Source organism: Salvelinus fontinalis, chromosome 3, assembly GCF_029448725.1.
Source record: "Salvelinus fontinalis isolate EN_2023a chromosome 3, ASM2944872v1, whole genome shotgun sequence".
NCBI lineage: Eukaryota > Metazoa > Chordata > Actinopteri > Salmoniformes > Salmonidae > Salvelinus > Salvelinus fontinalis.
The window spans coordinates 13,816,033-13,936,452 of NC_074667.1; the positions used below are offsets into that span (position 1 = coordinate 13,816,033).

A 120,420-nucleotide genomic window follows, 5' to 3' on the forward strand; every position below is an offset into this window, starting at 1 on the left:
GACTATTACATATTGGCCTATGTGTTTTCATGCTGTGTTTTCATCCAGTAAAACTGTTAAGGAGTGTATGCTAGCATACAAAAGCTGGCCTCAATCTTCAGCTCCAAAGATGTCCAGCTCCAGTTATGATATTGGCAAATACTGTTTGTGGTTTTGAAAGTACAGAATAAAGAGGAATTATTAGTAATTAGAATACAATATAAGGATATAGCAATAAAACAATATTACAAAGAAGTAACATAATAAACACAGCTATACAAATAGTATATTGCATTGACAAAATTACAAATTTGAGTTATAACAATAAGAAACAAACTTTTGAGCTCCACAAAGGGGCAAGGCAGGGCAGAACAGAGCTATGCTGAATAGACCAAATAAACAAACCATGGTCATATTTTTTTTTAAATTTAACAGCAATTTATTATTTACAATGATGGCCTACACCGCCAAACTCAGACAACACTGGGCCAATTGTGTGCCGCCCTATAGGACTCCCAATCACAGCTGGTTGTGATACAGCCTGGATTTGAACCAGGGTGTCTGTAGTGATGCCTCTAGCACTGAGATGCAGTGCCATAGACAGCTGCGCCACTTAGGCCAGGGTAGCTTCAAAATACAACACAAGCTATTAGCTTTGTTTTACAGAGCTAATAGAAGAATGTAGCTAGTTACATAAGTATTATTGAATATAACACCATAAAGGTTATGACATGAGTAACGTTACCTCGCGTGTCCGCGGTTATAAGGATTATACACAAACATATTATGCTCCATACATACAGTGAGCTCCAGTAGAAACGGCATAGCACGACATACGGAAACTATTATACCCAAATAAGGCACTTACTTTGATAGAAACACAGCCTGGATTTGAGCCAGGGAGTCTGATGTGACATCTCTAGCACTGATGTGCTGTGCCTTTGCCCGCTGCACCACTTGGTTGGCATAATGCCAGGGTAGTTTCAAAATACAACACAAGGTAATACTTCTCTGACGTAATTAGCATTGTTTTACAGAGCTGATAGAAGAATGTAGCTAGCTACATAAGTATTATTGAATATAACACCATAAAGGTTATGAAATGAGTAACGTTACCTCGCGTGTCCCCGGTTATAAGGAATATACACAAATAGATTATGTTCCATACATACAGTAAGCTACAATAGAAACGACATACAGAAACTATTACAACGTAATAAGGCACTTACTTTGATAGAAACGTACACATTTCCAAAGTTATTATTAGTAACTAAAACAACAATGACTGCAATGCGGGCAACAGATGGAAAATGTAAACACGTGTGCAGATCCCGTTCTGACGGGAGAAGCGCAAATGTCTGCAGACTTGAACTGCACAAACAATTGGGAAGTGCTCGGGGAATTTTCTCCGGGTCAGAAATGTCCCAAAAATTAAATTGTCCGCAAAAGTAAAAATTACTATTTTTATGTAAATGAATGAGGAGGCGGAACACACCTCATTTCAAACTGTTCTTAGAAAATAAAAACTTGTTTGAAAATAATTTGAAATTGAAGTTGAAACAGCCTATAAATAAAAACTGTCTAAATTCACGGATTAAATGTACTGTTGCGTAACAATCACATTCTGGAATGGAGAGAACTTTCTAATATCACGTGGATAAAAAAATTCACACTGGGGCGACCGTTAGAGATATTTAGAACTCATGCATGAAAGGGTTAAGAAGGAAAGAAATTCCACAAATGAACTTCTAACAAGATACACCTGTTAATTGAAATGCATTCCAGGTGACTACCTCATGAAGCTAGTTGAGAGAATGCCAAGCGTGTGCAAAGCTGTCATCAAGGCAAAGGGTGGCTACTTTTAAGAATTTTAAATATAAAATATATTTTGATTTGTTTAACACTTTTTTGGTTACTACATGATTCCATATGTGTTATTTCATTGTTTGGTGTCGTCACAAGTATTCTACAACGTAGAAAATAGTACAAATAAAGAAAAACCCTGGATTGAGTAGCTGTGTCCAAACTTTTGACTGGTACTATATATATATATATATATATATATATATATATATATATATATATATATATATATATATATATATATATATATATTTGTTTACTTAAATACAAAATTGTTGCCTCCTGGGCCCAGGGGCTTCAGCCCCGGTAAGCCCCTGCATTATTCCAACCTTGCTGGTTCCACAGCCTTTTTTAGGTAAGATGCCCAAATACATTTGGGCCCTAAGTTAGCGCCAACTCATTTTTTAAGTTTAGGTAGGCCTAACACGTGGAACCAGTCACTTAATAGTAATTAGTTGAAACAACTAGACTGTTTTCTTCATTGTGTAGTTCTAAGTCTAATACTACCGTACTATTACATAGGTATAACAGAATAGTACTTGGTCAATGGCCTATGGATTGCCTATAGAAATTAGGTGCTATTTGCATGTGAAAGTAGACCGGCAGGTCACCTAGCTGTTAAGAGCATTGGGCCAGTAACCGAAAGGTCACTGGTTCGAAATTCCTGAGCTAACTAGGTAGGTCGGTTACGTAACTATAATTGCTCCTGTAAGTCAGAGCATCTGCTAAATGACTTAAATGTGAAGTGTCATGGGATACATTTGCTTCATTGTTTACCTTTTAATTAGGCCTAGTGGTCTACTTTTTGATGGTATGCACGTAGACTACAGACTGTGGCTCGTCTTCGGCGATACAGAAGCTTCTATCATATGTTCGCTTTTTACGCCTAACCGCCATAGCCAATCAACGACTATATTCAGAACAGAAGCATGGGTTGTCCAATGGAAGAAAATCTGCAATGTGAACAAAAGAGTGAAGGTGCACGCACAAGAAGGGGGCGTATTGGAGGATGGCATTACGGATGACATTACCGTCGATGCGCACAGCTGTCAGAATTCTAGTTCGCTTGGTCGACATTCTATTTTAGAGCCACGTGCATGCAACTTCCCGGACTGCTATTTGTGATTTATTTCTCAGGTGGTGAATTCATCTAACACCAAAAATTGTTGCTATTCATCAACAATGTCTCTCATTGAGGAATACGAGGAAGGGGAATACGAGAGAGCACCTAAGCGTCTCAAAACGATGGATGTGGAGGAGGGAGAGGATCTGGAGGAGGGGGAGGATTCAGATACAGCTTCCGCGGGGCTGCTAGGAGATGAGGAGGATGCTACGGGGACCGCCGGGGAAAACCGGGCCCTGTGGTCAACAAAAAAATTTGGGTCTGAAAGAAAGGTGGGTGTAGACATAACATTGCCCTTTTTCTTATGTTGGCTTTGATTAAGAAAGTGCGCATCATCAATGACCATATTCAAAGAAACAAGTCAGTGTTGTTTTCTATCTCTATCTCTGGGCAAGTGACAGTCTTCAATAAAGTTTTTTGACTTGGATTGACAGATCCAGCCGCAGTTCTGATCATCTTTAGGCTACTTGATTATTTAAGGACTGATTTCCAATAATGACAATTTAGTTTTGTGTCCAATATATCTAGCAATGTTCTTTAGAAAGCTTACAACATAAAAATGAAAGATCAAAAATTGTCCATAGAAAGTGTGTGGAGCTGTGGAGCTCATATCTATCAGAACACAAGACTTGGGATTTTTCAGCCGAACGAAGCACGCTATTTAACTTCGTTACCCCGTAATTTGATTTTACATTAGTGTCCCCGACAGTCTGGCGGCTTGAAATCTATTTTGTCTTAATAATAATGAGACAAATAATACGCAGGCTCCCATCGATTTAGAGACTGCCCCCTGGAGAAATGTATCCGTGGGTGTCTTAGCTTAACTAGATTTAGACAAACGCTATGAACTGGGGCTTAAAATATTTATTATAACATTTGGATGAATGTCACTGTGAAGAACCATATCCCATTTCTCACCCAAAGCTAACATTGTTTCACCAAAGAGGATGACAGAGATGCTCTGAAGTACGTACATTCACAGTCACAACATAATATTACCCTCATAAATATGTATTTACATGGTTATATACAAAACTATGAACACATATGTTTATCCACATGCTGAAATAGACTTCAAAACCCAAAGTATTCTATATCTAGATTTGTGGTCTAGGATCCTTTATGAGTAATACAGGAGGGTTAGCTTAGGATTCCAAATCACACATGCTGCATCGGGTCCATCTCCAGAGAGAGCTGTAAGAGAAATGTAACTATTTGAATACAGAGTGGTTATGGAGTCTGCCTGGTTGAGCACTGCTTATCTGGCCGTATTTGACATTTGCTGCTCCCTGTGTAGCCACAGACAGTGCTATCACTCGTCCAATCAACCGAAAACACACGCTCTTGTTCAATCTTTGGACCAGTACCTTTTTTGGGCTGCCAAGACATCCAATGTGTCCCTCCTTGCATTTCTTAAAGACCCACAGTCTAAATAAATTAAACATTAATTTTAAACATTTTTGTCCTAGTCCTGGAGTAAAAAAGCATTCTCAATGGAGATTTTCAATTGAAAGCACTTTTTAGTCCAAGACTAGGCCTAATCTGTGTCTGAAAAACTGACCCAAATGTTCTCAATCTTGGATATTGGATATCCCTTCCCCAAACTGTTGCTGTAATAATTTGTGTTTTTAGTCAACCTAGTACCTCGTAAAATAAGAGTTAATAAAATAAAAGAGATTTTTGAATTTTTGTATTTCGCCCTGATGCCTCAAATTGGTAATTTAAGAAAGAGTTAAATCACGTTTTACGATGGTGACAGGTGTGCGGGATAATCAGCAGCCTGGTGACCTAGAGGCCGGAGAGAGAGTATACGTGACATTGACACATCACACACCTCCCCTGTGTTCAACGGTAGCACCTTTTGATAGATTGTCCGTTAAAGGATTATCAATAAGAGTCAAATCAAGGGGAAACACTTTCCAACCATGGTATATATAACACATGACATCACACCCTCTCATGTGTTCAACAGTAGCATGTTGCTACGGTTACCTCCGCTTCTCTTAATAACCTGCCTGTTAACGGATTATCATCATCACCCTCTGGTAACTGATTGTCTATCATTTTTTATTGGCACGAGGAAGGGGGAAGTGGAGACTTCCTATATGGTTTTATTCGCTACACTTTTTATTGGTATATCAATCTCCTACTTGGCTTCGCAACAATAGCTCCTCAGTTTGAGCAATGGCAGAGGTTGCATCCCAAATGTCAGGGCCCTGGTCAAAAGCAGTGCGCTATATAAGGAATAGGGTGCCATTTGGAATGCTGCCAGACAGCGTCCCCTTTGTGAAAGTGATCCCCAGCCCTGACAAGCACATCAGAAGAGCCTAGGTGGGCGGCGGTAGGCCTTATCGGGGCTCAATAGAACATTACAATTTTTATTACGTGCCTAACAATGAGCCTCGTGGGTGTTTTTGATAGGGAGAGATAGATCGAGGTGCAGTTTGCATTCTTAATCGTATCCCATTGGCATATGCAAAGAGGGAATTACATTGTGGTCTCGTGGATGGTAGTAATGCCACTACTGGCGCGACGCTAGGCACTATCTCATAAAGCCAAGGGCCCTGGGTGATAAACATCTGGGTGCGCGGCAGAGCTTTGTTCAGATGCCGGGATGAATCTCCCAAATGGCAAAATATTCCCTATATAGTGCACTACTTTTGACCACAGACATATGGGCCCTGGTCAAAAGTAGTGAACTATATAGGGAATAGGGTGCCATTTGGGAGGCAGACACAGTCCCTCGCGGGGTTTTAGTGTATAACCGTTTGGTATTTTGTGGGCACAAAAGATGGCAATGTTTGCATTTTGTGACATGGAATTAATCATTTCCACAGAATATAGCATGTTACAAACGGCGGGCTGCGTGGAACCTGTTACCGGAGATAGGGCTGCGGCAGCTTAGCTAAGAAATTAGCTTCAGTGTGGATCTGGGTGGCACAGCTCTGGGAGAACTTTGACTGGGACTATATTCCAATATCCATACTAACTGTGGACATTAGATCGAACGCTGCAAACGTACATTTTCTCAATTCAAAACTTTGCTCTGCATATCCCCTTCCAAGGTACATGTGTAATTATTTTACTGTAAATTAGTTTGAGTGCCTTGCTTGTATTTATATTTCTGCTGAATGGTATTCTATTTTATTCTACATTGCATAAACGGATCTAGGACCAGGCTAGGTTACCAGTGTCTGGTCTACTTCCTACACCAGATTAGGGAATTTCCATGTAAAAAGTCCCATGAGCACTAACATGAGAAGTTCATAGGAGCACATCAAATTGGGTGTCAAAATGACATCTAAGAGTAAATACCTTTTGAGAAATGAAGGCATATATAAATGTCTCTACATTTTCCATTCTAAAAATGAGGAATAAGCAAAGGCTTTGATTTCTGGTCAAACAGATGGAAAAGGGATCTTAGAAAAATCCAGCAGAAACAGTCTTAAAGGGTATAAGAAATACATCAAAACACAATAATGCTGAAGTAAAGTCCCCTGCCAACTAATATCATTTATATTTAGTTTTGCCAAAATGATTTGCCATCTGTAAGTTTAAGAAATATTGCATAGTGTCTTGTCATTCTGTTACCAAAACACCACATATCTTTAAGATATTTTCACATTTCTCTCCCTCATGAGGAGGGAGGATAATGAAAGTTCACAGAAGTAACAAGTACTGTAAAGGTAGACCTGCTAATTAGTTATAGTGTTTTTACGGATAACATTTGGTTGATGATTTATTGTGTGATTAAAGTGTGTTATTCTGTTACCAAATCAGTAACAGAATGACTGAAACTGAACTGGCTGCAATGAACGTTTATAGTAGTCACAAACCACAGTTGGGTTACCTTCTACTGTCCTCCCTTCCACTGGCATACTGTTATGTTCAGCTCATAACTGTTTTCTTTCTCCTTCTGTCTCATGGACAAACCAAGAGTGTGAAAACAGTCTGAACACCACCCCCCTCTCTCTCTCCCTGTCTCTCAACTCTCGCCAGTTAATGTCACCACTTCCAGCTCTTATTGACACCTAGGGCTGAGAATTACCAGGGACCTCACGATACGATATTATGATGAGACTTAGGTGCCAATACGATATGTATTGCGATTTTCACAATTCTATATGTTTTGAAATTCCATACTGTGATTTTATTGCGATGCGATGTTCCAAACATATTGCGCAAAAATTATATTGCGATATTGTCAAAACGTTACTATACGATATATCGTCAAATAATATCCCTATATGTAACTGTATAGATCTTTCCCCCGTCACTACTGACACCTACCCATGAGCCCCCTCTCTTCCCATTTACTGTAGCCAGCCCTCTCACTCACTGAGCACTGACCGACACCGGACATCCATGGACATTGAAAAGTAGTGAAAATATGGTCAGTCCAAATCTAAACCAATCATAGACATCTGTTTCACGTTTGAACAGCACTATACACTACAGTAGAGTATAGTATTGGTCAGTACAATAAAGTACAGTACTTTACTGTACAGTAGAGAATGGTTTAGTACAGTAGAGCACACAAGTAAAGTACAGTATAATTTACTGTCTTGTACTGTACTTTACTGTACTGTACTAAACTAGCTTATAGTCTACTAAACTGTACTGTACTGAACTCCACTGTATTTTACTGTACTGAACTCCGCTGTATTGTTCTGTACTGTGCTCTACTGTGTTGTACTGGGATGTCCAAACTTGTTAAACATAGACGTATATGATTGGCACAGACTTGGTACGTTTCGGACCAACCAAATGTGGTATTATTTGACGTCTGAGCTCATTATAGTAATAGCTAGTGTATAGAATAATATTGTAATAACATTGTTCTAGCTTTGTGCACCTATTCAGGATACACCACCATGCATCTCTGTATAGTACAGATCAGGGAGGGACCCATGATGTTACTCTGCTACCATCATTCTGCTACTGGGTGTTAATCCACTGCACCTACTGTAGTTCAATAACCAAAATAGATTTTGATCAAAGTCAACGTGTCATATCATATCTGACAATCCATTCTTTAGGCAGACATCTTTGAATATTACTTTGGATTAGATACAGTGTTTGCCAGAGTTGTTGGAAAATGTCATTCTGTTACTCTTCACAGTTTTTCGATGAAATCTGTTTTTGTCAAAGGTTCTGTTGAAAGTCCGAGAGTTGTATGGTTTGTTTCACTTTGCAAATCAATGGTTTTCGGTTTGGCATCCTTTTAAAGTGGAAAAGTCAGAGTCTTGGCGTCTTTCTGTCGCCGTAGAATTGCCCATTTGTCAAAGATGAGCCGAACCCTCTGTCTCTGCCTCCTGACGTCCTGTCATTCTGAGGCAGACTGAAGTATACCAAACAGTCTTTGTCTTGGCCTGTACCTGTATAAAGTACGCTGGTTTTGCATTGAAAGTGATCCAATCCCATGTGTTGTCTCCGATCAAAATAAAATCTGAAATCGTATGCTTTCATCCTGTCATGAAGATGAGTGTCAGGGACAGGCAATCGGTAATCTAGTATTACACAACAAAAAAAGAGAATCATTCAGAGAATTATGTTACGTTCAAGGAGCGATGTAAAGTTGTTGGGAACTAACAACCTACATTTGAGCTGAGATAAAGGAGTCTCCAAGGAGGGTTCCGCGTTTGACGAACCAGCAATCAACACTGTCAAGGTTAAAGAGCATGTCTGTGTGTCTGTGTGCATGTCTGTGTGTCTGTGTGCATGTCTGTGTGTTGCTAAGTGTCGTTCTGTTCTCTCAGTCTAGTATGCTTGGTTTTCCACATTCCACCACAAGGTAGTTACAACGCAAGCATCTGTTGACCTCTTAAGAAATACGATAACCTACGACAGATGCTGAAGATGGCAAAGATGGCTCATATTAAAGTGGTTGTGGCACTTTTTTTCTTCTTCTTCTTCTTTCCTTTTGACTTCCACGCACCCAGAGGAAGTGTTCAACTGATGCTATCTTTCTTAGCTTCGCTGTTTGTGCCTTCTTGCGCTCTGTCTCTCTCTCTCTCTGTCTCGCGCTCTGTCTGTCTCTGTCTCTCAGTCTCTCTCTCTTAAATTCATTGAGCTGTAGTGAGAAGGCTTAATGCTCCCAGGGTGGCGTTTGAAGTGAATCATTATCGTCAGTTTTTTTTCTATCTCCTATTCTTCTTCTTCTTCTTCCTTGCCGACAGGCTCTTGGGCAGATTCCCACTGTGCTGATGTTATCAGGAGTCACTTAGGAGCTTATGATTTAAACTCAGCTGAGGCCTGAGTGTAACGAAATTCTCCACCTTTCCCCATTCTCTTTCAGTCTCTCGAACTATCGTCTCTTCCCTTTTCCTCCAGTAGCTTAGCTGGCCCCATAAGTGTCAAGCAGTGAGGCAGTGAGGCAGTGAGGCAGCTATGCCCGCTGCGAATGCCTTTCTGTGAACACTGTCAATATCGGACAGTTTTCTATTTGATATCATTTTATATTGCTCCCAAATCAGTAGGGAAGATTAGGTTTGGCAGTCTAATCCCAGAACTGTTTGTGCTCTGTAGCTAACTCCTCTCACTAGAAAAGCAGGGCCTCGAGGGACCCCGCTTTGAGCCAATGAGCGGTCCTTTTGACTGCAACATTCAAGTATAAGCCTAATAGACACATTTCATATATGCTAGTTGGTTGTGTTTATGAAGGGTATTTCGTAACATTAGGACAAATGAATACAACAATTAAAAGAACACAATGGCATTTTCATTAAGTTATTGTAGGCTGTCTGCTGCCGCATGCTCATTATGTCCAGTGTATGGAACAGGGGTTATTCTCTGAAAAAAGTGACATTTTGAAATAGAGCTCATCTCTTCAATCTTGAGAGTTATTGTCAAAGGTCAGTGTTTTGGAAACTTCGGGAATCTGCTCTGTCCGATAATATCTAGAACATCAACGCATCTTACCTGCATGTGACTCTGCAAGAGGATTTGATGCTCTGCGGAACATACCTGCGTTAAATAGACTTATTTGTGAAAAGTCGAGGAAGGTGGGGGGAGGATGGCTTTAAAAAGAGAGATTTCAATTTGAATTGAATATGCGGGTCAATCTTTCAGGCTCTGTGTTTCTAGTGCTATGGCCGTTAGCATGACAGCGCAAAGAGATATGGGACCATGCTAGAGCTGTAACGCCACAGAAGTACACATTTTGAAACCTAGTCTGTAAAGATGGCCGTGATGTTGAGATCGCCTAAAGCCATTGTACCTAAAACAGGAAAACAGTACAACTGTCCAATTGAAGAGTGTAACAAGAACTGAGAGGCTAGTGCTGTGAAGTGTATTCCCATCGGAAATCACTGGGCAAACAATTGAAAAGGCAAACATTAACAGATGACTGTAGTAGAAGGAGAGAGGGATAGGATGTTTCCCGGTGGCTTTGTTGACCGACTCTCTTCATTACCAGGATAAGGCTCTCTGTCCAACTCGCCCTCTCTTTTGCAGAGCCACCCCCCCCCCCGTCTTGGGCCTCTCCCTTTCTCTCGTTCTCCATCTCCCTTTTCACTCCCTCCCGTTCTCTATCCCTCTCTCCACCTCTCTCTCCCGTGAACACAGCACAGCAGTAGTTGCAGCGTCATGACCAGACTATGCCAGGAGCTTGAGCTTGATGAAACCACTGCTGTAAGACACGGGGAATAGGGTGACTCAGAGTCAGTTCCCCCTTCCAAGACTGACATGACGATGTTCTAGGAAATACTGGTTAAGATCTCTGATGACGGTCGTGAGGCTGAAATGTCGGCATTCAATGAATAAGTGATACTCTGCAAGCGCAGTGAGAGAGGGAGAGAGAACATTTCCTAGTCTACACACCTACAAAGCAATGCCTAGATGTAAAATTGCAGTGCATTTCACGTATAGGAAATATTGTTTCCTAATTTGTGTTCATTATATATACAACAAACTTTTTTGGGGGGGGGGGGGGTTGCTGTGGCCAATGACCATTTTCTACGGTGCCAGTCCAAACAAAGCAACATGGAATATCTCTTGAGGCAATACTGGTACCCCAGAATTTTTTTAAAACAGCAATTCAACGGTAATATTAGCAAGGGCTGATATGATATAGGTGGTGTTGGTTGTGGCGTTGCCAGTGGCCACCATCTTCTTCAAAACTCCCTTTATAAGCATACAGCGACTGGTCTGGCAACTCTCTCAATGCAAATCAAATCAAATGTTATTTGTCACATGCTTCGTAAACAACAAGTGTAACTAACAGTGAAATGCTTACTTACGGGCCCTTCCGAACAATGAAGAGAGAAATAAAAAAGAGAAATAATAGAAAAGTAAAAACACGTATTAATAAAAGTAAAAATAAATACACAATGAGTAACGATAACTTGGCTACATTCATTGGGTACCAGCATGACTTCAAGGCTGTGCAGCTGAACTTTGGATGCTCGTCATTGCACTGCAACCAGCCAGGGATCGGGCAGCGCAGCTCCATATTAACTCTGCTGCCCTGTCTGTCTTTATTAAAGTTTAATTTTGAGACTCCAGTGGGGGTGGGGCGCAGGAGGGAAGGGGATGGAGGTGGGGGAGTAGAATCACAGGCGCTTTATCTACGCAACTCTGTGATCTCCACATCGTCTTCAGAGGGAGAGCTTGAAAGCAGCAGTTCGCCCCCTTGCAAAAGGAGAGTTCTGAAGGCAGGCGGGCTGGCGGCGGCAGCTCCCGACATGCCCTACTTAGCTGGCACATCGCACTGCGGGCCGTTATTTCTCCCAATTCTTTCTGACATCAGAGATACTGGCGGAGAGGCGTTCCTTAGTATTCCTTGGCTTTTGCGAGTCAGTGTCTTATGTAATCCGGCGCTGGAATTAATGCTGATCCCGACAGTTTTTTGTTGTTGTGTGGTTTATTGAAGTATATGTAAATGAGGCCTGTGCCCTCGCCTATTATTGCTTCTCCAAAGCTAACGTCAGGTGGAAGCCTAGAGACGAAATGTTGGTTTTTCTGCACCATTTATGTTGTTTTTAGTGTTGTTAACCATGGTAAACGTCACGCAGAGATAGGCACACTTACTGAAACAGGTTGTGTTGAGGGAGTGCTCGAAGCAGAGACACATTTACGACTAATTTACATTTTGAGGAGGCTTTATTTACATATAGTAGCTGTTGGCATTTTGTCAATACGACTTAGCATTTTTCAACGCAAGAACACCAAACAGACGATATGAGGATATTACATATGTTGTTATTGCTGCTGATTTATTTATACATTTTCATTATCTTCTTTGATTTCCTGTTTGGGGAAAGTACTGCATTCATATTGTATGTGTAGAAGGAGATTCAGTGCCATTAGTAAGATGAAGTAAGATACACCTGGAGAAAGCTGTAGCACATCAGAGACAGACTGGCCATAGGGCAATTTTTTTGCCCAGTTGGCATGTCTAAATTGGGGGGTTGTGCAAAATGATCATTATTTGGCTAATAACGGGGGCTTGGAGGGGGAAAAAAATCCTGGTGTGTTAGAAATGCTGGGCTGATTTCTGGTCCCAGTCTTTCCCCGCACTAGATTCTACATTAAAGCGGCAAGCAGCAGTTGAAACAATAACAAAGCATATTCCCCGCCCCTGTTTTGGTAAAAAGCTGAGGGATGGGGGAAGAGAAATGTAACCACTCATCAATGCATAGACAGAGCTATGGATGCAAGGACTGACCATCCATGATATCAAAATGATTCCCCCTCACACGCCAACTTCTAGGAGAGCCTCGACATTGTAGTCAGTTATAGAAGTGAGGAAAAGACCTTATGGCATTTGGAGTATTGGAGACAATGAGCAAGATTCAGTCAAAAAATAATAAGAATTCAGTACGAGTGTATATTGGCACTCGGCTAAATCCTGCTGGTCTGTCAGCATGATGAAGAAGCCGGTGGCCTTCTCGAGATTCCTCAACCAGGTGTGACTTTGGTAGTAGTGGCAACATGCCGTGATGTAACGGACTGTGAGATCGTATGGCCGAGCCCTTCACTATCCCCATCACTCTCAAATGCGTTTACGTATTTGTTTTCTTTAAAAATATATATATATATGTTTTACTGGACAGAGATAGTGAAGAGAGACAGGAAAGTATGGGTGCGCTGCAAACTAAATTCAAACGCCAACACCTGCATACATACTGTATGTCATATCTTAATTTGATCCGTTTCTCACAGCAGGAATGTATGCACTCACTATTGTAAGTAGTTCTGCATAAGAGTGTCTGCTAAATGACTCAAATGTAAATGTAGGAAAATAATCCTGCAGTAACAGGAAATGTGAATTATTATGTGGATTATAATTAATGGCCATTTTGGTAGGGGTTGATACATTTTTCCATTTTAAAGTGGAAATCACAAACTTCAGAAGCCTTTTTAAACCATTGCATTTCCTGCCGTGCAGGAAAATTCTCTGCAACAACAGAGTGATCAAATGAATCTGTGCATCAGGTGCACCTGTACACGTGCTCTGATGCCGACGGCAACAGTAACTGCTAGACCAATCCAGGCCGCTGTCTTTACTGTTTCTGTCAGCCTCAAAACAATGGACCGACATCATCAAAGTCTGCCAATCGATAATCAAGGAAATGCTTAGCATTTATTGTCGCTTTTCAGCTTGAAATGCAATCAGGCTACATAACGGCACGCCTTAATGATGGCCTAAACTGAATAAGAGACGGACACACCTCACTGGCCCTTCTGAAACATATGGAACATAAGTTGAATTTGAATAGCTGCGTTTCAAATGGCTGTTTCAGTATGGTTCGTATCGGGGTTCGTATCAGGGTCTCTCGCGTGTCACAAGACTGCTAGCTCACTGAGCTATAGCCGAGGCTGGTCATTAGCTCGGGAAGTTAACCCAAATCCTCAGGCCTCTGGCAAGGTTAGTCATCTCATGAGAATGGTTTCACCTCACTACACGTTCACTCATCTGGTAGTAAAGGTCCTCCTCACCTTTTCCTGTGTGTTTTAGACAGCGTCCGATGAGAATGACAATCGTTTTGTTATCTCTTCGTGTGATTAGGGTGATTATGCGTTTGAGTGATTAAAAATAAACTCGTCTGATATGTAAAGATATGAGAATGAATATTCCACCACATCTGTTGACAAGTTTGGCCCTTTTTTTATACGTTGGCATAATTATAGGACATTTGCATTTCAGACAGACCTGCATGCCAATGATGTTACCCAAATTAAAATTGGATGAGAATCTTTTTTCTTCTGCGATAATTAGAAGTCAAAGGCACATTCCAATGTTGAGCCACTGAGGCATATGTCTAGTGTGTGTGTGTGTGTGTGTGTGGGTGTGGGTGTGGTGTTAGGATGTATGTGAAGCATGTTCTCTCTAATACGAAGTAGTTATTAACCTCACATTCAAAAGATATGCTGATCAGTGGGGACATTATTTAACCTCGAGGTTGAAGGGGAATTTCTCAAAGGAGCACTGGGATGCATTAACACTGAATACATTGTAATCAACGAGAGGAAAAGCAATATGGTGGTAGCTGCAACTGCCGTTTGAATTAAATTAATAGAAAAATGATCATATTCAAACAGCAATGGGAGTGGGTGTAGGGATATTTTCCATCCATGCAACTGGAATCTTTACACAGAAAAAAATCAAGAAACCATAAAGCATCTCGGATCTTGGATCAGGTACCCCCCGCCCATATCATGATCATGATCTAAAAGGCAAAACTGATCCTATATTAACACTCCCCGACCCTCTCCGAGGAGGTCTCAAGGGGAGTGGGATATGTCAAAAACATCACACCTGTACAGGTTACCCACTTGTACATATAGTGAAACAAGACTATATACAGTAAGCACCCCCAAATGATGATTATTATTACTATCATACAGGCCCTGGTCCATCAGATATGATCTATGAACAGTTATCATGTTTTTCAAGCAATTTTCTGTCAAAGGTTGATGATCAATTTCATGGTGAATATGGGGACTATCACAGATAACGACCTTGAATGATTTTCAAAAATACACACATTGATTGCAATGCACCGTGCGCATCGCGGTCTCTTTAAAGCCTCGTTTTTCACATGCCAAAAACGCATGATCATCAATAACAGTTTCATTGTGCACGCAACAACACAGAAGCAATCCAAAAGCCTGCAGCCTTGTGAAAATAGGCTTCCCCTTTGAAGTGAAAATAAAAAGCAAGCTTCGGCGCGTACAACGTTAAAACAATGTAGAGAAAGAGATGAGGGGGAAACAAGTCTGTGAAGATCATCAAAGCGGTGGAAAACTCCTCCCGAATGTCAATGTGTAATTTTAAAAGTAGGGCATAGAATCCAATCATATCCATATTAATAACCTCTGTGGCTGCATGGGTGAGAAGGAAAGGAGAGAGAAGGTGTACATCTCCAATGGCATCCTATTCTCTGCATTACTTTTGACCAGGGCCCATAGGCAGAAAGGGCACGAGCAGCTGGACGACGGGGATATTTTATGCCTTCCTCTCGTCGTTTGATGATGGTAATCACCCAGTTTCTGTTCTTTTATTTATTTTATTTTACCAGGTTAGTCTCAATATAATTCAAAATCAATTTTACAGGAGAGACCTGGCCGAAATAGTAGCACGCAAAGTTTCCGACACCTTTACAACATAAAAAACAAAGCACTACAGTTTAAAAGCATTCATTTACACATTGAGCAGCAAGATGGGTTGGGGAGGTGTGGAGCAACTAGGGTTCAGATTATCGACAGCTCCCCACTTCATTCTCCATCCTAGTATTTATCTTACCTTTAAACTCATTTTAAGGGATGAGCTCCTGTAATTTCAGGGCCCTTTGAAGCTCATTCCAAGCGGAAGGAGCTGCTAACTGGAACTGTACCGGCCTAAGGCACAGTCAACAAAACACTGTCATATGAGCACAAGCGATAGTTGTCATTTGTCTGCTGGACAATGTAGGTACACAGGTCAAATGGGAGCTGTCTCAGTATGGCCTTATTAATGAAACCTTAGTTAGTCTGGCCTTCCTTAGTCTCCGAAGAGCTAAGGAAGGCCAGCCCACTCTCATATAGAGGAAACAGGGACGAGTTATAATTTATTGGATGGCGCACTACCTTCGAGTGGGCAAAAGTCCAGAGTCCCGCTGGGGTTAGGTTGTCATTGCGCTAATGCTAGTTAGCATTGGCTCGTGAAAATACGTCTAACTTCCTTTATACTGGCCGCAGAGACATAAAAATGGTATCCACGGGTTTATCTGACTCTGGGGAGTAGATAAAGAGCTTCATTGCCAAAATCCTGAACTATCCCTTTAAGGCGCTGTTTGTGTGTATGGGTGCGTATGTGTGTCTAGTACACTGCAGGGTCGTGTGTTGTCCCAATTGCCCTCCAGATGCTTGTTTGAGAGAATAGCCATCTATTTAATGAAGAAGGATACAAAAATAGCCTCCAGCATCAACTCAAAGGGCATTAAGGATAGTGATCATACTATAGCCCTTTCTTGTGTTGTGTTTGTGTCTGCTGTGGCCTTAGACTGATGACGCTAACACTGTTTGAACATTGTCGATTACCGTGGCTGCGGAGGGGAGTCGACATTGGCCAATGCAATGCAGTATTTTTCTGACAGCTGGCTTCGAAGGCGTCCCTAAGTGATGTATTGTGCAGGATATTGCTTGCTATGCCCATACTCTGCAGTTCTGGGTTGAGGAGTTGAAAAGATTGGGCCGTGTGTTTGTGTGGGTGTGGATGTGTGTGCGTGTGTCTGAGAGGCACACACACACACCAAAATTGATGACAAATAGACGAGTGGAGATCTCCTCTCCTGTGTTCAAGGACTTTGGGAAATTATCTACTTACATTTTTTGGGGGAAGTGCCTTTAATTGAACCAAATGAACAATGGTCCATCTTTTCGCATAGGAAAGACTTGAAGCAAACCTCTGTTCTGTATACCCATCCTCAGTTTGTATATTTCATGAAGAAGTTTTAATGGAAGGATATTGTGATTCTGGAAGTCATATTGTCCCAGAGTGCCTGAAACGCTAGTGTCCACGTTTTCCCTTTAGCTGAAAAAACACAGGTAGGCACCTGGAGAGAACAAAAGCTTCAAAATGCCATCTTGTCTCACCTTCTGGCCTCTGGAATTCTGCCTGAAATACTCATGTGTTCAAAGCAGGAAAGACGGTCGGGTTCAATATCCTGTGTATGGTGCAGACCTAGGTTCAAATACTATTTGAAATCCTTTTAAATACTTAATCTGTGCTTGATTGAAACCACACCCATCTGGCAATCCAGGCAGGCTAGAGGAAACGCTTGAGGTATTTGAGTAGATATAATAATATTGGAACACAGGTCTGGTGGTGTGAGCTAGGCTCTCTTTATCTGCCTCGTCTTGCCTTGTCCATCAAATAAAATTGCATTTTGTATTTGTCACAACCAACAATGCAGTTCAAGAAATAGAGTTGAGAAAATATGACTAAATAAACTCAAGTTTAAAAAAAAAAGTCACACAATAAAATGAGATAACAATAACGAGTCTATGTACAGGGGGTGCCGGTACAGAGTCAGTGTGCGGGGGTACAGGTTAGTCGAGGTAGTTTGTACATGTAGGTAGGGGTAAAGTGACTATGCATAGACACTAAACAGCGAGTAGCAGCAGTGTAAAAACAAAGGGGGAGGGGGGTCAATGTAAATAGTCCGGATGGCCGTTTGATGAATTGTTCTGCAGTCTTATAGCTTGGGGGTAAAAGCTGTTAGGGAGCCTTTTAGACCTAGACTTGGCGCTCTGGTAGCGCTTGCCCTGTGGTAGCAGAGAGAACAGTCTATAACTTGGGTGACTGAGTTCTTTGACCATTTTTTGGGCCTTCCTCTGATACCGCCTAGTATATACTGTAGGTCCTGGATGGCAGGAAGCTTGGCCCCAGTGAAGTATTGGGCCGTACGCACTACCCTCTGTAGCGCCTTACGGTCGGATGCCGAGCAGTTGCCATACAAGGCCCTGATGCACCAGTCAGGATGCTCTCGATGGTGCAGCTGAACTAATGTGACATGGGGGTATGAGAGAAGAAGGGGGTTGAGGGAGTTTGTTGCATGAGGAAACAATATAAAATATTTAACCAGGATTGTTCTAACAGAAATGGGGCCCTTCCGAACCCAAGTGGCGAGCAGAATAATTGAAAATGACGGGGGCATTTAATTTGTCCGCTAAACCGCATGCTGGATTGGAGAACGATCCAGAACCATGTTTTATTTTATGTGATTAAAGTGTGTCAAACTTTTGGCATATGGGGACTTCATGGCGCAATTGTCTTGTTGTAACCTGGTTTTCTGGTTGAGGAGACATCATATAACCATATTACAACCAACTACTACAACTACAACAGATTATAAGAACTGCTACTACGTAATGGTATCTACGTTTAGGAACCAATTCATGTTCTATCTTTGTTATATACGTATACGACTCTCTATATAATCTTCAAATTCAGTTTCAAATGTGGTTATGCAGTCTCTACTACCCGCCTGCCAGGTTTGCTCAATAAAACAATGTTAATTGTTCATGACCAAAATATATAAATTCAAATGTGGTTCCATGCAGTAGAAGACGAGCCTTGTTTTCATATCATCACCAGAAGAGTAATCGCTTTTGACAAAAGAAAGCCCAAGATATTTCACACTACTTGCACCTCCTGATTTTCTTCCATTCTATCCGACAGCCTGAAGGGATTCTTCATCTGACATTTCTATTTACACACTATTCCCTATATAGCACACTACATTTGACTAGAGCCCTATGAGCCCCTGGTTAACAGTAGTGCAATATATAGGGAATAGTGTGCCATTTGGGACGTAGGCTGAGACATTATCAGAATGGTTAAATTAATGACGACTCTCGAAAAACCGCACTAAAACAAATGTTCCCTCGTCAGATTGTTTGTTCTGTGGAACCCTGGCTGTTGGCGAGATAAATTATGCATTACTTCTGCCTTGTTAGCCCTGTTTGTGCAGCGTTTGACCTGGCAAATGTTTACCGCTCTCATTTAGCGGTAGCAGACAAGGCCAGGTTTAATGAGAACATTCTGGAAGAGAAGGAGGAAGAAAAAATAAATGAGAGAAGAGGAACTTGGTTTAGTTAATGGCCCCCGCTCGGCAAAACCAAAATGCCTGTTAGTTGCAAATCAACGGGTGCCTAGAAACTAAGTAGCAAGCCAGGGATGATGAATATGTATGTTAAAATTGTAATTATACATACATCCGTCCTTGATCGCAAATGTCACTGAAAGGGATGTGTCAAAGCTTGTCACCCCCTCACCCCTCATTCCTCCCAAAAAAGTGGAGATCCTGTTGCTATGGAGATGGAGAAAAGGGCAAAGGAGGGGAGCGGGGGGTGGTACAAAATGCCCTTTGCCGCGGCTGTGCCGCGACTATGAGATAGCTGTTCTCCTGTCATATCCACACTGTTCTGTCTGATGGTGGTGGTAGTGTGTGTGCACGCGCGCGCGTGTGTGTGCACGAGGGGTAGAAACATGGTCGTCTCGCCTGGCACGGACGATAAAACCCCCGAGCCCCTACTAACGTCATGTGAAACAAACTGCCACAATGATTAATGCCACAGGCTTTACGGTTGTCAGGATGTTTCACTGATGACCTACAGCTAGCATCTCCCTCTGCTCTACTCTGCTGCTCTGGTCCCAAAGGCTAAGTGCGAGTGAGCTAGCTAGCAATGACAACAAAAAGAACCTGATCTCAATTTAATTCTAACTTTGTGTGGGGAACTGCTTTAAGACAGTTAATGCGGCATAAAAGGCCATGTTCCAACTTCCAACTCAACCCTTTGGTCTGAGTAAATTCAGTTGGGGACGCCCAACCTGAACGGAAAGTGATGCGTGAAGAGACTGTCTGGCCCGAATGGTGACTGACTCAGCAGAAAACCACATCCAGCCAGTGACAGGGGAGGTCATGCTTCAGCAGGCAGGGCATTGCGGTGAGCATAGAGCCAGAGCGAAGAATCAATGATGTAAGGTTTTCCATGCATTTGGGCTGGCGGGCTGTGCAGTTAGATAAAGTATAGTTCGAGAAAGTATTGGATATTTGTAGCTCGAAGTTGATAACCTGTTGGTTTCTAGATTGGTTCCTCTCTAATGAAATCTCTACCGTAGATTTTATTGTGTAGACCAGTGGTTCCCAAACGTTTTGTAGTCCCGTACCCCTTCAAACATTCAACCTCCAGCTGCGTACCCCCTCTAGCACCAGGGTCAGCGCACTCTCAAATGCTGTTTTTTGCCATCATTGTAAGCTTGCCACGCACACACACTATACAATACATGTAATAAACATAAGCATGAGTTTTTGTCACAACCCGGCTCATGGGAAGTGGAAAAGAGCTCTTATTGGACCAGGGAACAAATAATAAGAATCAATAATGTTTCTCTTTATTTAGCCATCTTACATATAAAACCTTATTTGTTCATCAAAAATGGTGAATAACTCACCACAGGTTAATGAGAAGGGTGTGCTTGAAAGGATGCACATACCTCTGCAATGTTGGGTTGTATTGGAGAGAGTCTGTTTTAAATAATTTTCCACACACAGTCTGTGGCTGTATTTAGTTTTCATGCTAGTGTGGGCTGACAATCCACTCTCACATAGGTACGTGGTTGCAAAGGGCATCAGTGTTTTAACAGCGCGATTTGCCAAGGCAGGATACTCTGAGCGCAGCCCAATCCAGAAATCTGGCAGTGGCTTCTGATTAAATTACATTTTCACAGGGCCGCTTGTTGCAATTTCGATGAGGCTCTCTTGTTCAGATATCGGTAAGTGGACTGGAGGCAGGGCATGAAAGGGATAACAAATCCAGCTGTTTGTGTTGTCCGTTTCGGGAAAGTACCTGCATAATTGCACACCCAGCTCGCTCAGATGCTTCGCTGTATCAGATTTGACATTGTCTGTAAACTTGCGTTAATTTGCACACAAAAAACCATACAATGATGGAAAGACCTGTGTGTTGTCCTTCTTAATCATAGCCTCAATTGTGTCCATTACATTGAATATAGTTGCGGAGAGTCACTGAAATCCTAGATTCAGATCATTCAGGCGAGAAAAAACACCCAATTTTTCTAATTGGCGTGTTTAGTTTCTAAATGTCTGTGCAAGAGTGACGGTTTCATTGAGCTGTGAGATAGTACTTTTGCACATATAACACACTGTGGCTGAGGAAAGGCACTACTCCCAATATAAGTGAACCCCACATCAATGTAGTTCTCATCATATTTGCGCCTCTTCGATGGTCCCTGTCTGTTGTTTGGTGCTTTCCCGGGTAAGGGGGCAGTAGCTCTTCGGCTGCATCAGATGTCAGTGTCCATGCTAGCTGGGCTAGCAACAAAGGTAGAATTACTGATGCTAGCATTGAATGTGCTCGTGGAAGCAGAACAACTATGAGGCTACTCAGGCAAGAACAAAACATCACCCAAATGTATAGCCCTGTTTTATTTGGCGTACCCCCGACGGCATTGTGCATACCCCTGGGGTACGCATACCCCAGTTTGGGAAAAGGCGGTGTAGACACACACTCTCTCACATACATGAACATACACACACATAACCTGGCACACATGCATGCTCTCACAAATGTACACTCTTTCTCTCTCTCACACACACAAACACACACACATACACACGCACTCGCTCGCTCGCTCTCTCTCTCTCACACACACACACACACACACACACACACACACACACACACACACACACACACACACACACACACACACACACACACACACACACACACACACACACACACACACACACACACACACACACACACACAAACAGTATGTCAACCCCTGTATCTGGCCTACAGTTACACAACACTGTTAAACATGGCTAAGTGTTTGCCCTAAGTTGCTCTTTGAGTGTCTGCAGCATTCTGAATATAACATGTGCGAGTGGAGAAGAGATATCTGATGCGGACACCTGATGTTAAAGTGCACACTTTGCTTAGAAGGCTTCTGGAGAGGTTAGTTGTTTTTTGGGACACGGTTTTGTCAAATTATTCTATATTGAACCCTTTTGAGACCGTTCTAAAACATCTAAAAAGGATAACAATCAATAATGTGTGTGTGGATTGTAAAAATGGGTTCTTGAGATGTGCTTTGTGGCAGGCAATGGTTATATCTACACTAGAATGGTTTTTAAAGTGTACTTTAAAGAGCCTTTAGGAGAGTTATCCCAAAAAGGTTGCTCAAAGCAGCGACAAACCAAAGTGTGTGTCTGTGTTTAGTGTTGTCTCCAAAACCTGGTTGTCTCCCAGGTTTTGTACCGTATCGTGAGATGAGGTAGTATGGCCTCACAAAGCCTTCAGTTCAGCTGCCGGAAACAAGGTCGCTGTCTGCATCGAGCAAAAACTGCAAGCTCTCGTGCTTTTGCTCATGCTAAGGTGTTAGTGGCAAAGCTTAGGAAGGTTGACATTTTGATATTTCGTTGTTGTTTTTACCATTTTGACTGAGGTGATTTTCCGACCGCAACTGCTGATTGTTCAGATAAATGCCAAAAAAAGGACTCCTGAATTAGCGGGTCTCTCAGACGACAGAAGAGTTACTGTTTCAACATCACAGGGAGTAAAGCATGTATCAAAAATAATAATAATAAAATAAAAAAAACACTTTCTGAGAATATCGCTCAATAGTATTTGTTAGGGCATTGTTCTGCAGGGTGTAAAGCCAGAGGGACGTGGCTTGCATAGCAGTAGAGGTGGAGTAAGTGGTGCAACAGCCTTTGATGCAGCTATGTTTCAGATCAAACTGCAAAACAGAGCCGGGGAGATGTGTATCCTGTGTGTGTGGCCTGCCAGGCCCTCTGCTGCTGTGTTCGTCTGGATGCTGTTTCACAACAGCAGCAGCATACGCTTGTCACTGAGGTTGAGTCTGAATCAGTGGGAATTGTCATTATCAGCTACCGTGGGAGAGTAGTGTGTGAACAATGTGAACAAATACTATTTAAAAAATACAAGAGTGCGTTAACCTCTTGTGACATTGCATTTTATCTCCTCGGCTGGCTGCACTGGATTATTGGCTGGATTCATGGGATGAATCGCTGCTCCAAGACCCCCTTTCTTGGGGACAGATCTTTTGCCCACGTTTCCTCAGTGCTGGGAAGGGGCAGACTGCAAGTGTCAGTTGGTGAAAATAGCTTTGCACGTGGGACTGACAAAAGAGGCCACGGTCTGTCTAGGTGAGAGAGAGAGAGAGAGAGAGAGAGAGAGAGAGAGAGAGAGAGAGACAGAGAGAGAGAGACGAGGGAAAGGAAAGAAAGAAATACAGACAGACCGAGTGAAAGAGAGGAAGGAGGAGGAAGAAATAAAACTAAAGACAGGAAGAAAGTATAGATAGTAAGAAAGAGGGAACAAGGAAAAAAATGGAAGAAAGAAAGGTACAGAGAGATACTTTCAGTTTTGAAGACACCCTTGAAAGTTGGGGTAGTTAAAGTAGTGGTAGGTATGCCTGACTGTGTTCAAGTGCAGGCATCAAAAGAAGACAGATCAGATATTTTCCAAACAGCAACTGCTCGAGAGCCATAAAGCAGCTTTGAAATAGTTTCTATGCTTAATTTTACCCCAGCGAAAAGCACACCAGTTATTCTGTTATTCGTCGTCTGTCTCAACGTGTCATAGAACTGCACAAAAGAAACTTGAGTCTTTCCTTTACCACTGTGACAGGCGACAGTTTTGCATGTTTTTTTTTCCCCCTCTCCAATTTCCCGAGCATTAAAAAGATCCCCAGGAAAGGGATATGAATATATCAATGTCTTTACAGGAGCTTGTTGAGCTACATGTTGCTTTCAGAATGAATTGACGTTCTACTTCAGACAGACGCCGTCCCTGGATTGCGGTTGTCATTTCTAGGGCGTATTTGAGTTATTTTCAGGGACGTTTGTCTGCGTCCTGATTCTCCACACTTTTCCAAAAGTGTGCACTCACACACTCCCCGTTATGGATTTGAAAGCTAATGATCGGTGTAAACATTGGCTGTAGGGAGTTTCCATCATTGTTAAATCCATGGAAGAAAGTGTGCAAGTGCATATTCCGGGAGAAGGGTGGTGAATCGGGACACAGCCTATCCATCTCTCTTTCTAGATAAGCCGGGAGGTAAGAATGTGGTCAATTGTAAACAAATCTCATCTTAAGCACAGTGCCTGTCGGCGAGGATTCAATTTGTTTCTGTGTCTGAAGTAGAGCCGTGTGGGGCTCGGCGTTGTCCCAGAGCGCATGGAAGGTTAGACTAGACGGGGGGGATTCGTCGCGACGGACAGCTCCCGTAATGAACCATCCTGGGCATCTGGAAGAGCTAGCTTCGAACAAAGAAGAGGGAAAGTAATTGGTTGCCTCAGAAGTGCCGTGGCCCTTGTCGATGCGGTTTCTCAAAGCCGGTCTATGGTGGAAACAAGGCAGACCAAGTCGTCTTAAGAATACAGCGTCAGACAGTCTGATTCCAATTACTGTTAGCTTATTTTCTTATGTATTGTAGCTCCAGTTTCATCAGGGTGACTTGTTTCGTTTCTTAATTCCGACAATTTGCATCCATTTGGAAGATTATAAGAATGGATGCTGTAACCTGTTCACTGCAGCTGCTGCTTTTTTGGTTCATTGGGATTCTGAAAAAAATCTCATTACTTAAAATCGGGCTGAGGTCATTCATTCATCGTGAAGTGGTTTTAGAGTAATTTCATATTGGTCTTCCCAATTTTACTCCTCATGTTTCATAGCGGCTTTTAGTGGATAATTATTTGAATTAGTTTTTTTTGTGTGCTGTTCATCATTGTTTGTAATCTGTTTTCCAAATTAATTGGAGACTAAGAAAACTTTTTGAATGTACAGAGTTCAATTCGCAGATGAATTGTGTAATATTTAGGTATTGGTTTTTGGTGATGTTGCCAGACTTGCATTTTCATGGTTGGTCTGTGAAGCATATAAGCAATATTGGCAATGACTCTTCTCTTTTATATTTCAACATACATATTTGAATGCCTGAATAGCCAGTCCAACATGAATGTATCAGTGAGTATTCAGATATGGTTTTCCTCTACTTTCAATTCCCCTTGTATTATCGTATGTAAGCGTTCATGAATTTTCAAACAGAGCTCACAAAGATGTGCAACGGTTTACAAAGTGATTCTCCTGCTCTGTGAGTTGCTACTTCAGAAGTCCTTCCCCTTGAGGTTTTCATCATTAGCATATTTCCCTCACTTTGAGAAAAGTGTGAAGGGTGTGTGAGTTGTGAAGCCGCTGTAAAACAGGTGTGAAGAACTACGGATTAACAGCCTGTGCTGAGATTTAACAACGTCCAGCTGCAAGACAAGGACCCACAGTCCGAACGCTTTCAGTAGAGTTGGGTTTCAATTATGTTACATTTAAGTTGTGTGACAGACCTGGATTTCTCTCTTTCACCTCTGCCGGACAACGAACCCTCTGAAAATCAGTAGTTCTACTGAGATTTACATAAGTATTCAGACCCTTTACTCAGTACTTTGTTGAAGCACCTGTGGCAGCGATTACAGCCTCAAGTATTTTGGGGTATGACGATACCCGCTTGGCACACCTGTATTTGGGGAGTTTATCCCATTCTTCTCTGCAGATCCTCTCAAGGCCTGTGAGGTTGGATGCGGAGCATCACTGCACAGTTATTTTCCGGTCTCTCCAGAGATGTTCGGTCGGGTTCAAGTCCGGGCTCTGTCTGGGCCCCTCAAGGACATTCAGAGACTTCTCCTGAAGTCACTCCTGCATTGTCTTGGCTGTGTGCTTAGGGTCGTTGTCCTGTTGGAAGGTGAACCTTCGCCCAGTCTGAGGTCCTGAGCCCTCTGGAGCAGGTTTTCAACAAGGATCTCTCTCTATTTTGCTCCGTTCATCTTTCCCTCATTCCTGACTAGTCTCCCAGTCCGTGCCACTGAAAAACATCCCCACAGCATGATGCTGCCACCACTATACTTTACCGTAGGGATTGTGTCAGGTTTCCTCCAGACGTGACACTTGGCATTCAGGCCAAAGATTTCAATCTGGGTTTTATCAGACCAGAGAATTTTGTTCTTTAGGTGCTTTTAGGAAAACTCCAAGCGGGCTGTCATGTGCCTTTTACTAAGGAGTGGCTTCCGTCTGTCCACTCTACCATAAAACCTGGGTGGTGCTGCAGAGATGGTTGTCCTTCTGGAAGGTTCTCCCATCTCCACAGAGGAACTCAGGAACTCTGGACCAATCAGGTTATTGGTCACCTCCCTGACCAAGGCCCTTCTCACCTATTGCTCAGTTTGGCGGGCGGCCAGCTCTAGGAAGAACATTGGTGATTCCAAACTTCTTCCATCTAAGAATGATGGAGGCAACTGTGTTCTTGGGGACCTTCAATGCTGCAGAAATGTTTTGGTACCCTTCCCCAGATCTGTGCCTCAACACAATCCTGTCTCGGAGCTCTATAGACAATTCCTTGCACCTCACTGCTTGTTTTTTTCTCTGACATGCACTATCAACTGTGGGATCTTCAAAAGGTTCTACGATCCTCAAAAGGTTCTACAGCTGCACCATCGAGAGCTTCCTGACTGGTTGCATCACTGCCTGGTATGGCAACTGTTCGGCCTCTGACCGCAAGGCACTACAGAGGTTAGTGCAAACGGCCCAGTACATCACTGGGGCCAAGCTTCCTGCCATCCAGGACCTCTATACCAGGCGGTGTCAGAGGAAGGCCCTAAAAAGTGTCAAAGACTCCAGCCAACCTAGTCATAGACTGTTCTCTCTGCTACCACATGGCAAGTGGTACCAAAGACAAGAGGCTTCTAAACAGCTTCTACCCCCAAGCCAAAAGACTCCTGAACGTCTAGTCAAATGGCTAACCAGACTATGTGCATTGCTCCCACCACACCACTGCCACTCTCTGTGGTCATTTATGCATAGTCACTTTAATTAACTCTACCTACATGAACATACTACCTCAACTAACCGGTGCCCCCGTATATTGACTCTGTACCGTCACCCTCTTGTATATATTGTTATTTTTTACTGCTGCTCTTTAATTATGTGTTATTTTTTATCTCTTATTCTTATCCATATCTTTTGAAACTGCACTGTTGGTTAGGGGCTCGTTAGTAAGCATTTCATTGTTGTATTCGGCGCATGTGATTAACCAAATGTTATTTGATTTATATAGACAGGTGTGTGCCTTTCCAAATCATGTCCAATCAATTGAATTTACCACAGGTAGATTCCAATCAAGTTGTAGAAACATCTCAAGCATGATCAATGGAAACAGGATGCACCTGAGCTCAATTATTTATTTATTTTACCTTTATTTAACCAGGTAAGCTAGTTGAGAACAAGTTCTCATTTACAACTGCGACCTGGCCAAGATAAATCAAAGCAGTGCGACAGAAAGAACAACACAGAGTTACATGGAATAAACAAGCGTACAGTCAATAACACAATAAAAAAAAAAAAATGTCTATATACAGTGTGTGCAAATGGCATGAGGAGGTATGGCAATAAATAGGCCATAGTAGCAAAGTAATTACAATTTAGCAGATTAACACTGGAGTGATAGATGAGCAGATGATGATGAGCAGATGATGGTGTCTAAGTAGTGATATTGGTGTGCAAAAGAGTAGCAAAGTAAATAAAAACAATATAGGGATGAGGTAGGTAGATTGGGTGGGCTATTTACAGATGTACTATGTACAGCTGCAGCGATCGGTTAGCTGATCAGATAGCTGATGTTTAAAGTTAGTGAGGGAAATGTAAGTCTCCAGCTTCAGCGATTTTTGCAATTCAATTTCGAGTCTCATAGCAAAGGGTCTGAGTACTTATGTAAACAAGGTATTTCTGTTTTTTATTTGTAGTAAATTTGCTAACATTTCTAAAAACATGTTTTCCATTTGTGATTATGGGGTATTGTGTGTAAAATCAAATCAAATTTATTTGTCACGTGCGCCGAATACAACAGGTAGACCTTACAGTGAAATGCTTACTTATGTAACGGATGTGAAATGGCTAGCTAGTTAGCGGGTACGCGCTAATAGCGTTTCAATCGGTTACGTCACTTGCTCTGAGACTTGAAGTAGGGTTTCCCCTTGCTCCACGGCTTTTGTGGAGCGATAGGTAACGATGCTTCGTAGGTGACCGTTGTTGATGTGTGCAGAAGGTCCCTGGTTCGCGCCCACGTCGGGGCGAGGGGACGGTTTAAAGTTATACTGTTACACTTACACTGTAAGGTGTTCTATTCGGCGCCCGTGACAAATAAACTTTGATTTGATTTGATTTTACACACAATACCCCATAATGACAAATCGAAAACAGGTTTTTAGAAATGTGTAGATTGATGAGGGCATTTTTTTATTTAATACATTTTGAACAAGGCTGTAACGTAACCAAATGTGGGAAAAAGTCAAGGGGTCTGAATACTTTCCAAATGCGCTGTATTTGCCTGCTGGTCTGTAGGTGGCCCTCGTGTCAAGGAATCTGAAGAGGCTTAATTTCCTTAGGCCTCAATAATGAGTTACATTTTTTAAAATTATGATTGAAGTCATTCAAACCAAACCAACATTGCTACAAAACAGAAGAAAATGTACTATAAACATGCAGAAAACAGTGTTACGGCATTGACAAGGGAACATTCTGCAATTTCGCTCCTTGTGCACTCCAACAGCATGTCAAAGGTGCTCAGTGCTGACGAGGACTTTGGCGTTTGGTTACATTTCTGTTATGTTAAACCTTCTTTGCTGTGAAAGCGGCCTTCGTATGTACCTTGTGGTATACCTCAATTTGACCTTTGAACCCCATTTGACCAGTGTCCCCCATCTCTTCTCCAGGACAATGGGGAGGATGCCCACAGGATCGCCCCCTCTCCGGTGGTCCACGTGCGGGGGCTCTGTGAGTCAGTGGTGGAAGGGGACCTGGTTGAGGCCCTGGAGAAGTTTGGCAACATCTGGTAGGTGATATTTCTTGTTGTCTGTTCTGCTTTGAGGGACATGCGGCAATCTTTTGCCTCATTTCCATTACATGGATACCTGTGCATATGATTATTTTAAATGTACTATAGAACTGCAGTGCATTACAAAACTGTATTCATAGTTCAGAGTGGCACTTACTGTAACTGAGTTTTCACTTACCAACTATTATATTACTAAAATCAAATGAAATGTTATTGGTCACATACACATGGTTAGAGGATGTTATTGCGAGTGTAGCGAAATACTTGTGACTCTACATTGTAGTTAGTATTCTAATACTATTATGCTTCTGAGCAGCTCACTGATTGAATGCATCAACAGAATGTATTGAGATGCATATTATTTCCCAGTGTGCAGTTTGGTTGTTTTTCTCCAACAAAGCCAGTGGGATTGGACTCTTTGTCCTATTAGAATACAACTCCCTTTTTCTTGATTTCTTTTAATCTCCCATTATCCATCTCTTGGGGAATCCATTTTTAATCCATTTAAATGCAATAACAATCTCCCAGTTATCATATTTCTCGTAGAACAAGGGACATTAAGGGCTTGGAAAACATTAACGTGTGCCATTTAGGACCTGTATTTTTAGCTTATGTCTGTCCTCTAAATTGCCTGCTTTTAACATCAGACCACACATGTTTACTCAAGAGTATAGCTGCTCAGGGGACAAACCTATGATACTCTTATTGCATGGACTGCCTGAGGAAGCTTCATTTGGGGCACTCACACAACGGGGAATACACAGCAGAGGCCTATTTGCAGAGCCCCTTCATGTTCACTTAGAGAATCTAGAAAGTTTTGATTTGAAGTTGAGGTGAATTTGGGTGAAATTTGGAGAAAGACAATGACCCCGTAGACACACTTAAGTTGCACAGCTGATATACGACGCATTTCGACGCTACGGTTGTGACACAAGGAAGAGTTTGTCTGCACAAAAGTATTGATACACACGTTTTGCGGAGACACCGCACAATGGTTGTGTCGACTTTTTTATGCAGACAAACTCTCCATTGTATCACAAACATAGCAGTTGTATCACAACCGTTGTGTCAAATGCGTTGTACATCAGTTTTACAACCTTAGTGTGTACGGGGCCAATATGCCTGTGATTATTGTAAATATCTCTCTGCATCCATCCATCCCAGTGTCACTTGATATTTCCGTAACTCGGGGGGTCACCGCTTTGAGGATATTACGCGATGTGGATTTGATTGGACTTGAAGGACTTCACTTGCACACTGGTGGAGTAGGTTTCCCGGTGCTGTAGTCGGAATTGAGATCAGACGAGGGTATTTTTAGGTCGGTGCAATATCGATATACTGTAGACCCCTCCGAGTACGCCTTAGGCAGACATATTGTGACACGGTGAACGGGAGCTGTCAGCTCCACTCAAACCGTAGCCTCAAAGACAGCATTCCGAATAAGAATGATGGGAAGGCTTTATTGTGCAATGTTATTTATGGGGGTGGAGTGTGCTCTGTCTGCAATTTAAGTAGTGCATTCTCTGGTACTTTTTGTTGTTCTTTCAGAAACAAGAAGGTATATATCTTTGGGCCTGCGGGTATAATGCATTGTCATGCAGTTATAATGCAGGGATGACCACCTTATAATGTCTTATAATCACAATCATCCAATACCAGCCATTCTTAGTATATATTGTAAGATACTAGCTAGATGAATAGTTGTTGACTGTAAAATAAAACATAACCAGAGAGACATTTTATTTTAACTTATGTTGAACTCTTTCTAGTTCAACAAAAATAGAATGCACGGTGAACAACAGCACCTCGGGAGAGGCGAGAACTTAAAAAGAGTTTGGTTTCTATCTGGGGTCTCTTCACAAATGTTGAGTTACAAAGCAATAACCTCAGTGTGTTTTGGGGTTCTGTTAGACGAGAGAAATTCTCACACGGGCATCTACTTTTGTTTTACCATCCCTGCATGGAGTCTGTATGAGAAACACATTGAGATGTCTAACTAGGGAACTGGGGGAGCTAAAATTGAATATGGGCCACTGAGTGGAACACTGGCTCGGTCTTCAGTGTGTGGGGACGCTTACTGTGTATTGAATGCTGTCTCTGTTTCCTGTGGCAGGATGTAGGTGATTCCCGAATGCCGATTCTGATCGATATGATTGTTGCCAAAGGAGAGCTGTGTAAAGCGATGTATATTAGCCGTAGGGCTTGTTGCTTACAAATTCTAAAGTTGAGGATGATAGTATGGTTATGGATTGTACATCAATGGATGAAGATGTCTTCCTTCTAGGGAGTTTTTTCCTTGTTGTAAAATGAACTATAATTTTCTTTGGATTGTTTGAGAAGTAAGAACATGGATTGTTGTTTGACAATCATCAAATGTCTGTAACATGATTGATACAAGGTTTGTTGATTGATTTATTGATTGATGGAATTTATTAGATCATTAAAAGTAGCTGGCTGCTCCAGCCAGATACAACATTACATACACAAAACATTATTGAGGATAAAAACACATTAAAGCCCTAAGGTTTATTTCCATTCTGGTCCTCTTTGGCAGCAAGATGGCAGGTACTGTAGATTCCAGGTAGTTTCCACTATCACTGTTTTCAACAGATATTGCAGTCTGATTTTTTTGTCGAGTGTTGCACAGCATCCGATAAAAAGGGAAACCTTTTCTCTGTCGTGAGACAAAAGGACAAACCCGCACGACAATCGTGTGCCGTACTCCATAGATGAAATCTCAGACCCATAACCACATTCATGCTAGGTAGCTATCAACATTTTCAAAATTTCGCCGGTCACCAGAGATCAGCCTCGATGTTGCGGTGGGTTACTAATCGTGTCTTTGTCATGTGGTCTTCCTTTGACAGCTACGTCATGATGATGCCGTTCAAGCGCCAGGCGCTGGTGGAGTTTGAAGCCATGGAGAGCGCCGACCAGTGCGTGACATGCGGCGCCAACGAAGCGGTCCACATTGCCGGCCAGCAGGCCTTCTTCAACTACTCCACCAGCAAGAGGATCACGCGGCCAACTAACGCCGATGACCCCAACAGTGGCAACAAGGTCCTGCTCCTCTCCATTCAGAACCCCCTCTATCCCATCACCACTGTAAGTTCATGAACTTCATGCCAGTTCAGTGCAATGGTTCAGTTTACAATGTTGACAATAGTTTAGTTCACTGTGGTTTAGTTGAGGACGGTTTAGTTTACAATGGTTTTAGATTTCAATAGTTTAAATTACGGTAGTCTACCCACTGGGCACAAGCTGGTTAAATCAACGTTGTTTCAACGTTATTTGTCAACGTATTGTGATGTGGAATCTACGTGGAAAATTCATTGGATTTGAAAAAAGTAATCAACTGTCATCAACTGTTGTTTTGAGGGGTATCATTTCAACCACAGGATTATGTCATCGTGGTGACCAAATTTCAACATAGACAAACCTTGTATAAAATATGTTGAATTTGTACAAATTTTAACAACGTCATATTTTCAACGTAATATCCACTATAAGATAAAAACAATAGGCTGGGCAGCACCTCTTACTGGACAGTCGCTCTATCTACAGCTATTCCTTCGGTCTCCCATCCAGGGTTTTAACCAAGCCCTGCTTAGCATTGATATTTGTCACCGACTATTAACCATAATATAATAATATATATGCCATTTAGCAGATGCTTTCATCCAAATCGACTTACAGTAATGTATGCATACATTTGACTTGTGTGTGGCCCTGTGGACGGTCCAGGGAATCGAACCCACAATCCTGGCTTTTCAAGCGCCATGCACTACCAACTGAGCCATACAGGACAACTTCGTTGGCACCGCATGTCACACACTGGTCGACACTCTCCGGGGCTTTAAACTCCACCAGCGCCTGGCGCTTGAACGGCATCATCATGACGTAGCTGTCAAAGGAAGACCACATGACAAAGACACGATTAGTAACCCACCGCAACATTGAGGCTGATCTCTAGTGACAGACCGAATTTAGAAAATCTAGATCGCTAACTAGCATGGAGTGCGGTCATGGGTTCAGAGATTACACCTATAGAATACGGCACGCGATTGCCGTGCAAGTTTAGAGATTCTTTCTTTGCCAATGTGCTATCGTGAGAATGATTGTTGAGAAATGTCACCGTTGCTATGAAAGTCATTCCAAAGGGTTAGGTTCACAGAGCAAATGAAATGTAACCATACTTTATCGATCATTCTGTGTATCATCAATGATGCTATTTAGGCCTATGTAGCATTTGGGAAGTAATCAACAACCGTTGTTTAAATTCAGCCCGGGATTCAACAGAAAATAGCCAATGCATGTAGGCCTAGGGTTTCAAGCGTTGGTTGATTTTGAAATGGAATCTACAAGTTAATATGAAATATGTGGATTCACGTCTCCATCTCAACCAAAAATAAAAGTTGAAGAATAGGATTAAATCAAATAAAACTTGATTTGAAGTGAATATAAAATTTGATTTAGTCCTATTTTTTAACATATATTGGTTGGTTGAAATGGAGACGGGAATCCAACATATCAATTATTCATTTGTTTACAAACTGGAATTGAAGCCAAACTCAGTGGTATAGATAGTGCTATCCAAGCATAAGATGCATCTCCTTCAAATGTTGATATTTGGTAGTGTTGACAACCAAACACAATTCAATATCACTTTTGCAAAATGTTAAATAGCCTATTAACTTGTCAACAAGTTAACAAAGTATATGTTCGATTCACGTCTCCATCGCAACCAAAAATACAAGTTAAAGACTAGAATTAAGCCAATGGCCCAGATGGAACTATCCAAGCAGTAGATACATGTCCTTTAATAAATGTTGATATTTGATTGCATTGTCAACCAAACACAATTCAATATTACCTTTGTAAGACAGTAAATAGCATAATGGTAAGGCTATCTTACAAACTAATATAACAGTATTTGTTCAACCTGAACATGAGGAACACATCCAAGACTACATTTTGAGTTTACTATAACTATAAATGTATTCTTATAGAAAGCGTTCAGGGTCTCAGGTCTGTAGAAATCTTTGCAATTGCAATAATAATCTGTACAAAAAAATCAAAACCCCATTTATCCACCATGTTCTTTAATGTAGTCCCAGGTAACTGCAATCTAGGTCATGTGGTTGGGCTATTAGATCAAGCACAGTGATAACACATGAAGTTGTTGTATCTAGGTGAACTAAATATCTGACATTCCCATTTGAACGTTGTTGTGCTTTTAAATGGTTGAAAGCGCGGTGATAACACATTTAGGTGAAAACAAAAACAAAAATCAGACGTTGATTTTACGTTGGAATTTGGTTGTGCTTTTAGATGGTTGAAAGCATAGTGATAACACATTGGGATTTCAACCAACTTTTGGCTGTCTTTTTGAGTGGGTGTAAATAGGTTGGAACCACATTGATCAACGTATCGACCAAATATTACCCAATTCTCCACGTTGAAATGACGTTGTGTGCCCAGTGGGAAGCTTGCAAGGATTTTGTTCACAATGGTTTAGTTTACAATGGTTTCATTTCAAATAGTTTAGTTCACAATGGTATGGCTTACGATAGTTCATTCAGAATGTTTTAATTCATGATAGGTTTGCTTATGATGGTTTAGTTCACGATGCAATGGTTAAGTTTGTGATAATTCAGCAATGGTTTTGGTCAGAATAGTTAACAATGTTTAAGTTCAGAATGGTTTAACTTTACAATGGTGTTGCTTACGATGATTTAGTTTACAGCGATTTAGCTTGGGTTTCCCGAAAGCCTTGTAGCTAATGTGGCATGTTATTTATCTCGACAACCCAGCTTCTCAGCCACAAGAGAGTAACGTAAAGTCTAAAATGTATGTTTAACTGACAGCCAATCTTCTATCCATGAACAAATATAATCAAAATAATCCGGATTAAATACTTTTCGACGTGCGGTGTTGGTCTGGGTCATATACCACATGAATACCACATGAACTACTAAGCTTTCAGGAAACTCACCCCTGAATTGTGACTTATTATTGTGTTCATTACGGCATTAGTCAGAGCCCTGTCGTTGCTCTTCTGTCTTCTAGGATGTTCTGTACACAGTCTGCAATCCCATAGGCAACGTGCTGCGCATTGTCATCTTCAAACGCAATGGAATCCAGGCCATGGTGGAATATCCTTTCTGGAGTCAAGCTGGGCTACTGCAGGCGTGTGTGTGTGTGTGTGTGTGTGCGTGTGTGTGTGTGTGTGTGTGTGTGTGTGTGTGTGTGTGTGTGTGTGTGTGTGTGTGTGTGTGTGTGAGTGTGTGAGTGTGTGTGTGTGTGTGTGTGTGTGAGTGTGAGTGTGTGTGAGTGTGAGTGTGAGTGTGTGTGGGCTACTGCAGGCGTGTGTGTGTGTGTGTGTGTGTGTGTGTGTGTGTGTGTGTGTGTGTGTGTGTGTGTGTGTGTGTGTGTGTGTGTGTGTGTGTGTGTGTGTGTGTGTGTGTGTGTGTGTGTGTGTGTGTGTGTGTGTGTTCGTGCATGCACAGGTGTGTGACGAGGATGCATCTACTGTGGATGCATGTACATGTGTGTGGATTCAGGAGTCTGTCTGTATGAGTGATTTTGCGTACATGTCTGTGTATGTCTCCCTGTGGGTTTGTGTGAGTATGCACACCTGCATCAGTATGTCACTTTGGAGTGGGAAACAAGCTGTCAGTCAGTGCTGGCCCCGCACAGAAACACACACACACACACACACACACACACACACACACACACACACACACACACACACACACACACACACACACAACACACACACACACACACACACACACACACACACACACACACACACACACTCAGGCTGTAAAAAGCTTCAGAGTAGAGGAGCAGAACCCACTCCACTCGACCGGGTCCTCGAGAGCGCTGGATCAGCATGAGCAGCATTCCAGCGGACGAGATGGCCCTTCATCAAATATGGATGACTGTCTCTCGGCATCACACACACTCCTGGCACACACACATCTCGCATGAATAAACACCTGACAGCATCAGCGCTCGCCTGTATGTCGGAAGCAGTGTGTCTGTGTCTATTATGGTTTGCACACCTCCAGTATGTGTAGTGGGTTAGAGGCCATATTTCAACACACTTTTCATTATGCAAGCCTTATATCAACCTTATAACAACCTATGTCATATTTAGCATGTTGTAGGCCAGTCAGTGCATATAGTTCTGGAGTGTGAACTACATTTGTGTTCAGTTTTGGGGAGTACTTTTGGGAAGTACTTTTAACTGATATACTGAAGTACTGATATACCTAGTTTATAGTAGACTGTTAGCTTGTAAACTCTCCTTCCAGACTCACATTAAGCATCTCCAATCCAAAATTAAAGAATCTAGAATCGGCTTACTATTTCTCAACAAAGCCTCCTTCACTCATGCCGCCAAACATACCCTCGTAAAACTGACTATCATACCGATCCTTGACTTTGAGGATGTCATTTACAAAATAGCCCCCAACACTCTACTCAGCAAACTGGATGTGATCACAGTGCCATCCATTTTACCAAACACACTGGATCCAGGTCATCTATAAGCATTTGCTAGGTAAAGCCCCGCCTTATCTCAGCTCACTGGTCACCATAGCAACACCCACCCGTAGCACGCGCTCCAGCAGGTACATTGCACTGGTCATCCCCAAAGCCAACACTTTCTTTGGCCGCCTTTCCTTCCATTTCTCTGCTGCCATTGACTGGAATGAATTGCAAAAATCTCGGAAGCTGGAGTCTTATCTCTCACACTCTAACTTTAAGCATCAGCTGTCAGAACAGCTTACCGATCACTGTACTTGTACACAGTGTAACGATAATCCTCCTCCTCTTCATCAGAAGAGGAGGAGCAGGGATTGAACCAAGGTGCAGCGCGTTGAAATGACATGATGAATTTATTTAATAAGACAAAACGAACTATACTTGAAAATGATACAAAATAACAAAACGAAAGTAGACAGTCCTGAACGACGAACTTACATACAACGTGAAGAACGAAATTAACAGGAACAGACTACATGAAATGAACAAACCGTATACAGTCCCGTATGGTGCAAACATAGACACGGACACAGGAGACAACCACCCACAAACAAACAGTGTGAATGCCCTACCTAAATATGACTCTTAATTAGAGACAAACGCAAACCACCTGCCTCTAATCAAGAGCCATACCAGGCAAACCAAAACCAACATAGAAACAGATAACATAGAATGCCCACCCAACCTCACGTCCTGACCAACTAACACACAAAAACTAACATAAATAGGTCAGGAACGTGACAGTACCCCCCCCACAAGGTGCGAACTCCGGACGCACCAGCACAAAGTCTAGGGGAGGGTCTGGGTGGGCATCTAACCACGGTGGTGGCTCAGGCTCCGGGCGCGGTTCCCACCCCACCCTAATCCATCCTAACTTCCTCCCACAAAGAATGTCCACCCTCTTTCTTCCCCCACACAATTCTCTTAATAATATATTAAATAAGGATAACACCAGGACAGAGAGATAAATCAAGATAGAGGGATAGATAAGACTATAGAGATAGATGAAGATAGAGAGGGAGATTAGGATAGAGGGGCAACTCCGGACTGAAAGGCAGCTCCGGATAGAGAGACAGCTCTGGACTGATGGGCAGTTCTGGGTATCCAGCCTTTTCAGGCTGAAGGGCAGCTCATGGCTGACTGACGACTCTCGATGCTCATGGCTGGCTGACGGCTCTCGACGCTCATGGCAGGCTGACAGCTCTCGACGCTCATGGCAGGCTGACGGCTCTCGACGCTCATGGCAGGCTGACGGCTCTCGACGCTCATGGCAGGCTGACGGCTCTCGACGCTCATGGCAGGCTGACGGCTCTCGACGCTCATGGCAGGCTGACGGCTCTCGACGCTCATGGCAGGCTGACGGCTCACGACGCTCATGGCGCTCTGACGGCTCTGGCTGCTCATGGCTCTCTGACGGCTCTGGCTGCTCATGGCTCACTGACGGCTCTGGCTGCTCATGGCTCTTTGACGGCTCTGGCTGCTCATGGCGCTCTGACGGCTCTGGCTGCTCATGGCTCGCTGGCGGCTCTGGCAGATCCTGTCTGGTTGGCGGCTCTGGCAGATCCTGTCTGGTTGGCGGCTCTGGCAGATCCTGTCTGGTTAGCGGCTCTGGCAGATCCTGTCTGGTTGGCGGCTCTGGCAGATCCTGTCTGGTTGGCGGCTCTGGCAGATCCTGTCTGGCTGACGGCTCTAGCGGCTCCTGTCTGGCTGATGGCTCTAGCGGCTCCTGTCTGGCTGACGGCTCTGTAGGCTCATGGCAGACGGGCGGCTTTGCAGGCTCATGGCAGACGGGCGGCTTTGCAGGCTCCTGGCAGACGGATGGCTCAGATGGCGCTGGGGAGACGGATGGCTCAGATGGCGCTGGGGAGACGGATGGCTCAGATGGCGCTGGGGAGACGGATGGCTCAGATGGCGCTGGGGAGACGGATGGCTCAGATGGCGCTGGGGAGACGGATGGCTCTGGCCGGATATGGCGCACTGTAGACCTGGTGCGTGATGCCGGAACTGGAGGCACCGTGCTAATGATAAGCACCTTCCTACTAGTGCGGGGAGCAGGGACAGGGCACACTGTATCCTCAAAGCCTACTCTACCCCTGATGCGTGGTACCGGCACTGGTGACGCCGGGCTGAGGACAAGCACATCAGGATTAGTAGGGGGAGAATATATAGTGTGTACAGGGCTCTGGAGACGCACTGGTAGTTTAGTGCGTGGGGCCGGAACTGGAGGCACCGGGCTAGATGCACGCACTACAGGGAGAGTGCGTGGAGGAGGAACAGGGCTCTGGAAATGCACTGGTAGCCTAGTGCGTAATGTAGGCACTGTAGGTACTAGGCTGGGGCGGGGAGGTGGCGCCGGAAATACCGGACCGTGCAGGCGTACTGGCTCTCTTGAGCATTGAGCCTGCCCAACCTTACCTGGTTGAATGCTCCCGGTCGCCCTGCCAGTGCGGCGAGGTGGAATAGCCCGCACTGGGCTATGCAGGCGAACCGGGGAAACCATGCGTAAGGCAGGTGCCATGTATGCCGGCCCGAGGAGACGCACTGGAGACCAGACGCGTTGAGCCGGCCTCATGACACCTGGCTCAATGCCCAATCTAGCCCTACCAGTGCGGGGAGGTGGAATAACCCGCACTGGGCTATGCACACGTACAGGAGACACCGTGCGCTCTACTGCGTAACACGGTGTCTGCCCGTACTCCCGCTCTCCACGGTTAGCCTGGGAAGTGGGCGCAGGTCTCCTACCTGCCCTTGGCCCACAACCCCTTAGCCCCCCCCCAAGAAATTTTTGGGAATTACTCACGGGCTTTTCGGGCTTCCGTGCAAGACGCGTCCCCTCATAACTCCGGTTCTTCACTCCAGTAGCCTCTGCTCTCCTCAGTGCCTCCACCTGTTCCCATGGGAGGCGATCCCTTCCAGCCAGGATCTCCTCCCATGTGTAGCAACCTTTACCGTCCAATACATCGTCCCAAGTCCATTCCTCCTTCTTGCGCTGTCCCTTACTCCGTTTAAACCGCTGCTTGGCTCTGGATTGGTGGGTGGTTCTGTAACGATAATCCTCCTCCTCTTCATCAGAAGAGGAGGAGCAGGGATTGAACCAAGGTGCAGCGCGTTGAAATGACATGATGAATTTATTTAATAAGACAAAACGAACTATACTTTAAAATGATACAAAATAACAAAACGAAAGTAGACAGTCCTGAACGACGAACTTACATACAACGTGAAGAACGAAATTAACAGGAACAGACTACATGAAATGAACAAACCGTATACAGTCCCGTATGGTGCAAACATAGACACGGACACAGGAGACAACCACCCACAAACAAACAGTGTGAATGCCCTACCTAAATATGACTCTTAATTAGAGACAAACGCAAACCACCTGCCTCTAATCAAGAGCCATACCAGGCAAACCAAAACCAACATAGAAACAGATAACATAGAATGCCCACCCAACCTCACGTCCTGACCAACTAACACACAAAAACTAACATAAATAGGTCAGGAACGTGACACACAGCCCATCTGTAAATAGCACACCCGACTACCTCATCAAATCAAATGTATTTATATAGCCCTTCTTACATCAGCTGATATCTCAAAGTGCTGTACAGAAACCCAGCCTAAAACCCCAAACAGCAAGCAATGCAGGTGTAGAAGCACGGTGGCTAGGAAAAACTCCCTAGAAAGGCCAAAACCTAGCAAGAAACCTAGAGAGGAACCAGGCTATGAGGGGTGGCCAGTCCTCTTCTGGCTGTGCCGGGTGGAGATTATAACAGAACATGGCCAATGTTCATAAATGACCAGAATGGTCAAATAATAATAATCACAGTAGTTGTCGAGGGTGCAGCAAGTCAGCACCTCAGGAGTGAATGTCAGTTGGCTTTTCATAGCCGATCATTAAGAGTATCTCTACCGCTCCTGCGGTCTCTAGAGAGTTGAAAACAGCAGGTCTGGGACAGGTAGCACGTCCGGTGAACAGGTGAGGGTTCCATTGCCGCAGGCAGAACAGTTGAAACTGGAGCAGCAGCACGGCCAGGTGGACTGGGGACAGCAAGTAGTCATCATCATGCCAGGTAGTCCTGAGGCATGGTCTTAGGGCTCAGGTCCTCCAAGAGAAAGAAAGAAAGAGAGAAAGAGAGAGTTACAGAGAGCATACTTAAAATTCACACAGGACACCGGATAAGACAGGAGAAGTACTCCAGATATAACAAACTGACCCTAGCCCCCCGACACATAAACTACTGCAGCATAAACACTGGAGGCTGAGACAGGAGGGGTCAGGAGACACTGTGGCCCCATCCGATGATACCCCCGGACAGGGCCAAACAGGAAGGGGCGCCAACCCAGACAGGAAGATCACGTCAGTGACTCAACCCACTCAAGTGACGCACCCCTCCTAGGGACGGCATGAAAGAGCACCAGTAAGCCAGTGACTCAGCCCCTGTAATAGGGTTAGAGGCAGAGAATCCTAGTGGAGAGAGGGGAATTGGCCAGGCAGAGACAGCAAGGGCGGTTCGTTGCTCCAGAGCCTTTCCGTTCACCTTCACACTCCTGGGCCAGACTACACTCAATCATATGACCCACTGAAGAGATGAGTCTTCAGTAAAGACTTAAAAGTTGAGACCGAGTCTGCATCTCTCACATGGGTAGGCAGACCATTCCATAAAAATGGAGATCTATAGGAATTCTAGGGACAATTAGGAGGCCTGCGTCTTGTGACCGTAGCGTACGTGTAGGTATGTACGGCAGGACCAAATCGGAAAGATAGGTAGGAGCAAGCCCATGTAATGCTTTGTAGGTTAGCAGTAAAACCTTGAAATCAGCCCTTGCCTTAACAGGAAGCCAGTGTAGGGAGGCTAGCACTGGAGTAATATGATAATTCTTTGGGTTTCTAGTCAGGATTCTAGCAGCCGTATTTAGCACTAACTGAAGTTTATTTAGTGCTTTATCCGGGTAGCCGGAAAGTAGAGCATTGCAGTAGTCTAACCTAGAAGTAACAAAAGCATGGATTAATTTTTCTGCATCATTTTTGGACAGAAAGTTTCTGATTTTTGCAATGTTACGTAGATGGAAAAAAGCTGTTCTTGAAACAGTCTTGATATGTTCGTCAAAAGAGAGATCAGGGTCCAGAGTAACGCCGAGGTCCTTCACAGTTTTATTTGAGACGTCTTTACAACCATCAAGATTAATTGTCAGATTCAACAGAAGATCTCTTTGTTTCTTGGGACCTAGAACAAGCCTCTCTGTTTTGTCCGAGTTTAAAAGTAGAAAGTTTGCAGCCATCCACTTCCTTATGTCTGAAACACAGGCTTCTAGCGAGGGCAATTTTGGGGCTTCACTATGTTTCATTGAAATGTACAGCTGTGTGTCATCCGCATAGCAGTGAAAGTTAACATTATGTTTTCGAATGACATCCCCAATAAGTAAAATATATAGTGAAAACAATAGTGGTCCCAAAACGGAACCTTGATGAACACCGCAATGTACAGCTGATTTGTCAGAGGACAAACCATTCACAGCGACAAACTGATATCTTTCCGACAGATAAGATCTAAACCAGGCCAGAACTTGTCCGTGTAGACCAATTTGGGTTTCCAATCTCTCCAAAAGAATGTGGTGATCGATGGTATCAAAGGCAGCACTAAGGTCTAGGAGCACGAGGACAGATGCAGAGCCTCGGTCTGACGCCAATAAAAGGTAATTTACCACCTTCACAAGTGCAGTCTCAGGGCTATGATGGGGTCTAAAACCAGACTGAAGCATTTCGTATACATTGTTTGTCTTCAGGAAGGCAGTGAGTTGCTACGCAACAGCTTTTTCAATTTTCTTTGAGAGGAATAGAAGATTCGATATAGGCCGATAGTTTTTTATCTTTTCTGGGTCAAGGTTTGGCTTTTTCAAGAGAGGCTTTATTACTGCCACTTTTAGTGAGTTTGGTACACATCCGGTGGATAGAGAGCCGTTTATTATGTTCAACATAGGAGGGCCGAGCACAGGAAGCAGCTCTTTCAGTAGTTTAGTTGGAATAGGGTCCAGTATGCAGCTTGAAGGTTTAGAGGCCATGATTATTTTCATCATTGTGTCAAGAGATATAGTACTAAAACACTTGAGTGTCTCTCTTGATCCTAGGTCCTCATCCCCATATTATTACTTAACCTCTTGCTCTTTTGCACCCCAGTATCTCTACTTGCATGTCATCATCTGCACATATATCACTCCAGTATTAATGCTAAATTGTAATTATTTTCACCTCTATGGCCTATTTATTGCCTTCCTCCCTACTCCTCTACATTTGCACACACTGTACATAGATCTTTCTGATTTTCTTTTCTGTTGTGTTATTAACTGTACGTTTGTTTATGTGCAACTCTGTGTTGTTGTTTTTGTCGCACTGCTATGCTTTATCTTGGCCAGTTCGCAGTTGTAAATGAGAACTTGTTCTCAACTGGCCTACCTGGTTAAATTAAGGTGAAATAAAATAACAGAAATAGTAATTTGATAACTAATTCCCATATTGTTCCCTAATTTGTAGTTACATTGTAATGCAATGGGCCTCTGTTTATATTTACTGTCTAGCATTATAAGACATTTCACTTTGTCCCCAAGTTGTCTCATTATGTGGATCAGGTACAGATATCAGTCTAGAGTTTCTTGCTAATGGTACCACTAGGAGCAGAGATTGGCCAATGGAAACTCAGGAGACAAGGGATTGTGTCACTGTTGTTTCAGGTTTGGGGTTTTATGGGAGATGGATGCTTAAATCCCCTGTTTTATTGCCACTGGGATGTGGTTGCCGCGGCAATGGGTGTGTGTGTGTGTGTGTGTGTGTGTGTGTGTGTGTGTGTGTGTGTGTGTGTGTGTGTGTGTGTGTGTGTGTGTGTGTGTGTGTGTGTGTGTGTGTGTGTTCCAATGGGAGTACCATCACATACTGTATTTTATCATATAATATTTGAAGACATTGGCTCAACAAGCGAGAAACAGAAAGACAATTTGGCCCACCTCAATTAGATGTCAATTATATTATATTAACACAGCCATTTTGGACCTTTTTATGCTCTTGGGTTTTTATAGTGCATTTTACTTTTACTACCAAATTTGCATAAAGATCTAGCCGTCTGCATTTTTCTGGAACCAGAGCAGCTTGATCAGATTGCATGATGGTTATAGACTAGAGTCACTCAACCCAGTGCAACTGTGCTTTAGAGTAGCTGCAGTCAGCTCAGTCACTGCCAATATGGATATAGAATAGGGCCTTGTTCAAACACTCTTAAAAATGAATCCTTCCTTCCTACCTTCTTCAGCTAATCTTTCATGAATGGATTGACGTAAGCAAGCTTTCCATTGTATTGCACCAATTATGCCATGTCAGATGAGTGATTACCTACAAGGAAGCGAGGGAGGAAAATGCTTTTTAGGAGGATTTGAACAGGGCCCTATTCTATAAACAAATCTGCAATTGCTGAGCTGATTACAGCTTCTCTGAAGCATAACTACATTGGGCTGAGTGACCTAAGAGTATGCGAACAGCCTTGATCATCTGCAGGTTTGGCTTGTGGTTCTTGCTCCATCTCCTATGTTATTGCCTTCTGGTCATTTGTGATTCTACACTGATCTATTCTGTTTGCCACACAATGTTTTGAATTATTCCACTGAGATCCTCCTAGTTGCTCTTCCTTAATGGTGTCGCCACGTTCGAAACTGTCAAAAATGCCCAGAAGGCAAAATCAGCACTCAACGGAGCAGACATATACGCCGGCTGCTGTACCCTGAAGATAGAATACGCTCGGGTAAACACAATCACAAACCCACATACACACACAGTGCTCACACACACTCCACCAGGATTCCTGTGGACCCCTAACACACATGCACCGGTGCTCTGCTCTCTCTCCCCATGCAGCCCACGCGACTCAACGTCCTCCGTAACGACAATGATAGCTGGGACTACACCAAGCCCTTTCTCGTCAGGCGAGGTACGATATTCTTCCTTCCTGCTGAATCTCTTCATGTACTAGGGTCGTGTTCATTAGGTAGCAAATTGAAGAAAACGGACTGGAACAAGGAGAGACTACCTGGACGTGTCCAATAAGAAACTGAGATTTTAGTTCTCTGTTGCAACACGTTTTAAACCATTCTCCTGTTGCATGCTCTAATGAATACGACATTTGTGTGTGTGTGCGTTGTGTGTGTCACTTCTGTTTTACAAAGAGCTGAAATTAAAATATGGTGAGCAGAGCAACCCTCAAATTTGTAGCCGTGGTTGTCAAACCATTTCAAAATCATCGCAACCTTCACACTCCTACAGACGCATAATCAGTTGAAATGGGCTGTGACAAGAAATGAGTTCCGCCATTGTGGTTTTACATTCGTTCCTTAAAGAGTGGCCATGAATCTCAATTTGCCAGTTCGTCTCTTGATTTCTCTTCAACATTAGGCCTCAGTCTTTGTCCCTGCCTAGTCTTCTTCATTGCCTAACTAAAATGAGTCAACATAACCTCTCTGTTAAAATGTTTTCTCTTTCAGTCATTCACACTTGTTCCATCAGAGAACCTTGGTTACATACAGATCCTTATGTTTTACGTCTGAATTGTCAATAGAAATGTCAGATTTAGCTGATGATGGTCACCCTCTCTGTGTACCACTTCCTAGTGCTGTAGCTAGCTGTTGCTTTAGCGTCCCCTACTTCTCAGTGCTGCAGATCAGAGCGGTTACGGCCCAGTCGTCACTGTCTAAAACAGGGTTTCCCAAACTCATCATCAAGCTTTGATTATTTGAATCATCTGTGTAGTTAGTGCTTGGGCAAAAAAAACAAAATGTGCCCCCAGGCAGGGCCCCAGGACCGAGTTTGGGAAACCCGGGTTTAGTAGTACCTTCATTTTCTAATCACAAATGGTATTTTATCCACTAACACCAACCTTATCTTATCCAGATGTGTTTACGTACATAGTTAGGAAGAGAGCCATCTGATTGAATCAAGTCCCGATTGTGTATACGTACTCAAATAAATATTTTATTGCAACCAATCAATCACATTTATTTTATAAAGCTCTTTTCACATCAGCAGTTGTCACAAAGTGCTATACAGATACCCAGCCTAAAACTCCAAACAGCAAGCAATGCAGATGTTGAAGCACAGTGGCTAGGAAAACCTCCCTAGAAAGGAAGGAACCGAGGAATGAACCTAGAGAGGAACAGGCTCTGAGGGGTGGCCAGTCCTCTGCCTGTGCCAGGTGGAAATTATAACAGTACATGGTCATTTAGGCCAGATTGTTCTTCAAGACGTTCATAGACGACCAACATGGTCAATAGTTTAACACCTCAGGAGTAAATGCCAGTTGGCTTTTCATAGCCGAGAAATTATTAAAATAAATTATTAAAGTATCTGTGAAAACAGATAAATAACAGATATGTTCATTCGTCGTGTCGTCACAATATTGTTTTGAACTGTCCGTTTTAGGACTGATGCACAGCTGAGCATTCTACTCAATGCAGTCTCAATGAATGCTGATGAAGATTTTGTCTAAAGTGCATTACTGTGGCTTTGAAACCCAATGACATTTCAAAAGGAGGCAAATCATTTTTAGGACAAGCTTTTGTCATTGTGATGTCGCAAGATTTACTTTAGATACAGTATAACTTTAGCTAGCTAGCTAAGATTGAGGGGAGAGCACTGACATTTTAGCTAGCTAACGTTAGCATTGCTAGCTATTTCTGACAAACTTTTGTAGCTGAGGGCAAAATTGCCATCTCTCTAAAATACACTTGACGGCAATGATGGCGAAGTTGTTTTCTACAAATGATTTGCCTACTTTAGCAATGTCATTGTATTTCCACGTCACTATAGTGTACATTTGACGAAACAGTCATTAGCCCCCATTCAGACTCAGCATTAACAATCAGACAATTCAATTCAAGGGGCTTTATTGGCATGGGAAACATGTGTTAACATTGCCAAAGCAAGTGAGGTAGATATATTATACAAAAGTGAAATAAACAATACAAATTAACATTAAACATTACACATACAGAAGTTTCAAAACAATAAAGACATTACAAATGTTATATTATATATATACAGTGTTGTAACAATGTACAAATGGTTAAAGCACACAAGTTAAAATAAATAAGCATAAATATGGGTTGTATTTACAATGGTGTTTGTTCTTCACTGGTTGCCCTTTTCTTGTGGCAACCGCTCACAAATCTTGCTGCTGTGATGGCACACTGTGGAATTTCTCCCAGTAGATATGGGAGTTTATCAAAATTGGATTTGTTTTCAAATTCTTTGTGGATCTGTGTAATCTGAGGGAAATATGTCTCTCTAATATGGTCATACATTGGGCAGGAGGTTAGGAAGTGCAGCTCAGTTTCCACCTCATTTTGTGGGCAGTGTGCACATAGCCTGTCTTCTCTTGAGAGCCATGTCTGCCTACGGCGGCCTTTCTCAATAGCAAGGCTATGCTCACTGAGTCTGTACATAGTCAAAGCTTTCCTTAAGTTTGGGTCAGTCACAGTGGTCAGGTATTCTGCCACTGTGTACTCTCTGTTTAGGGCCAAATAGCATTCTAGTTTGCTCTGTTTTTTTGTTAATTCTTTCCAATGTGTCAAGAAATTATCTTTTTGTTTTCTCATGATTTGGTTGGGTCTAATTGTGCTGTTGTCCTGGGGCTCTGTGGGGTGTGTTTGTGTTTGTGAACAGAGCCCTAGGACCAGCTTGCTTAGGGGACTCTTCTCCAGGTTCATCTCTCTGTAGGTGATGGCTTTGTTATGGAAGGTTTGGGAATCGCTTCCTTTTAGGTGGTTGTAGAATTTAACGGCTCTTTTCTGGATTTTGATAATTAGTGGGTATCGGCCTAATTCTGCTCTGCATGCATTATTTGGTGTTCTACGTTGTACACGGAGGATATTTTTGCAGAATTCTGCATGCAGAGTCTCAATTTGGTGTTTGTCCCATTTTGTGAAATCTTGGTTGGTGAGCGGACCCCAGACCTCACAACCATAAAGGGCAATGGTTTATGACATCAATATGCTGCAGCATCTGTAGAATGTTCGTTAATAACAATGGCAATGACGCGACTGATGGAGGTGCATCCCATGAATATGCTTCCACTTCTATCAGTCTGTCCTTGAACAAATCTTTATCGAAACATTGGATGTTTTTATCTAATACAGCCCGTCTTTGAAAAATAAAAACATTCATCCCTTTGCCGTGGCCATGGTTGCCTACATTGCATGGTGCAAATGCTGACACGAATTATTGAAAAACAATAAGCAAGCTCAAACCCTTGGATTTGTCCGTGTTGAGTAGGTCCAGAGAATAAAGCAACACAGATGAAAGGGCTATTGCTAATCCCCCACCTCCTTTAATCTTTCATTTTGTCATCTATCTATTTTACTACTCAATCGGTGAAAACATCATAGAACCTGTTCATAACAGAGCCTATTCCCCTGTCCCTTTGCTGAGCCCATACCAATGAATTGATGCATATTCATTTGATATACAGATACACAGTGCATTCGGGAAGTATTCTGACCCCTTACCTTTTTCCACATTTTGTTACGTTACAGCCTTATACTTAAATGGATTAAATTGTTGTTCATTCTCAGCAATCTACACACCTACACATACCCCATAATGACAAAGCAAAAAAAAAATAAAAAATTGCACATTTAAAAAAAATAATAATACAGAAATACCTTATTTACATATGTATACAGACCTTTTGCTATGAGACTCGAAATTGAGCTCAAGTGCATCCTGTTTCCGTTCATCAACGGTGAGATGTTTCTACAACTTGATTCGAGTCCAACTGTGGTACATTCAATTAACTGGACATGGTTTGGAAAGGCAGCCACCTGTTTTTTATAAGGTCCCACAGTTGACAGTGCATGTCAGAGCAAAAAGAAAAGCCATGAGGTGGAGGGAATTGTCCGTAGAGCTCCGAGGCAGGATTGTGTCGAGGCACCGATCTGGGGAAGGGTACCAAAAAATGTCTGCAGCATTAAAGTTCCCCAAGAACACAGTGGCCTCCATCATTCTTAAATGGAATCAGTTTTGAACCACCAAGACTCTTCCTAGAGCTGTCCGCCCGGCCAAACTGAGCAATTGGGGGAGAAGGGCCTTGGTTAGGGAGGTGACCAAGAGCCCGATGGTCACTCTGACAGAGCTCAAGAGTTCCTCTGTGGAGATGGGAGGACCTTCCAGAAGGACAACCATCTCTGCAGCACTCCACCAATCAGGCCTTTATGGTAGAGTGGTCAGACGGTTGCGGTGAAGCATGGTGGTGGCAGCATCATGCTGTGTGGATGTTTTTCAGCGGCAGGGACTGGGAGACTAGTCAGGATCGAGAGAAAGATGAACGGAGCAAAGTACAGAGAGATCCTTGATGAAAACCTGCTCCAGAGCACTCAGGACCTCAGACTGGGCGAAGGTTCACCTTCCAACAGGACCCTAAGCACACAGCCACGACAACGCAGGAGTGAATGTCCTTGAGTGGCCCAGCTAAAGCCCGTTCTTGAACCCGATCAAACATCTCTGGAGAGACCTGAAAATAGCTGTGCATCGACGCTCCCCATCCAACCTGACAGAGCTTGAGAGGATCTGCAGAGAAGATTGGGAGAAACTCCCCAAATACAGTTGTGCCAAGCTTGTAGCATCATACCCAAGAAGACTTGAGGCTGTAATCACTACCAAAGGTGCTTCAACAAAGTACTGAGTAAAGGGTCTGAATACTTATGTAAATGTGATATTTCTGTTTTTGCTTTGTCATTATGGGGTATTGTGTGTAGATTGACAAGGGGAAAAAAAGGGGACAAGGGGAAAAAAACTATTGAATCAATTTTAGAATAAGGCTGTAACGTAACAAAATGTGTAAAAAGTCAAGGGGTCTGAATACTTTCCGAATGCACTGTACAATAGCATTGTCCCCACACCAAGTATTATAGCTTTGGAATGCTCAATAAAAGAGAACCCTTGGTCTCTGAATTTGAAGCTCTCGTGTACTGGGGATGCTTTAACAATATGAGGTGCTGTAGATAGACTACAGCGCATAATCATATTCATATAAATGGGAGCATGGTTTTTAACCAAGCAGAAAGCCTGCCTTGTGTGACTTGGGCTTGATTAAACGTCTGTTGGACGGTGTGATTGACACGCCAACCCCGATTCCAATTCTCTCGCCACAAATGGAGGGTAAACAGTGTCTTATCACCCACAAGCCAGGGCTGCTCTCCAATCGATCGCCTTGCCGAGTATTGGATTTTGAAGGTTTGTTTGACTTTGACGGCGTCAAGGACTTTTTGCCGTGGAGTTGAAGATGTGTGGTCAGCTTCCAATTGTTTCTATTGACCGGAGGAAGGAGACAGACAAGCAACTAGAAAAATAGCAAGAGGCTGAAAATAAAATGCTGACATGAAAAACGGCTGAATAATAATGGATTGGAAGCACTTTTGTGCAAACAGAGAGAAATTAAAATAAAACAGCCGCACACAATCCTCTTGAGCCACAGACGGTACATTTAAATCCTAATCAGCTTGCATTTTGGGGAAATTGAAATGCTATGATCGCACTCAAAAAGGATTTGTTCGGTATCTATACAGTAGCTTATTATACATACATGGAGAAGGACAGCGTGTAAATAGATGTAATTCTTCTCATCAGAATCACATAGTAGTTTATGGATGTTGTCTTTCAAACCTCTTGTTCGTTCTTTTGAGTACATTGCCTCGAAGGTACTCAAGAACATTGCCTCAAAACACTTCAAGTAAAGTCTAGAAGTGTATTCACACCTGCAGGGGACGTGCCTTATTAAACATTTAGATAAGACACGAGAGAAACACATCAGGTGTGTTCCACACATCTCTTACCTCTTATCTGTAAAAACAAAACAAAAAGTTTCACGGTATAATTTTTGCCGCTCTATCGTTTTATTTATTTATTGATCCCCTATGTACTGCCAGGTTTATGTGGGCAGATACAATTTCCATAGATTTATCCCAACTACTGGGATGACGTCATTGTCAGAGGCCTCTCTGTATCTCTCGCTCTCTCTCCCCTCCTCACTCTCTCCCGCCGTCTCTCTCGCTCTTCCTCCCCCCTCTCTCTTTCTCTCTCTCTGCCAGTCTGTCAGGCGAATGGCGAACCTGTCGGCTCAGTGCAGGCATCAAGGCCACTCCTCCTCTCCTCTCAGTTAATCCTTCTCCTCTCCCCTATCTCCTCTCAGTTAATCCTTCTCCTCTCCCCTCTCTTTGAGGTTTCTGTACAAGTACGGCAACTCACCAATCCCACCGGTTTCTGTCCGCCTAACTGCTCGTTTTGTACCAATTAGCTTAGCTCTGCATGAGCTCGGTCCCCTGTGGACGGCATGCGTTCTCTTTTAACCCAGCGCTGCACCTTCCGTTTGTGTCTGCGTGAGCAGCACCAGTTCTCTCTCGCATTGTTGAAATGAGACTTTGAAATGATGTTCAAATGATGTGACGCAGGTTGAGTCATTGGTGCGTGTGCTGAAAGACACGTACACGTGAACAGCGCACACACACACACACACACACACACACGCAGTCTGGCACACACACTTCTCTCAAATCCTCAGTGTAACGGGGTTCACTGAGTTGACGGTTGTGCATAGGTCATTGAAATACTCACGCCACCAACTCCCACCAACACCTCGAAAATGTTAAGGAATCCTTTCATATTAGATTGTTTGATGAGTGAGGGATGCAGTGAGATAGCCTGGTCCTATATCTGCTTGTGCTGTACAGACAAAGCCCCATAGAGGTATACAGCACAAACAGATCTGGGACCAGGCTAACAAAGACGGAGGCTGTTTCCAGCAATGCTCCATATAGTAGTCTGTAACTTCATTGGGACACCTTACATGAAAACAATGATATTACATATGCTTCAGTCTTTGTTCTGACAGCACCTAGAGTGGGTTTGTCTGCGACTCTGCCAGTAAGCTGCATTAGGGAAAAGATGGGCTGAAAAGACTCTTATCTTCGTTCTGTTTGTCCCTTTCCTGGTTCACACTAAGAGGATTAGGGCAGAAGGCTGCTTCATATACCTTTTTTCCATGTCAATGCGTTTTCCCTCCTATCTGGGTCAACGTTTCCACCCGAGGCCATTGAACTGTAACTGTGACATTTTAACTGTCATTTTAACACACCCCTCTTCCCGAACACCCCCCCCCCAACCCCAACACACTTTTTTTATCGTTCCTCTGCAATTCACCCAGGCTCAGTCAGCCAAGAGGAATGTGTCATTTGAAATGAAAGGCCAAATGTGAACCAAACGTGTCTTGTTTTGCTGTTATGCCAATTACCACAAGTGTCAAGTAGTGTCTAGATTTGCTGTTACTAAATCGAATCTGCTTGCTTAGTATGGTTTTATGGTTTTCAGTCATTTCTAGGCTGGTGTGCAAATGTGCCAATTTGTGTGTGTGTGTGCGTATATGTGCTTGTGTGTTAGTCTTGTGTGTGTTAATCCCATGTGTGCATGTGTGTGCCTGTGTCTGTTAGTCTCAATGTGTGTGTATCTGTGCGTGTCTGTGCATTTTGAGGGGATGGATGTGCAGTTGGCACCTGGTGGCATTGTCACTTCACATTTGCCTTACACTGTGTATTCTCTCTGTGTTGCAGAGCGGGGGAAGGGGAGGCAACGCCAGGCCATTCTGGGAGAGCATCCGTCCTCCTACAGCGACAACGGCTATGGTCAGTGTCGCTCAAATTCGCTGCCTCTCTTTATCCCTCCCTCCCTCCCTCCCTCGCTCTTTCTCTCTTTTTGTCTCATGTCTCTCCCTCACACACACACAAACACACACGCGCGCGCACACACGCTTACTCCCTCTCTCTTTATCCCTCTCATTGTGACTCATCTCTCTCCTTCTCCATCTCTCGCTCCCTCTCTCAGCATCTCTCTCTCTAGATCCCTCTTTCAGTCTCCTCTCTTTCAGTCTCTCTTCCACCTTTCTCCCAGCCTCTCTCTCTCTCTCTCTGTATCCCTCTCTCAGACTCACCATCTCTCTCTCTCTCTCTCTCTCTCTCTCTCTCTCTCTCTCTCTCTCTCTCTCTCTCTCTCTCTCTCTCTCTGTGTGTGACTGTCATTGTGCAGCTGGGCTTTGGGTATCCTGTAATTAAGCTCCATCCCCTACAGACACATACATCTGGAGGAGGTGGTGGAGGTTGGGTGGATGGAAAAACAGGGGGAGGAGGGGTGGTGTCTGCGTATGTATGTGTGTGTGTGTGTGTCATATAGTCATAGGTGTGCGTGTGTGTGTGTGTATATGTGTGTGCCGGGAGTTTGGAAAGAGTGTGGTGATGTGAGCGGCTACTCTTGAAGGCACTTGGTAATTAGCAAGATCTGCAGGGGAAACGGGGTGCAGTGGTGTAGAAAATGGTCTAGGACCTTTTTTGGTACTGCTGGGATTTTTTCTCCTTCTTCGTGGGGGGCTGAGGACTGGGGGCTGAAGACTGAGGGGAGATGTTTGCACTGTCATCTCAACCATCCCCAATAAGGTCATCCAATGTCTGTGGCAGCTTTTTCTTGTTCTTTCTTTCTTTCTTTCTTTCTTTCTTTCTCTCTCTCTCTCTCTCTCTCTCTCTCTCTCTCTCTGCCCCATCTGTCTCTCTCGTACTCTCTCTCTCTCTATCCCCCTACCCTCATCTCCCCTCTCTATTTCTCACTTTCTCTCACTCTCTCTCTCTCTCTTTCCCACTCTCCAGGGTCACACTGCCCCCTGCTGCCCGTGCCCAGCAATAACAGGTACAAGAGGAGCTCCCACCATGACGCCCAGGAGGTGGTCGCCTACCCCCTGCCCCAGACCTCCTCCTATATGGGCCACGCCTCCAGCTCGTCGGTCGCCATGGTGAGCGGCCTGCACCCCGCCAAGATGAACTGCACCCGCATCTTCAACCTCTTCTGCCTGTACGGGAATATTGAGAAGGTCAGTGTCAGCGACTGTTTTCACACGCGATTAAAGCTAGATTGGATTGCCTGGATTGCCCCTTTTTAAATGAGAGGGTTGAGGGCAGTCGAGTGACAGCTAGTGTGACTAGGGGGTGGATACAATCAAAGTTGCCATGGCAATCTTTATGCAGTAGCTTTGGTTACAGAATCACTGCCAGCGACCTACCACTGTGAGGGGAGTGCCTACCAGTTTGGTTCAATTGAACCCTGGACCATAATATGTTTTAGATTGAGACTTATTCCAGTTGGTCTCTGTACTAACGTGGATTAAAAACAAAAGTGTGCTCAGTGATTAGTTGACCAATTTAATCAAGTGTGCTGGTACTGGAGTAGTCGAAGAGAAGCCATTGGTAGAGGAAATGCAAAACTGACCCAAGATCAGTGTCGCCTAGTAGAATATCAGAAGGTCTGTATTGATTCACAGTGATGCCATTCGGTCTTATTTACGCCCCCCAGGTGAAGTTTATGAAGAGCGTCCCGGGCACCGCACTGGTAGAGATGGGAGACGAGTACGCTGTGGACCGATCCATCACACACCTCAACAGCATCAAGGTGTTCAGCAAGAGGCTCAACGTCTGGTGAGGAGGTTACATGTTTCACCTTTGACCCCCCCCCCCCCCCCCCACCCCCTGAACCCGTAGCTTGATGAGCGTGACATTCATCTTTCCTCGATACCTCGCGTCGTCTCTCCTTGCCTCCTTTGTCACAATACGTTGGAAGAGCAGGTGTAAGGGAAGAACCTTGGAGCTCCTCCTCAAATGCGTTTTGAGAAAGAGGCAAGAAGACAGGATGCAAGGTCATTTTTTGAAAGAGACATTGTTTGAACACTTAGAACCTATTGGTCCCCTTGGTTTCATCTAGTTTTAGATCAATAATTACTTCTAGGAAGGAAGGAAAGGAGGATTTTTAGAAGGATTTTAACAGGGCCTCTACCATGATACTTAACAGCATGCTTTCGCTAACGCAACAGAAACAAAAATGTATAGTTTTGCTTACATAACTTGTAACTCTTTATTTTGGCCTGACATAAAATAAAACTTTCCTTCAGTAAATGTTGTAATTTATGACCTACATATACCATTCTTACGTTTCGATAAAAAATGTCAACATTTACTTTAGAAATAGCTATTACCATCATCATTATCATCAATCTGTTGCTTTAGCAAGTTTGTGTTTTGGAATCTTCAAAAGCGTTAGGACCAAAGGGCACTTATTTGTCTCGACAGCGTTGGCTGTTCAAAGCCTCCGTGTGGGTTGCGTTGCGTTGTCCTATCAAATTGGCAGCCTCCATCTATCAGAATAATGAATTGCCTTAGCTGCTAGATCCAGTTTAGATGAGGCTTCGTTCAGCTCCGCTGGGCCTCAACCCTCGCCGCAAGGAATTCAAATAGCATTTCATTATGTTGGTGGACGGTCCACCACCAACTGACTGCATACCCAATCTGAAGACATTGCTGCAACATGTGGGGCGTTGTTTGTAACATGCTATATGTTGTGAAAGAGATGGATTTCGTGGCATAAAATACATTGTTTTCCATAGCATGTTATAAACAATGCCCCAAAATAGTATAGAATGTTACAATACAAACAATGCCAGAATAATTATAGCATGTTATAACAATGCCCCAAAATAGTATAGAATGTTACAATACAAACAATGCCAGAATAATTATAGCATGTTATTAACAATGCCCCAAATAGTATAGAATGTTACAATACAAACAATGCCAGAATAATTATAGCATGTTATTAACAATGCCCCAAATAGTATAGAATGTTACAATACAAACAATGCCAGAATAATTATAGCATGTTATTAACAATGCCCCAAATAGTATAGAATGTTACAATACAAACAATGCCAGAATAATTATAGCATGTTATTAACAATGCCCCAAAATAGTATAGAATGTTACAATACAAACAATGCCAGAATAATTATAGCATGTTATAACAATGCCCCAAATAGTATAGAATGTTACAATACAAACAATGCCAGAATAATTATAGCATGTTATTAACAATGCCCCAAATAGTATAGAATGTTACAATACAAACAATGCCAGAATAATTATAGCATGTTATTAACAATGCCCCAAATAGTATAGAATGTTACAATACATCAATGCCAGAATAATTATAGCATGTTATTAACAATGCCCCAAAATAGTATAGAATGTTACAATACAAACAATGCCAGAATAATTATAGCATGTTATTAACAATGCCCCAAATAGTATAGAATGTTACAATACAAACAATGCCAGAATAATTATAGCATGTTATAACAATGCCCCAAATAGTATAGAATGTTACAATACAAACAATGCCAGAATAATTATAGCATGTTATTAACAATGCCCCAAAATAGTATAGAATGTTACAATACAAACAATGCCAGAATAATTATAGCATGTTATTAACAATGCCCCAAATAGTATAGAATGTTACAATACATCAATGCCAGAATAATTATAGCATGTTAAAAAACGGCGCTGCAATAGCAATAGTTATATCACTAGGCCTCTAAATGAGAGACTGCATAGCATTGAAAAATCGAAAGGGCATTTCATAAATCCCCTTCAAACCGTTGGGAGTTAGTCTCTTGCAGCACTAAGCCGATACGTACCTAACCTCTTGTTCCCCTCGGCCCCTGAGAGCCAATTTGTTATTAAAGGGTCAAGACACGTCTTCCTATCCCTATCTGTACCTTGGCCTCATTAATGTATAAACCCCATTTAAAATGCTTCCTTTTTGTTCATCCACTACAGGAGAGCTGGAAACATAGAATTACATATAGATTCTCTATGGCTGGAAATCTATCAGCTGCGTTCTGGTTCCTCTCCTTTACTCATATTCTTTTCTCTTTCCCATCCCTCCCTTCCCTTGTTTATCATTCCTGTTACACACTCTATCTATCTATCTATCTATCTATCTATCTATCTATCTATCTGTCTATCTGTCTATCTGTCTATCTATCTATTGCTCTATCCATTCATCCCTCCCTTCCTCGATCTTTCCCTCCCTCCAGTGTGTCCAAGCAGCACGCGGTCATCCCCAGCCAGGTGTTTGAGCTGGAGGACGGCAGCAGCAGCTACAAGGACTTCGCCATGACCCGGAACAACCGCTTCAGCAGCGTGGGCCAGGCGTCCAAGAACATCATCCAGCCGCCCGCCACTGTGCTGCACTTCTACAATGTCCCGCCCTGCATCACCGAGGACGAGCTGCAGAGGGTGGGTGTGGAGGGGAGGGAGGGAGGAAGGAAGGGGTGGGTGTTTAGGCTGGAATGGTGACTGATGTCTAGAGAGGCGGGAGGTGGGGTTAAGGGGAGGTTGAACCCTTTCTATAGTGGAATGAAACGTTTGGATGACCCTGAGAATGGGTAACAGGAGACACCTGCCTATAGGGTAGAGAGGACACAAGCAAGTGGGGTGATTGTTCTTGACATTTGAATAAACAGGAATTCAAATGTTTGCAATATGTTTGCAATAGACCAGGTTTGAATAACACTTGCCTGTAGTAGCCTATTTATTGTCCCGTGTTGAGATTTACATCATAACATCGCCATCTAGTGGATTATTAATACAAAACACTGACTGAAGCAATGTTGACGCAATAGCTGAATCCTTTCTGTCGTGTGCTTTCTGTTTAGTTATGTACAGAGCATGAGGTACCCGGTTTCATCAAGTTCAAAGTCTTCGATGCAAAACGTAAGTTCCATTCATTGTGCTGGACTAAATGGACGTTATGTAGCATGAGTCAATTCAGTAGAGGTACTAGTCATAGACATTCAGCTGTTCTTCTAAATGTGTCAGCTACAGCTAGGCACCTAAATGTAATTAATAAGGAATAACATAAATAGATAAATAGTATTCTACTATGATTTATATGAATAGACCACTATGAATACTTCTCTATAAATGTTCATAAATGCTTTCAAAATTATCACACTCGTTGTAAATGCTTATGAATCGTAATGTGTATCAATGTTTACGAATGATGAAATACATATTAAATGCGTATAACATATTGTTATTTATTATTAACAAGCACTTTCACATGTTATCTTTTCCAATCACTCTCTTTTCAATTTGGCCGATGTTCTTCTAGCCAGCTCCAAAACGATCTCGGGCTTATTCGAATTTGACAACAAGACACACGCTGTGGAGGTTCTGACAGTCCTCAACCACCACCAGATCAGAATACCAAGTAAGTCTTGTGTCTTACTCCGGAGAGAATGCTTGCTTCAATGGCAGAAAAGTAGAGCGAGAGATGATGAGAGAATGATAGAAAGAGAATGGGTCACAAGGCAGTAGGCTGGATTCAAACCTCTGCCAGCACCATATGTGTGCCAGAGACTGCAGCCCTAGAGAACCGCTAGAAAACCCATGCCAACTCAGCTGTCTCTGTTGTAAGTGACATCTTCGAGACATTTAACATGGTTCTGACTGCAACTATCCACCTAAAAAAATATATATGGTTGACGCCGACGCCCACGCCCACACGGAATTCGAATTAGCATAATACAAATGCAATTATTAAGAGGCTAGATACAAATAGCTAATCCTGGCGACCAATGTTCTAGCATGAATTTATTGAGGCATGCCGCTCAGGGATGTGAAGGTGTTACAAGCATGGTCTATGTGTTTAGTGTAATTAACAACTATCAAACGAAAAGCAAAGAGGCAATCAAATAATGACTCTGTAAAACGAGGAATGCATTTACTCAATTCAACTAATATTAATGTATTAGTCACGAAAGACATGAGATTCAAAACAATTACAGTGTACATGAAATACGTGATACATTACAGCGTAACACAGAGTAAATTACTATCACCAATAGGCTAAGACTTAACGTGGTTACACATGTCTTCAGTTCAGAATAATGTCTTAAAACTTCTTATGGCTGCAATCCCGTTAACGGGATCGATATGACAACAGCCAGTGAAAGTGCAGGGCGCCAAATTCAAACAACAGAAATCTCATAATTAATATTCCTCAACCATACAAGTATTTCCCACCATTTTAAAGATACACTTCTTGTTAATCCCACCACAGTGTCCGATTTCAAAAAGGCTTTACAGCGAAAGCACCGCAAACGATTATGTTAGGTCTCCGCAAAATCACAGAAAAACACAGCCATTTTTCCAGCCAAAGACAGGAGTCACAAAAAGCAGAAATGGAGATAAAGTTAATCACTAACCTTTGATGATCTTCATCAGATGACACTCATAGGACTTCATGTTACACAATACATATATGTTCTCTTCGATAAAGTTCATATTTATATCCAAAAACCTCAGTTTACATTGGCGCCAAGTTCAGAAATGCCTCCAAAATATCCGGAGAAATTGCAGAGAGCCACATCAAATAACAGAAATACTCATCATAAACTTTGATGAAAGATACATGTTTTACATAGAATTAAAGATAAACTTGTTCTTAATGCAACCGCTGTGTCAGATTTCAAAAAACCTTTACGGCAAAAGCACAATATTCAATAATCTGAGAACAGCGCTCAGCCACAAAAGGAAGCCATACAGTTACCCGCCAAATTGTGGAGTCAACAAAAGTTATAAATAGCATTATAAATCTTCACTTACCTTTGCTGATCTTCGTCAGAATGCACTTCCAGGACGCCCACTTCCACAAGAAACGTTTGTTTTGTTCGGTAATGTCCATAATTTATGTCCAAAGAGCTACTTTTGTTAGCGTAAACAAATCCAAAGTCACGAAGCGCGTTCACTAAAAGCAGATGAAATGTCAAAACGTTCCGTAACAGTCAGTAAAAACATGTCAAACGATGTATTGAATCAATCTTCAGGATGTTTTTAACATAAATCTTCAATAATGTTCCAACCCGAGAATTCCATTGTCTTCAGAAGTGCGATGGAACAGAGCTCCCTCTCATGTGAACGTGCATGGTCAGAGCATGGTCAGCTCATGATAGACCTTAATCATTCCCGTCTCCTTCGGACCCACTTCACAGTAGAAGCATAAAACAAGGTTCTACAGACTGTTGACATCTAGTGGAAGCCGTAGGAAGTGCAAACTGACCCATATCCCACTGTGTATTCGATAGGCGATGAGTTGAAAACCTACAAACCTCAGATTTCCCACTTCCTGGTTGGATTTGTTTCTCAGGGTTTTGCCTGCAATATGAGTTCTGTTATACTCACAGACATCATTCAAACAGTTTTAGAAACTTCAGAGTGTTTTCTATCCAATACTAATAATAATATGCATATATTAGCAACTTGGACTGAGGAGCAGGCAGTTTACTCTGGGCACCTCTGGGCACCTTTTCATCCAAGCTACTCAATACTGCCCCTGCAGCCATAATACGTTTTTAAGAGAAAAAACTGTGTGTCTGATACACTTAGGAGCTTGGTAGCAAGTTCTCAAAGTATGAGCAAATTCACTCCCCTCTTAACCAAATTCAAGCAGGAACGCACCCCTAATCTGAATGAACACTTCTTAACACTTTACTAGCGAAAACAAAAGGTAGGAACAACACACCCAGATTCTTATATAATCAACTAAATTTTAATGTTATTTTAATTATTTAACCTTTATTTAGCTAGGCAAGTCAGTTAAGAACAAATTCTTATTTACAATGACGGCCTACCCCGGCCAAACCCTAACCCGGACGACGCCAATTGTGCGCCGCCCTATGGGACTCCCAATCACGGCCGCGTGTGATACAGCCTGGATTCAAACCAGGGTCTGTAGTGATGCCTCTAGCACTGAAATGCAGTGCCTTAAGACCGCTGCGCCACTCGGGAGCCCAAAGACTCGTCCCCATACCGGGAGTCAAACCCGGGCCGCCTGGGTGAAAACCAGGAATCCTAAATGAATATTCCGCCATCCATCCGGACAATGCCAAATAGAATCAACACGCCAGGCTAGCCACTAGACGCCTGTTCATCACTGGCCTTCATCATCGTTCACATCGTTCACATTCGACTACAATACAAGTTAAAGACATGTTTGTTTTATTCTTCCCTTGTGCTCCTCCCTTACACAGCAGGTATTCACCTTCACACTGGCCCGACAACGCAGACAAAAGCCAATAGACTTTGGGTCTTTTTTTCTTTTCTTTTTTACTGTGAGGCAAAACAAAAATGGAGCCCCCCTCAAACAACTCCATCGTGTGCTTTCATTATTTGTTTTTGTGGTAGAGGAGGAAAATTGCAGGAGAAAGCTTTGTATTCTCTAGTAATAAAGGCTTTCATACAGACAGCCTCACGCCACAGTCTCTTTGTGGGTGGCAGTCCTAAGGTCCCAGTTAGCTGAAAATAGTCCGAATATAAGGAGTAACCCCTTGAGGCAACACAACACACACACAAACACTCACTCCAATATTCGCTCACTCACACATAATATGCACATACATGTATACTGACTCTACACATATATCCTGTTGCCTATCACCTTACCCCTATACATATCTACCTCCGTCACTCCAGTATCCTTGCACATGTAAATATGGTATTGGAACTGACTTTTTAAATATTTCCTGTATATAGTATGCTTATAGTATGCATTTCACTGAACTTGTGCATGTGACATTAAAACTTGACACATGATCCTGACTTGTAAATACCAGGCATTCAGTTGAAATGTTGATGCATAAAGAGACATGACATGTTATAAGCATTATTAAAATACACTATAAAGGCCTGTGCATGCTTATAACAAGTAGCAAACAATTATACCGGCAGGGTACCTCCCCTGTGATCTAGGAAATCTATAGAGCAAATGCACAAATACAATAAGTAAATGTATAGAGTTAAACGTGTGTTTAAGTCATGTATTTTTTATCTTCTCCTCATCCCTTCTTCCTATTCTGTCTTTCCATCTGCAGATGGTTCCAACCCTTACACCCTCAAGCTTTGCTTCTCCACTTCCTCACACCTCTGAGACCTGGAAAACCAAGATGGCCGCCGCACTAGTTCGCCATCAACCAGGAGAGAAGCGGATCGGGGAGAAAGGAAGAGCACCCGATGAAGGAGAGCGAAAGAAACAACGCGAGAGTGGAGAGTCAACACACTTTCTCGGGCCTGAGAATGGAAAAGCGAGGAGTTAAAAACACTCAAGATCACCCCCCCCCCCCCATATGAACTATTTTAATGGATTAATTTTGTTGTATTTTTTCCTTTGTTTACAAAAATGATTTGAAGGAGCTGCAAGTGGTTGGGCTGACAGTTGTAACTGACAGAGGGAGAGGAAAGCCCAACTATGCATCCTGGCAGGGCTGCTTACTCTGCACCACAATTGATTTGACATTTCCTGTGCTGACTTGATGAGGGCCCGAATTTGACTTCTGTCTTTTTGTTGCGTGACCTATTTTAGTGGTCAAAAGACAGTGGCCTACGGTACATTTTCATTCCTAAACTGATGTCAATGGCCAGTGGCCAGTTTTATAACTTTCAGAAGATTCCCAAAGGGCAGCTGGGATAAAAATTACAAATTGAAACCAATGGAGGGCAAAACAATTTAGGCGGTGGAGGGCTGCTCTCAGCTAGGGGAAACACTGGTGGAAACTAGTGGAAATGTGTGTGCCTAACTCTGCAATATAAGAGATTACTCAGTGTTTGTAAATGAACAACCCGTTCACATTATATTGTACATATGTGTGTATAGCAGTTGAGTGGGTGTCCGGGCACTATGTTAATAAGAGCAGTTCCTTATGGGAAAAAACTACATTTCACATGTGAATTATTCCAAGAAAAAACATTTCCATGTGATTTCAAATCATATGATTTTCCACATGTGAAATCAGGTGGTTTTTCTGTAAGGGGTGTTTCTAAAAATTTTCTGTCAATGGTCCTCTTCTTTGGAGGGCCATTTGAATTAAAACTAAAATGAACACTTGAGACTGTCAGCTTACTATCTGATAGTCAGCAGCAACCCGCCATGTCGGTCCCTGGATCTAGGGTTGGAAAATACTCAGCCGCTACGAGACGTCTGTCTTCTCTCAAGACTACATTTTTTTGAAGAAGACATTTCAAACTGTGTTTCAAGCGTTCCAAACCCTGAAGGGCCATGCGGGTTGGATGTGTTTAGTGTTCCTAGTTATACTGTGTCTCCATGTTTGTACTTGGCCCACCACCACCACGTCTGAAGAATTCACTGTGAGCATGTGCAGTCATTAAAACATTTGCCAGTCGATACACGACGATGTCATTTTATTCTTATTCCGATAGGCGCCTATCCAATTAGCATTCTATTATATATTCAGTTCTGGTAACACTTTGCAATACGGTTACCTTTAAGGGGTTATAATTTGTTTATTATTTAATTAAACATTTATAGAACATTAAATCGCTACTAAATTGAATTTGAACAATGTCATGTTTCATGATACAGAGAGGGAAATTCAGCAGTTTAGCCAGATCAAAGTTGGACTGGCAGTTCCTGACCTAGATTTTGGTGTCCTGACATCTAGGTCACAGGGTTTTGGAAACCACTTTTACACTTTAGACCATTTGAAGTTATGTGGAAGCAATTGAGCAGGCAAATCATATTATGATTATGAGCAAAATGATTTGAGGATATAGTCGTCATCGATTTTGGTCGCATCTTGGCATTCGGCTGGTCCCCACAGTGAAGAGCTTTGCAAAGTGTCTTGTTTGGAAAAGCAATTGCCAAACTATCAATATACAATACATTCGGGGAAGTATTCAGACCCCTTGACTTTTTACACATTTTGTTACTTTACAGCCTTATTCTAAATAGTTTTCTCCCCTCATCAATCTACACACAATACCCCATAATGACAAAGCAAAAACATGTTTTTAGAAATGTTTGCAAAAGTATAAAATATAAAAAACTGAAAAATCACATTTGCATAAGTATTCAGACCCTTTACTCAGTACTTTGTTGAAACACCTTTGGCAGCGATTATAGCCTCGAGTTTTCTTGGGTATGACGCTACAAGCTTTGCACACCTGCATTTGGGGAGTTTCTCCCATTCTTCTCTTCAGATCTCTCAAGCTATGTCAGGTTGGATGGGGAGCATCACTGCACAGCTATTTTCAGGTCTCTCCAGAGATGTTCGATCAGGTTCAAGTCCGGGCTCTGGCTGGGCCACTCAAGTGTTGTTTTTGCTGTGTGCTTATGGTCGTTGTCTTTTTGGAAGGTGAACCTTTGCCCCAGTCTGAGGTACTGAGCACTCTGGAGCAGGTTTTCATAAAGGATGACTCTATACTTTGCTCCATTCATATGTCCCTTGATCCTGACTAGTCTCCCAGTCCCTGCCGCTGAAAAACATCCCCACTGCATGATGCTGCCACCACACCATGCTTCACCGTACGGACGGTGCCAGGTTTCCTACAGACGTGACACTTGGCTTTCAGAACAAAGAGTTCAATCTTGGTTTCATCAGATCAGAGAATCTTGTTTCTCATTGTCTGAGAATCCTTTAGGTGCCTTTTGGCAAACTCCAAGCAGGCTGTCATGTGCCTTTTACTGAGGAGTGACTTCTGTCTGGCCACTCTACCATGAAGGTCTGATTGTTAGAGTGCTGCAGAGATGGTTGTCCTTTTGGAAGGTCCTCCCATCTCCACAGAGGAACTCTGGAGTTATGTCAGAGTGACCATCGGGTTCTTGGTCACCTCCCTGAACAAGGCCCTTCCCCGATTGCTCAGCTCTATGACGAATCTTGGTAGTTCTTAAACATGTAAGAATAATGGAGGCCACTGTGTTCTTGGGGACCTTCAATGCTGCAGAAGTTTTTTGGTACTCTTCCCCAAATCCGTGCCTCAACACAATGCTGTGTTGGAGCTCTACGGACAAATCCTTCGACCTCATGTCTTGGCTTTTGCTCTGACATGCACTGTCAACTGTGGGACCTTATATAGACAGGTGTGTGCCTTTCCAAATCATGTCCAATCAATTGAATTTACCATAGGTGGACTCCGATCAAGTTGTTAATAAGGTGTTTCTGTTTTTTACAAAGATTTCTAAAAACCTGTTTTCACTTTGTTATTATGGGGTATTGTGTGTAGATTGATGGGGGGAAAAATGTATTTAATCGATTTTAGAATAAGCCTGTAACGTAACAAAATGTGGAAAAAGTCAAGGGGTCTGAATAATTCCCGAATGCACGGTTGCGTTATCTAGAACAGTGTTTCCCAGACATTTCCTTGAGTACCCCCAGTTGTTCCATTTATTTGATCAATTCCTGTACCAGCACACCTGATTCAACTGGTCAACTAATCACGTTTTTAATTAGTTGAATCAGGGGTGCTAGTGCTGGACTAGATCCAATATGTGGAATAGCGGGGGTCCTTGAGCAGAGGTTTGTTAAGCACTGATGCTGGGAAAAAATGATCTGGAGACTATCCATCTGTATCTCTGCTCTGTATTCTACTATAACCACGGCAGCCCATGGTAGTGTGTCCTGCCCGGCTGCCCCTCTGGTCTTGGGGTCTTGAGAAGTGTCTGTGGGGTAAACACAGCTTTGTCCCTAAAAGACCAAACCCACTCAGCATGTCTGTGTGCTTCAGCGAAGCATGAAAAGCAACCGTCTGGCCTCCCTTAATTCCCTCTTCTCTTTTTTCACACTTCCCTGGCTGTGGCAATCCATGTTTTTCTCACCAGGGTCATATTCACTTGGCACAAACGGAAGAAAACAGACTGAAATCCGTTCCAACATATTTAGCTATATTTTGCACTAAAGTATACGACCCAGCTGTGGGAGCCTGAGATTGGATGATCTGGCTCTAAATTAACCTCAACCTGCTACCGTCGTCGACGGCAATAGGCCTTTGTAAATTTCTAAAATAACAAAGGCCTAGTGCCACAAAAGTTTTTTGTTTTTTTTACACCTGCCCTGGCACTGGGAATCTTAAGTAAATCAGCAGCAGTCACGGGGACCAGGTCGATTTACATATGGGACGAGTGTCAAACAATGTTTGTTTACGGTGCAGCGACATGCCTCGTCATCGGTGTGTTTCCATTACTGCACTGGCTTTTGAGTTATAACCTGGGTTCCCCCCGCGGCAGTGAGAGAGTAGCCTAGCTAGCCTATAGTGTGAGTAGCCAAAATGGGCTACTAATGTGGCGTGACTTCGTAGACTATGCCTGAGCCCTTTGAGATGTAAAATTGTACTCAATGTACTGATAGAGAGAAGATGAGAAGTGAAAAAAGTCCTCTTGAGCCATCAGAGAGAGAGAGAGAGGGAGGGAGAGCGAATGAGATTATGGCCTTCAGTCACCCATCAACTCTCTTTTTCTCTGTTACATGTGGCACCTTACTCATAATATACAATCACAATGAGTTCCCGAAACCATCAGGTTATTATTTCAGAAAACATGTTTATTGGAAGCTTTTTGGTAATATTAATTGTTGATGGTGGGTGTGTAACCCTTAAAGGGGCACTTTACTCAAAATAAAAAAGATGTACTGTACCAGTCAAATGTTTGGACACATCTACTCACTCATTCTTTATTTTTGCTATTTTCTACATTATAACTATGAAATAACACATATGGGATCATGTAGTAACCAAAAAAGTGTTCTACAAATCAAAGATATTTTATATTCTTCAAAGTAGCCACCCTTTGCATTGATGACAGCTTTGCACACTCTTGGTATTCTCTCAACCAGCTTCACCTGGAATGCTTTCCAACAGAGTTCCCACATATGCTGAGCACTTGTTGGCTGCTTTTCCTTTACTCTGCGGTCCAACTCATCCCAAACTATCTCAATTGGGTTGAGGTCGGGTGATTGCCGAGGCCAGGTCATCTGATGCAGCACTCCATCACTCTCATTGGTCAAATAGCCCTTACACAGCCTGGAGGTGTGTTTTGGGCCCTTGTCCTGTTGAAAAACGAATTATCGTCCCACTAAGCGCAAACCAGATGGGATGGCGCATCGCTACAGAATTATGTGGTAGCCATGCTGGTTAAGTGTACCTTGAATTCTAAATAAATCACTGACAGTGTCGCCAGCAAAGCACCCCCACACCATCACACCTCCTCCTCCATGCTTCACAGTTGGAGCCACACATGCAGAGATCATCCGTTCACCTACTCCGCGTCTCACAAACACACTGCGGTTGGAACCAAAAATCTCACCTTTGGACTATCAGACCAAAGGACAGATTTCCACCGGTCTAATGTCCATTGATCGTGTTTCTTGGCCCAAGCACGATTCTTCTTATTATTGGTGTCCTTTAGTAGCAGTTTCTTTGCAGCAATTCAACCATGAAGGCCTGATTCACACAGTTTCCTCTGAACAGTTGATGCTGCAATTTATGAAGCTGGTAACTCAAATGAATTTATCCTCTGCATCAGAGGGTCTCTGGGTCTTCCTTTCCTGTGGCTGTCCTCATGAGAGCCAGTTTCGTGATAGTGCTTGATGATTTTTGCGACTGCACTTGAAACTTTCAAAGTTCTTGAAATGTTCCAGATTGACTGAGCTTCATGTCTTAAAGTAATGATGGACTGCTGTTTCTCTTTGCTTATTTGAGCTGTTCTTGCCATAATATGGACTTGGTATTTTACCAAATAGGGCTATATTCTGTAGATCACCCCTACCTTGTCTCAACATAACTGACAGGCTCAAAAACATTAAGAAGGAAAGAAATTCCACAAATGATCTTTTAACATGGCACATCTGTGAATTGAAATGCATTCCAACCTCATGAAGCTGGTTGAGAGAATGCCAAGAGTGTGCAAAGCTGTCATCAAGGCAAAGGGTGGCTACTTTGAAGAATCTCAAATATAAAATGTATTTTGATTTGTTTAACACTTTTTTTGGTTACTACATGATTCCATATGTGTTATTTCATAGTTTCGATGTCTTCACTATTATTCTACAATGTAGGAAAACCCTTGAATGAGTTGGTGTGTCCAAACTTTTGACTGGTACTGTATATTTTTCATTAGTCCACTTTTGATACAGTCCAACATATCATTGTTATAGTTTTTAAGATATTACTTTCAGCCTACTGGGCCCAGTTTTCTAAAACATTTAATCCACATCAAAGTGATCCTGTGTTTTCTAAATCCTGATCCCCCATTAAATTCTGTTCCCTGGACACAGAAATAAAATATTTTCAATTGTCATGAGATTTTATAACATGATCTTTGTTGCAGCAGATGATGTAGTATATTAGAGTTGTGGTTAAACTATCGCTTAAATTTACACCAAAAAACAAGGAGCGACCAAATCTGAAGGGGGAGCAGAATATAACTCAACACAGGATCCTTTTGATCTGGTTTAAATGTTTTTGTTTAACTGGGCTCAAAAATCAAGCAAGAGGAAAAAAGTCTTATGATGATTCCTTTTTCCATCATCAAGAGACTTTTCCAGGAAGTAAACACAGGCCTGAGATTAATATATCTATGAGGCTTGTATGTGCACAATTATTGTATTTTGAGATAATACTACTGGTGGACTAACAAGAAATATAGGGGATTTTTTTTAAAATAAAATGTCAAATTAATAATCTTTTACTGTATATTCTAGCGAATTTGGAGGGTACCCCTGACCGGGACTCGAACACCGGTGCAGCGACTGCCAAGCCAACAACTTACGCCAAGTGGTCAAAACCTGAAAGAGGTCGGTAGGTGTTGTGTTAAGATCTCTACATTACCCCCATTCTTTCAGGAGTGCGTCTTTATACACTTTTCTATCCCAAGTTCCTCACGTGTACACGCCTCTCCGATAGCCTCACGTGCAACATTGCAGGGAAACTCAGGTCGGTGGCGTGAAAGGCAAATACCCTATGCATCGCACCGATTGGGTTAACCCACTTGGTGGGGATTGTAACGTGGATCATATAGCGAGGATCGCTACGATATCTAGAGTATATAAAGACATTCTCACCTTAAATATGGATTCTTAGTTTACACCCTATTGGCTTCTGCTACAGTAGTTTTTGTCAGCCCTTTGAACAGTCATCTTCATCTTCACTGGCCGGAGGTAAAAACACACCTGGTTTGTATCTAGTCTACACTAGGCTTTCTTTAGATTATTCTACTCATGGTCTCCCGAGTGGCACAGTGGTCTAAGGCACTGCATCGCAATGCTTGAGGCGTCACTAGAGATCCGGGTTTGATCCTGGGCTGTGCTGCAGCCAGCTGCGACGGATGCACAATTGGCCCAGCGTAGTCCGGGTTAGGGGAGGATTTGGCCGGCCGGGATGTCCTTGTCCCATCGCGCTCTAGCGACTCCTGCGGTGGGCCAGGCGCATGCACACAGTCACCAGTTGTTCAGGGTTTCCTCCGACACATTGGTGCGGCTGGTTTCTGGGTTAAGCGGGCAATGTCAAGAAGCAGTTCGGTTTGGCAGGGTATTATTTCGGGGGACGCATGGCTCTTGACCTCCGAACGGGAGTGCCAAGAGTTGCAGACTCTTGTCCCAATTGGATATCACGAAAAGGGGTAAAAACTCAGGGTTGTGGTCATTATGTACCAAACAGAAGACAATGGAATGGACAATGGACAATGGAAGACAATGACGAGCACTTCCCTGATGTCTTTAATCATTGAGTCCCCCTCCCCCGCTTCTGGCAATGGAACAAGCACATTAATACTTGGGCTAAAACATACTCCTCTGACACACTTCAGGATAACTCATACCTGTCTTGGGATCAGAGTGTAATCAGGCCATATCTCGTCCCTGCCAAAATGGTGGCATGCAAATTCGAAGCAGTTTTCTATGTCTTGTAAATAAATAAACATGTGTCTTCACTGCAAGGGAGAACGACTGCCCCTTCTCATTGTTAGCAGAACACAAGATCCGCCGTTATAGTGAAAGGATTTTTTTTTTTATATTCGTGGTCAATCTTCGTGTAAATAATATATTTTTTAAAGACAGTAATAGTTACCAATATTTGCTTCTAATACTTGAACCGTTTATTTAAAAATCACACAGAATAAGTTTTATATAGTTGCTAATAGCAGCCTGCAGTACCCCGGCCAGCCTTCTACTTGAGTTACTCAATGACAGAGAGCAACACTGAGCTACACTGCAACGTCACTTCCTGGAGTAGCTCAAACTACGTATGTTATGTCTCCATGAGACGCCATCTTAATCAACTTCATTTGGCTTCAGTGCGCAATTGACTTTTCACATAGGAATGAATGTTGTCACGCGATCGATGTCTTTGTCCATTCATATATACACTCATTGCTTCACTATGATGCTATTTGAATGTTTTAGGGCCAGTTTCCCAGACACAGATTAAGCCTAGCCCCAGACTAAAAAGCCTTATCAAATGAGAATCTCAATTGAAATAGCTATTTAGTCCAGGACTAAGCTTAATCTGTGTCTGGGAAACCACCCCATAATGTATAAAATATGCCACATAGCCACACTTTCCCCAATTCAATGTACAGTACAGTGAGTGCATACATTTTTTGTGTATGTGTCTCCAGTGGGAATCGAAACCACTAACCTGGCATTGATAGTGCCATGTGCCCAACAACTGAGCCACACAGGATCATGGTCCCATTGACCGTAGTTGAAATCCTTGGTCTTAGGACCAGTGTGGCCTTCTTCAAACCCCTGACCACTTAAGTCTGTGACCGTCCATATAAATAGCCCCTGATACAGAACCGTAAAGCTCGCAAAGCTCTCTCGTTGAAAAGCGATATCCCAAGTATAAATACAGTAAAGTACACATACTAAAGACAACAACAAAAAAGTGTTGAGCAAAATAGGTTTTTATAGACAACTGCAAACATCAAGGAAAAGGAGACTGGAATGTCACTTTAAGGAAGGGATATCTGCTGGCCGGAGCAATAGGCTAATAGCCTGGTCCCAGATCTGTTTGTGCTGTTTTTTATTTTATTTTTTATTTCACCTTTATTTTACTAGGCAAGTCAGCTAAGAAAAAAGTCTTATTTACAATGACGGCCTACCCCGCCAAACCCTAACCCGGACGACGCTGGGCCAATTGTGTGCCGCCTTATGGGACTCACAATCACAGCCAGTTGTGATACAGCCTGGAATCGAACCAGGGTCTTTAATGACGCCTCACTACAGGGTTTGTAGTGACGCCTGTAGTGACCGTATGGTAGCAAACTACCATAATAATGCAAATAGTTGAATTAGGTTGCACACAATAAAAAAATAACTAATTATTTTATTGAATTCATGATCTAATCCAGCCCTGAAGTTTTGACTGCTGCCCTTTTTAAAAGGGATATTGGTGCACAACATGATAATGACCACAGGAGTTTGCTCTACAGCACAAACAGATCTGGGACCAGGGGCCGTATGTACAGTATCAAGCAAATTGTGCTTATATAGGATCAGCTCTCCAAATCAAATTAAATCAAATGTTATTAGTCACATGCTCCAAATACAACAGGTAGACCTTACAGTGAAATGCTTACTTACGAGTCCCTAACCAACAATGCAGTTTAAAAAAAATACGGATAACAATAAGAGATAGAAGTAACAAGTAATTAAAGAGCAGCAGTAAAATAACAATAGCCAGACTATATACAGGGGGTACCGATACAGAGTCAATGTGCGGGGGACCTGTTAGTTGAGGTAATATGTACATGTAGGTCGAGTTATAAAAGGGACTACGCATAGATGACAACAGAGAGTAGCAGTGGTGTAAAGGGTGGGGGGGGGGGCAATAGTCTGGGTAGCCATTTGACTAGATGTTCAGGAGTCTTATGGCTTGGGGGTAGAATGTGTTTAGAAGCCTCTTGGACCTAGACTTGGCACTCCAGTACCTCTTGCCGTGCAGTAGCAGAGAGAACAGTCTATGACCAGGGTGGCTGGAGTCTTTGAGAATTTTTAGGGCCTTCCTCTGACACCGCCTGGTATAGAGGTCCTGGATTGCAGGAAGCTTAGCCGCAGTGATGTACTGGACTGTTCGCATTACCCTCTGTAGTGCCTTGCGAATGAAGGCCGAGCATTGCGGATGCCATACCAGGCAGTGATGCAACCAGTCAGGATGCTCTCGACGGTGCAGCTGTAGAACCTTTTGAGGATCTGAGGACCCATGCCAAATATTTTCAGTCTCCTGAGGGGGAAGAGGTTTTGTTGTGCCCTCTTCACGACTGTCTTGGTGTGCTTGGACCATGTTAGTTTGTTGGTGATGTGGACAGAAAGGAACTTGAAGCTCTCAACCTGCTCCACTACAGCCCCGTCGATGAGAATGGGGGCGTGCTCGATCCTCCTTTTTCCTGTTGTCCACAATCATCTCCTTTGTCTTGATCACGTTGACGGAGAGGTTGTTGTCCTGGTACCACACGGCCAGGTCTCTGACCTCCTCCCTATAGGCTGTATCGTCGTTGTCATGATCAGGCCTACCACTGTTGTGTCATCGGCAAATTTAATGATGCTGTTGGAGTCGTGCCTGGCCATTCAGTCATGAGTGAACAGGGAGTAGAGGAGGGGAATGAGCACGCACCCCTGAGGGGCCCCTATGTTGAGGATCAGCGTGGCGGATGCGTTGTTACCTACCCTTACCACCTGGGGGCGGCCCGTCAGGAAGTCCAGGATCCAGTTGCAGAGGGAGGTGTTTAGTCCCAGGGTCCTTAGCGTTTTGATGAGCTTTGAGGGCACTATAGTGTTGAACGCTGTGCTGTAGTCAATGAATAGCATTCTCACATAGGTGTTCCATTTGTCCAGGTGGGAAAAGGCAGTGTGGAGTGCAATAGAGATTGCATCATCTGTGGATCTGTTGGGGCGGTATGCAAATTGGAGTGGGTCTAGGGTTACTGGGATGATGGTGTTGATGTGAGCCATGACCAGCCTTTCAAAGCATTTCATGGCTACAGACGTGAGTACTACGGGTCGGTAGTCATTTAGGCAGGTTACCTTAGTGTTCTTGGGCACAGGCACTATGGTGGTATTACATGTTGGTATTACAGACTCGGACAGGGAGAGGTTTAACATGTCATTGAAGACACTTGCCAGTTGGTCAGCGCATGCTCGCTGTACACATCCTGGTAATCCGTCTGGCCCTGCAGCCTTGTGAATGTTGACCTGTTTAACGGTCTTACTCACATCGGCTGCGGAGAGCGTGATCACACAGCCTTCCGGAACAGCTGATGCTCTCATGCATGTTTCAGTGTTATTTGCCTCGAATCGAGCATAGAAGTAGTTTAGCTTGTCTGGTAGGCTCGTGTCATTGGGCAGCTCTCGGCTGTCCTTCCCTTTGTAGTCTGTAATGGTTTGCAAGCCCTCCACCGTCCAATTAGTCTTATTGTTTATAATCGAAAAGGCAAAGCTGATCCTAAATCAACACTCCTACTATGAGATCCTTGTTTCATACCGCCCCAGGCTAGGCTGAGCAAAGGGGCTTAAAAACTTGTACTAACAATTAAGGTTTGAAGGCTGTATATATACACTATGTCCCTGGAACCCTAACACCAGTTTTACACAGGTCCATGCAGAGTTCTGCAGTATTACTTAACGAGCTAAGACCAGAGCCTTAGCCAACCCTGAGGTCATTAGCCAAGCTAGATCAATAGGGAGCTACTGAAAACAACATATAACGGCAAGGAAAGTTTGCCACTCCATGTTGCCCTCACCACGTCAGCAGACCTGTGTGCATTCCAAATGTCACCCTGTTCCCTACATTGTGCACTATCTTTGACCAGAGCCCTATGGACCCTGGTCAAAAGTAGTGAAAAGGGTGCCATTTGGAACATAATGTTGGTATTGATCTCTTACCGGTCCACTGTATATCACTATCCTAATGAACTCACCCATGCACCAAAGGTCACAGATAAATACTAGGCCGTGAGTATTTCATTCCCAGTCCATGTGACCAATCACATTGACTTCACCTCGGAGGAAGACGGAAGATGTCTCTGTTATTGTTGTAAATGGGATTGGACTTCAGAGACGGGAGTCTAGAAAAAGTGTTTTTATGCTGGCTGTAGTGTTTTAAAGGGTGTTCCACTTGGTTGAAGTCTTATACCTGATACAGATGTTGGATCTTTATTTCACTTACTTTGAAAATTCTGAAAATATGTCTGAACAAACACCCTAATCCAATTAATTTGACAATAATTATATTTATTATGCTATAACAACAAAATGAATCTGACCAATATAAAGTTACTTTTCCTAAATCTAATCCAATCTAATATACAGCAAATTACAGTAATCACGGTCATGCTGTTGCAAATGATTGTCTAATAATGATGAGAATGGTTGCAAATATACAGCTACAGACGTATACTGAATAATACTGCTATACATACATGTTATCTACCAAGATTCATATCGATGGGCAGCTAAATTCCTCCAAATGTGAAAATCCACTGTATTTCATTACATTCGATTTTATTAGTTACGTGCACAGGGTAACAGATTTAGTTGCAGGATACAGTGAAATTCTTAAGCTCAGAGCTCCATGTGAATGAAACAATAATAATGATAACACTAATTAAATAATAAATTGTATTTTTAAAAACATTGTCACAAGCCGTCTAAAGAACTGGACCAAAGCGCAGCGTGGTGAGCGTACATATTCCTTTATTTAAGTGAATACGCCGACAAAACAATAAACGCTACAAAACAAACCATGAAGCTAAAGGCTATGTGCCATAAACAAAGTCAACTCCCCACAAAGACAGGTGGGAAAAAGGGATACCTAAGTATGGTTCTCAATCAGAGACAACGATAGACAGCTGTCCCTGATTGAGAACCCTACCCGGGCCAAAACATAGAAATACAAATAATAGAAAATAGAATACCCACCCCAACTCACACCCTGACCAAACCAAAATAGAGACATAAAAAGGATCTCTAAGGTCAGGGCGTGACAGTACCAAACCCCCCCCCCCAAAGGTGCGGACTCCGGCTGCAAAACCTAAACCTATAGGGGAGGGTCTGGGTGGGCATCTATCCGCGGTGGCGGCTCAGGTGCGGGACGCAGACCCCGTTCCACCACTGGCCCCACTTTGGTGGCACCTCTGGTGCGGGAACCCTCGTCGCCGACCCCGGACTGGGAACCCTCGTAGCTGGCCCCGGACTGGGCACCCTCGTCGCGGGCTCCGGACTGGAGACCGTCGCTGTAGGCTCCGGACTGGAGACCGTCGCTGGAGGCTCCGGACTGGAGACCGTCGCTGTAGGCTCCGGACTGGAGACTGTCGCTGGAGGCTCCGGATTGGAGACCGTCGCTGGAGGCTCCGGACTGGAGATCGTTGCTGGAGACTCCGGATTGGAGACCGTGCCCCCCCCCCCCCCCCCCCCCCCAAAAAAAATGTGGGGGCTGCCTCTCGGGCTTCCTTGCCAGCGGTGTTCCCTCGTAACGTTGCCGCTCTGCTTTCGCTGCCTCCAGTTCCTCCCGTGGACGGCGATACTCTCCAGCCTGCCTCCAGGGTGCCTAACCGTCCAGGATTTCCTCCCAAGTCCATGAATCCTGAACACGCTGCTCCTCCTTACCACGCTGCTTGTTCCGTTGGTGGTGGGAAGTTCTGTCACGGCCGTCTAAAGAACTGGACCAAAGCGCAGCGTTGTGAGCGTACATATTCCTTTATTTAAGTGAATACGCCGACAAAACAATAAACACTACAAAACAAACCGTGAAGCTAAAGGTTATGTGCCATGAACAAAATCAACTTCCCACAAAGACAGGTGGGAAAAAGGGCTACCTAAGTACCTAACTAAAATGTCCATTACATTAGTAACAGCTGTAGCATGAAAGTGGTGGCCTTTAGAATGGTTCGCTCACGTCTAATCGAATCTCCCTGTCCAAACATTTTCTCTCCCATGGAGTTTGAGGGCTCCGTGAGTAAGCCTTTGTGAGTAAGCCTTTGTGAGTAAGCCTTTGTGTAAATGTTGCTTTGGTAAATGTCTTTGTGTGTGTGCGTGTGTCTGTTAGTCCTTGTGTGTGGATGTGCGTGTGTATCAGGACAGCTCCGGGCCTTGACATTTCTCAGTATATCGGTATGATTCAATCACCCTCACTTGCCCAGGTCGGGCCCCCATCACATGACATGGGCACAGTGCTTCCTAGTGCCCCAGGCCACTAAGAGAGAGGAAAACACGAAAACCAAGTCAGCACTGTGTGAAATGGCTGCCATTATGACTCTATTCTCCACCACAGAAAAGCCTGTGAAAACACCCTGTTCCTCTGTATGTCCAAAGAGAACACGGACATGGGTGAAGGTCAACCAGAGGGCACTGATGCTAGTATTTACGATTTGGACACATAATGTGATGTTACTAATGTGTTCCAAGGGCAGGATGATGTGGTTTATTGATTTGATCAATGATTGGTGTTTATTGACAGGTGTGTTACCATGTGGTCGTTGGGTGCAATGTTTAAATTGTTTATGACCATATATGGCCTTACAGTACATTCGGAAAATATTCAGACCCCTTCAATTTTTCCACATTTTGTTACGTTACAGCCTTGTTCTAAAATTGATAGAATAGTTTTTTTCCTCATCAATCTACACACAATAACCCATAATGACAAAGCAAAAACAGGTTTAGAAGTGTATGCAAACATATTAAAAATAAAACCTGAAACATCACATTTACAAAAACTACCGTTCAAAAGATTGGGGTCACTTAGAAATGTCCTTGTTTTCCATGAAAACATACATGAAATGAGTTGCAAAATGAATGGGAAATATAGTCAAGACGTTGACAAGGTTCTAAATAATGATTTTTAATTGAAATAACAAATTGTGTCCTTCAAACTTTGCTTTCGTCAAAGAATCCTCCATTTGCAGCAATTACAACCCTGCAGACCTTTGGCATTCTAGTTGTCAATTTGTTGAGGTAATCTAAAGAGATTTCACCCCATGCTTCCTGAAGCACCTCCCACAAGTTGGATTGGCTTGATGGGCACTTCCTACGTACCATATGGTCAAGCTGCTCCCACAACAGCTCAATAGGGTTGAGATCCGGTGACTGTACTGGCCACTCCGTTATAGACAGAATACCAGCTGACTGCTTCTTCTATAAATAGTTATTGCATAGTTTGGAGCTGTGCTTTGGGTCATTGTCTTGTTGTAGGAGGAAATTGGCTCCAATTAAGCGCTGTCCACAGGGTACGGCATGGTGTTTCAAAATACAGTGACAGCCTTCCTTCTTCAAGATTCCTTTTACCCTGTACAAACCTCCCACTTTACCACCACCAAAACACCCCCAGACCATCACATTGCCTCCACCATGCTTGACAGATGGCGTCAAGCACTCTTCCAGCATCTTTTCATTTTTTCTGCTTCTCACGAATGTTCTTCTTTGTGATCCGAACACCTCAAACTTAGATTCGTCTGTCCATTACACTTTTTTCCAATCTTCCTCTGTCTGTGTTCTTAATCTTAATTTTTATTGGCCAGTCTGAGATATGGCTTTTTCTTTGCAACTCTGCCTAGAAGGCCAGCATCCCGGAGTCGCCTCTTCACTGTTGACTTTGAGACTGGTGTTTTGCAGGTACTATTTAATGAAGCTGCCAGTTGAGGACTTGTGAGGTGTCTGTTTCTCAAACTAGACACTCTAATGTACTTGTCCTCTTGCTCAGGTGTGCACCAGGGCCTCCCATTCCTCTTTCTATTCTGGTTAGAGCAAGTTTGCGCTGTTCTGTGAAGGGAGTAGGACACAGCGTTGTACGCGTTCTTCAGTTTCTTGACAATTTCTCGCATGGAATAGCCTTCAGTTCTTAGAACAAGAATAGACTGATGAGTTTCAGAAGACAGGTCTTTGTTTCTGGCCATTTTGAGCCTGTAATCGAACCCACAAATGCTGATGCTCCAAATACTCAACTAGTCTAAAGAAGGCCAGTTTTATTGCATCTTTAATCAGAACAACTGTTTTCAGCTGTGCTAACATAATTGCAAAGGGGTTTTCTAATGATCAATTAGCCTTTAAAAATTATAAACTTGGAATAGCTAACACAACGCACCATTGGAACACAGGAGTGATGGTTGCTGATAATGGGCCTCTGCAAGCCTATGTAGATATTCCATTAAAAAATCTGCCGTTTCCAGCTACAATAGTCATCTACAACATTAACACTGTATTTCTGATCAATTTCATGTTATTTTAATAGCCAAAAAATGTGATTTTCTTTGAAAAACAAGGACATTTCTAAGTGACCCCAAACTTTTTGAACGGTAGTGTATATATATTTTTTTTTACTGCAACCGTCATGCACAGGAGGATTCAGGAGCCTGCGCCTCCCTGCTGCCGCTCTGCTTTTTGTCAATTGGGGGGAGTAGAGGAGGTAGGGGGCACACGATGGTAACTGGGGGGCCGTGCCTTGATTGGGTAACTGATTCATAAAAGACGACAAATGAAAACTGCACAATACATCAATTGTGTGAGTCAGGGTCTGGGCCCAATCCTAAAGGGGACCCAACCACAGGAGCCCACTGTCAATGTTCAAAATACAACAGAGAGCATAATTTTGCCACATAGGATCAATAGTTTCTAAAAACTTACTGTGGATACAATTTTATCACAAGCACTTGTAGGCAACTGCCAATATAAAAGAAACACCCACATAGTGTCTTAAAAGGGTGTTTGGCCATCACAAGCTACCAGAACAGCTTCAATGCGCCTTGGCAGAGTCTACAAGTGGACCTAAACCATGCCAGGAAAATGCACCCCACCCCACACCATAACATATTATTTCTATCCCTCACTTACTCAAGTGTTTCCTTTATTTTGGCAGTTACCGGTTGCCTACAGTCGGAAAGGCTGCAATTTGGCCAGCATGCTAGCAAAACATACAATTTGTTTCATTGTGGCCATAGACATATAATCAATCCATAGATGGGCTTTGGATCCCCTAACCCTGGCAATTTGACTATTGAACTCAAGGGTACACTCGCAAAGGCTGCCAGTCAAGACTTGAATGGGAACTGCCATCTATGGATTACATTTCTATGGTTGGTTGCAGCTGTCTGTTTGCAATCGTGGGAAAAACGTTCCATTTGGAAAGCAAATACTTATTGCTGAAAAGAGAGGACTTATCAGTTTTTAGAAAAAATAGAAACAGCAGCACTGTTTTTCAAAGTAAGTCATCTTGACATGGGCTATTTTCAAGATAAGCACATTATCCATCACCGTCAGAAATAGCCAATGGCTTCATCTTCATCATTAGATGAGTGAATGTGCCACTGGAAATGTTATTTAGTAGCCTACTAGTAGCCTATAATATATACAGTACCAGTCAAAAGTTTGGACACCTACTCATTACAGGATTTCTTAATTTTTACTATCTTCTACATTGTAGAATAATAGTGAAGACATCAAAACTATGAAATGACAGCTTTGCATTCTCTCAACCAGCTTCATGAGGTAGTCACCTGGAATGAATTTCAATTAACAGGTGTGCCTTGTAAAAAATGTATTTGTGAAAGTTCTTTCCTTTGGATGGGTTGTGACAAGGTAGGGGTGGTATACAGAAGATATCGCTATTTGGTAAAACACCAAGGCCATATTATGGCAAGAACACCTCAAATAAGCAAAGAGAAATGACAGTCCATCATTACTTTAAGACATGAAGGTCAGTCAATATGGAAAGTTTCTTCAAGTGCAGTCGCAAAAACCATCAAGCGCTATGATTTAATGAAGGGAAACTTAAATCAGTTTTACCTCATTTCTATCAGCATGTTAAACGCGCAACCAGAGGAGAAAAAATTCCAGACCAGCTTTACTCCACACACAGAGATGCGTACAAAGCTCTCCCTCGCCCTCCATTTGGCAAATCTGACCATAATTATATCGTCCTGATTCCTGCTTACAAGCAAAAATTAAAGCAGAAAGCACCAGTGACTCTGTCAATAAAAAAGTGGTCAGATGAAGCACACGCTAAACTACAGGACTGTTTTGCTAGCACAGACTGGAATATGTTCCGGGATTCTTCCGATGGCATTGTACACCACATCAGTCACTGGCTTCATCAATAAGTGCATTGAGGACTGCGTCCCCACAGTGACTGTACGTACATATCCCAACCAGAAGCCATGGATTAATAAAACAAACAGCATTCTGCAGCAATACGCCATCCCATCTGGTTTGCGCTTAGTGAGACTATCATTTGTTTTTCAACAGGACGATGACCCAACATACCTCCAGGCTGTGTAAGGGCTATTTTACCAAGGAGAGTGATGGAGTGCTGCATCAGATGACCTGGCCTCCACAATCACCCGACCTCAACCCAATTGAGATGTTTTGGGATGAGTTGGACCGCAGAGTGAAGAAAAAGCAGCCAACAAGTGCTCAGCATATGTGGGAACTCCTTCTAGAATGTTGGAAAAGCATTCCAGGTGAAGCTGGCTGAGAGAATGCCAAGAGAGTGCAAAGCTGTCATCAAGGCAAAGGGTGGCTACTTTGGAGAATCTAAAATATATTTTGATTTAACATTTTTTGGTTACTACATGATTCCATATGCGTTATTTCATAGTTTTGATGTCTTCACTATTATTCTACAATGTAGAAATAGTAAAAATAAAGAAAAACCCTGAGTAGGTACTCCCTGACGAAGGCCATGCAGCCGAAACGCGTCGGTTTTTAAACAACTTTGTTTCTATTGAACATGCCATACTAATAAAGGCATTTTAATTTATTATATGAAGAGTGCCTTGGTCCTCCTTTCTTTTTAGGTGTATTCAAACATTTGACTGGTACTGTACACACACACACACACACACACACACACACACACACACACACACACACACACACACACACACACACACACACACACACCCACACACACACACACACACACACACACACACACACCACACACCACACACCACACACCACACACCACACCTTTTAAAAATATATTTTCCTTTTATCACGTTTTAGGGAAGACCCAGATGCAAATACACTGGGGATAATGGGAAAGATGGGCGATACCCGGAGGGGGGTGGAGACAAGCACAAAGACAGGTGAAACAGATCAGGGTGTATCAGTAAGCTAATGAACAACTTAGGCTTCTACTTTCAGCTTATACATACTATATACCTTTTACTGACACAATCTATTTTACTAGCTATATAGTTTAATAGTTACATTTTGTTTGTTTTTAGTCCTATCCTTCCTCTACCCTCAACCTTTCTCATCTATTTCTGATGTCCACCCAGTTTGATTTCTATTTGCCATATATTTTTAACTGTGCTGTTTCACAAAAGTTCTGAACCTATATACATTTTACGGACACAGTATATTTTACATGAGCTATCTTGTTGTTATTAGTCCCACCCTTCAGGTCCATTCAGCCCCTCCCATCTGTCTCTTAACACCATCCATATTAGACATCTAATTGCCATATATTCTTCAACTGTGCTGTGATTTTTACACAAAAGTTCTGAACCTTTCTATTCTCATAGTTTCTACAGATTGTATATGAAAGATACATTTTTTTTCCTAAAAGTATTTTTATATTATTGATTGATGGACTTTTCAAATCAACCTGTAGTGCTATCTGCAGTGTTATCTCCAGGTAAATGTTGCAATTCTTTAGCCATTCCTGGACCTGTGACCAAAAACAAGCTGCATACAGTATGGACAGTACCAAAATAAATGATCTAATGACTCTGTCTCTTCGCAGCAAAATCTGCTGAGCTGGGAAGGTTGTATCCCTCATATATATATATATATGTATATATGTATATATATATATATATATATATATATATATATATATATATATATATATATATATATAACATTATATTGGTTGCGTCAGTTCATAAACCGTGTGCCATGGAATTGATACATCGAAAATTTCTTCCCAACTACTTTTCAGTCTATATGGCACAGCTGTCAATTTTTTGGTTCTTAAATGAAACTGGTATACTTTTTTATTTATCACAATTTTCTTTAACTACATTAATGCTTCTTACTTTAAAACAAAAAGTGATGCAGTTGGTCTCTCCTTTACTTTTAGCCAAGAGAGACTGGCATGCAAAGTATTGATATTAGCCCTCTGATTACAGTGAAGATCAAGACAATAACCGCTCAAATGCCATGTTTTTAATGCTTCATGCTGAAATAAGTGCATCAATTCGATTTCAGAGTTCCCAGTTGTTTTGAATGCAGCATTTCTGTTGCGCACTAGACCCCTAAATCATTACTACTCGTACTACTTTATTCGCCAGATACTCTACATGCCCATGTGCTGGATAGGCCAAGCACAAAGAGGGACTGATTGAACAGCCAATGAAAAGGTAAAAAGCAAGAGAAAGAATGAGAGAGAGAGAGCAGCTCAGCTAGCACAGTGGATCTGGGCCGATTCCGGCTGAGAGTCGAGGCACTCGGCTGAGTCAGACTCGGCCTACATCATGTGATTGAGCTCAGGATGATTCCGGTGTGAGTTATCTGGCCCAAATGTATTACTTGGGTCTCGGGCCGATTGGGGCTACTCTCTGGCAGATGATTACACGGGTTGCTTTATATAATTAACATTTCTTTATTTTTTCCATATTTTCTCATTGCTTCTGTGATCAAAAAATACAATTAACATTTAAATTAAATTTTTTAAGAGTCGTGTTTAAGTTGTATTTTAGAATTTTGATACTTTGTGCAAGGCAATTGATAAGTATTAAAAACACATGTAGATGAAGCCTCCCGACTGGCGCAGCGGTCTAAGACACTGCATCACAGTGCAAACTGCGTTGCTACAGATGCTAGTTTGATACCCGTGCCAGCCGCAACTAGGAGGCCCATGAGGCGATGCAGAATTGACACAGTGTCGTCCGATTTAGGGGAGGGTTTGGCCAGCCGGGATGTCCTCGTCTCATTGGGCTGTAGCAACTCCTGTGGCTGCGGTCACCAGGTGTAGTGTTTCCTACAACATAACCTTTTTTGGGGTGGATGGATATAATTTGTATGCATAAAATGTATAATAGTAATATTTAAAATGACTAAATCGGTTAATTTTGTATAGATTAATTTAAATTTGCATCAGGCCGCTTCTGGGGGTATTCTGGTAAAATACCGGCAAAGTCGGCTGAATTCCGGTAGACGTAAACGGCCCAGTGTACTTGGGCAGATTCTGGGCAGACATTAATTTTGATTCCTGAGTCCAACACTCGTTCCCGGGCCAATTCAATCAATTCCATCCCCGTTTATGGGCCGATTCCCCATTGCTAGCTGGGAGGGTTGTACACCAAAGTTATACATAGTCAAATTCAATTCTTAAATTCCAAAATGCTGACAAATGCTGACATTTAATCGATAACAAATTACATTACCCTCCCATGGATGAAATACAAAAAATACTAAACCCTTCCCCTGAGTGAAATTGAAAAAGCACGACCCTCCCCCATTTTCCTCTGGGTAATAATTGTATAAATTTCGACCGATCCCTAAGAGGCAATCAGACTCATCGTGCACGGTTACATGTACACAATAGTGCGATTACTGTGATGGATAGTCAGGTTAATATAATAGCTCGTTTAAAACATTCTTTGCAAGAAGAATGACTTTCCTAATAATCCTGTTTGCATGGACACATCTGAAATCACAGTGACCATATTCGTTTTTACTAAGACTATTTGATTCTGTGTTAATATAAAGTTTGAATGTGAAAACTATCTAGTTTTTCTGAACTAACTTCATTAGCGCGTACAGTATTTTGCACATGCGCAGATCAGATACACCGCTGGAACGTCGATTAAACTGTTTACATGTCTAATAATTCGAAATAGTTCTCAGAAAACAACATTTTTTATTCGGCGCATGCTTACTTCGATTGGGACCTTACGCCGATTAAGATGAGCAGAGTAAGGTTTTTACATGACTAATGCCATACTCGGCTTTCTGCCATAATCAGTTTAATATCGAATTATTAGTGTGCGTGTAAATGTACTCATCGGCTTCTATCTAAAAGGTCTGAGTGCTTTGAAAGTGAAATGGCCAGTGCATTTGCAAGGACTTTTCCTAACACCACTTATTTGCATCACATGGCGTCCTCCACTTAGCTCGTCCCACAAACTAACAATGGTCCACGAAGATGCACGCTTGACTTTGTAGGTTTTAATCCTTTAATCAACAATTTAAATGTGACCAAAAAAAGAACATTTTGGATCAATATGGGAAGACCACTGAGTCAATCTTTACATCATTGACCGGTTTAACGTGTCTAGTCAGTGAAGCGTGAAACACAACATTACAATCCCCTGCTTGCTTTGCTTTATGTACCACAGTTTTAAGGGGATGAAAATGAATGTAGCCTAGTTATATAAATATGATGCTTTAGGTTGTTATATTGGTTCACATGTGCTAGATTATTGATAGCTCGCTACCCTCACAATACCGGCCCATGTCTAATAATGGATTATAGTAAACTCAGCCTATTTCTCTTTCAGTACACCTGTGGAGTTGGTGATAAATGACTTGGAGTTGAACTATTTCTGTATATTTTTATTTTACGTTCGACAGTCTGTCTATATATTTTGTGGGGGGGAAATTGTCATTAATTTGTTCTCCCATTTACGAAAAGTATACAGTCTACATGGTTCAGTAATTGGGACATCAACTGAAAAATGCATGATCACATGGGCAACTCAATAATCACTCATTACCATCCTAGATCTCTAAACATCAAATAGAACATCAAAACATGATTTTCATTAAAGGATATTTAATAAATTGAATATATTTAAATTTAGTTTGGGCATGTGTGTGTGTGTGTGTGTGGCAAGAACAATGCCCATTATCAGACCATAATAAAAAAAATACTAAAGTCAATCAGAAGGTTGAGGCTTTCAATCAAAGCGCAAACAATGCTTCTACATATTCCATAATTTTTTTTAGGACCCCGCGGAAAACCTCATCGTTTGAACTTGATAAAGGCAAGTGGGAGTTTGTTTTTTTTGACGTCAACTGAATTTGATTATTTTCAACGGGTCAAGATGGCGGAGGAGAGCAGGTTGAAGCATCGGAATCACTCTCCGCAAAATTGCAAAAACAGCATTTTCGGCGAAGGTATTATTTGTCCTTAGGTAGTAAATGATGAATACGTGAATACAATTAGGTTGTTTTGTGGGATTGATGATAATAGCCCTGTTATTTTCATTCTGAGTTAACGTTATCATGGACGAGGGAATGCTATCGAGTTCCAGTGTAGAGCATCCCATCCCATTATTCGTTTCCTACTCAACATCACGTTTCAATTTTGCGAAGAAAATATTGAATTAACATTTAACGTCTTGTTTGTGTCAAACTAAATATGATATCCCAAATGTCTCGGTTGAACAAAGTCAAAGCTAGCTAGCAGTTAATAATAAGTTAGCGCTACACAATAAGCTGGATGTTCCTTTTTGTAATGCTAGCTAATTGATGTTAGCTGGCTGACCATTTTCTGTCTTATTTGCTAGTTTTAGTAAATCCAGCTAATCTAATTGTTTTGCTATCTAGCGAACTACCCATTAGCCAACACTGGTACCGTACAATATGTGAAGGCATGATCATATATGATGATTGTCAAAGCTAACGGTACTCTTCAGGTGTCAATGCCATTATTAGATAGCTAACGTTACTACTATCAGCTATCGTGAGTTTGTAAACGTTTGAGACTGCTAGCTAGGTAGTATTATTGCCTAGTTTAAAATGAATGATCTGCCTAAGTACATGATGACACGAGTGGCATAAGTGTTTTGTGTAGTTAGCTAGCTAATTTAAATGGATAGCTAGCTAACCTGTTAAAGGTTTGTTAGAAGATTAAGAGGCCAAGGACCCTATGCTCTAACGTTAGTCTACTGTCTTGCCTAGGAATTAATTTGGCCAGCTAGACGTTAGTTAGCTGCTATAGTTGCTGATCATCTCTCTTACGCAACCTCTCAAGAGGATTAGCTAGCTAGTTTGCCTAGCCAGTTGACCATCGATGTTGGAATACTGTGCGTACTTGTGATACTTTAGCTTGCCAACTACTGTATCATTAACTGTTTCAGTACTGACTGCATACAAACAAGCATTGAAGTAGGCAATTACACTTTCACTGCTTCCACTAAGCCCTAGAGAACACGTTTGTTTACTTGCAGCAGTTGTTCCCGCTGCACAAGTCTAGGGTCTATTCTACATGGTGTGTTTTTGAACATTGACCTAGCCAGTCATACCATGGGATTGCATGGTTGATGGAGGAGGGGGGGGCTCGAGCTCATATTTTAAAGGGAAACTTCCCCATAGTCCGATGAACTCCTGGATACCATTTTTATGAATGAAAATCCAACTGACATTTATTCCTAAGGTGCTGACCTGTTGCACCTTCTACAACCTGTGATTATTGTCTGACCCTGCTGGTCATCTATGAACGTTTGAACATCTTGGCCATGTTCTGTTATAATCTCCACCCGGCACAGCCAGAAGAGGACTGGCCACCCCTCAGAGCCTGGTTCCTCTCTAGGTTTCTTCCTATGTTCCGGCCTTTTTAGGGAGTTTTTCCTAGCCACCAGGCTTTTACATCTGCATTGCTTGCTGTTTGGGGTTTTAGGCTGGGTTTCTGTACAGTGCTTTGTGACATCGGCTGATGAAAAAGGGCTCTATAAATGCATTTTATTGACTAGGATCAGCTTCCCCTCATAATCCTAACCTTAACCATTAGTAGGGAAAATACAAAACTGAACGAGAGCAATGTCTGCAACGTTGGCCTAAGTGAACAACATTGCAGGGCCTAGGTTAGCTTCATTTGACCTATGGTATGATTTTGTTCGGTTTCGTTTGGATTAACAGATTAACGTCCCTACCCCATTGACGTTTAACTTTTAAAGTGGTTAAGGTTAGTGTTTAGGGTAGGGATGTCCCAAGAATAGCTCATAGCACTAACATATTAAGAATGGTTGATTCCTCTAGAGTCTAGACTGTTGGCAGGGAGTCCTACCAGCACATCTGAAGTGCCATTGAACTCTAGCCTAGATCGTTTTTTCCCAGTTTTTTTTCTGATGTTGAGATGTAATACGGGTTATAGGTCTCATCATGCCCAATATCTTGCTTCATGTTTATGGTATTTGATCGATATCGATTTCTCAGCTTTGTGGCGATGACTGCTGTTCACTAGTTGCGCAGCAGCCTAGAGTTTACTGCCATCACTGTATCCCTCCTGTACTTTTTCTCCCCACCATGACAACTCTCTCTGGTGTTGATGCGTTTTGATTGATGCCCTTTGGATAAAGGGCTTGATGAAGCACTCTTCCAAAGCTCACAAAACCAGTCCCGCTCTACATTAGGTATGTCACGATTCACCGTTTCAAATGTTTGCGCTAAGACTGCATCGGTCCCAAAACCGATCCAAATGTAGCATGCATTGGTCAGAAAATAGATTTTTGAATGTTATAATTCACCGATTCACTTTCTATTGCTCATTACTTTTCTACCTTTTACCTCTAAGTCCTCCTGTTTTGTGATAACTGATCGGTCCTCTCCTTCAGTATCGAACTAAGCATGTAACTGTGTTTGACAGTCATTGATCTAAAAGTCATTTTGCATGCCAAACAACCCCAGTGATTATCAGTAGCCTATTCAAACTGTGCCCAGTTTCGCACGCTGACCAACGTGCAGTAGGTGGCCTGTTCCTGACCTTGCACATCTTCAGCATTGAAATGCTAAAATGGCTTGCGCAATATTTGGCTTTATTAGTGACAACCTATGTAATTTATCTATGCTCTGTTAAACATGTTGTGTAGTACACTACCGTAGACACAACTCTCATATGGCTATAGGCTACCTGCTGAACAGGGCTTAATTTTATTTTGATTGTTCAGGTTCACCATCAGCAATAGTTTTGGTAGTTTTGCATTAAGCAATCCGTGTATATGGTCATTTTTAGATATACAGGGTAATGTTGACCTTTTTCATAACGTAGACAGCAATCACTTTGCGAGGCACTCTGCATGGCCAAAGCAGCAGGACGAGAAAGTAAGCTCACTAAACTTCCAAACGGTCAAAACAATTTGATTTTGAGATGGGGTGAAATCCAAAGTTGCGCTATATATTCGTTGGCTATGTCATAGCTTTTATTGTTATTGATAAATATTCATACATTACTAGCTCAAACACTTAATCTGCAAAAATGAGAAGTTAATTAGTGGGTGATTACAGAACCAAAATGGAGCAACAAAAACCAGACTAAATTGCTCCCCCTAATCTGACAGTGGTGGTGGGGTGGTAAATGCATAATCTCCTTTTATGGCTCAGATCAGGTTCCTAGATGGTTCATACGCTATAATCATACATAATTCACGGTACACATATACACCATAGACCTACATAATTTATACACACACGTCAGCTCACAGATTCAGCTCATGAGCTGCATCAGCAGCCGATTTAATAAAAAAAAATTGACTGGAAAATTAATGTTAATGCAATGTGTTAGTGCATCCACTAGGTTTTTTCTCTAATCGCATCGAATCATTTCAAATTTAAATGTCTCAGTCCTGTATCAGAGCCCATGTATCTAGATGCATATCAAATCGTCTTGAAGGGGAATGATGCACGTCCCTCTACACCGATCAATAGAACACCTGGACTTCTCCAACCCTTTACACTCGTACCCGCATAGGGGTTGAAAATGGCATATTTGGAGACTGATAATTATGTATTTTTTTTTCACCATAAGCACTGTGTGGGTTTTGACTGACTGCCGTTCTGAACTTGAGCACCGCACGAGACAAGTTGTTCCCGTCCCTCCCGCTATTTGGGCGACTTTTGCAAATGTTTTGTTGTCCAAGGGAAATTCTGTAAATTTAAGAGACCAGTATTTTGAAAGAGGAGATGTTGAAGATTAGGCTATAATACATGCCACTGATGTCATTTCAGCCAAACAGCCATGAGTCCAAATGTGCACTTCACATTTCCGTATCATGAAACTCGTCATATACAGTGTCAGTGTTTATGATCGCTATGTTTGATGTACAGTTACAAGATGACATGGCGTCATACGCTGGGTTGTTCTGAACACTGCGCTTGTTTTTCAGTTTGTCTATTGTAAAGAAAATTTGCCACAGAACACATCTGAATGCTAGGGCTGGGAATTGCCAGGGACCTCACGATATTATCATGATACTTTTGTGTCGATACGATATGTATTGCGATTCTATACTGTGGTTTTTATTGCGATGTACTAAACAGGCTATTGATCACCATATGTTTGCTGCAGAGGGACTAGGGAACCATGAGAAAATCAGTCACGATGACACGTTGGTATATGAGCAAAGCGCTCTAAATAATGCAGAAAGTCGTCCTCAGCCATGAGAACTCGCTCTCATCCTGTACTTAGTCAAATCGTTCATCACTCACTCCTCCCAGCAGCATTGACCTCCAGCTGCTAATTTGGCCAAAGGAGCTTTTATCCTCATAGGGGGTTTTGTCTACTGTTAGAACCAATGAGTTCACCAGTTTTATGAAACTGTGTCGAATCCCATCTTAAATCTCCTTCCCTCTGCTAACCCTTTTCAGTCCATCTTCCAACTCCCCTTGCAATCTGAAAGCCATATTGCCCAGCCAGCTATGGCATAGGCCTAAACACATTCAGTCCTTTCAGCTCTTTGAAGGTGGAGTAGACAGTGACGGAGGCTAGTGAGTAGGCTTTCAAGTTTGGAATGCAGCCTAGCCAGATGGAGACATTGTGAATGGTCATCCTCTGGCAGTTACTCTAGTTTAGGTTTCCCGGAGGGCTGCCGTGTGCGGGTTTTTGTTCCATTCCAGTTGTAACAGTGCGACTCCAGGTGCGTTTAGCTGGTGCTGGTCACGAACAAAGGCCCGCGCACACTTTGAACCCTCCACGGCTGTGGATGCCCATTCTGGTGCCACGCTAGGTGTCGGCCTATGCCTCTACAGACATTTTCCGGCCACAGGATTCTCCATTGAACGTGCTTTTCAGTTCAGGTTTAGGTTTGTGTCGGAGTTGTCCGGATGTTACCTGCTGTGCCCTGGTCGAGACTTGTGTTTTGATTGATTGACTTGGTCTGAGACTAGTATTTATTTGAAGCCTAATAGATGCCCATTGAGTTGCCCAGTCACCCTTATTGCCCATATGAAGTATATACGATGGGTCCGGTCATGGAGGTCAAACCCCCCCCCCCACTGTCATGGTCAGTCAAGGCCATGGATATGATGAACAGTTGCTTGTTGTGTAGATGTCTATCAAGTTGTTCGATTAGCATAGCGATTAGCACATGACTGGTTGCTTTGCCTTTAAACCCCCTTAAATGTCGTACTCATGTAGTCTGAAACGACGGGGGCTTTAGTTGTCTCCCATCCTCCCCGACTGGCTGGCGATTACTGCAGTGTCATCTACTGTAATGTGATGAGGGTGGCTGCGTGTGCCCCCCCCCCCCCCCCCCCCCCCCCCCCCAATGGGCTAACTGACCTTGAAAGGACAGGGGGGAACTGAACCAGAGCCCACAGACTTTATTAACGAAACAATGGGCCGAGGAGGCCGAGTTGATGTCGCGCTGGCAGGGCTGCACAGTCTGCAATCTAGGTGTGTGTGTGTGTGTGTGTTATAACTGCTCTAACCAATGTTTGTTTCTTACCCATTCACAAACTTGGCAACCCAGTTCCGGCCACGTTGTTTCCTGTTGTGCATTTCAGTGAGCGTATTGTACAGAGACCGTATTCTTTCAGCTCAGTTTCACCCAAAGAGCAGCTCAACTATTCAGAGAACATCAGCATCTTATTGTAGTTCAACTTCATTGAATTGCATCCATCAAATGAATCGTGAATAGATAGTCATTTAGGCCTACTCATGATTACTGCTCTCGTATCATTTGACTTGAAAGTTGTTGCTTTGGCTTCAAGAACTTTTGACATCCAAGCTTGTGACTTATGACTGGGACCCATTATTGTTATGACTGCAGTCTGTTGTTTCTTATGTTTTAAAAAGACGGTTCCCACAAGTTAAACTATTTTCATCTCTTTCAAGAACATTACTGGTGTGATCGGAGTGGGCGTAGACTACCTCTCAGACCATAGACTGCCTGTCTTAACCACACCGTAGAGAAACAGGAAGCAGAAAGGACACCAGACAGACACCAACTCGCTGCTAGCTAACACTCCAAACATTTAGAAAACAAAAACCTTTGACATCCGGGCATCTTGATCTGGTTTAGAGGTCGACCGATTTATGATTTTTCAACGCCGATACCGATTATTGGAGGACCAAAAAAGCCGATACCGATTAATTGGCCAACTTTTATTTCTTTGTAATAATGACAATTACAACAATACTGAATGAACACTTATTTTAACTTAATATAATACATCAATAAAATCAATTTAGCCTCAAATAAATAATGAAACATGTTCAATTTGGTTTAAATAATTCAAAAACAAAGTGTTGGAGAAGAAAGTAAAAGTGCAATATGTGCCATGTAAGAAAGCTAACGTTTAAGTTCCTTGCTCAGAACATGAGAACATATGAAAGCTGGTGGTTCCTTTTAACATGAGCCTTCAATATTCCCAGGTAAGAAGTTTTAGGTTGTAGTTATTATAGGCATTATAGGACTATTTCTCTCTACAATTTGTATTTCATATACCTTTGACTATTGGATGTTCTTATAAGCACTTTAGTATTGCCAGTGTAACAGTATAGCTTCCATCCCTCTCCTCGCCGCTGCCTGGGCTCGAACCAGGAACACATCGACAACAGCCACCCTCGAAGCAGCGTTACCCATGCAGAGCAAGGGGAACAACTACTCCATGTCTGAGCGAGTGACGTTTGAAACGCTATTAGCGCGTACCCCGCTAACTAGTTAGCCATTTCACATCGGTTACACCAGCCTAATCTCGGGAGTTGATATGCTTGAAGTCATAAACAGCACAATGCTTGAAGCATTGCGAAGAGCTGCTGGCAAAATGCACGAAAGTGCTGTTTGAATGAATGCTTACGAGCCTGCTGGTGCCTACCATCGTTCAGTCAGACTGCTCTATCAAATCATAGACTTAATTATAACATAACACACAGAAATACGAGCCTTAGGTCATTAATATGGTCGAATCCGTAAACTATCATCTCGAAAACAAAACGTTTATTCTTTCAGTGAAATACAGAACCGTTCCGTATTTTATTTAACGGGTGGCATCCATAAGTCTAAATATTCCTGTTACATTGCACAACCTTCAATGTTATGTCATAATTACGTAAAATTCTGGCAAATTAGTTCGCAATGAGCCAGGCGTCCCAAACTGTTGCATATACTCTGACTCTGCGTGCAATGAACGCAAGAGAAGTGACACAATTTCACCTTGTTAACATTGCCTGCTAACCTGGATTTCTTTTAGCTAAATATGCAGGTTTAAAAATATATACTTCTGTGTATTTATTTTAATAAAGGCATTGATGTTTAAATAAAGGTGTGTTAAAAATGACCGATTTCCGATTGTTATGAACTTGAAATCGGCCCTAATTAAGCGGCCATTCCGATTTTTAATCGGTCGACCTCTAATCTGGTTCACTGCAGAGTACAGGTGTACCTTATTTTAAAAGTTGCGAGCTTACACCACAGGACTTAGAGGTAACCAGCATCACTGCTTCATTGCTCCAGACCACCACAAGGGGGCGTTAGAGCACTCATTATGCTTTTGGGTCCCAAGATTTTTATATGTCCAATCATATCGAGTGGTTCCAATGACAAATTTGACGCGAGCCACCCTTCCACGGTGACTTTCTTCAGCAAAGATTGCTGACAAAACATTACGGTGGAAGCAAATTTAAGTAATTATAACGTCATAACGAGTCAAGCAAAAAATGTACAATTGAGAGGAATGTTAGTTGATGTCAAGACAAATGATTGTGCATATTTTTTTTGTCATCGAGTTAAACTTGCCAAACAGCATTTTTTGTAAATTTTCAGCCATATCCAATACTGGGTGTATAAAACTCCATTATTTGAATGATGCTGTGTTTGCATGTATGTATTACAATTATACACTTCAACAGTGTTTACTGCGCCTGGGACATCAATGATTACACATTGTAACTATGCAATAGACTAGAAACATGATTTAAGTAAAGGCTGATTTGTAATTCATATATACAGAATAAAAAACAGTACATCCTGCCAGCACGCCCACAAGCGAGCCACTCAGGTGAAGAATGACACGTGGAAGAGGACGATGAATGAGATGGGAGTAACAATCCAGGCTATTTGCTCTGAGACGGCATAATGTAATGAAACAAGCAGGGAGCAGGTTTTCGAACCCTCATCATTTTAGCCCGAAGTCCAGCATGTTATCGACTGTGCCCAAATGTACTAATTGATGTTGGGGCCGATTGTGGCTAAAAAAAACACTATCAATTGGAATCTTTAACATGTGGAAAGGGGGAAACGAATAATACTTTTTCACAAGCGTAGCAGAACAGTAGACTGTTCAACCTTTACTAAATAATTATCTAATAGCCAAGTCAGGTGTGAACCCCCCCAACTTGCAACAAAACATTTGTATCCATCTTTCCACATCTAACTACACATGGTTAATGTTCTGGGGGAAAAAAGTGTGTGTGTACACTCTGCAAAAACACAAACGTCCTCTCACTGTCAACTGCATTTATTTGCTGTGAGATGTTACCCCACTCTTCCACCAAGGCACCTGCAAGTTCCCGGACATTTCTGGTGGGATTGGCCCTAACACTCACCCTCTGACCCAACCGGTCCCAGATGTGCTGTCTTGCAGGAAATCACGCACAGAACGAGCAGTATGGCTGGTGGCATTGTCATGCTGGAGGGTCATGTCAGGATGAGCCTGCAGGAAGGGTACAACATGAGGGAGGAGGATGTCTTCGCTGTAATGCACAGCGTTGAGATTGCCTGCAATGACAACAAGCTCAGTCCGATGATGCTGTGACACACCGCCCCAGACTATGATGGACCCCACCTCCAAATCGATTCCGCTCCAGAGTACAGGCCTCGGTGTAACTCTCATTCCTTCAATGATAAACGCGAATCCGACCATCACCCCTGGTGAGAGAAAACCACAACTCATCAGTGAAGAGCACTTTTTGCCAGTCCTGTCTGGTCCAGCGACGGTGGGTTTGTGCCCATAGGTGACGTTGTTGCCGGTGATGTCTGGTGAGGACCTGCCTTACAACCGGCCTACAAGCCCTCAGTCCAGTCTCTCTCAGCCTATTGCGGACAGTCTGAGCACTGATGGAGGGATTGTGCGTTCCTGGTGTAACTCGGGCAGTTGTTGTTGCCATCCTGTACCTGTCCCACAGGTGTGATGTTTGGGCGCATCGGTCCTGTGCAGGTGTTACACGTGGTCTGCCACTGTGAGGACGATCAGCTGTCCGACCTGTCTCCGTGTAGGTCTGTCTTAGGCATCTCACAGTATGGACATTGCAATTTATTGCCCTGGACACATCTGAAGTCCTCATGCCTCCTTGCAGCATGCCTAAGGCACATTCACGCAGATGAGCAGGGAACCTGAGCATTTTTCTTTTGGTGTTTTTCAGAGTCAGTAGAAGCGCCTCTTTAGTGTCCTAAGTTTTCATAACTGTGACCTTAATTGCCTACCGTCTGTAAGCTGTTAGTGTCTTAACAACCGTTCCACAGGTGCATGTTCATTAATTGTTTATGGTTCATTGAACAAGCATTGGAAACAGTGTTTAAACCCTTTACAATGAAGATCTGTGAAGTAATTTAGATTTTTACGAATTATCTTTGAAAGACAGGGTCCTGAAAAGGGGACGTTTCTTTTTTTTGTTGTGTTTATATTTTTTAGTCATTGCTCCCGAGTGGCGCAGCCGTCTAAGGCACTGCATCTTGGTGCAAGAGGCTTTACCACAGTCCCTGGTTTGAATTCAGGCTGTATCACATCCGTCCGTGATTGGCTGTGCCATAGGACGGCGAATAATTGGCCCAGTCTCTTCCGGGTTTGGCCACGGTAGGCCGTCATTGTAAATAAGAATTTGTTCTTACCTGACTTGCCTAGTTAAATAAAGGTTCAATTTCAAAAAACAACTGTCTGCAACCGCAGCGCAATCAATAAGTGAAGAACAGTGCCTGGTGCTTAAAACATAGCTAACGTGTTATGCAAGTGTTGCACACCAATAGATGGAGAACCTACACCAGTCGAGCAATTCATTTCAACTATCTTCATTTTAATTTGACTTTACAAACAACAGAAGGGCTTAATTGGAGTCTATTTCTTCGGAGCCTAGACCTATATAAAATAACTTAACTGTCTGTGGTAGGCTGAGGCTTAACAGCCTAATAGAGGTAGGATGTTTTTATTTATTTGGCTTACTTACAATTGCAACTGGTCAAATGTAGCATCCTACATAAAACAATAATTGAAAGAAAATCTGCTCGTTCGAACTAAAACAATGTAAGTAATTAAGGAAAGCGCACATTTGTAAATCCCAAACTCTAAAAGTAATTGGAAAGGTAGATACAACTTGTGACATTGGTTACAATAATGGAGCCCATCATGCAAATGTTTCTTATTATCAGGACAATATACTTTTTATAGCCCGGCTACTGTTGTGAAAATCCCTCAATTTGAAATGTATTCAATGCTTAAGTATTCTAAAGTGTTACATTTCTAACTCAAAACAACATTTGTTCAACGTCTTTATGCTTTCGTTAATCTTCTGGATCTTTTTTTTTTCTTTGGCAATTTTGATCAAATTGCTCAAAAGCCACGGTTGATTCGTCTCCGCCAGATTTGATCCATGCCTGGGCTTGCAGGACACAAAGTTCTTTGTTTGTCAGACGAATCATTGACTCACTCGTGTTGAAAAGGGCGAGGAACGAGATGGAGTCACAATCCATGCCAGGCACATCTGTGAGCTCTGGAACTACAACTCCGACGGACAGAGTCAACATACGTGGCGGGTTCGTCAGGTCTTCTGTTCACCCTGACATTTCCACTCCTCTTCTGACAACAGAACTTGACCAACTGCTCACCAGGCGCAACAAGGGCCGCCCGGACCGTTATGCTGTTCTGCTATTCCAAGGATGTGTAACCGAAGAGAGAACACCAATGGGCACAGAATACATAGCCTTCCCGCTGTGGATGTCTATTTCAAATATTCCATAATATTCTTAAGATATGTGTTGACTGAATTTAAGGAAGTGATATCTGCTAAATAATCAAGTTAGATTTCTCCAGAAATAATTCTAAATGACGAACTGGTTTTATTTACAAATTAGTGAGTGTCTCACCCCATGTTAAAGAATGGCCTTTTTCTCGCTCACTCCAGGTTAAATGAAAACGTAATCTCCAATATCGTTACTTTTTAAACAAAGCGATTATTATTAATTAATTTAGAATTATATAAAATCCCCTTAGGATCTGTGAGAATATCGGAGAACATCTAACGGAAAATGCCCGTTAGATGTTAATATAGTCTTCCAATCCTTTAAATGTAATTATTGTAATCATTGAATTTTTTATATTTTTTAGATATACTGTTAAATGTTGTAGGTCTTATTTTTAAAGAGCATATTGAAGTTAGAAGCAAAAGCCTACAAACATTTTAGCACTGTTTCGTGCTCCTCTGAGACAAGCATGGGGACTGGTCTTGATAAATCAATGAGATGGGTATTGTTTAGACAAGAATTAGAAAATTAGGGTGCAGAAATGTTATGCTCTTAGTGTAACATTTATTTAACTAGGCAAGTGAATTTAGAACAAATTCTTATATACAAGGACAGCCTACTCCTTCGTCCCGTTGTACAGCTCCATATTTTCCATTCCCATCCTAACGGAAACCCTGATGGTTTCGTTTTTCTCTGATTAGAAACACCATAATATTAATTAAGCTACATTTTTAAAAATCAATACGATGTTATTACAAAAGGTTTTAAATTCTCTGGTAATGTCGATACGGAAGACTATCAAATGCTTCTCAAAGATGCCCTCTGGTAGTCAAACTAGCAATAATAGAAAAAATGGCTGACAAATAACATGCTGCATCAGCCCGCAAGGTGTGCCGCGGTATGACACAACTTAGAGGAGTTTAAGAGTTAGAGGAGCTTAATTTATATTGTGGGTGAACTAGTAGGCATATGCAGGTATCTGTGTGCAATATCCACTTTATCTAACCAGTAACCACTTTCAGGTTTGAAAATGTTTAACAAACTCTGATTTGGGGTGGACATTCTCTATGAATTGAGGATCTTCCCTTTAATGATTCTAAACATCTCTACCAGGTGAGCATGGGGTGGAGGGTGTGCCTCATAAGATGAGCCCTGAGGAAGAGGAGGCCCTGTTGTTGGAGGAAGATGAAGAAGATGCCTTGTCGGCCAGGCCGATCCAGATCGTTGTGGCTCACGAGGACGACCACGCCTTTGAGCTCGACGAGGCGGCGCTGGAGCGCATCCTGCTGCAGGAGCATGTGCGCGACCTCAACGTGGTGGTGGTGTCGGTGGCCGGTGCCTTCCGCAAGGGCAAGTCCTTCCTGCTGGACTTCATGCTGCGCTTCATGTACAACCAGGTGAGGTTATACACAGGCTTTCCTTGTACAGGCTACATGAGGGGCCTAAAATCAGGGCCTAAAATTAACTTTTTGTTCCAACAGTCGCTGTGGCAGGTAAATCTACCAGCCAGATTTTTTTTGGGACCGGCCAAAATATTTTTTTGCTGAAATGACACAAAACCCATTAAAATGGCTGCGCGTGCTTTGTAATGTTTCTAAAACATATGTATTACTAGTAAGAAGTAATGTGGTATATTTCATATGTTTGTGACCCCGAGTTATTTTTTAACAAAAAATATCACCGATGAGACAAATGTTCACAGGTTACCTTGGTAATGCGACTTTCTGCCTGTGAGATTGAGTCTGACTAGTTTATATATATTTTTTATTGTTATTACGATTAATTTTTTTACTCTTTTATTTAACTAGGCAAGTCAGTTAAGAACACATTCTTATTTTCAATAACTGCCTTGTTCAGGGGCAGAACGACAGATTTTTACCGTGTCAGCTCAGGGATTCAATCTTGTAACCTTACGGTTAACTAGTCCAACGCTCTAACCACCTGCCTCGCGAGGAGCCTGCCTGTTACGCAAATGCAGTAAGAAGCCAAGGTAAGTTGCTAGCTAGCATTAAACTTATCTTATAAAAATCAATCAATCATAATCACTAGTTATAACTACACATGGTTGATGATATTACTAGTTTATCTAGCGTGTCCTGCGTTGCACATAATCGATGCGGTGCGCATTTGTGAAAAAGGACTGTCGTTGCTCCGTGTACCTAACCATAAACATCAATGCCTTTCTTAAAATCAATACACAGAAGTATATATATTTTAAACCTGCATATTTAGCTAAAAGAAATCCAGTTTAGCAGGCAATATTAACCAGGTGAAATTGTGTCACTTCTCTTGCGTTCATTGCACGCAGAGTCAGGGTATATGCAACAGTTTGGGCCGCCTGGCTCATTGCGAACTAATTTGCCAGAATTTTACGTAATTATGACATAACATTGAAGGTTGTGCAATGTAGCAGGAATATTTAGACTTATGGATGCCACCCGTTAGATAAAATACGGGACGGTTCCGTATTTCACTGAAAGAATAAACGTTTTGTTTTCGAGATGATAGTTTACGGATTCGACCATATTAATGACCTAAGGCTCGTATTTCTTTCAAACAGCACTTTTGTGGGTTTTGCCAGCTGCTCTTCGCAATGCTTCAAGCATTGTGCTGTTTATGACTTCAAGCCTATCAACTCCCGAGATTAGGCTGGTGTAACCGATGTGAAATGGCTAGCTAGTTAGCGGGGTGCGCGCTAATAGCGTTTCAAACGTCACTCGCTCTGAGACTTGGAGTAGTTGTTCCCCTTGCTCTGCATGGGTAACGCTGCTTCGAGGGTGGCTGTTGTCGATGTGTTCCTGGTTCGAGCCCAGGTAGCGGCGAGGAGAGGGATGGAAGCTATACTATTACACTGGCAATATCAAAGTGACTATAAGTACATCCAATAGTCAAAGATATATGAAATACAAATCGTAGAGAGAAATAGTCTTATAATTCCTATAATAACTACAACCTAAAACTTCTTACCTGGGAATATTGAAGGCTCATGTTAAAAGGAACCACCAGCTTTCATATATTCTCATGTTCTGAGCAAGGAACTTAAACGTTAGCTTTCTTACATGGTACATATTGCACTTTTACTTTCTTCTCCAACACTTTGTTTTTGCATTATTTAAACCAAATTGAACATGCGTCATTATTTATTTGAGGCTAAATTTATTTTATTGATGTATTATATTAAGTTTAAATAATGACAATTACAACAATACTGAATGAACACTTATTACAAATACATTTTAAAAAATCGGCCGATTTAATCGGTATCGGCGTTTTTGGTCCTCCAATTATCAGTATCGGTGTTGAAAAATCATAAATCTGTCGACCTCTATCAAACAAATCAGGTAAATATGTCATTTCTCATCACACCGGCCTATATCTAATAACCAGGACTGTTATACATGTGACCTACAACCAGGAGAGGAAACACACAGGCTTATGTAGTATATGTACATAGGCATACATTGTTACATGTAGAATTAGTTGTATTTTGTATTTATTAAGGATTCCAGCTACTCTTCCTGGGGACCAGCAACATTAACCTCTTAGTACGGAAATCCTGTAAACGGGATCAAATTCGACAACATCCGGTGAAATCGGAGCGCGCCAAATTCAAAATAAAAATCGTAATATTAAACATTAATAAAAATGCAAGTGTTTTACATCGTTTAAAAGCTTAACTTCTTGTTAATCCAGCCGCTTTGTCAGATTTCAAAAAGGCTTTACGGCGAAAGCATACCATGCGATTATCTGAGCACAGCGCCCCGCGTACAAAAGCATTACAAATATTTTCCAAACAAGCAGAGGTGTCACAAGTCAGAAATAATGATAAAATAAATCACTTACCTTTTGAAGATACTCCTCTGTTTGCAGTCCCAGCTACACATCAAATGGCCGCTTTGTCCGATAACTGACTTTTTTGGGGATATAAAGGACTTTTAGTTGGCGCGCTTGATTCAGTAATCCACCTTTTTCCTTCGTTCAAAATGTATACAAAGGAATCCCAAAAGTTAACAATAAACTTCGTCCAAACAAGTCAAACAACGTTTCTAATCAATCCTGAGGTACCCTAATATGTAAATAAATGATCAAATTTAAGACTGAGAATAGTATGTTCATTACCGGAGATAAATAACGAAGTGCGCGCCCTCATCCACGCGTGACACAATACTACAGTCAAAATGGGAGCCACCTAGAAAACTACAAATTCTAGCTAATTTTTCAAAAAACAAGCCTGAAACTCTTTCTAAAGACTGACATCTAGTGGAAGCCCTAGAAACTGCAATCTGGGAGGTTTTCCCAATAACAAGGATTTGAATGGGCAGAGACCACAAAAAAAAAAAGTTTGGTTTTTCCTCTGGTTTTTGCCTGCCATATCAGTTCTGTTATACTCAGACATTTTAAGTTTTAGAAACTTCAGTGTTTTCTATCCAATACTACCAATATCCTAGCTTCTGGGCCTGAGTAACAGGCAGTTTACTTTGGGCACGTCAGTCATCCGAATTTCCGAATACTGCCCCCGGCCCTCAAGAAGTTATTAAGGCAAATACAATTTAAAACACTTTTCACAACACATTATGTGGCCGTTTGTGTGTGCAGCCTATACTGACAACACACCTGCTCTGACCCACCAGGTATGGAAATACACAGGTTACAATGCAAACACAGTGGCTCTCAACCTGCCAGTCTGGAACATACTAGAATGAGGCAGGGTTCAACATTAACTCTCGCCCGTTGTTTGTTGTTGTTGAAAGTAAACTCATGCTTTTGGCTAAGTAGATAGACGCCAGTAGATTTCCAAGTAGAAATTCACTTGGTGACCCAGTACAGTTCTGGCCTACTTGCACCGACCGGAGAAAACCCATTGTCAAACCCTTGTGAGAACTGGACCACGGCTCATGTCACATGTCTGGTGAACTTTGTGAGTTTGAGTGTTTATGACCTGTGGTGTTTCGCCGCATTGAAGAGCTATTTTCTGCAGATGCGCTGTGAAATGATCCAGTATCACTTATTGAAAATATTGCCTGTTGGGCTACCTGGCGGTGCTTTGGGACATCTGCTAACATGAAGTGTCCTTTGAAATTCAGTACACTATTGGCCCTGCTTGAAAATTTTACAGAGACTTCAAACAACTCATTAGATTAAATCACACAACCAACCAGAGATCCTTATCTTGAATTGGAAAACATTGTCCTCATACTTTTTCACAGCTGTGAGGAATTAATTCACTCCATTCATTGGATGCTTAGGGAGTAAACTTATCAGGATTTCTGCCACAACTTGCTAAACCTGTTTGCTGTTCATAACTCATTTAGGGTGGGTGACCGTAATCCATTTGAGCTGTGCTTATAGCTGATTTTTGGGCAGCACAATGCTTGGGACTGTGGCCGGCTTTTGCAAGAACTTTATTCCAGGCATAAAGGCTGCTTTTGTGTGTGTGGCCCTCAAGGTTTGAGCGGGGATCGCCATCAATATGCCACTCGGGTATGCTAGCAAACGGGAGGGCCTGGGTTAGGGGTGTTCAATATGAGAGTAGGGTCCAGAGAGAAAATATCTTGCTTCTAGACAAGGATATCTGGAATATATATGATGGGTATAAGCAGGTACTGTAGTGCATGGTAGTATTTCTTGCCCTCTAATAGGCTTGGTCGGGCCTTGACCATATTGCTCGCTTATACCTTTCAGTTTTACATGAATTGTCTAGGGGAGATGGCTAGAGGTTGTTTCTGAGAGGACTGTTTCAGCCAACGAGAGTCGTGGTACTGTAGCTACATGGCTCATATGATCGCCAATCTCCTGCTTTAATGTGTACTCTTCAGACATCTTGCTCCTGGCTGGGTGGGCACGAGGAGCCACTGACGGGCTTCACCTGGCGGGGGGGCTGCGAGAGGGAGACCACAGGGATCCTGGCCTGGAGCGAGGTGTTTGTGGTGGACAAGCCAGACGGGAGCAAGGTAAATACAAAGTCGCTTCTCCCAACTAAGGTTTGAGTTAAGACTTTGCACTCCAAAATCAAAGTTAGTTTGATATTTTCAGACCGCTAAAACAATCAAGATGAGTCCATATCAAACACCACCAGTAAAATGTGGAAACTATATGCCGTTTATTGTCTCGATTCATTTTGGATTGCGGCATATAGCTGCATTTACAAAACAGATTTACAAACTTCGATTTTGGAGTGCAATGTCCCTTTAAAGACACGATTTTAAGAGTTCCAGTTGTCCATTGGTTATTTCAAATGATTTAATACCCCTTGATTGGTGAAGAATACAACTTATTAATTGATTTATCCTTTCTCTGCAGGTTGCTGTTCTTCTAATCGACACACAGGGGGCTTTCGACAGCCAATCGACCATCAAAGATTGTGCGACGCTGTTTGCGTTGAGCACCATGACCAGCTCTGTACAGGTATGATGCCCCCCCGCCCCTCACAGTGTTGTGTACCCTTTAGATTAAGGTATTCACTGCTCAAAGAAGTAGGGGAGATCTACAATGTGCGTATGTTTAATTGCCATTATTGAACAAACAATAATGGGTGATTCTAAGCTGTTTGGACGAGGAATGGCGCTCTACCTATCCCCCTTTTCGACAGTAAGTATCTGGATTGAGGAATTGAAAAATTGGCCATTTTCCTGAGACGTGCGTGCTAGTTCTAGACTATGATTGAATACAAGACTTTCCCCCTCCCTGTACCAACTTTTCAATTCATGCAAAACATTGATTGAAAAATGTGATCTATGTAGACTTCAGGTTATTGATGTTTTGTCACCCGTTAGGTTTACAACTTGTCTCAGAATGTGCAGGAAGACGACCTTCAACATCTCCAGGTTTGTGTGTGTGTGTGTCCATGTTTGTTAAGTCCCCCTTCCAGAACAATCCAATCCTCAACACTGCCTTGGACGTTGAACTCCACAAACAACTTGAAAAGGTTCTTTACTTTGAGGTTATATCACAGCCCTCCGGGGGGAAATGTCTACATGATGTTCCTTTGATGATCGACCATGCAGTTGGAACTATTGTACTTAGTGGGTCACAATTAGAGCGCTTGTATGGAAGTGTATAGCTGCTTCCACCCTTGTTAAAGATATGGACGTTTGAAACGCTAGATGAACGTCACATTTTGACTTGAAATGTGACCGTACCCCTTTTGACTCAAGAGCACCCCTAGAAGCAAAAGTTATTTATATATGTATATATAGCCTCTTTAAAACCTACTCAACAGACGACTCTGAAATGAAGCGTGTTATTGACATGACTATCCTATTAGACGGCTACAGTCCGCTGCAAGACGGCGCCTTGTTATTAATAGATTGACTGTTGACCTTTTTGACAAGGACGTGGAGTATTACTCTGCTTTATCCCTGACTTTTTGTTTTTCCCCTACCTAGCTCTTTACTGAATATGGAAGGCTGGCCTTGGAAGAAATCTATGAGAAACCCTTTCAGGTATGATCGCATTTCTCTGCTGCCTTTCCTGAATGAATGGCCTGCAATGCCTTTCTTATTGGATAATAATGAAGAGGAGATTTTTAAGTAATTGTGATGGAGCTAATGGGCATCTCTAGAGTCTTATTCAATATGGCCGCCATTACTTGACATTTTGTGAAATCATTAGTCCTGTCGAATCTTGTTTAATATTTATTCCTTGACTTTCACAACAGACTTTAATGTTTCTTATACGAGACTGGAGCTACCCTTACGAGCATTCTTACGGCTTAGAGGGAGGCAAGAGTTTCCTGGAGAAGAGATTACAAGTACGTATTTTTTTCACTTGCTCCATTCTAAGAAAATAAGAGCTTTAACATCTGACATTTCAGGAACTAAAGCACTTACACACGTTCTAATTTTGCGTACGCTGTTCAAACAGCCTGTTGTCCTATGTTTGTGCAGTCTTGCCAACTCCTATGGTCATTGGCACGACAACGACCAGTAGTAGGCTATACAGCACATGACATTGGCACGACAACGACCAGTAGTAGGCTATACAGCACATGACGTTGGCACGACAATGACCAGTAGTGGGCTATACAGCACATGACATTGGTGTGACAACGACCAGTTGTAGGCTATACAGCACATGACATTGGCGTGACAACGACCAGTTGTAGGCTATACAGCACATGACATTGGCGTGACAACGACCAGTTGTAGGCTATACAGCACATGACGTTGGCACGACAATGACCAGTAGTGGGCTATACAGCACATGACATTGGCGTGACAACGACCAGTTGTAGGCTATACAGCACATGACATTGGCGTGACAACGACCAGTTGTAGGCTATACAGCACATGACATTGGCGTGACAACGACCAGTAGTAGACTATACAGCACATGGAGAGGAAAAGCTGCACACTTGGGTTCTGAAGGAATAGATGGAAGCTATGCTGCCTTCGTCATGTTTTTTAGCGCAAACAGATGTGAGACCAGGCCAATTCGAACTATATTTGTCCAACCATTTACTTGAATAAGCAAGGGTCTCTCCACTGTGTGCAGGTGAAACAGAACCAGCACGAGGAGCTGCAGAATGTCAGGAAGCACATCCACTCCTGCTTCTCTAACATTGGCTGCTTCCTCCTGCCCCACCCCGGCCTCAAGGTGGCCACCAACCCCAACTTTGATGGCAGACTCACAGGTACGCTGAAGGAAAAGGTTGCTCAATTACCCTTGTGGAAAGATTGTGCACCTTGTCTCAGAGCATGAACAGCGCCATTGAGGGCTGGCTCTATTTTAAAGTAGTCGATTTCCTCTTCTACTTCTGAGTGTGTTGATAGTTGATGGCGCTGCCCATGTTAAAACAGGCTTTAGTCAATGTACCCCCTAGCCAACTCTGTCAATTCCAAATAAACCAGCCCCTACCCCCAAGGCACTCCTGTCTATCTGAAGCGATTGGATAGGTCTAATCACTATGGTCAAATGTCTACCTAGCCAATCAGAAGGTAAGGTGAAGCTATTACCGTAATGCTCTATCAATCATCTCAGATATCCAGGTGTGCCTAGGGAAGATGGTTCACTGCGGACTTGTATTTTTGGATCTTAGAGAAGTGCTACATAAATGCCATCTATTACAATACGAAGGTCACCTTTCAAAGTTCTCAAACAGATTTGCCTTTATATAGTTGCATTTAAGGTCCGATGGTGTTTTTATAATGAGAATGTCAACAGACCTTTAAGAAATGCATTTCTCCACTTGTCTCCCCCTCTAGATATTGATGACGATTTCAAGACTGAGCTAGTCAACCTAGTGCCAATCTTGTTGTCCCCGGAGAACTTGGTGGAGAAAGAAATCGGAGGATCCAAAGTGACGTGCCGAGACCTTGTACAGTATTTTAAAGTAAGTTGATAGTTTCAAACATTCCTTCTGAGCTTATACCTTGCCATCATTAGCCGGCCAGTTGCTCAACCCCTGCACCTTAGAGGATGCTGCCCTATGGACATAGACGTGGAATCACTGGTCACTTTAATAATGCTTACATACTGTTTTACTCATTTTATATGTATATACTGTATTCTAGTCAATGCCACTCCGACATTGCTCGTTCTAATATTTATATATTTCTTAATTCCATTCTTTTACTTTGCGATTCGTGTTCATTGTTAGATGCTACTGCACTGTTGGAGCTAGGAACTCAAGCGTTTCACTACACCCGCCATAACATCTGCTAAATATGTGTATGTGACCAATAACATTTTATTTTCTCTATGCCTCAACTTTCATATACCCTTTCCTCCTCTATACCTTTTCTTCTTCTGAAAGAATTGTTGCTTGTTTATTTTTTTTCGTCACAGGCATACATGAAAATATACCAAGGGGAGGAGCTGCCTCATCCCAAGTCAATGTTACAGGTAGTTCACTCTCCAGATAGTCAATGATAAATTCCCCTAACAAATAACTGGATTGTGTTCAGTAGGCACAATGGAATAGAATAGTTTGAGACGGGGGTAAAAGGGGGAGGCACTAGCTGGATTTATCCAATTAGAAAGCTTGTTTTCTGTTGCAAAATGTTCTTGTAAATACAACCCTGAAACATTCTCATGTTTTCACTTGTAGTTGACCAAATGTATTGTGCCATGAACATTCATTGCATCCCGACGCCTTTTGATACCATTTACTTAGTCAATGAGAGATTAGCAAACAATATATGATTTTACTCATGGGTGTGGGGAGTTTTGCCCCTTTCTGTCCTGTGAAGTCATTTCTGACCAATTTTTGTCTATTTAGAGGGCCCTTTTGGCTCAAGAATACCTCCAGAGGCAACACGTATTCCATATAGGCTCTTTAAAACTTGAGTAGAATTTCATGTGACTGTAGGAGATCGTTGATGCACCATAGGAACCTAATCTCAGGACGGCTGCGTTTTCCCCCCTGCTTTCTCCCGCTGTCACCTAGGCAACGGCTGAAGCCAACAACCTCGCAGCTGTTGCGGGCGCAAAAGACATTTACAACAAAGGCATGGAGCAGGTAATTGAACAATTACTTTCCGTTTTAAGCATCCAATTTAGCATATGACTGACTAATAAAAGCAGTCGAAGCGTTTTCATCTGCGCGGATGAGTTGTGGCGTGTGTTACTAGCTACGTTTGACTCAAGATTGATTTAGTCGTAAAGCTTTTTTGCTTCGTTTTTTTGTTGTCCATTTAACCATCAATCTTCATTAGACGGCTCTAAATAAACTCGGGGGAAATAGCTCTGTTTTTGCTCTCAGCAAAGTTGTGCCCTCCTAGCTCCTACATCTAGCTATGCGATGGCTCCTTGTAGATCTGAAAGGATTTGGTTGATTTAGTCCCGTGTATAGCACTCCTGTGTAGTTTGGTGTGCTGATGTTCACATTTACGTTGTTTCTTCTGTATTGATCTATACTGAACAAATATAGAAATGCAACAATTTTTATGATTTTACTGAGTTACAGTTCATAAGGTAATCGGTCAAATGAAATAAATTCTTTAGGTCCTAATCTATAGATTTTACATGACTGGGCAGGGGCGCAGCCATGGGTGGAACTGCGAGGGCATAGGCCCACCCACTGGAGAGCTAGGCCCAGCCAATCAGAATGAGTTTTTCCCCATTTTAAAAGGCTTTATTACAGACATAAATACTCCTCAGTTTCATCAGCTGTTCGGTTGGCTGGTCTGACTCTCCCACAGGTGAAGAAGCCGGATGTGGAGGTCCTGGGCTGGCGTGGTTACACGTGGTCTGCGGTTGTGAGGACGGTTGAACGTACTGCCAAATTCTCTAAAACAATGTTGGAGGCTGCTTATGGTAGAGAAATAACCATGAAATTCACTGGCAACAGCTCTGGTGGACATTCCTGCACTCAGCATACCAAATGCACGCTCCCTCAACTTGAGATGTATGGCGCTGTTGTGTCAAACTACACATTTTAGTGGCCTTTTATTGTCCCCAGCACAAGGTGCAACTGTGTAATGATTATTGCTGTTTAATCCGCTTCTTGATATGCCACGCCTGTCAGGTGGATGGATTATCTTGGCAAAGGAGAAATACTCACTAACAGGGATATAAACTAATTTGTGCATGAAATTAAGTGAAATAAGCTTTGTATGGAACATTTCTGAGATCTTCTATTTCAGCTCCATGAAACATGGGACCAACACTACATGTTGCTTTTTATATTTTAGTTCAGTGTACACTACCAGTCAGAGTTTTTAGAACACCTACTCATTCAAGCTTTTTTTATAACTATTTTCTACATTGTAGAATAATAGTGAAGACGTCAAAACTATGAAATAACGTAGTAACCAAAGTGTTAAACAAATGAAAATATATTTGAGATTCTTCAAATAGCCACCCTTTGCCTTGATGACAGCTTTGCACACTCTTGGCATTCTCTCAACCAGCTTCATGAGGTAGTCCCCTGGTATGCATTTCAATTAACAGGTTAATTAATTTGTGGAATTTCTTTCCTTAAGGAGTTTGAGTCAGTCAGTTGTGATGTGACAAGGTAGGAGTAGTATACAGAAGATGGCCCTATTTGGTAAACGTCCATATTATGGCAAGAACAGCCAAAATAAGCAAAGAGAAATGACAGTCCATTACTTTAAGGCATGAAAGTCAATCAATACAGAAAATGTCAAGAACTTTGAAAGTTTCTTCAAGTGCAGTCGCAAAAACCATCAAGCGCTATGATGAAACTGGCTCTCATGAGGACCGCCACAGGAAAGGAAGATCCAGAGTTACTTCTGCTGCAGAGGATAAGTTCATTAGTTACCAGCCTCAGAAATTGCAGCCCAATTAAATGCTTCAGAGTTCAATTAACAGACAAATCTCAACATCAACTGTTCAGAGGAGACTGTGAATCAGGCCTTCATGGTCGAATTGCTGCGTAGAAACCACTACTAAAGGACACCAAGAAACACGAGCAATGGACATTAGACTTGTGGAAATTTGTCCTTTCGTCTTGAGTCCAAATTGGAGAGATTTGGTTCCATCCGCGGTGTTTTTGTGAGACGCGGTGTGGGTGAACGGATGATTTCCACATGTGTTTTTCCCCCACTTTAAAGCATGGAGGTGGTGTGGGGGTGCTTTGCTGGTGACACGGTCTAATTTAATTTAGAATTCAAGGCACACCTAACCAGCATGGTTACTCCAGCGATACGCCATCCCATCTGGTTTGCGCTTAGTGGGGCTATCATTTGTTTTTCAACAGGACAATGACCCAACACACACCTCCAGGCTGTGTAAGGGCTATTTTACCAAGAAGCAGAGTGATGTAGTGCTGCATCAGATGACCTGGCCTCCACAATCCCCAGACCTCAACCCAATTGAGATGGTTTGGGATGAGTCGGACCGCAGAGTAAAGGAAAAGCAGCCAACAAGTGCCAATATATGGGAACTCCTTCAAGACTGTTGGTAAAGCATTCCGGGTGAAGCTGGTTGAGAGAATGCCAAGAGTGTGCAAAGCTGTCATCAAGGCAAAGTGTGGCTACTTTGAAGAATATAAAATATATTTTGATTTGTTTAACACTTTTTTTGTTTACTACATGATTCCATGTGTTATTTCATAGTTTTGACATCTTCACTATTATTCTACAATGTAGAAAATAGTAAAAATAAACAAACCCTTGAATGAGTAGGTGTTCTAAAACTTTTGACCGGTATTGTATTTCTCCCAGATCTGAGTGGCAAAAGAGACGCGTCTAGACTTAGGGGCTAGGGGTTGATTTTGCAATCGGAAATGCACGTATGATTGCTATTAAATACTCTTGCATCTGTCAGATGCCCAGCCCATATGGGCTTATGAAACACTGAATAAGTAAATGAGTTGCAGTATGTTTGTCCCTCATGGCGAACTCTTCTTTCTCCCAGGTGTGCGGAGGCGACAAGCCCTACATGGCCCCCGATCAACTGGAGTGCGGCCACGCGAACCTGCGGCAGGTGGCGGTCAAACACTTCCGCTCGGTCAAGAAAATGGGCGGCGAGGACTTCTGCCGGTGCTACCAGGAGCAGCTGGAAGCGGAGCTGGACGAGGCCTTCACTAACTTCATCAAACACAACGATGGCAAGAACATCTTCTACGCGGCGCGCACGCCCGCTACGCTCTTCGCCGTCATGTTTGCCATGTACGTGGCGTCGCTGGTCACGGGCTTCCTGGGTATCAACACAGTGGCCACGGTGTGTAATCTCATTATGGGCGTGGCACTGGCTGCGCTCTGCCTTTGGGCCTATGTGAAGTATTCCGGCGAGTTCCGCGAGGTGGGCAGTGTCATCGACCAGGTGGCCGAGACCCTGTGGGAGCAGGTGGGTGACCCGGGAGTGGAGGGTGGGGGGGCAAGAAATGACTGCCGCATGTCTCTTGATCAATCAGAATATTATGCATGTTCTGTTTCTCTTGCTCGGGCTCTTTCGCTCCTATTTGAACACCTATTATTGTCTCCCTTTTTAATGTAACGCCTCTTTCTCTTTTCTTTTCCTCCCTTTCGCTCTTTTGTTCTACCCCCTCACTCTCTTCCCTTTTCTTTCCCTGTCTCACACCATGTCCCTCTCCTGCTTACTCTTTCACAGAGAGTGTTTGCTCCCAAACTCTTTGTCCTGTTCTTTTCCTAACCTATTTGGATGTGACCGAATGTGATTCACCCAAACATCTCTTTCCTCCCCCTCAAACCAGAATCTTCCCAAATCAAGTTTATTTTCCTCATCAGCCTATCTCTTCCCTTTCCTTGTTCCCTGTTCCCTATCTGCCTTTGTCTCTCTGGTTGCACCCTGATTCTTTACCCTTTCTCCAGAAGTGTGCGCCCGCCATGGATTTAAAATAAATGTATTGGTGTAAGCATTGGCTTGAGGGAGTTTCAACCATTGTTAAATCCATGAGAGGGAGGGTGCAAGTGCACACTTTGGAAGAAGGGAAAGAATTGGAAAACCTCCCTCACTACTTTCCCCACTAATTAGTCTTCCCTCTTTATCTTTTTTTTAACGTTGTGCTTGCCACAGAGGACGCCACGAAAGGTGAGAGGTGGACAGAGGGGAAAAAGGCTCCTTTTGTCATTTGAGGCAGAAATAACTTCAAACGTCACTACTAATGTCATTAACACAGCCGCAATACTTCCCTTGCCTTGTTTTCAGATCTTTTCCAAACTCTTTGAGGTGGCGAGGAGTCGAGTCCCATTGGATTCCTTGATAACGGCCCAGAGAACGAGACTGGCCTCGAACAACAATGTCAAGAAGAAAAACTAGCACCTGCTGTTTTTCCCCCCCTTCGCTTAGTTTCCAGTGTCCATTTTTAGGACTATATATAAATGTTTTATTTTTTGATAGCTCATGGTCCCCATGCCATGCTGGTTTAGTATTTAAAAACAGCATTTTATACCTGGTTCTCACCACAAATGTAGAATACAGGTTGGCACTTTCATGGTTGAATTCTCATATGTTGTGGGGTTTAGGGTGGGTAGGGTGACATCGGGGAGTGTGTGCGCGCTCATGATAAGCTGCCACGATTTCCATTTTTGGTATGGATGAATGTACGAACAAACAAATGAAGCTTGCTTTCTTTTCTTTGCTCCTTTCTCTCCACCTCCAGTTGTAGGTTTTATCCTTTTCCCCTCCCTTTCATCTGATGTCTTCCCCTCCTTTTCTTTCCCACCACTCTTGTCTCTCTCCCCAGGTGTTGAAGCCTCTGGGCGATCACTATATGGAGGATAACATTAGGCTGAGTGTGGTCAACAGTCTCTGCTTGTCTGAGCGAGCCGGTGTCACAGCACGGCAAGTTAGAGTAAATGGGAGACCCACTGTCCACTGCCCACACTAACACTGCCAACTCGCCCGTAGAACCAAAGTTTACAGCTTTACCCTCTGTAATTGGTCCTAGCTGCTCGTCACTTAACTCGGACACCCAATGAGAAGGCGGTATTACGAGCGGTTGGCAGTGTGGAGAAGGATGAGCCCGCCTCCTTTTCTTTGATCAGACTGCTGATTGGATGTCTTGTGAGATGCATCTTCCCCCCTCCAGCCACTGGAAACTGATTATTGTTATAGTGACAGGACATTTTGTGGTAGTTTCATTGAAGCGGGGCCAATTTACAGCTCAGTAGTTTTATTAGTGGTTGTCTGGGACATGCAGCGTTTAGAGGACTATTTAAGCTACAATGTACTCCTTGTCTTCTCTAAGAGCTTTCTCGTTTTCCTTCCTACTTATCTGAGTGAATGGATATCAGTCAATGTAAGAACAACCACTGCTCTGTTTCACTAACACTTGTCATTGGCGTTTTGCGACTACACAGTTACACACCGATCGAGGTATAGCTAGTTGTAGCCTGCCTATTAGTTCAGCGTCACCCTCCCACCTCCCACTACATCTCTCAACCAGCTGCTCTTAAGGTGAATCATTTTGTATATTTCTATTGAAGTATTAGAATTGTTATTCTGTTGCAATTATTCCATCCAGACCATTACCGCCAATGTGTGCTGTTTTGTACAGTTTTAATTTTATTTTTTAACACATCCCTAATGGGGCATGTGTACGAAATATACATATATAAATACATTTTCTATACCTTTTTTGTAGCTGGGAGAACAATGGTTTGGTGGTAGGCCACTGCAGTTTACTGTATTTAAATGAATGCTTTCGTGATTTGTGTATGTCCAATAAATTCTTTTTTATATACATTTGTAAAGTAATCTACATTGAGCACTGCAATTCCACCCCTGCTGGCAACGGATGTTTGTGAACTTAATTTTCTTCTGTTGCAGTTTAAAGTTATTTTCGTTAATTTATTTTTCAAGACGAGATTAAAACAATACTACAGTATATGAAGTAATGCTTGATTGGTTTGTTTGTACAGATGGAGGCCCTTTTTTTGCAAAATAAAATAAAATAGGTGAAGTAGGCCATTTCCTTTGGCGTCAGACCTGCCTAATTATCATTTGAAACCGTTTTTGTTTTAACAGGCAAAATTACACTAAACATCGGACTCCAGCATGATCCGTTCTTGCGATTTGTCGAAATTTCAGATTAGATATCATTTATCAAGCAGTAGTTTAGGATGTAGTGAACTACTTTTTCGAAGAAACTATCAAGTTTGTTTATGCAATGTTTACCCAGCCATTTGTGTCTTCACGACACTTGTAGTTTTGTGCAGAGAAACTCCATTGTATCACAACCGTTGTACGCACAGGAGGCTGGTGGGCTATACTATAGAAGGATGGGCTCATTGTAAGGGCTGGCATGGCATTAAAGGAACTGCATCAAATGTGGTTTCATACTATTCCATTACGGCCATTACAATGTGCCCATCCTCCTATAGCTCCTCCCACCAGCCTCCACTGGTTGCATGTCATTTGTACAATTTAGCTATACGGGGCAAGAATGTTGGGGAAATTGTCTTGAATTGTGGCTTCATGGTGTGAGGAAGTTGATAATCGTCTCTAACTCCTCTAGTTCCACAATGAGACAGGGTGCAGGACAGGCAGCAGGCTGTTAGTCACCCTGCCATGTTAGTGGAGTCTGCCACTAGCACAGTCAGTGTAGTCAGCTCCGCTATCCCTATTGAGACTGTCTGTGCCTCGATGTAGGTTGGGCAAAACTAAACATGGCGGCGTTCGCCTTAGCAATCTCACTGGAATAAAGACCTCCTCCATTCCTGTCATTATTGAAAGAGCTTGTGATATCTCACATCTCAAAATAGGGCTACTTAATGTTAGATCCCTCACTTCCAAGGCAGCTATAGTCAATGAACTAATCACTGATCATAACCTTGATGTGATTGGCCTGACTGAAACATGGCTCAAGCCTGATGAATTGATTGTGTTAAATGAGGCCTCTCCTGGTTACACTAGTGACCATATCCTGCGAAAGCAGATGTTTGAATTCCTATCGGAATTTGTAGTCATGGCAGATAATATTCCCATTTTTGGTGACTTCCATATTCACATGGGGAAGTCCACAGACCTACTCCAAAAGGCTTTCAGAGCCATCATCGACTCTGGGTTTTGTCCAACATGCCTCCGGACCTACCCATTGCCACAGTGATTCCCTGGATTTAGTTTTGTCCTTTGGATCTAAATGTTTTTCCTCAATAATCCTGGACTATCGGACCACAATTTTATTATGTTTGCAATCGCAACAAATAATCTGCTCCGACCCCAACCAAAGATTATCCAAAGCAGCGCTATAAATTCTGACAACCAAAGATTCCTAGATGTCCTTCCAAACTCCCTCCATCTACCCATGGATGTCAGATTACAAAAATCGGTTAACCACCTGAGGATCTAAATTTAACCTTGCGTAATACCCTAGATGCAATTGCATCCCTAAAAACAAACATTTGTCACAAGAAATGAGCTCCCTGGTATACAGAAAATACTCGAGCCCGGAAGCAAGCTTCCAGGAAATTGGAACGGAAATGGTGCTCCACCAAACTGGGAGTCTTCCGACTAGCTTGGAAAGGCAGTACCGTGCCATATCGAAGAACCCTCACTGCTGCTCGATCAGCCTATTTTTTTTTTTACCTAATTGAGGATAAGAACAATCCAAAATGTATTTTTGATACTGTCGCAAAGCTAACAAAAAAGTAGCATTCTCCAAGATATGATGGCCTTCATTTCAGCAGTGATGAATTCATAAACTTCTTTGACGAAAGGATCATGATCATTAGAAAGCGAATTACGGACTCATATTTGAATCTGCTTATTTCTACAAGCTCAGGTGTCCTAAGTCTGCACAGAACTGCCAGGACCTCTAATTCTCCCTCTCCTCCTAGAGGACCTGAGCCCTAGGACCATGCCTCAGGACTAATTGGCCTGATGACTCCTGGCTGCCCACAGTCCACCGGTTGGTGCTGCAGCGCCAGTTTGAACTGTTTTGCCTGCGGCTATGAAACCCTGGCCTGCTCACCAGGCGTGCTACCTTGTCCCGGACCTGCTGTTTTTGACTCTCTCTCTCTCCCGCACTTGCTGTCTTGACCTCTGAATGATCAGCTATGAAAAGCCAACAGACATTTACGTCTGGCACCCTCTACAACCACTGTGATTATTACTTGACCCTGCTGGTCATCTATGAACGTTTGAACATCTTGAATAACAGTCAGGCTTTAATTGCCATGTACTCTTAATTGCTGTTTGGGGGTTTAGGCTGGGTTTCTGTGACATCTGCTGATGTAAAAAGGGCTTTATAAATAAATATATTTGAATTGACTTCTCCAAGATTCATGTTTGATCCATCATAGTCATTTGGAGAATGTTTATGTGTAATCTCAGCTGACACTTGAGTCTTGGATATACATTTGCTTCCAAATATATTGGCACCCCTATACCTTCTTAAATAATCCCCTATTTCTTCTAAAATAAGTTGAAATTTAAAATAAAAAACATTCTCCACTCCTTGCTATTGAACTTTCAACATGGCAGAACGTTTTGTTTTGTAAACTTAAGTTTAGAATATGGATTGAGAAAATAAAGATATACCAAGATAACTGTCAACAAATGTTTCTTGTAACCTTGCTGCACCTTTCTACTGGCAATTTGGCCCACTCTTCAGGAGAAAACTGCTCTAATTCTTCAATGTTTGAGGGCTGCCCTCCACCAACTGCTGTTTTCAGCTTTCACCATAGATAATGGATGTGATTCAGGCCTGGACTCTTCACTGGCCCCTCCAGAACAGTCCAGTGTTTCTTCAACCATTCCAGGTTGCTTTTGATCGCTTGTTTGGGATTGTAATCCCTCTGGAAGATCCACAACCTTCAAACAGAGACAGTGTCGTTTACTGGCCCAACTCGCTTAACAGCTAGGCTACCTGCTACCTCTAATGCAATGGTGAATGTGTAATACAACTCTGCTCACCTTTAACGTATCACTTCAATAGCTACCTTCAAGACTGTCTGGAACCTGAATGATTCCACAATCATCCTTGGCCTAGGTCAAGTACTTTTTATCCCACAAGGGGAGTACGCCCTCTCCTGGTGAGGAATAATAAGCCATTTCTATCACCTACCTACAGTGCATTAGGAAAGTATTCAGCTCCCTTCCCTTTTCCCACATTTTGTTACGTTACAGCCTTACTCTAAAATTGACTAAATATGTTTTCCCTTATCAATCTATATACAATACCCTATAATGACAAAGCGAAAACAGGTTCTTAGCAAATGTTTATTTACATAAGTATTCAGACCCTTTGTTATGAGACTCAAAATTGATCTCAGGTGCATCATGTTTCCATTGATTATCCTTGATGTTTCTATTAACTTGATTGAAGTACACCTCTGGTAAATTGGACATGATTTGGAAAGGCACACCTGTTTATATAAGGTCCCACAGTTGATAGTGCATGTCGGAGCAAAAACCAAGCCATGAGGTCGAAGGAATTGTCCGTACAGCTCCGAGACAGGATTGTGTCGAGGCACAGATCTGGGGAAGGGTACCAAAAAATGTCTGCAGCATTGAAGGTCACCAAGAACAGAGTGGCCTCCATCATTCTTAAATGGAAGAAGTTTGGAACCACCAAGACTCTTTCTAGAGCTGGCCGCCCAGCCAAACTGGGTAATCGTGGGAGAAGAGCCTTGGTCAGGGAGGTGACTAAGAACACAATGGTCATTCTAACGATGCTTCAGAGTTTCTTTGTGGAGATGGTAGAACCTTCCAGAAGGACAACCATCTCTGCAGCACTCCCCCAATCAGGCTTTTATGGTAGTGGCCAGACGGAAGCCACTCCTCAGTAAAAGGCACATGACAGCCCGCTTTGTGTTTGCCAAAAGGCACCTCAAGGACAGACCATGAGAAAAAAAAGATTATCTGGTCTGATGAAACCAAAATTGAACTCTTTGGGCCTGACTGCCAAGCGTCACGTCTGGAGGAAACCTGGCACCATCCCTGCGGTGAAGCATGGTGGGGGTAGCTGCCAAAGGTGCTTGTAGGGGAAGGGTCCCAAAGACCCTCCCCGTTATTGATTAAGGGGACCTTAAGACTCATATGCTTGGTACAGGCCTTATAATAGCAGGTCTCACTATTATACTGTTGCGATGTGTCTGAACTCTGCCACTATACTTTGCACAAGCTATCTATATTAGTTATTGCGGTTACGGCCTAGCTGTTGCAAGAATGTGCCTGCAGGCTAGGTGAGAGACAGACCAGAACTAGGTAAAGAGATGAGAAGTAAACACTGTCTAGGTTGGCCACTTTGATCTCGTGCGACAGTGGAAAATGCTGATGATACTTAGAATTTAGAGGAGCTACTGTTCTAGGTATCTGCATTAAGATAACCTCAACTCATTGGAGTGATAACAGGTATATAATCAGATGCGCCCTTTGCTTGGTCGCAGAACTTACTCTGAGACATACATGCTGTGTTTCCATTGTTAACTTTTGTCTGCAATTGCATTAATAAAGGTTTGATTGATTTACTTAAAGAAGATATTGTCTGACTGCTGATTTCACCAATAAGGAACCTACCCCGACATGCTTCAACATAAGAATTGGGAAATTTGCTGCCAAAGGTGCTTCAACAAAGTACTGAGCAATGGGTCTGAATACTTATGTAAATGTGACATTTCAGTTCTTTATTTTGAATACATTTGCAACCATTTAAAAAAAAAAAAAAAAAAATTTTTTTTGCTTTGTCATTATGGGGTATTGTGTGTAGATTGTTGTGGGGAAAAAACGATTGTGCTGGGGACAATAAAAGGCAACTCTAAAATGGGGTTGTCAAACAACACAATGCCATAGATATCTCAAGTTTTTAGGGAGCGTGCAATTAGCATGTTGATTGCAGGAATGTCCACCAGAGCTGTTGCCAGATAATGTTATGTTAATTTCTCTACCATAAGCCACCTCCACATCGTTTTAGAGAATTTGGCAGTACGTTCAACCGGCCTCACAACTGCGGACCACGTGTAACCACGCCAGTCCAGGACCTCCACATCTAGCTTCTTCACCTGCGCGATCATCTGAGACCAGCCACACGGACAGCTGATGAAACTGTGGGTTTGCACAACCAAACAATTTCTGCACAAACTGTCAGAAACCGTCTCAGGGAAGCTCATCTGCGTGCTATCCAGGGTCTTTGCCCACTGGCCCTGACTTCAGTGGGCAAATGCTCATCTTCGATGGTCACTGGCATGCTAGAGAAGTATGCTCTTCGCGGCTGAATCCCGTTTTCAACTGTACCAGCTGGTGTCGTGTGGGTGAGCAGTTTGCTGATGTCAATGTTGTGAACAGAGTGCCCCGTGGTGGCGGTGGGGTTACGGTATGGACAGGCATAAACTACGGACAACGAACACAATTGCATTTTGTCGATGGCAATTTGAATGCACAGAGATACCGTGACGAGATCCTGAGGCCCATTGTCAAGCCATACATCCGCCACTATCACCTCATGTTTCAGCATGATAATGCAGAGCCCCATGTCACAAGATCAGTATACAATTTCTGGAAACTGAACATTTCCCAGTTCTTCCATGGCCTGCATACTCACCCATTGAGGATGTTTGGGATGCTCTGGATTGACGTGTACTACAGCGTGTTCCAGTTCCCGCCAATATCCACTAACTTCGCACAGTGGGACAACATTTCACAGGCCACAATCATCAGCCTGATCAACTCTATGCGAAGGAGATGTCATGCTGCATGAGGCAAATGGTGGTCACACTAACTGGTTTTCTGATCCCTACCTTTTTTTTTAAGGTATCTCAATCAATCAATCAAATGTATTTATATAGCCCTTTTTACATCAGCCGATGTTACAAAGTGCTGTACAGAAACCCAGCCTAAAACCCCAAACAGCAAGCAATGCAGATGTAGAAGCACGGTGGCTAGGAAAAACTCCCTAGAAAGGTCGGAACCTAGGAAGAAACGTAGAGAGGAACCAAGCTCTGAGGGGTGGCCAGTCCTCTTCTGGCTGTGCTGGGTGGAGATTATAACAGAACATGGCTAAGATGTTCAAATGTTCATAGATGACCTGCAGGGTCAAATAATAATAATCACAGTGGTTGTAGAGGGTGCAACAGGTCAGCACATCAGGAGTAAATGTCAGTTGGCTTTTCATTGCCGATCCTTCAGAGTTAGAGACAGCAGGTGCGGTAGAGAGAGTCAAAACAGCAGGTCCGGGACAAGGTAGCACATCCAGTGAACAGGTCTGGGTTCAATAGCCGCAGGCAGAACAGTTGAAACTGGAGCAGCAGCATGACCAGGTGGACTGGGGACAGCAAGGAGTCATCAGGCCAGGTAGTCCTGAGGCATGGTCCTAGGGCTCAGGTCCTCCGAGAGAAGAGAGAGAGAATTTAGAGGGAGCATACTTAAATTCACACAGGACACCAGATAAGACAGGAGAAATACTCCAGATATAACAGACTGACCCTAGCCCCCCGACACAAACTATTGCAGGATAAATACTGGAGGCTGAGACAGGAGGGGTCGGGAGACACTGTGGCCCTGTCCGATGATACCACCAGACAGGGCCAAACAGGCAGGATATAACCCCACCCACTTTGCCAAAGCACAGCCCCCACACCACTAGAGGGATATCTTCAACCACCAACCTACTACCCTGAGATAAGGCCGAGTATAGCCCACGAAGATCTCCCCCACGGCACGAACCCGAGGGGGGCCATTTACCTTGTGACCAACAGATACATATCTGTATTCCCAGTCATGTTAAATCCATAGATTAGGGCCTAATACATTTATTTCAATTGACTGATTTCCTTATATGAACTGTAGCTCAGTAAAATCTTTGAAATTGTTGTATGTTGCATTTATATTTTTGTTCAGTGTAGAAAAGAAAATCTAAAACAACTCCATAGCAATACATATTTTTTATTTAGGCTATTGTTAATATGCTTAGGAATGACATTATAGAGTTTTGAGGATATTATTTGGTTTGTAGAAATGATGTCACAACCCAAATATTAGCCACCTCAAGTAAGCTAAGGGTGTGCAACATCCTAAATTGTCAGAAAAAACGAAAATGTTGGTGGAAAATGTTGTTTTATTAAGACAGTACAAATATTTTTTGGGGGGGGGGACATGGGGGACACAAGTGTATTACCACCTGGGCACATCAAACCTAGATGATAATGCAGATCTAGCGCCCACTATCGGCTGCCTAGGCTATCAAGTAAGATTGAGGACTTTGTCAAAATGTAGATGTAATTTCCATATCCCTCAAAATGCTCATAATATAAATTGATGTGGGGATTGTTGCACTCAAATTATTCACCCCACCAAAATTGTTATCCATATGAAACTCATCAATCCTATCCAGAAAGGTCAAATTCATAGAGGCTACTTAACTAGCGTAAAAAGGTTGAATGGAAACCTGGTTATCAAGCCATTTTGAGGACGCTGGAATTATATTTTGGATGAACATGCACCTGCCTACAGGAGACTTTTGAAGTAGCCTAATCAGATAGAAAAGAAATGTGACTGGTTGTGTTGATGCCACATATAAAAGGTAATAAATACATTGAAAAAGTAAAATTATAAATATTTTGGCTATATTGAAGGTTCTAGGCGCGCGAGGAATAGACGTTCGGATTGGAGAAGAGGCAGACCTGTGTTAAGCTTTTCTTGAATAACTGGGCCTGCCGGGAACACGTGGCCACATTGTATATTGGACAACATGGGAGAATGACGATCTGTAACAGACAGAGGATTCAGTATAAGAAGGAAAAATGCAGCCCGACAGGCCTGCTACTGTGCCTTTCTAGACCTTATAAACTGTTGAGCGTAAATCCACAACTGGTCCAAATCGAATGAAACATTCAAATCACAGGGCTTTTGCGTTGTTATTCAAATGACATTTTCACTGCACTATTGTCACTATGAATGGTGGATAGAGGGGAGGATAGACCGTTAGACTGGTAGACTATATTGACCTGTGGTATAAGGGAAGTACCAAAACACCTTGATATAGGGGAGGCGAATGCAAGCAGATGAGGAAATTTGGCTAGGATGGAAGAAATGATATAGTAAAACCTGCAAAAGAGCAAATGTAAACCAGGGGAAAAATGCATTACCCTCCACTATGCCCAATAAAAAAAACACACAACTATCTACAAAGCAAAAACAATGTTTAACAACCCTCCTCTATTTTGGAGCTGGTCACGGTTGCACCTCAGCCACGCTCAAGGTACTAAACAATATCATAACCGCCATCGATAAAAGACAGTACTGTGCAGCCGTCTTCATTGACCTGGCCAAGGCTTTCGACTCTGTCAATCACCGTATTCTTATCGGCAGACTCAACAGCCTTGGTTTCTCAAATGACTGCCTCTCCTGGTTCACCAACTACTTCTCAGATAGAGTTCAGTGTGTCAAATTGGAGGGCCTGTTGTCCGGACCTCTGGCAGTCTCTATGGGGATGCCACAGGGTTCAATTCTCTGGCCGACTCTTTTCTCTGTATACATCAATGATGTCGCTCTTGCTGCGGGTGATTCCTTGATCCACCTCTACACAGACAACACCATTCTGTATACATCTGGCCCTTCTCTGGACACTGTGTTAACAAACCTCCAAACGAGCTTCAATGCCATACAACACTCCTTCCGTGGCCTCCAACTGCTCTTAAACACTAGTAAAACTAAATGCATGCTCTTCAACCGATTGCTGCCCGCACCCGC

The 120,420-nt window shown here is 42.6% G+C and overlaps 2 protein-coding genes across 6 annotated transcripts; both read left to right on the forward strand.

The window, feature by feature from the left end:
- The first annotated feature begins 2,841 nt into the window (after window positions 1-2,841).
- Window positions 2,842-62,588, forward strand: LOC129839511 (heterogeneous nuclear ribonucleoprotein L-like). The gene is made up of 13 exons (XM_055907014.1): window positions 2,842-3,237; window positions 28,762-28,880; window positions 31,751-31,988; window positions 34,953-35,038; window positions 44,137-44,233; window positions 44,347-44,419; window positions 52,083-52,154; window positions 53,166-53,386; window positions 53,866-53,987; window positions 56,441-56,642; window positions 57,062-57,119; window positions 57,520-57,618; window positions 61,280-62,588. Exons 1-13 carry the CDS (start codon window positions 3,025-3,027, stop codon window positions 61,333-61,335), a joined length of 1,656 nt encoding a protein of 551 aa, XP_055762989.1. The 5' UTR covers window positions 2,842-3,024; the 3' UTR covers window positions 61,336-62,588.
- Window positions 62,589-84,200: 21,612 nt separating this feature from the next.
- Window positions 84,201-110,422, forward strand: LOC129839516 (atlastin-2-like). Of its 5 annotated transcripts, none has more exons than XR_008757044.1 (14): window positions 84,202-84,310; window positions 96,478-96,761; window positions 101,181-101,315; window positions 101,665-101,769; window positions 102,138-102,188; window positions 102,750-102,806; window positions 103,022-103,114; window positions 103,858-103,996; window positions 104,568-104,695; window positions 105,151-105,207; window positions 105,752-105,823; window positions 108,685-109,116; window positions 109,381-109,821; window positions 109,939-110,023. XR_008757044.1 is itself a non-coding variant. In XM_055907033.1 (14 exons), the coding sequence occupies exons 1-14, from the start codon at window positions 84,238-84,240 to the stop codon at window positions 110,047-110,049; spliced, it is 1,752 nt and encodes a 583-aa protein (XP_055763008.1). In that variant the 5' UTR covers window positions 84,202-84,237; the 3' UTR covers window positions 110,050-110,422. The 5 variants fall into 5 exon arrangements, 4 of the variants coding, with proteins under 4 accessions (XP_055763001.1, XP_055763008.1, XP_055763013.1 ...); XM_055907033.1 differs by having other exon boundaries at window positions 109,807-109,821; window positions 109,939-110,422; XM_055907026.1 differs by having other exon boundaries at window positions 84,201-84,310; window positions 109,807-110,422.
- The last annotated feature ends 9,998 nt before the right edge of the window (window positions 110,423-120,420 follow it).

What these genes read in the sequence shown, in the direction of transcription:
- LOC129839511 (XM_055907014.1), top strand. Translation starts at nt 3,025, where the DNA reads ATGTCTCTCATTGAGGAATACGAGGAAGGGGAATACGAGAGAGCACCT. An exon ending in CTACAGCGACAACGGCTATG is followed by an intron (nt 52,155 to 53,165) that starts GTCAGTGTCGCT and finishes CCCACTCTCCAG; the next exon opens with GGTCACACTGCCCCCTGCTG. An exon ending in CCACCAGATCAGAATACCAA is followed by an intron (nt 57,619 to 61,279) that starts GTAAGTCTTGTG and finishes TTCCATCTGCAG; the next exon opens with ATGGTTCCAACCCTTACACC.
- LOC129839516 (XM_055907026.1), top strand. Translation starts at nt 84,238, where the DNA reads ATGGCGGAGGAGAGCAGGTTGAAGCATCGGAATCACTCTCCGCAAAAT. An exon ending in AAACAGCATTTTCGGCGAAG is followed by an intron (nt 84,311 to 96,477) that starts GTATTATTTGTC and finishes CATCTCTACCAG; the next exon opens with GTGAGCATGGGGTGGAGGGT. An exon ending in TCCTGGAGAAGAGATTACAA is followed by an intron (nt 103,115 to 103,857) that starts GTACGTATTTTT and finishes CACTGTGTGCAG; the next exon opens with GTGAAACAGAACCAGCACGA.